This window comes from Schistocerca nitens, chromosome 12, assembly GCF_023898315.1.
Source record: "Schistocerca nitens isolate TAMUIC-IGC-003100 chromosome 12, iqSchNite1.1, whole genome shotgun sequence".
NCBI classification, from domain to species: domain Eukaryota; kingdom Metazoa; phylum Arthropoda; class Insecta; order Orthoptera; family Acrididae; genus Schistocerca; species Schistocerca nitens.
In genome coordinates, this window is record NC_064625.1 from 124,464,892 (window position 1) to 124,609,070 (window position 144,179).

The following is a 144,179-nucleotide window of genomic DNA, read 5'->3' on the forward strand; positions in this document are numbered from 1 at the left end:
ATCAATTAAATTCAATACTTCTTCTGTTACCCAAGGTTTTCTATTAGCCGTCGTCTTTTTACCTACTTGATCCTCTGCTGCCTTCACTACTTCATCCCTCAGAGCTACCCATTCTTCTTCTACTGTATTTCTTTCCCCCATTCCTGTCAATTGTTCCCTTATGCTCTCCCTGAAACTCTGTACAACCTCTGGTTCTTTCAGTTTATCCAGGTCCCATCTCCTTAAATTCCCACATTTTTGCAGTTTCTTCAGTTTCAATCTGCAGTTCATAACCAATAGATTGTGGTCAGAATCCACATCTGCCCCTGGAAATGTCTTACAATTTAAAACCTGGTTCCTAAATCTCTGTCTTACCATTATATAATCTATCTGATACCTTTTAGTATCTCCAGGATTCTTCCAGGTATACAACCTTCTTTTATGATTCTTGAACCAAGTGTTAGCTATGATTAAGTTATGCTCTGTGCAAAATTCTACAAGGCGGCTTCCTCTTTCATTTCTTCCCCCCAATCCATATTCACCTATGTTTCCTTCTCTCCCTTTTCCTACTGATGAATTCCAGTCACCCATGACTATTAAATTTTCGTCTCCCTTCATTACCTGAATAATTTCTTTTATCTCGTCATACATTTCATCAATTTCTTCATCATCTACAGAGCTAGTTGGCATATAAACTTGTACTACTGTAGTAGGCATGGGCTTTGTGTCTATCTTGACCACAATAATGCGTTGACTATACTGTTTGTAGTATCTTACCCGCACTCTTATTTTTATATTCATTATTAAACCTTTTCTTGCATTACCACTATTTGATTTTGTATTTATAACCCTGTATTCACCCGACCAAAAGTCTTCACTAATTCCCACTATATCTAACTTTAACCTATCCATTTCCCTTTTTAAATTTTCTAACCTACCTGCCCGATTAAGGGATCTGACATTCCACGCTCCGATCTGTAGAATGCCAGTTTTCTTTCTCCTGATAACGACGTCCTCTTGAGTAGTCCCCGCCCGGAGATCCGAATGGGGGACTATTTTACCTCTGGAATATTTTACCCAAGAGGACGCCATCATCATTTAATCATACAGTAAAGCTGCATGTCCTCAGGAAAGCTATGTAATCCAAATATAAAAATATTGTTTGGTATTTAAACAGTAATTATGCGAGTGAGGCCCTAGCTGGGGTATCTATTGTACGCGTAGAGGATGTGAACTGCATCACAACCGTATAAAGTAACATGTTGCTCTGCTACTGGTGAACTTTGTCATACTTTATGTGTGGTAGCTTACTGACCTGTATCAAATATTGAGGATCCTGCTTGCTGCAAAGCTGATGAAAGAGAGGAACATTGGGTGGCAACAAATACAAAGACATTGCAAATCGAGTTACTCAAGTGTTCTGTACTTTATTTAACTTAAGGTGCATCAAGTCCACTAACAGCAGATGGACATTTAGAGAATAAATACCAAGAGACATCAAAGACATAATTATAGATCAGCTAAGCAACAAAGTTGCGAACAAAACTTCTTCCATTGTCTGTCGAATACTCGTGTGTCAGTCGAAAAGTAGTGATGAGTTTGAGCCGAGGCATGTTACGTAGCAGCTCAGAGAAAGCATTTCCTCCCTCATACGCCACATGTAGCTCCCTGTTAATCGAGGAAAAAAAAGCATATTAGAATAACACTTATATTTCTATAATTTGTTACAACTTAGTTATTGTAATACTCACATCGAGTACACAACTCCAACTCTCACTGCTGTGTTGTAAATGGGGTGCCAAGGAAATTGATCAAGATATCTGAAACTGGTGAACTCAAGTCTACTTAACTTCAGAAGCACACAGACCAGCCAATAGTATTCTGCATAAAGTTCTATAAATGCTTAGTTTGTCATTTTGGATAAAACATTAGTTGAGCCATGTAAGTGGAAGCCTTAATGTCTCATACTAAGCTGCACTGGCTGTGTTGTTCTAAAATACTTTGCAGTGTTCTTAAGACACATCTGAGGGAATGGGCAATGCAGTGATCGAAAGGTGGGAATCATATTCACAGTTCAGGATACGGCTAAATTTTTGTCGGGCTACGCACTGGTAACTGGACCTTCCACTCGATGCTAGCTGTCGCCTCGGCCACCCGAGCACACTCTCCGCACTGATTCGAAGTTCCGAGTGTCACCACTATCGTCTACATCATATGCTTGCATTCCCATCATCTCCCTGTATTCCTGTCCCTTTCACAATTGCTGGGTAGGAGAACAATCGTCGGTAAGCCTCCGTACGATGTCTAACTTCCCATTCTGGTCATTTCATGAGGTTTATGTAGCAGAAAATTACATACTATCTGATTCTTCTTGGTATGTACATTCTTAGAATTCAGTGGCACGCTGCAAGATTTTTACCAGTAGTTTTAATTAACAGGTGACTATTGCGGAAATGCTCCGTCAACTTGAAGCACAACCCGTGGAGCAAAGATGACATTCTTTCCTCGAATCAATTAAGAGTTGAGAGAATTGGTAGTTGCAAAAAAATGTAGAATGATTCTACTGCCACTGACATATTGTGTAATGTATGTAGATGGTGTAAGGACAAATGCACACGATGGTCAATGGGAGCTGGTGATCTGCACCCTTAATGCCGATGCACGGTTTGGTTTACTGACGAAGCCCACTTTCATTTGGACGGGTTCGTCAATGAGCAAAATTGGTGCATTTGGGGCACCGAGAATCAACATTTGGCGATCGCGATCGAGAAGTGTCCTCACCTTCGACGGGTGATTGTGTGGTGCGGAACTTCCAATCGATCGGTGCAATATTCTTCGTCGGCTCGGTGACTAATGGTAATGAAGGTTTTGGAAGACGATTTCTTCCTCATTATCCAAAGTGACTCTCATTTCGACAAGATGTGGTTCGTGCAGGACTGAGCTCGACCCCGTCAAAGCAGGAGAGTGATGTGCTGGAGAAGTGCTTCAGAGACCGTATTCTGGCTCTGAGGTACGCAGAGGCCACTGGCACTGGCCCGGATAGGCCACCAAATTCTCCAGATCTGAACGTGTGCAACTCCTTTTTGTGGAGCTATATTAAAGAGAAGGTGTACAGCAGTAACCACAAAACCATTGCTGAGCTGAAAACAGCCATTCATGAGATCATGAGGGCATCAATGTTCTAACACTTCAGCGGATCATGCCAGGCGTATTGACTGTGTCATAACCTAAATCAGAATATCTGTAGTGATGTGTGTGCACATGGTAGTTTGTAACTAATTTATTTTTTTGTTCGTATACTTCAATAATTGTAAATCGCCACTGTGTTTTCACACAGGGATAGGTGCCAAATATACACACTGATCAGTACTTTATTCGTGCAGAGGACAGATGCAGCAGCACAACCCACCTGAGCTTCTTTAGTCTGCCAGGAAATTCACGGAACGGCACAGCTCCGATATTGGAGCTGTGCACAATATCCAGGCATCGCAGTTCCTTCATGTCCAAGATCTTCCGAAGGCTCGGTTGCAGCACAGACAAGTCATCGAGTGCCCGGAGGACCAGTGTGTGCAGAGCTGGTAGCTGTGATATAAAAGACATGCAAGCTCCACCCAACCTTTGGCACCCAGAAAGCTCCAATCTGCAAAAAACAAAACATAAAGGTACCAAAAAGTTCATTACACATTGTAAGATCTGTGACCGTCCAGTCCAGAAGAACTGGCGTTCTCCAAACCGTGGTGTGCAGAGCGACATCCTGTCAGCTGGTGGATACTCGGCGGCGAAATTACAGTTACAGAAAACTGCTTTGCAGATGTTAGTTTACTAATTACTACATTCCCAAAAATAATTCCAAACTGACGTGTGTGTTGCGATGACATTTGCAATGAAACTGGACAATGCTACACTAATTTTGAAGTCAACAAAATACACAACATTACTAAACTATACGATAAACCACTTTATTAAATAATGTGACACTGTAATGCCACACACGGGTCTGAGTTTTCCGAATTACTACTAGAAAGTTATTTATACTGTGTACATGTATACATCCGTATGAAATGTTCCTCCGTGTAAATGATGTTAACTCATAATTTTTATACCTTGTCATTTCCTTACAGATTTTATTCTTTCGAAAATTTTCTTTATTCTAATACATCCGTTACTAATATTATCAATTACTGAAACTTTGTATACAATAAACGAAAAAAGTACAACAAAATTGCACTGCTAGACAGACACACCTAAATACATTAGTTTCCCAGACAAATTCACATACACTCATCAATGACTGACTGTCACTTTTACAGTTGTAGGTTTACAACAGTGCATTTCTGACCTGTAGTTCTCTGGGAAACTTTTCTCAATTTGAAGTCCTCTGTCCTGGTCTCAACTTATCAGCTCGTTTCATTCCATCCTATGTAATACAAAACAGAACAAATTAACATACATTAATAATGGAAGTATGTGCACACGAATAATGGTGTATGGCACATTTTGCAGTTTTTAGGAAATTGACAAAAATGGTTAATTCCACAGAATTATTGCAAAATAATTATTTTAGAGCAGATATGTACTGTTTGTAATACAGACTCTGAAAATACTTCATTGTGCTTTTTAAAATTGGGCTAAGCACACTTTTTTTTGAAAATAAGTATGTATTAAAATGGAAAAATACTGTATAGCAATGGTCATACAGCATTGTTCTGGATCATTCTGTATTCTACTGCAGTGGTAAAGTTGTCTAGAACCTAAAAGTTGTAAGAAAGAAAATTATAAAAAGACACAAAATAATATTTATTGTAAACTGATTCCCTTGGTCTTCAAAAAAGTAAGAGAATGTGAGTTTTTATCAAGTTGAGACACACATCTGTTACATTAATCTCAATTGTCACTCAGCATATTTTTGTAAAAATGCCTGTATTTTTGCTCCATATATTTCATAATGTCCAAGGGATCCCTTTTCTTCTCCTTACAAAGTTTCAGTGCTCCACTGTAAAGCAGGTGGAAACCAGAAGGCAATGGAAAATTTTTTAAGTTGATGTTCACAACTACATTTTAGAATAGCACGTGTGCCCATGACACACACTTATACCTTACTGGTTCATCACTATACATCTTCAACCTGAGTACATCACAACTTTCCAAACCATACGGCTTTCTTAAAACCAACTCAATGGTCAGTTTTTAATGATTGACAAAGGCTTCGGCAATGACATACTTCTATTCTGAAGGAACCGTAAATCTTGACACTTTTTTTCTTGATCATTGCGATGATCCGGTTGTGAGGTAGGAAACTGTGACTCGAACATAACTTCTGATCTATTCCTGTAAAGTACACACATCAAAAAAAAGTTTTGCATCACCTCCGTTCTGAGAGTTCCGGAACCCGCACAGAAAATTGGAATAGAGATCAACATAAACATCATTTCCATTCTTTTTATTGCTCGTGAAAAACACACATTGCAAGTTGTACCACCCTACAGCGAGTCCTTGAGGCAGTAGTCCAGACTGCTGTACACACCGGTACCTCCAATACCCAGTAGCACGTCCTCTTGCACTGATGCATGCTTGTATTTGTTGGTCATACTATTCAGAAGTTTATCAAGGTACTGTTGGTCCAGATTGTCCTTCCCCTCAACGGCGATTCGGTGTGGATCCTCATAGTGGTTGGTGGGTTACATCGTCCATAAATAGCCCTTTCCAATCTATCTCAGGCATGTTCGATAGGGTTCATGTCTGGAGAACATCCTGGCCACTAGTCAGGTGATGTCGTTATCCCGAAGGAAGTAATTCACAATATGTGCACCGATGGAGGTGCAAATTGTTGTCCACAAAGACAAATGCCTCGGCAATACGCTGCCGCCACGGTTGCACGATCGGTTGGAAGATGGCATTCACGTATTGTACAGCCGTTATGGCACCTTCCGTGACCACCAGCGGCGTACGTTGGCCCCACATAATGCCATCCCAAAACAGCAGGTAACCTCCACCTTGCTGCATTCATTGGACAGTGTGTCTAAGGCGTTCAGCCTGACGGGGTTGGCTCCAAACATGTCTCCGACGGTTGTCGGGTTGAAGGCATATGCGACACTCATCCGTGAAGAGAACTTGATGCCAATCCTGAGCGGTCCATTCGGCACGTTGCTGGGCCCATCTGTACCACGCTGCATGGTGTCGTGGTTGCAAAGATGGACATCGCTGTGGACGTCGAGAATGAAGTTGTGCATTGTGCAGCCTATTGCGCACAGTTTGAGTCTTAACACAACGTCCTGTCGCTGCACGAAAAGCTTTATTCAACTTGGTGGCATTGCTGTCAGGGTTCCTCTGAGCCATAATCCGTACATAGTGGTCATCCACTACGGTAGTAGCCTTCGGGTGGCATGTCATCGACAGTTCCTGTCTCTCTGTATCTCCCCCATGTCCGAACAACATTGCTTGGGTTCACTCAGACACACCTGGAAACTTCCCTTTTTGAGATCCCTTCCTGGCACAAAGTAACAATTCTGACGCATTCTAACCACGGTACTGACCGTCTAGGCATTGTTGAACTACAGACAATACGAGCTGTGTTCCTCTTTCCTGGTGGAATGACTGGAACTGATCAGCTGTCGTCCCGCTCCGTCTAACAGACACTGCTCGTGCATGGTTGTTTATATCTTTGGGCAGTTTTAGTGACATCTCTGAACAGTCAAAGGTACTGTCTCTACGATACAATATCCACAGTCAACGTCTATCTTCAGGAGTTCTGGGAACCAGGGTGATGCCAAACTTTTTGTGCTGATCAGATAGAAATAAAGCGCTAAAACTCTCCAATAATTATTCTGTCCGTCACAGCAACCAGACCGTACAATCACTTTGCGTTCCATACCTCCCTTCTTCGAGCATATTTTAATTGCTCAACACAGACTTAAGCAGACAGGGAACTATTTTGGCCGAACCTCCCCTTGCGGTGGATTCATCCCACAAATTTACTGTGATGTTTCCAGTACTGACGTCACAAACTGTAAAATTATGCCATGACAGCTGTCTTCTGGTAGAATACCTTAGAATGTGTCACTGTAGGCCAAAGTAAACCTTGTTGTAGGTCAATACACAGTCCACGTACACTGTTGCTCCTTTTAGCCATATCCGTATCGGTTTTTAGCGCTTCATGTGCTCGGTCTGCTTTCGCGTGATACAACTGACTCTGAAGTTCGATGTTGTGCAGTTATATTTCATCTAAAGCTGCGATCATTTTGTGAAACAACAAATCTCACTGTCTGCAAATATATGACCTAGGTGTTCCAAAACAGAAATTAAAATCTCTGTGAAACACACACTGTTAGTATGACCTGTTTATTGATTTATCAGGAAACTTTTTGGTATACAATCAACACATTCTGCACAGGTTGAGATTGGTGGTGTACAGACGTTCTTTTGAGGATTTATTACTGCTGTAATAGCTCATGTCCTTTGGGAAACAATGTGTTCCTGGATCAGAGCTCTGTCGTCATTTGATAAAATGTTTTCCTTGACCATTTTTAGTTTATTTTGAAGAGCTTGTATTCATTGTTGGATAATGCACAATATTTCAAGCAACGTTCTTTGACACACTTCTTTCGACAGGAGTTTCTATTTGAAAACAGCTCCTTTCCGTGAAGTATTGTCTGTCTTTCTTTCGTCTGGCTGGCACGCATATTTCCACGGATTTTATCCAGTAAATGGACTCATATCACGACATGATATTCTTTCTACAGCTTTAACTTAATTTACAGTTTATGTTCTCGCATCTTTCTTTTGAGGATACTTCTAGATTGCACACACGAGCGTGAATATGCAGACAATATCATTCAACTGGATTCCAATATTTCACATTCTCTATTAATAATATAGCATTATATTTTTTCATTGATGATAACTACAGAACTGTAGTTACGTTTATTTGTGTTACACATTCTTACTGTAATGTTTTTGGAGTCCTTTCCCCCCCCCCCCCCCCCCCCCCAAGGTAAGTCTTTCCGCTCCCGGGATTGGAATGACTCCTTACCCTCTCCCTTAAAACCCACATCCTTTCATCTTTCCCTCTCCTTTCCTCTTTTTCGATGAAGCAACAGTTTGTTGCGAAAGGTTGAATTTCGTGTGTATGTTTGTGTGTCTGTCGACCTGCCAGCACTTTCGTTCGGTAAGTCACATCATCTTTGTTTTTTTATATAATAGAGGGAAACATTCCACGTGGGAAAAATATATCTAAAAACAAAGATGATGTGACTTACCGAACGAAAGCGCTGGCAGGTCGATACACACACAAACATACACACAAAATTCATGCTTTCGCAACAAACTGTTGCCTCATCAGGAAAGAGGGAAGGAGAGGGAAAGACGAAAGGATGTGGGTTTTAAGGGAGAGGGTAAGGAGTCATTCCAATCCCAGGAGCCGGAAGACTTACCTTATGGGGAAAAAAGGAAAAAAGGACAGGTATACACTCGCACACACGCACATATCCATCCACACATTTACAGACACAAGCAGACATATTCAAAGACAAAGAGTTTGGGCAGAGATGTCAGTCGAGGCGGAAGTGCAGAGGCAAAAATGTTGTTGAATGACAGGTGAGGTATGAGTGGCGGCAACTTGAAATTAGCGGAGATTGAGTTCCCATCTCCGGAGTTCGGATAGGTTGCATACAGCATTATTCAACTCACATGCGTCAGAGGTTGTTTTTGCCGGAACTAACTTTCCTTTTCACAGTTTCCCACCAACACCAACCTATCCGAACTCCGGAGATGGGAACTTGCTCTTCAATATATCCTCTCTTCCCGTTATCCACCAGGCCTCAATCTCCGCTAATTTCAAGTTGCCGCCACTCATACCTCACCTGTCATTCAACAACATCTTTGCCTCTGCACTTCTGCCTCGACTGACATCTCTGCCCAAACTCTATGTCTTTGAATATGTCTGCTTGTGTCTGTATATGTGTGGATGGATATGTGCGTGTGTGCGCGAGTGTATACCCGTCCTTTTTTCCCCGTAAGGTAAGTCTTTCCGCTCCCGGGCTTGGAATGACTCCTTACCCTCTCCCTTAAAACCCACATCCTTTCGTCTTTCCCTCTCCTTCCCTCTATCCTGACGAAGCAACCGTTGGTTGCGAAAGCTAGAATTTTGTGTGTATGTTTGTGTGGGTATCGACCTGCCAGCGCTTTCATTTGGTAAGTCACATCATCTTTGTTTATATATAGACACACACACATAAAACCCATACAGCATTATTCCACTCACATGCGTCAGAGGTTGTTTTTGCCGGAACTAACTTTCCTTTTCACAATTTATTTTGCAATCTGGCATCACAAAGTGTTTTCGTCTTAATATCCTGCCAATTACTGATGTTAATTTTCCTTTTCCACGCATTATTTGCAGATTTCAAACCACTGACGGTAAGTGTCACCTCACTACACTCAGCCATTCTCATAACATACAGCACCGTTCACACAGAGAAGCGGAAACTGTTTAGTGCTGCCCTCAGACGCCAAATGGATCAACTATTACAGCAGGTGATGTATGCTACATTATTTGCCATACAGCATTATTCGTGCGCACACTACAATAAATGAAAACTACCTCAGCTGCATTACTATGCATCTGTCGTGTTAGGACCAGTTTCACCTGTCAATCACGACTGGGTTGGCAAGTTACACTTAAGTCGTGACACGAATGGTCTGTTTGCTGAATGTAATGTTAAAGACCAAATCGAAAAACACGAATTGTAAATACCCTGCTGACTGCCGAGCAGAAGTACAGCAATCAAACATGGCACATACATACAGTAAACTCAGAACCAGCAGATTCCTGTTTCCAAAATGATATTTTCACTTTGCAGCGGAGTGTGCGCTGATACGAAAACTTCCTGGCAGATTAAAACTGTGTGTCAGACCGAGACTCAAACTCGAGTTCGAGTCTCGGTCTGGCACACAGGTTTAATCTGCCAGGAAGTTTCATATCAGCGCACACTCTGCTCCAGAGTGAAAATCTCATTCTGGAAACGTCCCCCAGGCTGTGGCTAAGCCATGTCTCCACAATATCCTTTCTTTCAGGAGTGCTAGTTCTGCAAGGTTCGCAGGAGAGCTTCTGTAAAGTTTGGAAGGTAGGAGACAAGGTACTGGCAGAAGTAAAGCTGTGAGGACGGGGTGTGAGTCGTGCTTGGGTAGCTCAGATGGTAGAGCACTTGCCCGCGAAAGGCAAAGGTCCCGAGTTTGAGTCTCAGTCCGGCACAGAGTTTTAATCTACCAGGAAGTTTCGCAGATTCCAGAAGGAGCCTGTCCTGGCTGTCACTGTGTAACTTAACATCCGTGGGACCTAACATTCACCAGTCAGATATACTACTCACATTTCCAAATGTTCCAGACGGTTGATCATGGCCAGTGCTCTGTCGGTAATTCTCAGTGAAAACCTCAGCCTCAGTTCACGCAGATTAGGACAGCCCTCTGAAATGGTAAGCACCGTGTCGTCCTCGAGGTCACTGGCAAACGGCAGCTGCAGCCGTCGGAGCTGTGTCAGACATCCGGGCCTGGAATCGCAAAAAAGAAAGATGTATAAGGGTAGGACTACGTACTCCACGAAAAAATGTGGATGCCTCCACTGATGTCCACAGTAAGAGAATGGGTGTCCCATAAAGAATGCAATTTATAAATTGAGCAGCCCTTTCAGCTTGTTAGGTAGCTGGACCTGAAATGTAAGCGACTGTTACCTGTCGGTACTGCAATTACCTATCGTCACGGTGAGTTGGCATTTGCGCTTATTGGTGTCAGCTAAAATGGAGCGATACACGACGGACCGACATTTCAGGAGTTTGAAAGTGCATGTTGAGTTCGGTGAATGCTATGCAGACAGTCCAAAGACTGTGTAATTTTTGGTAGGCAAAATGCACGTGTGTGTCAACAGTGCAGAGACTGGTGAGGAAATTTGAAGATACAGGATCGACAGAACATCAAGTCACGTGGACGTCCGAGTCCACATCCTCGTTCCCGTCATTCGGTAGATAATATCACAGTCGTCAGTGGGAGCGTCACTACGAGCCCAGTGAGCTGATCTGCGGCCATTCTCGAGGGTCGGCCATTCCGAGAAGCAGTTTGCATCGAATTTTAACAAAACACTTGCATTCGCATCCTTCCACAACCCACTAACATGAGAGCTGTAACCGATGGACCGTTTGAAGTAACGAACATTTTCCGGCTGGATATTCACAAAATAAGAATTCGATAGCGATTTTTGTTACGAAAATAATATTCAGTGATGAGGCACACTTCCAGGTTAATGGTTATGTGAATAAACAAAATTGCTGGATTTAGGGCACGGAGATTCCTAGCATAGTCTGTGTGTGTGTGTGTGTGTGTGTGTGTGTGTGTGTGTGTGTGTGTGTTTATGGGCACTCAACATCGAGGTCATCAGCGCCCTGACACACATTAAAAGGAACGAATGTGGACAGACCTAAGAAAACTGAAGCACACACGCAAAGAAAGCAGGAAAAGAAAGAAAATGCTATATAAGAAAGTAAAACCGAAGGAAAGGGAAAACAGAGCAACAAGAATGCCACTGAAATTGTCACTGGCTAGCTACTGACATAAAATATGGGCGAGCTTGTCACACAGTGAGCAAATTAAAATCCTCTCCCTAAAATCTTTGTAAAAACATTTGACACGGCACAGAACTTTAAAACTTTAACCACATTCGTCCGAGTGTTGCCTAAAAGAGTTGGCAGGTCCGCTGGCAAGTCAGCCGCGGCCCGCCGGTCAGAAAATAAAACACAATCCAATAAAACGTGGCGCACAGTGACCTGGACGCCGCAAGCACCACACATCGGAGGGTCTTCTCGCCGGAGCAGGAAGCCGTGCGTCATAGGGCTGTGGCCTATTCGAAGCCGAGTGAGGAGAACCTCGTCCCGTCGACGGGGGTGAAAGGAAGTACACCACACACGCGGTGTGGGCTCGACTAGATGGAGCTTATTGTCAGTCACTTCCAGCCACTCATCCTCCCACCGACACATGACTCGTGAGATCAACAGCGAGGTGAGTGCGTGCAAGGGGATAGCACACTGAGGTACGTGTGGATCGAGACACGCCTCCTCGGCTGTGAGATCTGCCCTTTCATTCCCAGCAATGCCGACATGCCCCGGAACCCAGCAGAAAGCTACAACCTCCCCCAATCGCTGTAGTCGGAGGAGGGCATCCTGGATGGTCTGGACTACTTTATCTGCCGGATACAAATGGTGCAGTGATTGAAGGGCACTGAGTGAATCGGAACAGACGAGAAATTTAGGAGAGGAAGAATGTCTCATCTGCTCCAGCGCCCGCAAGATCGCAGACAATTCTGCATCAAAGACAGTAAAAGTCTGAGGCAGTCGGACCTCGAGGACACGATCCGGAAAAACAACTGAGCAACCGACGGAATACCCTCATTTCGACCCATCTGTAAAAACAGCTACATAGGCGTGGTGCTCAGATAAAATAGCAGAAAATGCTGCATTAAAAACGGTGGCAGGAGTGCAAGGCACAGTCTGCGAGAAGTCTCTCGATCTGGAGCATGTCACCATTTGGTACCGGTTATGGGGTGGCAGATTAATTAGGAAAAAATTTTTTTAAGACAGTGACAGGTGATCATTATCGCCACGTGATAACAGTTTTTATGGCTGCAAATGCAAGAACTGAATACGGAAAACATGTGGTTCAAACTGGATGGGGTAACCTACTACAATGCCAGGGAAATAACGAGGTTGCCGAGAGAAAGATTCTCCGCTCATCTTATCTCTCACGATGGCAATCAGAACTGAATACTGAGATCATCTGATTCGACACTGTGTGACATTTTTGTAGGGGTGTTTAAAATCTTATACATCCATAAACCATCTCTCTACCCGAGGCAGGGTTTAGACATGTCATGGGTCAAATTCAAGCAGAACTTTGCTCTAGAGTCATTGAAAATTTTGCCCACAGAGTACCGTAGATGTGTGCAGATGAAGCTGTGGACATTTGCCTGATATTTTGTTTCAAGTATAATTGTAGTCTGTGTGTTTCATATTGACATAATACTACCAGCAATCTTCAAATAAATTGCGTGTTTTATTATTAAATTAAAAAGTGCAGTCTTCATGGGACACCCTATACTATTCTACACCGTCATAATTGACACACTCCACATGCTTACATTCTTTACACTGTCAAATGGTAGAATCATTCATCACAGTATTTGAGTTCAACATAATCAAATTTGAATTCTCCATCACAAGAGAATGTGAGTGTTCATTGTTATCGGTCTACAAATACATAATTCACTCCTGCTTCTTGACCTTTCAACAATTATGGCACTCTTAACAAAGCCAGCCCTCAGCCATTTTTGAGTATATTATTTCACACAAAAAACTGTAGAAATATTATCCGTTTATGATTCACGCAACCAAAGCCAACATTTCACAATTTTGAATCCAACAATGAAGCACATAACATTATGACACGCCGCTGACGATCGTAATTCACACTCACTGTTCTTCCTGTCTCCAAATACGTCTCACATAATCCTCATCCTAAAACCAGCGATTTTACATAATGCAGTCATGAAGACATTAGCAAAAGCACTTCATCATTCCTCACTGCAGTGCTTTCTCCAGATCTATGACAGTATGTAATCTTCCAGTACTATTCCTTTATCCCACAGGATGTATACTAACAGCATGTCCCTTATTTTAGTCAAGTTGTATCACAAAGCACTTTTATCTCTAATGTGATGCAGTATTACTTTATTAGTTACTCAATCCAATCCTCCTACCTTCCATTGGTGGTCTACAATGTACTTCTTCACAAACATTAGTATAACTATCCCCAAATGTTCTAACCCTTTTCTTCCCATTCCATCACTCATACTGTTTCCTTCATAAACACCTCTAAATTACCAAAGAATTCTGAAAGCTTTCATGCATTTTGCACACGGAGACTGGATCACTGTGCATTGCTCACACATGGCAGGATTTTCAGTTAATTGTGGCACTTTCAATAAACACAAAAAAGTGCAACAACAAATGCTTCTGTCGTGTCACTACCAGTAGCCAGTCGGTGAAAGGTAACAGAATGCACCCGTGGATCACCAAACACAGCACCCCAGCTGCCATATTTAAATAAATTACATCTATATCTACTAGGTGTACTGGTATGAAATGAGCGTTTTTTTCTGAAAATTAAACACTAATTTTGAATTGAAAAGTAAAAACATTTTATTCAAAGTACTGACCATTGCTTTCTATACATTTTGACCACCTTTCTGGCAATTTGTGGACACCATGCAAATAGAAATGTTCATCTTTTGAAGCAAACCAATCAGACACCCAATTTTCGACTTCTTCGTAGGAATCAGTGTTCCTTAGCCCATGCGTGCCCCATTGATGAAAACAAATGGTAGTCAGAAGCAGTCAAGTCTGGTGAATATGGTGGGTGGGGTAGCAGCTCCCAGCCAAGTGTTTTGATTGTATCCTGAGCCAGTTTTGCTTTGTGTGAAAGGTGCATTGTTGTGTAAAAAAATTACTTTGCCATGTCTTCTAGCCCATTCTGGTCTCAATGCATAGTTCAAATTGATCATTTGTTATCTGTAGCGATTAGTATTCACAGTTTCACCGGGTTTTAGAAACTCATGATACACCACACCTTTCTGATCCCACGAAACACAGAGCATTGTCTTCTTGCCGAATTGATCTGGTTTTGCACTCGATGTTGATGGTTGTCCCAGATTAACCCACGATTTTTCCTGTTTAGGATTCTTAAAATAAATCCATTTTTCACCGCCAGAAACAATTCGATGCAAAATTGATTTTCTTTCATGTCTTTGAAGCAAAATTTGACAAATGGTTTTTCGGTTTTCCATCTGTCTTTCATTCAAATCATGTGGCACCCATTTTCCACACTTTTGGATCTTTCCCATAGTTCTCAAACGGTCATAAATTGTTTGTTGTGCAACATTTAGCATTGCTGCCATTTGCTTCTGACTCAAAGTCCAATCGTGCTTGCAATTCGGTGTCTTCGAAATTTTTTGGTGGTCTTCCACGTTCGTCACGTGCGCACGAAAGCCAACTCCACCATCTTGGGCCAGAATGCAACATCTTGGGCCGAGGGGGCGGAAGGCGGCCGAGGGAAAGGGGTGGCAGTGCACAGGTGGGGAGAGAGACGAACGCTGTCTGGTGGAGTGTGCACGGACTAGACTGCAAACAGGTGCAGTGACAGGAGGTTGTGGGACAGGAGGGAGGTAAAAAAAGGAGAAAACAAAAAGGAGAGCAGGGAAATACAGGTGGATGCATTGGCAGAGGGCTGCAGATGAACAGCCTGGGAGACGAGAATGGGGAGAAGATGATAGGGTGGAAACTGTCGGGTGGAGGGTGTGGGGACTGTTTGTTACCTTCGGTTGAGGCCGGGGCAATTACACGAGCGGAGAATGTGTCATAAGGATAACTCCCATCTGCGTAATTCAGAAAAGCTGGTGGTGGAGGGAAGGATCCAGATGGCTCCCGAGCTGTGGTAAAATTTGCTGTTTTGAAGAGCACGCTGCAGCACACAGTATAAAGCAGTCGCCTTCCGTTTCTGGCAGTGGCACCGCTGTGGCAATTGCAGCTCTGGTGTCTCCCTCTGGTGGGAAAGGTAGCCTGTTCACGTGCATTTAAGGGGCACTATGAGCTCGGCAGTCGTTCAGTCTGACAGTCGGGGCGAGTCTGGTCAGTTGGTCAGCCAGGTCAGTGTGGGGCGGTCGGTCGTGCAGAGTGCTGCTGTGTGTTGTGCTGCTGGTCTGCTCGAGTTAGTCCGGGCTTTGTTCGTCGGCAGTTGGATAGATCGGTCAGTCGGTCGGCGCGCCGAGACACGGGATGACTCGTTCGTCTTGGGCGTCGGCGCAGGTGAGGTCGCCACGTGAGTCCAGTGGTCCGCGCCGTATAGCGAGGGGTAGTGGCTTCGCGGCCGACACGAGAGCGACAGGAGTCGACCCACGACATCGGTCTGGCCGGTGCGAGCTGCGACGCCGTGAGTCGGGAGATCGGCACGCCTTCCTGCGTCCGCTGAAGTGGCTGGCAGCGGACAGTTCGGAGAGCGTTTTGTGGGTGTTGCGCCAGGTCTTCGCCAGACATTGCAGTTTATTAGAAGTTAAGTGATTTGATATATGTTGTTTCGTTTCATTTCATTTGTTAAATTCTACTTGTTTTCTCGGTCAGTCTTTTGTCCCCAGCTTGCTCATCTGTCTCTCGCCCGCATTTCTTAGGCAGTTAGTGTCTGTCTGTCGGTCGGCCAAACGTTACTAACTGCCTCTGTCATGTTTGTGGGATTCGGTGTTAACGAATTTATAGAATTAAGGTGTAAAGGCCGGATTCCTGAAATATGTTATTATCTTGCCTATCATCTTGCGAGGCGGTATATGTGCAATGTAGAGCACGTTGTTCATTTTATGTAAAACTTCCTGGCAGATTAAAACTGTGTGCCCGACCGAGACTCGAGTCTCGGTCGGGCACACAGTTTTAATCTGCCAGGAAGTTTCATATCAGCGCACACTCCGCTGCAGAGTCAAAATCTCATTCTGGCATTTTATGTAAGTCTGAATTTTGTGGGTTTTATTTAAATAGTCATTTTTATAAAGTTGCCACCCTTCCACTGTAAGAGTCCTTTTAAAAACAAATTGCACTTTCGGTGGCACAGTTTGTGTTGTGCGAGTTGTTAAAATTTTTAGTTTAAAGTAATCTGGTGTGTTGCAGATTTGCACCAGTGTAGTCTTTCAGAGGTTGTGGTGAGTGGTCGTGACTACGGCCGTGTCGAAAGGGAGTGGCAAGCTTCTCAGCCTGAAGACTTATAATGTCAAAATTGTTGTTTCTGCCTCTAAATAAAATTGTAATTTGATATTTCGAGGGCACTTTTCTGCTTATAAATTTTAAATCTGTTTTTGAAAAGGCTTTTATGAATAAAATTCCCATTTGTTAAATGTAATTTCATTTTCATCAGTTACTCCCTGGCAAATACTTCCACGCTCATCTAGTGTGATTAAATGTGTTAATGTTCTTGGTTAGTAAATAAAGTAAAATCTTTAAGAAAAGATTTTGAAAGTAAATTCACGGTTCAGCTCCGGAAGTGAAGCAGCAATTGAAATCGAGTGTGTTGCGTTCAGCTGCGCATTGTGCCACACAGTGGCCACAGTTTGGCAGTGGCCGTTCATCCTGATGGTCAGGTGGTTAGTAGTCGTACCAATATAAAAATCTGTGCAGTGATTGCAGCAGAGCTGGTAAATGACATGGCTGCTTCCACAGGTGGCCCACCCCTGATGGAGTAGGACAAAACTGTGACAGGACTGGAATAGGAAGTGCTGGGTGAGTGGATTGGGCAGGTTTCAGAATCTGAGGGACACTATCCTTGTGGCAAGGAGTTGGGATCGGAAGTGACGTACGGACGGACTAGGATGTTGTCGAGGTTGAGCGGGCGACAGAACACCACTTTAGGAGGGGTGGAGAGTATTTCGGGTAGAATGTCCCTCATTTCAGAGCACGGTGATAATTAATCGAAGCCCTGGTGAAGGATGCGGTTCTCTCGTTTCCGTCCAGGACGGTACTGGGTGACAAAGGGGAGTGTCCTTTGTGGCTGGTTCTTGGGGGTGGTGGGAGGATCGGGGTGTTGATGGGAAATGACACAGGGTATCTGTCTGCGGACTACATCTGTGGGATAGTGCCTGTCTGTGAAAGCCTCGGTGAGACCCTCAGCATACTGAGCATGGGAGTTTTTGTCACTACAGATATGGATTCCCCAGATAGCCAGGCTATATTGGAGGAATTTTTTGGTGTAGGAGGGATGACGGCTGTCAAAATTCAGGTACTGTTGCTGGTTGGTGGGTTTAATGTGGACAGAGGTCATCAGAAAGGAAGAGATGAACATTTCAGAAGGTGGCACACTGGGTTGAGGAGGATCACATGAAGTGGATGGGCGAGAAGGTGTTAAGGTTGTGAAGGAGCAAAGATAGGCTGTTTCAGCCCTATCGTGAAGATATCACCGATGAACCTGAACTAGACTAGGGGTTTGGTGTTTAGGGAGGCTAGGAAGGTCTCCTGTTGATGGCCCTTAAAAAGTTTGGCATAGGAGGGTGCCATGTGGGTGTTGTTCTGGGAAAGAGCTAAGGCTTGAACGTCTTCCCAGAACATCTCCCACGAATTCATTTCCTCCTCACCACTACGACATGCCACACACCCACCTTCTACGTGTTCCCAAAATCCACAAACCCAACAATCCTGGATGCCCCACTGTGGCTGGTTATTGTGCCCCCAAGTGAAGAATTTCAGCACTAACTGACCGACACATCCGTAATCTAGCCTCCCGCATCAAAGACACCGACCACTTCCTTCACCGCCTCTCTGCCATCCCTATCCCTTTACTTCCTGGATCCCTACTCGTCACTGTTGACACCACCTCCCTGTACACCAACATACCTTACATCCGTGGACTTACCGCTATTGAGCACTACCTTTCCCAACATCGTACAAACTCCAAACCCACTATCTCACTCCTCATACATATTATTAATTTTATCCTAACCCACAACTATTTCTCATTTGAAGGGAAGGTATATAAACAAATCTGTGGCACAGCCACGGGCACCCGCATGGCACCTTCCTATGCCAACCTTTTTATAGGCCATCTACAGGAGACCTTTCTTTCATCCTTAAAGACCAAAGCCCTATCTAATTCAGGTTTATTGTTGATATCTTCATAACCTGGACCCAGGGCCTATTTTTGTTCCTTCACAATCTCAACACCTCTCCCATCCAGTTTATATAGTCCACATCAACCCAGCATGCTGCTGCCATCATAGATGCTGACCACCTCCTCTCTGATGGCTCCATCTCCACATCTGTCCGCATTAAACCAACCACCCACCAACAGAACTTGCACTTTGACAGCTGTTGTCCCTTCCGTGCCAAAAAATTCCTCCCATATAGCCTCGCTACCCAGGGAATGCATATCTGTAGTGACAAAAACTCCCATGCTCAGTTTGCTGTCTCACAAAGGCTTTCATACAGAGGCACTATCCCCCAGATGTAGTCCGCAAACAGATACCCAGTGTCATTTCCCCTCACAACCCCAATGCACCCACCACCCCCAAGAACCAGCCACAAAGGACCGTCCCCTTCGTCACCCAATATCACCCTGGACTGAAACAGGTGATCGACACCCTTTGACAGGATTTCGATTACGTATTGTCGTGCGCTAAAATAAGGGACATCCTACCCGAGATACTTTCCGTCCCTCACGAAGTGGTGTTCCGTCACCCACCCGACCTCCACAACATCGTAGTGCATCCCTATGCCACACCAAATCCCAACCTCCTGCCACAAGGGTCGTATCCCTGTGGAAGAATCGGGTGCAAAACCTGCCCAATCCACCCACCCAGCACTTCCTACTCCAGTCCTGTTACAGGTTTATCCTACACCACCTGTGAAAGCAGCCATGTCATTTACCAGCTCTGCTGCAGTCACTGCACAGCTTTTTATATTGGTATGACTACCAACCAGCTGACCACCAGGATGAACGGCCACTGCCAAACTGTGGCACAACGTGCAGCTGAACGCGACACACTCAATTTCAATTGCTGCTTCACTACCGGAGCCATCTGGATCCTCCCTTCCAGCATCAGCTTTTCTGAACTGCGCATATGGGAATTAGCTTTACAACACATTATCCACTCCTGCATGTATCCCAGCCTCAAACTAAGGTAACATACTGACCCCACACCCTCCACCCAACAGTTTCCACCTTGTCTGTCCTATCATCTCCTCCCCATTCTCGTTTCCCACCCTGTTTATTTGCTCCCCTCGGCCAATGCATCTGCCCGTCTTTCTACACCACTCTCCTTTTTTGTTCGTATTCTGCCCACCTCCCTGTCCCACAATCTACTGACACTGCACCTGTTTACAATCTAGTTCTGGCACACTCCACCAGACAGTGTTCGTCTTTCCCCCCACCTGTGCACTGCTATCCCAACCCCCTCCAGATTGCTGCTTGCAACCCATGTGATGTTGCATTCTGGCCCAAGATGCTGGATTTGGCTGTCGTATGTGTGTGTGTGTGTGTGTGTGTGTGTGTGTGTGAGAGAGAGAGAGAGAGAGAGAGAGAGAGAGAGAGAGAGAGAGAGAGTGAGTGTGTGTGTGTGTGTGTGTGTGTGTGTGTGTGCGCTGATGAAGTATTTGGCCAAAAGCTATATGTGTGTGCGTCTTTCAATCATGCTTGTCTGCAACTTGGCATGTCTTCTTTTCTTCTTTACAGCAAGTAGCAATCTATCTTCTCCTACAATGCTGGTATTCCTATCTGGAGTTTCCATTGTGTGCTTTTCAGAATATGACACATATGCAGAAAACATTCCTCGTATCCACCTCTGGTCACCTCAAAGACTGAAATTTTGGGAATATAAACTATAACAGTGCCAAACTTAACAATGTTGATATCTAAAACAGTAATAATGACAAGTGACTTACTGAAATGCATAAGATACCGTACGTGGTACACGTGGAAAGAGGCGCTCAATGCACAGCTCCTCCAGAGTGTGTAGCTCACCGAGGGCTTGAAACGCCGCGGTTTCGTGACGCTCGGCATCCAACTCTTTTGACACATTAAAATTAACCAGCCGCAGTTTTTTAAGTGAAGTGTTATACTTTCTCAGCAGCTGCACAGTACACCTGTTGGGCAGATCACAGAGTTCATTTCTTTATTTCATTTACACACATAAATGTCAAAGATATGGAGACTACGACATAATACTACCGAGAACTCTGAACTGAAGAACACTATAAAGGAGAAGAATTAGCAAATTCAGAGGATGACAGGGACTAATTTGTGTATTGAGGAGGTGACGAAACACTAGGCAAGATACGGGAATACGGGAGAGGCCCTGAGACAGATGAAAAACAGAAAATCTGCGGGACATGCAATCGACATGCTACTTCTTCAGTACACGGGATTAAAGCTACAACTGAGGCTCTAGAAGACAAGGCTGGCCCCTGAGTTATGGAAGCCAGTGGAGGTGATATTACTCTACAAAGAATGACGATGAAATGTCCGTGAGACCTACAGAGGAATAATTCTATGTGACTATTACCTACATTCGACATCACAACAACCATTCACAAACGGAAAGCAGTATTAGTAGTGGAGGGTACATAAAAGATGTCGGGGGATACAGAAAACGGGGCATTCGTCATCTCAACGCGGAAATGAAGCGATTTACCGTAAGTCCAAAAGCAGTCCATTGGCTTCTGGACCAAGTGTGGAACCATTTCCAAAATGAGTAAGTTTGTAAATTCTCTGCAGGGTGTCGGATAGCGCGTGGTCGTAACAGTCTACATCTACATCCACACTCCGCTAGCCACCTGACCATGTGTGACGGAGGGTACTTCGTGTACCTCTATCGGTTCTCCCTTCTATTCCAGTCTCGTATTGTTCGTGGAAAGAAAGATTGTCGGTATGTCTCCGTGTGGGCTCCAATCTCTCTGATTTTATCCTCATGGTCTCTTCGCAAGATATACGTAGGAAGGAGCAATATACTGCTTGACTCCTCGGTGAAGGTATGTTCTCGAAACTTCAACAAAAGCCCGTACCAAGTTACTGAGCGTCTCTCTTGCAGAGTCTTCCACTGGAGTTTATCTATCATCTCCATTATGCTTTCGCAATTACTAAATGATCCTGTAACGAAGCGCACTGCTCTCCATTGCATCTTCTCTCTCTCTATCTTCTATCAACCCTATCTGGTACGGATCCCACACTGCTGAGCAATATTCAAGCAGTGGGCGAACAAGTGTACTGTAACCTACTTCCTTTGTTTTCGGATTGCATTTCCTTAGGATTCTTTCAATGAATCTCAGTCTGGCATCTGCTTTACCGACGATCAACTTTATACGATCATTCCATTTTAAATCACTCCTAATGCCTGCTCCCAGATAATTTATGGAATTAACTGCTTCCAGTTGCTGACCTGCTATATTGTAATGATAAAGGATCTTTCTTTCTATGTATTCGCAGCACATTACACTTGTCTACTTTGAGATTCAATTGCCATTCCCTGCAGCATGCATCAATTCGCTGCAGATCCTCCTGCATTTCAGTACAATTTTCCATTGTTACAACCTCTCGATATACCACAGCATCATCCGCAAATAGCCTCAGTGAACTTCTGATGTCATCCACAAGGTCATTTATGTATATTGTGAATAGCAACAGTCCTACGACACTCCCCTGTGGCACACCTAAAATCACTCTTACTTCGGAAGACTTCTCTCCATTGAGAATGACATGCTGCGTTCTGCCATCTAGGAACTCTTCAATCCAATTACACATTTGGTCTCATAGTCCTTATGCTCTTACTTTGTTCATTAAATGACTGTGGGGAACTGTATCGAACGCCTTGCGGAAGTCAAGAAACACGGCATCTGGGAACCCGTGTCTATGGCCCTCTGAGTCTCGTGGACGCTACGTTCATCTAGAGACCTACGGTACACCGCTGCAAGAAGGGGAGCAAGTTCCTTCGCGTACTCTGTCTAAAATCGAACTGGTATCCCATCAGGTCCAGCGGCCTTCCCTCTTTTGAGCGATTTTAATTGTTTCTCTATCCCTCTGTTGTCTATTTTGATATCTACCATTTTGTCATCCGTGCGACAATCTAGAGAAGGGACTACAGTGCAGTCTTCCTCTGTGAAACAGCTTTGGAAAAAGACATTTAGCATTTCGGTGTGTAGTCTGTCATCCTCTGTTTCAGTACCATTTTGGTCACAGAGTGTCTGGACATTTTGTTTTGATCCACCTACCGCTTTGACATAAGACCAAAATTTCTTAGGATTTTCTGACAAGTCAGTACATAGAACTTTACTTTCGAATTCATTGAATGCCTCTCGCATAGCCCTCCTCACACTACATTTCGCTTCGCGTAATTTTTGTTTGTCTGCAAGGCTTTGACTGTGTTTATGTTTGCTGTGAAGTTCCCTTTGCTTCCGCAGCAGTTTTCTAACTCGGTTGTTGTACCACGGTGGCTCTTTTCCATCTCTTACGATCTTGCTCGGCACATACTCATCTAATGCCTGTACGCGATTTGAGGTATCAAAATGAGATTTTTGCAAACGATAGCACACAACAAGGAACACAGGTCACGGGTTTAATACTCAAAACTCTTATTTGGCGAGATACAGAAGTAACTCTCCCACAGCAGTGAGAGGTCGGCAACTCGGGACGCGTACAGATGTCTGCGACACTGTAGGAAAACTCTAGCACAGAGCACGTACGTGTCTGCAACACTCTGGGGAACCGCTCAGCACAACGTGTATATGTTCCCGAGGCAGTGAAATGGTTAAAAGACGAACTCGTTTCAATATTTCAGTTATTAGAAGAGTTAAGTGAACTAAATACGCTACAAAATTACGTGCCCCTCTGTACGCTCACCTCGTTTCCCGAACTTCCTCCATCATCCAGGGCAGTGTGACAGAAGTGAGGATGTGCCTCTTCACCTTCAGGAAGTATTCTAAGTCGAACACAGTGTAACAGCTCGAGTCAATGTGTACCTCCTGCAGCTGGGGACAGGAATTGGCCAGGGCGCGCAGCTTTACGAATCCCGTGGGGCTGAAAGTTGTGCGCATACCCAGGCCGTGGAGGTCTGGGCGCAGCCCCAGGCTAGTTACACTGCTCAGATGTTGCAGGCTGGACAGCAGTTGCACGTACTGTACGTCCGACAGGAGGCCGCTCCCCAGTGACAGCTTCTGTATCCTCGGGCACTTCTCGAATACGTACTTCATAAGCTACGGGAAGAACAAAATGCGGCACATCTTTTAGGAAGCCAGTTAAACTTTCCACAGCAAAAACTACAAGGAAACATTTACTAATGCGTACCACAATTAATTTGTTCTCTCATTTCTAGTTCGTTCCAGAGATAGTGTTCAGAATCGTAGCAATGAACGTGACAAATTTTCTTCATAATCCTAAAGCAATAGTGGAGTTTACTTAATGTAATTGTTAACCCTCAGCTCTGAACCAGGGCGCAGGCCCGACAATGTAAACAATCGATTAGACTCGCACGGCGGCTGTCGCCCGACGTGAACTTCAGTTCACTGTAACTGGTATACTGGGGCTTTCACAACCTTACGTCTTATACTGAAGAGTTCTGACATCTACCGGCAAGCGATATAACTACAAGGAAATGCATCTAGCGAATGCACACTAAGTTGCTGTCACATTCCTGATTCGTTCTGCAGGTAGTGTTCAGAATCGTAGCAACAAGAATGGCTAGTTTACTTCACAAACCTATAGCAATAGTGGAGATACTCGACAAATGTGTGAATGATACGAGTGATTTTAGCAATGACAGCAGTAACAAAACAGTGACAGTTGTCAACTGCTTCATTCTGTAGAATTTGGATGTTACTTCCAACCACCAACCCAACTGAGCCGCTACACGTATAGGAGTGGCATTTCTGAAAGCTTCGGTTGGAAATGTACAGAACAAAAATGGAAGAGGGAAAGACCATTCACATTTGATGACGAGGAGAGACGGTCGAAGCAGCCACACTTCATTTGCCCGAATGAAAAGATCGACAGTAAGGGATGTGCTGTTTGCAATAACAGGAAGGTAAAAGATTGTACAAGAGAAGCTGTCCACTACTGCAACACGTGTTCCAGAAAACCAGAAATCCATCTGGACGAATACTTTGAAAAGTACTGCCCACTGAAGAAATATAGGGCATAAATAATGATGACGATTGGTTTGTGGGGCGCTCAACTGTGTGATCGTCAGCACCCGTACATAGTCCCAATTTTTCCACAGTCCAAGTTTTATACACAGTGCAGTTGAGCCACTGTCACGAAGGATGATGAAGGGGAGGATGAAATGATGAGGACAACATGAATACCCAGTCCCCAGGCAGAGAAAATCCCCCAACCCGGCTGGGAATCGAACCCGGGAACCCGTGATCCACAGGCAGCAACACTAGCAACTGGACCACGAGCTTCAGAGTAGGGCATAAATGACGAAATACGTGAAATGAAAGACAAAACGTGACATGTTTAGTGTCACAATGTATGTCTAATTTGTTTTATTGTTTAGTTTATGGTTAGCCTTGGCATAATTTCATACTGAGTAAGAGAGATTATTCAGTGCAAATATTACAAGTACAGTGACAGTACAAGGTGAAAAAAAAAATTGAGAAGGAAAGGTTGCTGCAGTCATCTTTTAAACACTGAGGTGAGTGAGGTATCATTATCTGTTAATGCATTCCAACTTCTTTCATTAGGACTACACTGATTTGGTACGCAAGAATATTTCTCCACACTGAGAACAAATAACATATAGAGATTAGAATTTTTATAATTTCTTCTGTTTGTTGTTCAGTTATTATTCATTTTAACTCTTGGCACAGTTAATTCAATGGTACAGCCCTGCTTTCAAAATACATTTCAGGGTTTCAGTTTTTCAATGTATGAGGGGCATTCAATAATAATTAGTTCAACAATTTTTGTTTCTTAAAGTAGGTTGATTTTATTCAAGATTCCAATACACCATATTATTCCCCACTGTTTTGGCTACAGAATCTTATTTTTTGACACAATCTCTGTTCAATGGACAGCCTTACGCCACCTTACTGGCTGGGCCAGTACACCCTCACGGTACCACTCTATTGCTCGACGTGAGAGCCAACGTCTCGCCGCATCTATAAGCTCCCCTCGTCCAAGTACTGCTTCCCACAGAAAGCGTCCTTTGTCGAGCCAAACAGGTGGAAGTCTGAAGACACGAGATCTGAGCTGTAGGGTGGCTAAGGAATCCAGTGGCCACGCACCTTCAAATACCGCGACTGGTGGACAACTGTGCCAGCACTAGACACAACGATGTGCAGTTGTGCAGGGAGGTGTTTGGTTGTCATCCATCAATCACCTCAAATGACAGTGTCTGCACACTCCGACACTGCTGGAATCAGGGTGTGTGTGGCCGGCAGGCATGCCAAAGATCAGACAGGGCTTCGTGACCTGGGTGCGATGAGGACAGATGCCTCGCCCAGAAACTGACTGTCGAGTCCCTGCAGGACATGACGCACGCCGCACTCCGCTGCTCGACTCGCTGCGGCTCACATCGTTACCGTCGCTCGCGCACGCCAACGCCACTAGCCCGACGCCATGCCGAGAAGTAGGAATGGAGGAAGAGGCAAGATTGCTGCTGCTGTGGAGCTCCTGCTAAACACAGTCGGGAGCAACGGTTGCAGCAACAAGAAGAAGAAGTGGAAGCCTGTGTCACAATAGCAGTGCTATAAGTGCCAAAAGCTTGGACACATAGCCAAAGAATGCGACGGTGTGGTTTCGTGTGTTAAGTGCGGGAAACCGCACGACACACGCAACTGCACAAAACCGAGGGGTACTGCAGTGCTGTGCGTAAACTGCGGTGGCTCGCACGCCGCAAACGCGCGCAGCTGCAGTTACCTGAAGACGTGGAAGCAGCGGAAGTTGGCCACCACACAAGAAGAGGTGGCCCAAGAAGAAGAAATGGTGGTCACCCCGCCCCCCTGCCTTAGTATGGGAAGCGGGCTGCGCCACCAAGACGACGTGGACGCCTTCCGCCAAGCACTGCGGGAAGCCGACGAGGACGCAATCACTGCGCTCAAATCCGCCACGGTGGAGGAGAGAGCGGAACTCGAAGAGACGCGCCAGGAGGTGACTCGACTAAGGTACACCTCGTACCTCGCGTCCTGCACGAAGACGGCCGTGGCACCGACCCCCACCGGTACGGGGGTAGACGCGGCATCACAAACGACCGCCTCCCTGGCCGACGTGGCAATGCAGGTTGCTAGGAAGGTGGTCATACAGTCGGGGAAGACCACTGACAGACAACAAGGAGAAGGCCCCCTCGGAAGCAGTCGTCACTCCTGTCTCTGCGGAAACGCAGACGACACAGGAGGTGCCGATGGAGACCGAGGGAGAAGAAGAAGATGAGCCGTTCGAGTGCCTCCCCCTCCCTAACAAGAACTGTGTGAGGGAGGTGCTCACCGAGATCGCCGATTCCCTGCGAGACGGTAGCTACCCCCATCGTGATCATCCTTACCCTTTCACGGTCGACAACAACCCTCCCCTTCCTCACAAACCTTATCCATTCCACTGGGGGTGCGAACCCTCGAACCAGAAGCTGCACGGGAGGGAAATCGTCAGGCGTGGAGATCTGGAGCTCATAAACAAGCACTCGATCTGCACGGACGAGGAATGGAAATACGTGACTGAGGAAGCAGTCGAGTACATCCGGACACAGACGCCGCCAGTGGACTACTCCTGCCTGAAGAAAATAGAATTCGGGCAGCCAGGAAGCAATAAGAAGAAGAAGAACAAGAAGCCACCGGAATCAGCCGGCAGATAAGCTCCTGCATCCACAGAAACCAGAGGCCAGACCAACACGTGAAGAAAAACACTCCAAACAGAGGACTTCAGGAGGAACAGCTCTAACAGCTTAAACTCTGCTACCTCGGGCCGAGGCAGGCCCGTCAATATAGTGAGTGAGTGAGTCCCTGCAGACATTCCGCAAACACCTACGAATATCTGCAAACACCTATGAATATCTGCAATGCTCTGGTTTTCTGCCAAAAGGAACTCTATGACAGCTCTCTACTCTGACTGAAGCTCTATTACAGATGCCATTTTACAGGCTACATATAGCACTGTCACTTATCAGAACGTCACAAAACTACAGGGGCTGAAGCGGAAATATTCCACGATGTCCCACAACAAATTCCACATTTCTTTTCCGACTGGAATTGGCCGATAAAAAAAAATTGTGTTGCATCACTTATCGACTGCCCCTCATACACATCAGGGTTTCAGTTTTTCGACGTATGTAGTTTGTTACGTGAAATGTTAGTGGTAGTTTTTCAAATTTTTCCCATATATTATTAATCTTGTCTGATAGTCACATCAAGTTAACACGAGTCAGCAAACCGGTGGCCCATCGCTTGGATCCATCCCACATTTGGTATCAGTCCTGCCTGTGGAAAAAATATGTTGGACTGAGAGGAAGGGGCTCACCTCGTACTCCGCTCAGAGCGTATTTCTTTATATTTGCTGTGTGGGGTAGCCATACGGTCTGAGGCATCTTGTCACGGTCCGCACGACTCCCCCACTTGGAGGTTCGAGTCCTCCCTTGGGCGTGTGTGTGTGTGTGTGTGTGTGTGTGTGTGTGTGTGTGTGGTCCTTAGCTTAAATTAGTTTAAGTTAGATTAAGTACTGTGTAAGCCTAGGGACTGATGACCTCAGCAATTTGGTCCCATAAGACCTTACCACAAATTTCCTAATTTTTTCTTTATTTCCGCCGACACTCGGCTCGTTAATTCATGGCCCGTGTGCTTATGTGGATGTCAAGAGCTTTCAGAAAAGCCACTCCTATATCTCTTGTGGCTCAATTTGGTTGGTGGTTGAAAGCAACATCCAGATTGTACAGAATGAAGCAGCCGACTACCGTCACTGTTTTGTTACTGCTGTCATTTCTAAAATCACTCTTATCAATCACACTTTTGTCCCGTATCTCCAATATTGTTTTAGGATTGTGAAGTAAATTAGCCATTTTTGTTGCTACAATTCTGAACACTACCTCTGGAACGTACCAGAAACATAACAATTTAATAGTGACGTGCATTCAGTAAATACATTTTCTTGTAGTTATATCACTTGCTGGTAGATGTCAGAACTCTTCAGTACAAGACATAAGGCAGTGAGAGCCCCATTATACCAGTTATAGTGAACTCAAGTTCGTGTCGGGCGATCACTACCTTGAGGGAGAAGCATTTTCAGGACTGGATCAGTGCTAAAAACAAACAAACAAAAACACACACACACACACACACACACACACACACACACACACACACACACACAGAGATATATACAGGGTGTTACAAAAAGGTACGGCCAAACTTTCAGGAAACATTCCTCACACACAAAGAAAGAAAATATGTTACGTGGACATGTGTCCGGAAATGCTTGCTTTTCATTTTATTACTTCTCTTCAAATCACATTGATCATGGAATGGAAACACACAGCAACAGAACGTACCAGCGTGACTTCAAACACTTTGTTACAGGAAATGTTCAAAATGTCCTCCGTTAGCGAGGATACATGCATCCACCCTCCGTCGCATGGAATCCCTGATGCGCTGATGCAGCCCTGGAGAATGGCGTATTGTATCACAGCCGTCCACAATACGACCACGAAGAGTCTCTACATTTGGTACCGGGCTTCCAAATGCCCTCATAAATGAAAGCCAAGAGGGTTGAGGTCTGGAGAGTGGGGAGGCCATGTAATTGGTCCGCCTCTACCAATCCATCGGTCACCGAATCTGTTGTTGAGAAGCGAACGAACACTCCGACTGAAATGTGCAGGAGCTCCATCGTGCATGAACCACATGTTGAGTCGTACTTGAAAAGGCACATGTTCTAGCAGCACAGGTTGAGTATCCCGTATGAAATCATGATAACGTGCTCCATTGAGCGTAGGTGGAAGAACATGGGGCCCAATCAAGACACTAACCTGTTGATGATACGTACTGATGTGCTTGATGCTAGTACTGTAGAGCAATGAGTCGCATGTCAACACAAGCACCGAAGTCAACATTACCTTCCTTCAATTGGGCCAACTGGCGGTGAATCGAGGAAGTACAGTACATACTGACGAAACTAAAATGAGCTCTAACATGGAACTTAAGCGTTTCCAAACACATGTCCACATAACATCTTTTCTTTATTTGTGTGTGAGGAATGTTTCCAAAAAGTTTGGCCGTACCTTTTTGTAACACCCTGCATATATATTTGCTAGTGCTAGTAAGCACTAGTAAATGTGTGTGTGTGTGTGTGTGTGTGTGTGTGTGTGTGTGTGTGTGTGTGTTTTTAGCACTGCCTACGTCTCTGCTGCACATTAACAGATTGCACGGGGGTAAACAACAATGGCTTGAAAATAATCAACCAATAGACAAATGTGCCGATTTGAACAATGGCAGAAGGACAACAACTTCGTAAAAGAACTATTTATCTGTTGTTCGTGGACGCATTAGCTGATCACTGACAATGGGCATAAGGGCCAAAACCAGCTGGCTGCGTTAGAATATACACTTTTGTCTAATAATTACAGCCTAACAAAGGAAAAACTGTCAGATTTATACAGGCTGAAGATTTCAATTCTATGAAATTATTAAATACAGAAAATTTTCAGTGAAACAATTATAATCAAACTTGAAAGAAAGTTCAAACTTACTGAGTAAGTCATCTCCTGTCGGCTATCAATTTGTAGACTTGTGAGGTTAGGAAAACTTGCGCAAACCTTTTGCAGGACATAGGGCTTAACGTTACGCATCAATGTCAACGTTCGCAGCTGTGGCATGGTTGGCGCTGCCCGCAGAATCTCTTCGTCCTTCCCTTCAAATTTGCTGTTGACGCACTCTGTGCAGACGACTCCAGAGCAGCTCCACTCTTTCACTGGGCTGCAGGTGTGAGAGAGAGACACACACACACTTTGTAATACTGGTAACAGTTCAGACTCTACATTCTAACATCAGCTTGTAATGCTACTTTATTTACGTGAAGATTACGACACTCCAACCCCACCAGTAATATCGTACTACTTTTCTGCGAAGTAACAGACATTTTTGTGAGAATATTCATATTTGGTTTTATTAATGTATAGGCACTTTGATGTATCGATATATTACAGTGATGTGGTTCTAGAGTGTATTCATTTCTGTGAGACTGTCATAATCTTTGACTTACTTGTAACCGTTTTGGTGCGAATGCACACAGAGCAGTCGTTTCACTTTGCAGAAGTTGTTTTTTCGCTTTGTAAAAGAACAGTCAAGTCTTGTGTTTGGTTAAAGTGGAAATTAAATATATGAAGATTGATACATAACTGTTTTCTAGATGATGTGACAATTAAGAAGTATATGTGAATTTACAACAAGTTTAATAAAAATGTGGATCGTGAACACCAAGTCAAAAATTATTTCTACCACACCATTGTTCTGATCTGCGATTGTTTGATCATTAAGAATTTCCTGAAAAACGCATTTGTTAGGTCTTCCAATATTGCTAAAATACAGATCTGGAACTTCTAGCAGTCAAAGTGGAATTACCCTAGAATCGACAAGATGAACCATAACAACTTTGACAAAATCTACGTGGGAATCCATTCAAGTTGTTGTTTTGGGGGAAGAGACCAAACTGCGAGGTCATCGGTCTCATCAGATTAGGGAAGGACGGGGAAGGAAGTCGGCCGTGCCCTTTCAGAGGAACCATCCCGGCATGTGCCTGGAGCGATTTAGGGAAATCACCGAAAACCTAAATCAGGATGGCCGGACGCGGGATTGAACTGTCGTCCTCCCGATGCGAGTCCAGTGTCCTAACCTCTGCGCCACCTCGCTCGGTGGAATCCATTCGAGATAAGTGCCAAAATTAATGACTTTTTTTACAGTGACTTCATTATTTCCATTCTGACGATACCATCCACAGTCTATAACTTTGTTGTTGCCCGATAAAGCGAACATATGCTGCATGAGCAAAATTATTAATCTGATTTCTAACCTACTTTGCAAGTGGTGGTATTGTTAGAAGCTGTCAGTGAGTTTTATCCCACATACAGAATAAGTCACACGACACACACAAAGGATAGTCATAACCTTTTAGTTGTAACACAGTGTTGCAGGCCATCTCAACTTATCAGTGGTCCACCCCACTCTGTTTTCGTTCCTGTGGCACGGGGATTTGAATATTAACCGAAATTGATGCACAAGTTTTTCACTCTCAGGGGTACATTAACCCTAGAGATCACATGACTAGGTGCAGATCTGGGAATACTTGTCAGCATCTCCTGCCCGTAGAAGGGCAGAAGGGAAATAAAATATCCCCGGTGGACCGAAAAGCTAGGGAGAAAAATTGTCAACATATCCAGTTACAACAGTACCTGCAAGCCAGTAGTGGATAAAATATGTGCTTTCAAATATGCCTCAGAAAGAATGGAAAACAATCCAGCTATTCCCAACCAATAAGATTTGGTACACAGAACATACTCACTGACAGGGAAGATGGAGGAAGTGGTGGATTTGATGAATGGGAGGGGACTAGATATTCTCGGACTGCCAGAAACCGCGTGGAAGGTAAAGGGTAAAGGGTGGAGGGTAAAGGAGGCAGAGAACTCAAGACAGCGTACAAGTTGTACTGGAATGGGAATAAGGCAGACGGAACACACAGAGTGGCAGTAGTTCTGAGACGAAGGTTGAAAAGGAAGTCGAGGCAGTAAGTGGCACAATGATGACCGTCAGAGTGGTAGCGAAAGGAAAGGACATGGAAACTGTAAAAGCTGGATCTCCTTTGATGATTTCACTTTCCTGAGATCGACACCGAACTCGTTCTGCAAACTGTGCATTTTTGTATGAACGTCCTTGCTTGCTTTGCAAAACTTGTGAGAGCTTCTCCGCAAAAATATTTAAAATAATGGTTCATGCTTTTTTCTATACATAGACGCGGTTCCTTCCTATATGCACATATCAAATCATCGACTGCTTCCTCAGTTCACAGCAGTGCCATATACGGCAACAGCAGAAAGGACAAAAGCGAGCAGGCTGTTCTTCCGGGACACGATGTCAGAAGTAAAAATGTCTTACGATAGGCCTACGGGCAGCATTCGAAGAATATTACAAGCAAAATGCCGCCGCCCCGCCCCCCCCCCCCTCCCCCGCCCCATCAAGCATGGCCCTTGCCATTGTAGGGAGGCTTGTGTGCCTAAACAATACAGTTAGCCGTACAGTAGGTGCAACGACAATGGAGGCGTATCTGTTGAGAGGCCAGACAAAGTGTGGTTCCTGAAGAGGGGCAGCAGCCTTTTCAGTAGTTGCAGGGGCAACATTCTGGATGATTGACTGATCTGGCCTTGTAACACTAACCAAAACGGCATTGCTGTGCTGGTACTGCGAACGGCTGAAAGCAAGGGGAAACTACAGCCGTAATTTTTCCCGAAGGCATGCAGCTTTACTGTATGGTTAAATGATGATGGCATCCTCTTGGGTAAAATATTCCGGAGGTAAAATAATCCCCCATTCGGATCACCGGGTGTGGACTACTCAGGAGGACATTGTTATCAGGAGAAAGAAAACTGGCGTTCTGTGAATTGGAGCGTGGAATGTCAGATCCCTTAATCGGGCAGGTAGGTTAGAAAATTTAAAAAGGGAAATGGATAGGCTAAAGTTAGATATAGTGGGAATTAGTGAAGTTTGTCGGCAGGAGGAACAAGACTTCTGGTCATGTGAATACAGGGTTATAAATAAAAAATCAAATGGGGTAATGCAGGAGTAGGTTTAATAATGAATAAAAAATAGGAATGCGGATAAGCTACTACAAACAGCATAGTGAACGCATTATTGTGGCCAAGATAGACATGAAGCCCATGCCTACCACAGTAGTACAAGTTTATATGCCATCTAGCTCTGCAGATGACAAAGTGATTGATGAAATGTATGATGAGATAAAAGAAATTATTCAGATAGTGAAGGGAGACGAAAATTTAATAGTCATGGGTGACTGGAATTCGATAGTAGGAAAAGGAAGAGAAGGAAACGTAGTAGGTGAATATGGATTGGGGGGTAAGGACCGAAAGAGGAAGCCGCCTGGTAGAATTATGCACAGAGCATAACTTAATCATAGCTAACACTTGGTTCAAGAATCATAACAGAAGACTGTATACATGGAAGAAGCCTGGAGATAGTGGAAGGTTTCAGATAGATTATATAATGGTAAGTCAGAGATTTAGGAACCAGGTTTTAAATTGCAAGACATTTCCGGGGGAAGATGTGGACTCTGAACACAATTTATTGGTTATGAACTGTATAATAAAACTAAAGAAACTGCAAAAAGATGGGAATTTAAGGAGATGGGACCTGGATAAACTGACAGAACCAGAGGTTGTAGAGTGTTTCAGTGAGAGCATTAGGGAACGATTGAAAAAAATGGGGGATAGAAATACAGTACAAGAAGAATGGGTAGCTTTGAGAGATGAAATAGTGAAGGCAGCAGAAGATCAAGTAGGTAAAAAGATGAGGGCTAATAGAAATCCTTGGATAATAGAAGATATACTGAATTTAATTGATGAAAGGAGAAAATATAAAAATGCAGCAGGCAAAAAGGAATACAAACATCTCAAAAATGAGATCAACAGGAAGTGCAAAATGGCTAAGCAGGGACGGCTAGAGGACAAATGTAAGGATGTAGAGGCTTATCTCACTAGGGGTAAGATAGATACTGCCTACAGGAAAATTAAAGAGACCTTTGGAGATAAGAGAACCACTTGTATGAACATCAAGAGCTCAGATGGAAACCCAGTTCTAAGCAAAGAAGGGAAAGCAGAAAGGTGGAAGGAGTATATAGAGGGTCTATACAAGGGCGATGTACTCGAGGACAATATTATGGAAATGGAAGAGGATGTAGATGAAGATGAAATGGGAGATACGATACTGCGTGAAGAGTTTGACAGAGCACTGAAAGACCTGAGTCGAAACAAGGCCCCCGGAGCAGACCACATTCCATTAGAACTACTGACAGCCTTGGGAGAGCCAACCCCGACAAAACTCTACCATCTGGTGAGCAAGATGTATGAGACTGGCGAAATTCCTTCAGACTTCAAGAAGAATATAATAATTCGAATCCAAAAGAAAGCAGGGGATGACAGATGTGAAAATTACTGAACTATCAGTTTAATAAGTCACAGCTGCAAAATACTAACACGAATTCTTTACAGACGAATGGAAAAACTAGTAGAAGCCAACCTCGGGGAAGATCAGTTTGGATTCCGTAGAAACACTGGAACACGTGAGGCAATACTGACCTTACGACTTATCTTAGAAGAAAGATTAAGGAAAGGCAAACCTACGTTTCTAGCATTTGTAGACTTAGAGAAAGCTTTTGACAATGTTGACTGGAATACTCTCTTTCAAATTCTAAAGGTGGCAGGGGTAAAATACAGGGAGCGAAAGGCTATTTACAATTTGTACAGAAACCAGATGGCAGTTATAAGAGTTGAGGGACATGAAAGGGAAGCAGTGGTTGGGAAGGGAGTAAGACAGGGTTGTAGCCTCTCCCCGATGTTGTTCAATCTGTGTATTGAGCAAGCAGTAAAGGAAACAAAAGAAAAATTCGGAGTAGGTATTAAAATCCATGGAGAAGAAATAAAAACTTTGAGGTTCGCCGATGACATTGTAATTCTGTCAGAGACAGCAAAGGACTTGGAAGAGCAGTTGAATGGAATGGAGAGTGTCTTGAAATGAGGATATAAGATGAACATCAACAAAAGCAAAATGAGGATAATGGAATGTAGTTGAATTAAGTCGAGTGATGCTGTGGGAATTAGATTAGGAAATGAGACACTTAAAGTAGTAAAGGAGTTTTGCTATTTGGGGAGCAAAATAACTGATGATGGTCGAAGTAGAGAGGATATAAAATGTAGACTGGCAATGGCAAGGAAAGCGTTTCTGAAGAAGAGAACTTTGTTAACATCGAGTATAGATTTAAGTGTCAGGAAGTCATTTCTGAAAGTATTTGTATGGGGTGTAGCCATGTATGGAAGTGAAACATGGACGATAAATAGTTTGGACAAGAAGAGAATAGAAGCTTTCGAAATGTGGTGCTACAGAAGAATGCTGAAGATTAGATGGGTAGATCACATAACTAATGAGGAAGTATTGAATAGGATTGGGGAGAAGTTTGTGGCACAACTTGACCAGAAGAAGGGATCGGTTGGTAGGACATATTCTGAGGCATCAAGGGATCACCAATTTAGTATTGGAGGGCAGCGTGGAGGGTAAAATCGTAGAGGGAGACCAAGAGATGAATACACAAAGCAGATTCAGAAGGATGTAGGTTGCAGTAGGTACTGGGAGATGAAGAAGCTTGCACAGGATAGAGTAGTATGGAGAGCTGCATCAAACTAATCTTCGGACTGAAGACCACAACAACATACAAGCAAAACAGCAGTGGATATATGAAGGAAAAGGTAGCTGGCTAGCAGCTGACAGAACGTACCTGGCAGCTGTCGCGTGAGACATCGAGTGAGCTTATGGCAATTCATACTGTGTGTGAGATTCTTTAATGCTGAGCAGGAAGTTATTAAGCTGGAGGTTGTAAGAATTAGTAGTTATCGAGGTAACTGACTGTCAGGATCGTGAGTCAGTGCAAAAAGTTGTTAGGGAAGAATTACTGAATTTGGCTATCAAAATTTATATTTTGAAATGCCGCCAGTTCCACGTGTAGTATGCAAAACAATAGAAATCCAAAGGTTTCTGCAAAATATGGAAAAGCTGCAATAAATGGACCGTCAGTTCTTGAATTTCAGTACTAAATATGTTTCATTTCTGGCTCTTTAACTCTGAATACATGACAATAAACTCGCTGTAATTATAGCTAAATTCTGTGTCAATTTTAAACTTTGAAATGGGGAGTGTTAAACAGGAAATCAAAAAGTTTGTGGATAATGTCTGAAATTAACAGCTCCAACAACAAAATCAAAACAATGTGGAATGTCACAAAGATACACAGCAGCTGTACACTCCAGCAATATCAAAAGGAATGTTCCGAACAATGATAATTCAAGAAAAGCTGGAACTTTTAGCAATCATTTTTTGACTGTCACTTCTCAAACAGGTTGCAGTGCTTTGTTAGATGGTGTAATAAGTATATTAAAACACAATAAATTAGAATATTTTGGTGTCACTGGCAGTGCTGTGAAATGGTTCCAGTCTTATCTAACAGAAAACAAAGGGCGTTGTTGCGAAATATCTGTGCAGTAGGCAGTCAGTCTTCATCTGAGTGGGAATTAATTACATGTGGGGTTCCTCAAGGTTCCATCTTGGGTCCGTTGCTTTTCTTGTGTACATTAATGACCTCTTGTCTATTACATTGCCAGATGCTAAGTTTGTTTTGTTTGCTGATAATACAAACATTGCAGTAAGTAGCAAGTATAGTACGATTTAGAACTGGCTACTAGTCAAATTTTCACTGACGTCAATAAATAGTTTGAAGCTAATTCAGTGTCATTAAACTTTGGAAAGATTCACTATATGCCGTTCAGAACCCGTAAGAGATTTCCTTCCAGCATGTGTATACCATATGAAGACGTGCAGATCGAAGAGGTTGATAGAGTTAAATTACTGGGATTACAACTCAATAACAAATTCTGCTGGGCAGGGCATGCCACAGAATTGCTGAAGCACCTAAACAAGTCTGTATTTGCAGTGAGGAATGATGTCAGATGTAGGAGATATAAATATAAAAACCTTGCACACTTTGCTTACTTTCATTCTATTATGTCATACAGGATCATATTCTGGGATAACCCATCAAACCGAGCAAAAGTTTTTAGCATTCCAAAGCATGTAATACGACTCCATTTTTGGTGTCAATTCAAGATCATCTTGAAGAAACCTGTTCAAGGAACTTGGTATTCTAACCACTGCTTCTCGGTATATATGTTCCAAGTAATATAGCTTATCTCTATTTCCAACCAATAGCTCAGCAGAAAGTACCAATACTAGGAATAAGAACAATCTACATAAAGACCTATTATCAGTCATCTTGGTCCAAAAAGTGATTCAGTATTCAAGAACACACATTTTCAATAAATTGCCAGTGACCATTAAAACTTTATTTCTGATAAAACACCGTTTAAACCGTTTGAGATAGGCAAGTTCTCCTATTCTACAGATGAATATCTTAGCAGGGAATTTTAGACCAGCTTAAATAAAAATGACTGTTATATTTCAATTTTGACAGCACTTTGTCACAATAGTCAAGATTAGGTATTGTGTGTATGATGAATTTATTAAAAGTGCATAACTGTGTTTCATTGTGACTGGATTAATTCTGTAAATGTTAGCAGTTCCAGTTTATGTAATGCATTCACCTATTTTGAGTATCTCTTGACAATTATCAGGGCAGTGAGTACTATATTCAAATGTTTCATGTTTTTTATGTTCTACTTTCTAAATTGTTCCACACCCATGAGAATAATCTAATTTTGGGTCCATGGAATGAAAACTGAAGGTAATCTAATTTAACCTAACCTAAACGGCTCATCTGTACCTTTTCATCAGACAGGAGTTCCCCAATAATCCTTAGAGAAATAAGAAAATGTCTTTATACTTTTGAAGAATAACAATTTTGCAGGTATTGACAGTATTTCCAGACAGCTATTTAAGGCATGCTGTAATGAAATTGGCAGTGTCCTAGCTCTCACAGACAACACATCGCAGCACCGATAGGGTGGCTACTCAAACTTGGTTACAGGTAGAGAGAGAAAGAAAAAAAAAATTTCAAAGTAAGGGGAGGAACATCATGTCATAAGACACTCCCTATAAGTTAACGTGGCTTTTTCCTCACTACTGAGACATACTAGCCAATAAGCAGCAAGTTCAACTGTGGTTCTTAAACTTACCTAATTTATATTGAATAATTTTGTACACTTAACACAGTTTGAAATATAAGTATTTACAAATATGTGATTTATAAAGCCCGATAAAATTAGGTTACAACGATAGGTTAAAAGCACAAAATTACCTGCGATTTTATGAAAATCCCTGAGATTTCCAGGTAAAATGTAGTTGCACGGTTTTCTGGAAAAATTGCCACCCTAACCAAAGAGAATGAAGTATTCTGTAGTCAGACCTGTTCACAATTTTTTTTCAATGACAGTGATTGCAGCAGTGGATGTCACAATTTCGATTAGAATACCATTTTATTTTCCTTTTTCACTGGCATAGTTTCAGCTATGTAGTAATTTTCAAGTACCTAAACCACACTGCTGACCAATAAAATTGCAACTACACGGACAGTGTGGGCAACAGGTGTCAAACTGGCACGATGCATTCTACATCCTTAGATACACACACAGATGATCAGTCAGAACATTGTGTCCAGGTAGCTAATAGCCGGTACGTCCACCTTTGGCACGATTAACAACAGTGACTCGCAGCACGGAAGCAATGAGGCCTTAGTAGGTCATTGGAGGGAGTTGGCACCGTCAGCACACGCAAGTCACCTAATTCCCGTAAACTCCGGGAAAGAGGGTCGACGATCTCTGATGCCACATTCGATCACGTCCCAAATGTGTTCAACGGAGTTCAGAACTGTCGAGTTGGGGGGCCCGTACGTCAATTGGAACTCGCCACAGTGTTCCTCAAACCACTCCGTCGTGCTTCTGGCCTCGTGACACGGTGCGATATCTTGCTGAAAAATGACACTGCCTTAGAGAAAGGTGATCGTCAAGAAGGGGTATACACGGTCCGTAACCAGTCTACGATACTCCGTGGGCATCGCGGTGCCTCGCATTAGCTCCACTGAACACAAGGTGTTTTTGTTCGGAACATTGTGTGGAATTTGTTGCTTCAACGTGTTGGCAACATTGTTTGTCGTTCGCATTCCCGTTTACACTAGCGACCGACATTTCTACATATTCGCATAGTCTGCTGCGGTGAACTGATAGGTTACTTTGTGTATTCACATCGAGAGATACGCTATGTCAAGTGAAGAGGAAGAATTAATGACATTTGGTGCTGCATTAATAATAATTAACGAAATAAACAGACAAAGAAAACGATGTAGTCGTCAGTGGACCAAAACGTACTGTAGAAGACGTGGCGGGAATGACGTGCTTTGTGAGCTGAACTTTGAAGACGGTTCTGGCTTTCGCAACTTCAGTAGGATGTTGCCGTCAGATTTTGAAATGTTGTTGAATATTATAGGACCAGTTGTTTCAAAGAAAGTCACAAATTTCAGAAAAGCAATCCCTGCGAACCAAAGACTTGCTGTTACTCTTCATTTTCTGGCATCAGGAGACTCCTATCAAAGCCAGCCATATCTCAAATAGGTCCATATCATCCAGGAAACATAGATATTTAAATCCAAACCACTTTGTTTCATAAAGTGTGTCAGTAGCACATCCAGATTTTTTACTTTCCTCTATTTTTCTTTTCTCTCGACGGTACTGAGACAAAAGAGATTTAATTTTTTTATCCACGTCACTACTGCCGGTGCCAAGTGCCGCAGCAACTTTTTGTAAAGAATCGTGTTTGATTTTAGTATTTTTGTAACCTGCGCAACGTACATTCCACAGGCACTCCTCTGCCTCATAGAGCGACATCAGCTGGAAAATTTTGTCTCGTGACCACTCCATTTCAAATAAAAATGGAGAGGGACAAAATAAATGCACCACTACACTCCAGCAAAACAAACACCAAAGCACTCACTCAGAGCAAATGAACACTAGTGCTGCGTAGCAGAATTTAGTGGTAGCAGGCCACAAACAATATTTCTTTTATCTCTACCGACGCAGCCGTGGAACACCGATTTTGTGTTGCGAACTTGTTGCCTACATCGGTAGTCCATTACTAGCCACGAACAATGTTGTGAACAATGTTGCGAACTCAGTGTATACGTGCCTCGATGGAGTCGCCATCAGCTCGTCTCCATCCCACAGTACAGGTACGAAGGAGCTGTCGCCCTGATAGATGGCGGATTAGCGCCCTCCCATCTGCACGATCAGGAAGGTATCAGGATTCGCCAGACCGTGCCAATGCTCTGCCACTGTGTCGATGTCCAGTGCTAATGGACACGAACCCAATTAGTCATAGTTGCCAATTGGCACAAGCTCGGGCCTCTGCTGACTGGAATACTCTCTTTCAAATTCTAAAGGTGGCAGGGGTAAAATACAGGGAGCGAAAGGCTATTTACAATTTGTACAGAAACCAGATGGCAGTTATAAGAGTTGAGGGACATGAAAGGGAAGCAGTGGTTGGGAAGGGAGTAAGACAGGGTTGTAGCCTCTCCCCAATGCTATTCAATCTGTATATTGAGCAAGCAGTAAAGGAAACAAAAGAAAAATTCGGAGTAGGTATTAAAATCCACGGAGAAGAAATAAAAACTTTGAGGTTCGCCGATGACATTGTAATTCTGTCAGAGACAGAAAAGGACTTGGAAGAGCAGTTGAACGGAATGGATGGTGTCTTGAAGGGAGGATATAAGATGAACATCAACAAAAGCAAAACCAGGATAATGGAATGTAGTCAAATTAAGTCGGGTGATGTTGAGTGTATTAGATTAGGAAATGAGACACTTAAAGTAGTAAAGGAGTTTTGCTATTTGGGGAGCAAAATAACTGATGATGGTCGAAGTAGAGAGGATATAAAATGTAGACTGGCAATGGCAAGGAAAGCGTTTCTGAAGAAGAGAACTTTGTTAACATCGAGTATAGATTTAAGTGTTAGGAAGTCATTTCTGAAAGTATTTGTATGGAGTGTAGCCATGTATGGAAGTGAAACATGGACGATAAATAGTTTGGACAAGAAGAGAATAGAAGCTTTCGAAATGTGGTGCTACAGAAGAATGCTGAAGATTAGATGGGTAGATCACATAACTAATGAGGAAGTATTGAATAGGATTGGGGAGAAGAGAAGTTTGTGGCACAACTTGACCAGAAGAAGGGATCGGTAGGTAGGACATGTTCTGAGGCATCAAGGGATCACCAGTTTAGTATTGGAGGGCAGTGTGGAGGGTAAAAATCGTAGGGGGAGACCAAGAGATGAATACACTAAGCAGATTCAGAAGGATGTAAGTTGCAGTAGGTACTGGGAGATGAAGAAGCTTGCACAGGATAGAGTAGCATGGAGAGCTGCATCAAACCAGTCTCAGGACTGAAGACCACAACAACAACAACAACAACAACAAGCCTCTGCAGCCAACGACCTGTCTTTAGGAATGTTCGGTGCAATGTGTGTTCACACAAACTTGTACTCCGTACAGTGTTAAAATCTAATGTTAGTACCACCGCAGTGCACCACCTCGTACTCTGCCCAGCCTACGATCTCCGACATCTGCAATGAAGGGTGGCCACCCGACCCCACAATGTCTGGATGTGGTTTTGCCTCGGTTTCACCACGTGTCGAAATCACTCGCCACAGCACTCCTCTAACAGCCAACAAGTAGCGCAGTTTCAGAAATGAGAATCTGCCTGTGCTCAAACTCAGACGTACGCCTTCCCCACTCTAGAGACGGACAGCACGCCCACTGATACTACATGCACCGCGCGTGTGTCTGACTAGCAGTCATTCTTCGGCAAGTGACATTGCTATCGGTTAGATGGGTTTATATTGATAGTAGGCCAATGGTCATAATGTTCTGGCTGATCAGTGTGGATGATTATCAGTTCAGCTTGCAACACTATGAGGTTGTAAGTTCAAGATTTAGCAAGGCTCATTTGAAAGTGTTTGTGTTAACAACGATGACAGGAAAAGTATTAGCTGCTAAAAATTACTCACCAAGTGCATAATGCGGGTGACAGGAAATGTGTGTGTCCAGCAGGTGCAGAGATCAACCTTCTGTTTAAGGTATACAGGGTGATTCAAAAAGAATACCACAACTTTAAAAATGTGTATTTAATGAAAGAAACATAATATAACATTCTGTTATACATCATTACAAAGAGTATTTAAAAAGGTTTTTTTTTTTTCACTCAAAAACAAGTTCAGAGATGTTCAGTATGGCCCCCTCCAGACACTCGAGCAATATCAACCCGATACTCCAACTCGTTCCACACTCTCTGTAGCATATCAGGCGTAACAGTTTGGATAGCTGCTGTTATTTCTCGTTTCAAATCATCAATGGTGGCTGGGAGAGGTGGCCGAAACACCATATCCTTAACATACCCCCATAAGAAAAAATCGCAGGGGGTAAGATCAGGGCTTCTTGGAGGCCAGTGACGAAGTGCTCTGTCACGGGCTGCCTGGCGGCCGATCCATCGCCTCGGGTAGTTGACGTTCAGGTAGTTACGGACAGATAAGTGCCAATGTGGTGGCGCTCCATCCTGCTGAAATATGAATTGTTGTGCTTCTTGTTCAAGCTGAGGGAACAGCCAATTCTCTAACATCTCCAGATACTGTAGTCCAGTTACAGTAGCACCTTCGAAGAAAAAGGGACCAAAAACTTTATTGGCTGAAATGGCACAGAAAACGTTCACCTTAGGCGAGTCACGTTCATACTGAGTTGTTTCCCGCAGATTCTCAGTGCCCCATATACACCATACTTCGTTCGAAATGCACGCTGAACAACTGTCGTCGATTCACTTCTGCCGTACTCAATAACACAAAAAGCTTTCTGTTGAGCGGTCGCCATCTTAGCATCAACTGACGCTGACGCCTAGTCAACAGCGCCTCAAGCGAACAAATGTACAACTAAATGAAACTTTATAGCTCCCTTAATTCGCCGACAGATAGTGCTTAGCTCTGCCTTTTGTCGTTGCAGAGTTTAAATTCCTAAAGTTGTGGTATTCTTTTTGAATCACCCTGTATATTACAATTCACAAAATGGACATATATGGCATTCGAGAAACGTTCAAAACAAACCATTAACTTGCACCATGAACACTGAATGAAAAATGGTGCACCACAGACACCACAAAGATTCACACCATCAAGATAGAAGGTTTGGGAGTTACAAACTGTGCAGGAGATTCAGCTAGGTACCAACCATTACAGAATGCATATAGAATCCTATTGGTGTAACGGGGTGATGAGAACTCGTAGAATGTGATGGTATGCAACCGAATGCAAAACTGGGTGTCACAGAGCTCCTCGCGAAACTGGCTATCCTTTTAGGCACAGCTGCAGATAGTGCAATAATGTGTTTTGTAGGCACAGAAAAAACAAAAATTCAGATGTTAAGTCTGTCCAGTGGTTCCAGATGGTATGAACTGCAATGTCACACACTTTTCAGAAGGGATGGTTTGCTCTAAAGGAATATGATTTTTACATGCAGACCAGAAATCAAGCAAAAGCAAGTTATTTTGAGCAGCTATTGGTAAAAAAAAAAAGTGCTCATACCATATTTGCAGTTCTCTTGCGCCCGTTGTCCCACTCTCGCTTGCTACGACGTAAATATTCCTTACTGTCCTCGCAAGATCACGCACACGAGAAAGAACCGTATGTGGCAAACGACCTCCAACATCTCACAGTGCAATAAATTACTTTCCTATGAATTTACCATCCAGATTAATAGTTCACATAATTATATACGAGTGCATTAATAGGTTTAGTTGACCTTGATAACACTCTCTTGGAACCTCTAAATTCCAAGGTCCATTTCATATGCATTTCCCCTTCAATTTCCAATTGCTCAGAGTTGAAAACAAATTCCTTATTGAATAATGGGATGCTTTTGCTTATCTCGCACACAAATTTTCAGGCCAATTGCACAGTTTGCTGTGCATCGTCAAATTGATGCTTTGTTTAAAATCACGTCTTCAATCTTCCATGCAGTCTGAAATGCACACCTTAGTGGGTCACAACTAACTAAGCACATCCTGTCAATTGTATCGAGAATCCTCAAAACGCGCAAACACCCATTTTTGTAACAAGTGCGCCTCATTCTCACTCAAACATCTGTAGTTTTTCTTATGCGCTACACAATTGTGTTGCAGTGGACTCATTGGAAACCTGTTCGTAATTTTTTTTTCACTATGCTGTGGATTATTGTCCACGTATGTAGTTATGTTAGTACCCGCTTCTCAGACAATTGTCCTTTACTACATTTCACCTGAGATAGGATTTGTGGTTCCTACCCGACAAGGTTGATAAACTACATGGCTCAACACCTGTTTCAAAATCACTTCCACTTGTTAAGCACATAACATCACTGTATTTCTCATGTAAATTGTCCGCAGAGTTGTGTATATGACACCACACATTTCACTGTCACATCTCACAGAAACAAATTTTTCATCTGCCACCACTATCTCACTGTGTGAGTTTCTTTGGGTACCTTTCTGACAAAAGCAACCTCACTACTGTTGTCGTAGATATAATGCAATGTTTACTTTGTTTATCGTTTCATTGCTCTGCTTTGTATTGACACGACCAGCACTGTAGCTCACTGTCTTGAGTTACTCGTCAACTAAGCTGTTTGACTACACTCCGTAGCCTCGTGCTGTGCTCACCACTGGATACCTCCAGCCATGCTCCCTGTTGCCATTAGCAGCCAACACTGTGGTGGCACGGTAGACAATATGTAGGGCATCGAATGACATAAACACCATTGGCCTTTTACAGCCTCAAGGGGTTCCTTGGAAGTAGGTCGGTGTAATGATACCTACACTACTGGACATTAAAATTGCTACACCACGAAGATGACGTGCTACAGACACGAAATTTAACCGACAGGAAGAAGATACTGTTATAAGCAAATGATTAGCTTTTCAGAGCATTCACACAAAGTTGGCGCCGGTGGTTACACCTACAACGTGCTGACATGAGGAAAGTTTCCAACCGATTTCTCAAACACAAACAGCAGTTGACCGGCGTTGCCTCGTGAAATGTTGTTGTCATGCCTTGTGTAAGGAGGAGAAATGTGTACCATCACATTTCCGACTTTCATAAAGGTCGGATTGTAGCCTATCACGATTGTGGTTTATCGTATCGTGACACTGCTGCTCGCGATGGTCGAGATCCAATGACTTAGCAGAATATGGAATCGGTGGGTTCATGAGGGTAATACGGAACGCCATGCTGGATCCCAACGGCCTCGTATCACTAGCAGTCAAGACGACAGGCATCTTATCCGCATGGCTGTAATGGATCGTGCAGCCACGTCTCGATCCCTGAGTAAACAGATGGGGACGTTTGCAAGACAACAACCATCTGCACGAACAGTTCAACGATGTTTGCAGCAGCACGGACTATCAGCTCGGAGACCGTGGCTGCGGTTACCCTCAACGCTGCATCACAGACAGGAGCACCTGCGACGGTGTACTCGATGACAAACCTGGGTGCACAAATGGCAAAACGTCATTTTTTTGGATGAATCCAGGTACTGTTTACAGCATCACAATGGTCACATCCGTGTTTGGCGACATTGCGGTGAACGCACATTGGAAGTGTGTGTTCGTCATCGCCATACTGGCATATCATCCAGCGTGATGGTATGGGGTGCCGTTGGTTACATGTTCCGGTCACCTCTTGTTCACATTGACGGCAGTTTGAATAGTGGACATTATGTTTCAGATGTGTTACGACCCGTGGCTCTACCCTCCATTCGATCCCTGTGAAACCCTAAATTTCAGCAGGATAATGCACGACGGCATGTTGCAGGTCTGTATGGCCCTTTCTGGATACAGAAAATGTTTGACTGTTGCCCTGGCCAGCACATTCTCCAGACCTCTCACCAATTGAAAACATCCGGTCAATGGTGGCTGAGCAACTGGCTCGTCACAATACGCCAGTCACTACTCTTGATGAACTGTGGTATCGTGTTGAAGCTGCAGGGGCAGCTGTACCTGTACACGCCATCCAAGCTCTGTTAGACTCAATGCCCAGGCGTATCAAGGCCAGAGGTGGTTGTTCTGGGTACTGATTTCTCATGATGTATGCACCCAAATTGCATGAAAATGTAATCACATGTCAGTTCTAGTATAATATATTTGTCAAATGAATACCTGTTAATCGTCTGCATTTCTTCTTGGTGTAGCAATTTTAATGGCCAGTAGTGTACATTCTTCACAGAAGAAAAGATCACACTTAGGGTTTCTTATTCAGGTATTGCATTTGATTGTTTGTGTTTGTGAGAAGATCGTGCTATGCCTCGTGTGAGGAGGAGAAATGTCAACCGGCACGTGTCAGAACTGAACGGCAACAAGATTTCGGAATACTGAGACTGGCTTCTCACGGAGTGATAGTGCCATTCACGTCGCGGTATCCCGCGACTGTCGTGCGAATACGGAATCTGTACTCGAGACCGAGCAGCATCTAGAGAGCTCCACGTGGCTAGCGCCCGAGAGGACAGACACTTTTTTTGGCCGAGTGAGATTGTACAACCATGTCGTGTGCCTAGAATCAGGAGATGCATTGTTGTGTAGCGGTGTAAGCCTCCAGACAGACAGAGTGATGGAGGCTGGAGCACAAAACTCCATAGCATGGGAACCACTGTGGTGCTTCCCTTAACAGTGCGGGAGAGGGAGAGGGAGAGGGAGAGAGAGAGGGAGAGAGAGGTGTACCCAATAACAACAAAGAACATACGACTGGCACCATATCACCTTTCCAGCCAGGTCCCAATTCTCTGTGCAGCATCACGGAGTATCTATCTGCATACGGGGGCTCTGAAGCAAACAAATATTGCCAGATTGCTTTTGTCATTGTCACAGGTTTCTGGTGCCTGCGGTGATGCTGCAGTGTGCCACTGGGTGCACAACACGAGCGCATCTGGTTCACATTGCCGGTAATTTGGACAGCAGCTTGGGGTGTATTTTTCCTTTTTTTCCTGCTGTTGTTCATTTTGTAAGATTTGTGGTGCGCCTTATACCAGCACTTGTGTAGCCGATATCACAGGGCAATATTTTGCCGACCCCAATTCACCACCAGATGAAGGTGTATTACTTTTATCCTCTCTTCTCAGAGTAAGTTTTTTGACGGTCCGGTTCCTTCCGTAAAGCCACCTCCCTGTCAGTCCAGCTGCAGTGAAGATTCCTGGAATGCTTCTGTAAGTTCTCTCTACTGCACTACTAAATACATAGCCACATTTCTCACAAACAGGGGTATATTTTGTCCAACATTTTCACTATTACTTTTAACAAAACAACTAAAAATTGGTACGGTAATACTACTCTCTCGAGTACATTCAAACGTCTGTACATACACTCCTGGAAATTGAAATAAGAACACCGTGAATTCATTGTCCCAGGAAGGGGAAACTTTATTGACACATTCCTGGGGTCAGATACATCACATGATCACACTGACAGAACCACAGGCACATAGACACAGGCAACAGAGCATGCACAATGTCGGCACTAGTACAGTGTATATCCACCTTTCGCAGCAATGCAGGCTGCTATTCTCCCATGGAGACGATCGTAGAGATGCTGGATGTAGTCCTGTGGAACGGCTTGCCATGCCATTTCCACCTGGTGCCTCAGTTGGACCAGCGTTCGTGCTGGACGTGCAGACCGCGTGAGACGACGCTTCATCCAGTCCCAAACATGCTCAATGGGGGACAGATCCGGAGATCTTGCTGGCCAGGGTAGTTGACTTACACCTTCTAGAGCACGTTGGGTGGCACGGGATACATGCGGACGTGCATTGTCCTGTTGGAACAGCAAGTTCCCTTGCCGGTCTAGGAATGGTAGAACGATGGGTTCGATGACGGTTCGGATGTACCGTGCACTATTCAGTGTCCCCTCGACGATCACCAGTGGTGTACGGCCAGTGTAGGAGATCGCTCCCCACACCATGATGCCGGGTGTTGGCCCTGTGTGCCTCGGTCGTATGCAGTCCTGATTGTGGCGCTCACCTGCACGGCGCCAAACACGCATACGACCATCATTGGCACCAAGGCAGAAGCGACTCTCATCGCTGAAGACGACACGTCTCCATTCGTCCCTCCATTCACGCCTGTCGCGACACCACTGGAGGCGGGCTGCACGATGTTGGGGCGTGAGCGGAAGACGGCCTAACGGTGTGCGGGACCGTAGCCCAGCTTCATGGAGACGGTTGCGAATGGTCCTCGCCAATACCCCAGGAGCAACAGTGTCCCTAATTTGCTGGGAAGTGGCGGTGCGGTCCCCTACGGCACTGCGTAGGATCCTACGGTCTTGGCGTGCATCCGTGCGTCGCTGCGGTCCGGTCCCAGGTCGACGGGCACGTGCACCTTCCGCCGACCACTGGCGACAACATCGATGTACTGTGGAGACCTCACGCCCCACGTGTTGAGCAATTCGGCGGTACGTCCACCCGGCCTCCCGCATGCCCACTATACGCCCTCGCTCAAAGTCCGTCAACTGCACATACGGTTCACGTCCACGCTGTCGCGGCATGCTACCAGTGTTAAAGACTGCGATGGAGCTCCGTATGCCACGGCAAACTGGCTGACACTGACGGCGGCGGTGCACAAATGCTGCGCAGCTAGCGCCATTCGACGGCCAACACCGCAGTTCCTGGTGTGTCCGCTGTGCCGTGCGTGTGATCATTGCTTGTACAGCCCTCTCGCAATGTCCGGAGCAAGTATGGTGGGTCTGACACACCGGTGTCAATGTGTTCTTTTTTCCATTTCCAGGAGTGTATATACTGTAGTATCCGAGAGAGAAACCAGAAAATCAACTACCACTCTTCAATTGTTCATTATGCTCTTGAAGGTGTGTCATTTACTCCGTGGCTCTCAGATTCAGGCACTTGCTGCAGTCTGGCACAAATGACTCCCGGATGACCAGTGGTTGTGATACCATTTTTACTGGTCCCCCTTGCCAGCTCTACCACTGCTCCACATTCACTGCATACAAGAAAGGAAAACACACAGTTTCGCTTTCCCACTACATTTATCCTTATTCAATTTACCCACGAGCATCTCTTGTCGACTGCTTTCCAATGGTGTGTCGGGATGTTTACAAATATCCCGAAACACTACATATGGCGCCACTCAGACAAGAGATCTTGTGCTTAAGTCTCTAGTTACATACACATTTTTATTATCCTGCTCTTACATCTGCCTTTACATAATCTCTCCAATATAATTTTTTATAATCATTAATGATCACTCATGACTATGTTCAGTTAATTACTTAACTACTTTGTTCCTGTTTGGCAGGATTCATTCATTTTCTTCATACTTGTAATATTATTTCTCATATCATCTTACTTTCTTTAATACTATGGCTGTCTTTTCTAGATCACCTGAAGTATCTGAGGAATGTACATAGTAATACAAACATATTACTTGTCATTAATGTTGTTCTTAAGTTCCTTTTATTTGTGATCCTCTTGACCTCATAATTGGTTAACCATTTTCGTTTTCTATTTTAGAGAATTTTACTATCTATACAGTGGATACTTGTGAGACATTTATTCTGATATACTTAGATATCATAATATTATTCCTCTTTAAACATGGTACTGCAATATTAACCTTCTTTACATAACTAACTCACCTTTCATTATTATACTGATTATAAACTTTATGATTTTCGATTATATTGACATCTAAGTCTTCTCTTTTTAGAGAACTTAACTTCCTTAATATCCCACCTTCCAAGAGTTCAGACTTGTATTCCAAAGCTTTTGCAGTTATGGTGAGGTGTAAATTGTCTCAACACTGCACTCAAATCATTTCACCTCTTTACTGTAAACCATTGGGAAAAACCTCTTGTTATTTATAACCAATTTTAAGAATAATCTATGGATTATCCTTTTAACAAAACTTATCCTCACTTCCACCAAAGACCACTTCTGCATCTTAGTACTGTAAAATGTTTCTATTTCCTTCAGTGTGATAGTGCCCCATATTAATTCCTATTCTACTATGGTACAGTCAATCCCTTTCTGGCACAGTATAGGTCAGCCTCTCTTGGGTCCACCTATCTGCCTTTTTTTCATCATTCCTAATTAGAGCGTACACTCCAAATTTCATATACATTTATATCTTCCATTACTTTTCCTTCTACTTTCTACCATATTACTTTGAGGTTCCCTTTTGATTTCCATGTCTGTACTCTATTTCAGGTGTAAAGTCTTTTGCTTACTACCTTCTCCATATCTTAATTCATCTATTGACGACACTACATGTCCAAGTATTATTAGCAAAGCTTGATTATATTTCTTTAGTTTGTCGGCACTATATAAACCTTTCTCCTGACCAGTGTGTGGTTCAATTAAATAGTATGCTTTCGGGTGTGGACTATGATCTTAAATGGGCCTGCACATTTTGGAAAAAACTTCCTGCAAGTCTTGTTTTCTATTGAAAGGTACAGGGTAAGGTCTGCAGGAAAAAAGATACCTTTGTTTTTAATCTTAAAACTACACACATACAATCTCCTATATTGTCTGAAAATACATCTGAATATCTGAACAATATTCGAAATAGCTCTTCCTTTTGAGTAAGTGTTAACAGTTCTGCTTCATAAGCCTCTGCATACAAATCAGCTTTATTTGCAGTTTGTTGTAGATTCCTTACAACCTTCTCCATTGGACTTGTACTCATTATTAACCGTAAATTACTCCCATTTAGTACTTGACAGTGATCTGTCTTAACTAAGATCTCTTATTATAGTTATCAAGATTACACTTAAAAGAACCACTTTGGAAGTCAATTACTACTTAATATATCATTACCCTGTCTACTACTAGTAATACTTGCATATTTATTTTAGGGACTATTAACATGGTTTGTTCAAACTCCAACTGATGTATTCCAAAGGTAATCCCTGTTTCCCATTTCGCTACATCGCTCTTAGTACCTGTAATACCTACAATATGTAGTCCCATAACATGTCACTTAGGAAATTCCTTTATTCTTCCACTTAATAGCAATTCCTTTGTAATTATTGATACTTCGCTTCCTGAATCAATGTAAATTTCCGCTCCTCTGTTTCCTATTATTCTGATTTCAATTGGTATGCGTTGCACCTTTTCAAATTTTCCTCTTCTGCTAATAACCAATTGTTAATAGGTGACATTTTACTATAAGCGATCATTTTACTTATATACAAGCCGAGTACTGTTCTGCGTCATCCTGGAGTTTGCCCCTTGACCCAGGATTGTTCTCGTTATCTGTCACTATGACTGGATACTGGTTTGGAACTTACTTCAATAATATGCTGAATTGTTTATGCGTCATTATTTCGTTGCATATTTATCTGTTGGTTGTGAGGTGTGAACATCTGCGAGTTTATGTTATCAGTCTGATTTCTTCCCCCTCTAGGGTTATTGCAATTTAGTCTGTTATCCGTGCTGTGAACAGTTTCATTACTGCTTACTTTACAATAATTGGATTCCTTCATCGGTGGTAAGGAATTAGGAAAGGATTTGTTATTCCTATTCCCCGTATTTTGGTCACACACTGAATAATTTTCATTTCTTTCAATATTCAGACTGTCTAAACCTTCAAGAAATATTAATAACTCGTTCACAGTTTTCCACCCTCTATACAATATCCCTTGTCGAGCGTGGTATGGTAAAAGTCTAAGTTCATTTCATCTATTGGATCATATAACTATGTCAATTTTGTCAATTGCCATTCTATGTACTTTTTATATGTGCCCCATGAATTATTGTGTGGAGTAGGGTCTAATAACTTTAAGATTAATTTGTCCTGAGTACTTTATGACCAGTACTTCCTCTTAAAGCTTTCCTCGAAATATTTCCAAGACACAAATTCTCCTGCACGACCATTTTCTCATTCCACAGCACCTCCCATTAAATATCCTAATGTGAAATCTATTTTCTTTAAGTCATCCCACTTTTTAGGTAAAGATCTGGCAAACACTTATAAAATAAATTGGGTGTACATCACCGTCTGGTTTATACTTTGGAAATTGCTTTGCTAAATTAAACCCATTTCCTATATATAAATCCTCTATTACATCTTTAACACCTCCTGTCATAGTTTCAGGTTTACTGTTTTCTAATTTCTTTTTTTATTGTATATTGCTTCCCATATTCTATCAAGTTCTTGTTTACTGTTAATTGCACCTTACCCAGAAGTGATTTTGTCATTATGTGTTTCTGTTCTGTCTTTTACTTCTAGTTCTACGAGTAATTGTAAACATTTTTCCAAATGTTTTGTAGCATCAGGTGTCCCTATTACAGCATTTTTCTGTATGGACCTGATACGCTTATTTGCATCTGAAATACTAGCTCGTACTGCTTGGAATCAGGAATTCACATTAGCTACATAGCCTGTCCACTGTCAGACTGTTATTCCATGTGCACTTTCTTGTAAATCATCTGTTAACATTTGTTTAGCTACTTGTTGTACCTCTACTGGCACTGATTCTCGTAATTCATTTACTTTAGAGTATATTTCCATTATTTTAATGTTTTGATTATTATCTTGTGTGTTAAAGTTAGATTCTAAGTTAGCGTTAACCTCTTGTATTTTATGGCTTAATAGGTCATCTACTGCTGCTTAACGGGCTTAATTAATTCTACTTGTACCCCTTTCTGTCCTTCCTTATCCTTCTCTGCTTGTTCTTTAATTATTCCTTCTAGTATCGATCTTAACTCCTTTCGCATCGCCATCTTTCTTGTGATCAGCACTAATTATTACCAATCGACAATACTAACATTAAATCATATACTCCCAGAACTCTTTCTACTTTTTAAATGTTCGCGGCTTACCCTTCTGTGGAACTGTGAACTGCGGAAACCAGCGCTGAAGCTGAAATCGATGTCTTCCCCTGTTGCTGCGCACTGCCCCTGGCTGGACAATACAACACTCCGTACTCACATAACTGCTCGCCGCTCTGTGTTGACAACTGCTACTGGATTGGTGTCCGCCGTATGCATTATCCAGTCGAAATAGTTTTGTCAAGTTTTTATCTAATTCTATGCACCCGTTGCTTACAGTATGGGTGCACTTTCTGCTGCCACTGTCTTCTTTCTTTCTGTTTCAGATTTCCAACAGTAAATTATATTTTCTGTTCATTACCATATTTACTCGAATCTAAGCCGCACCTGAAATTTGAGTCTCGAAATTCAAGGGGAGAAAAAAGTTTTAGGCCGCATCTCCAAATCGAAGCAAAGTTGGTCCATTGTAATATGAGAAACAAATTAGGTTGAATGAATGACGATACAGCTATAGTAGTTTGGTTCAAGTCGTAAGCTTAGCAGTTAAACTTTACCACATCAGGCGCTCCATCCATATTTATACGGGTACCCTTCCTTTTTCACGTGCTTCGTCTGGTTTGAACTGATTGCTTAATTTTCTTTGATCTGATAAGTGTCATTCTCTTTGTTATAGGTGTTTATGTCACTCTAAGCTGAAAATGCATTACTGTACAGTGTCATGCATTGTTTGTCGCATTCTGATAATGAGTGTTTACGGTCTGTCGCCACTCGCGGCATGGCTTGCTTTTGTGCACGCAACCGCCGCTTACAATTAAAAAAAGAGAGAGGAATCGTCTCATTAGCGAAACAATGGCAAGAGACTGCTATTTGTTGTTACTTAGGCTACACTGCTGCTTTCTTTGATAACGATGAAGACGAACCAAATAATAGACTGCGTATGATAGAAGATGTTCTGAACGTTAGTTTAGCGAAAATTTTTCTCCGTTTGAAAATCTTCGCAGACGCCTCTTTAGTACATTACGTTCTGCACAGAAATTAGGGTCATCTTAGATTTAAAAATCTAGTCAATTGCAGTGCTTCATTTCTGACTATCACTATTTGGCATACGAATAATACAAATATAAACATGATATGATACGTATATTCTTCCACGTTTGCTGTTGTCTCACTCTAGTTTCATAGTTTATTATGCATACAGACTTTAAATGAGATAGGCAAACACGAAAGAATACATGGCAAAATGTTTATATTCGTATTATTCTTATGGTGAAGAGAATACTGCATGTGATTCACAATTCATAAAAGTTGCTATTAGCAACCATCTCTTCTCACAGGTAAGAAAAAATTCAGAACGTAGAGTTGGCCATATTGACAAACATCCCAAACAGTCTTGCCAGTCGGATTTTCGTAGTACATTGAAATGCTGCTACATTCGAAGATGAACAATACGGAATTTGTATTTACTTCATTGGATAATGTATGAAAATGCAGTGGTCGAAACACGGGGCGGAGAAAAAAGCTCGTCTTCCACCTTTTTTTTTAAATTTATTTACTGACGCAGAGGTTTTGGCACCAGTATTTATCTTTGTGCCTGCAAAGCATGCCTGTGTAGCGCTACATATATTCGACGGCAGAAGTTAGTTGTGGCGGCACCTACCAACATTTTTCAGAACTTCCGATTACTTTGCACTCGATTCTAAGCCGCAGGCTATTTTTTTATTACAAAAACCGGAAAAAAGTGCGGCTTAGATTCGAGAATACGGTAGTTGTTCACTATTCTTTCTTAGGAAATTCATTCAAAAGAAGCTCTTAATTATTTTTTATTTCTTGTTATGTGCATTATAAGGCACTGTTGTTGATCGTTGGTTGCCAGAGGCTACTTCTGTGTCATGTGTTCTTTGGTGTCTTAATTCTGACTCAATTTTTCTGCACTTACTTGCTGGTGCATTCTCCATTCACATTTACCTGGGTCAACATATGGGTTGCATTTTTCCTTCTTTTCCTGCTGCTGTTTATTTCGTAAGATTTGTGGTGGGTCTTTACCAGCACTAGTGGGAAGTGGTGTCCATGGCCGATATAACAGGGTAATATTTTGCTAACTCCAATACACGACCACATGAAAGTAGTATTACCTTTACCCGCTCTTCTCAGATGAGGTCTTTTGGTGGTCCGGATCCTTCCGTAATGCCTCCCTGTTAATCCAACTGCACTGAAGACTTCTGGAATGCTTCTGCTAGTTCTCTCTACTGCACTACGAAATAAATAGCCACACTTCTCACAAACAGCAGTATATTTTGCCCAACATTTTCACTATGACTTTTAACAACCAACTAACAATTGCTACGGTAATACCACTCTCTCGAGTACATTCAAACATCCAATAGAGGGAACATTCCACATGGGAAACATATATATATATATATATATATATAAAACAGAGATGCTTTAACTTACCAAATGAGAAAGTGCTGGCATGTTGATAGACACAATAAAATAAAATACACACACACAAATATTCAAGCTTTCGCAACCCGTGGTGGCTTCATCAGGAAAGAGGGAAGGATGAAAGGATGTGGGTTTTAAGGGAGAGGGCAATGAGTCATCCCAATCCCGGGAGCGGAAAGACTTACCTTAGGGGGAAAAAAGGACAGGTATACACAGTAATTCTGCACCTCACTTTAGTTTTTCCATGTTTATGTCTCAGATGTATCACAGGTTTCTATATTTTCATATTTATGTAATTATTTGTGTTTAATCAAACCCAGATATTAGGGGGTCTGCTTGTAAGTCAGCTGCTTGTATCTTGCATTTGTTACTTGAATTAACCAACACAGTGTTAAATATGTCAATTACTTTGTCTTGCAGAATGCTAATTGTTTACCCTTCGTCAGTCAGTCGATAGGGAGTGTTGGGGTTAATTTTCGGGGACTGAGAAGGTGAAGCTGTGGCAAGTCCGTTCTGTACGGAATGCCGAACACACTTCTCCCTCCGTCGCCACAGTGAAGTACTGGAACAGTAGGGGTCCTAGGGAGGGGGTAGAGGGTTTTCCTGTCTTTGGGGTCTGTCATCTTTTCTTCTTCAGCTCCAACACTCCGAATCTTCTATTCCATTTCTTACTTCTCATCACAGTACCAAGCTACCGTTCCCACTGTCAACATGCATATGTCTCTATTGCTGACTGAGGCCCTTCTCATTTACCATGTCAGCTTTATTAAGTGACTAAAACCTATTTTATAGGAGGATCCGGGAAACAAGCTAGCATATCTGTGTTGATTAATGAAACCATGCTCTGTAATACTATATTATTTATCTGTGTCTGATTTTGTTGTTCGTCGTCACTCAAGTGGTGAACTTTTTTTTTTTCACTATATACCAGCACTTGAAGTTTTGAACTCTTACTTTTACTTACATGCAAGTATGCTCTGCCACTATAGTGTTGTGAGGAATGGCTCGCTTATACTATTCTCTGCCACACAATTACGTTTCATGTGTAATGCTGTTCTAATCTGTGGAGGGCTGTCATCTTTTCTTCTTCAACTTCAACACTCCAAATCTTCTATTTCATTTCTTACTTCTCATCAGAGTACCTAGCTATCCTTCCCACTGTCCACATGCATACACCTCTATTGCTGAGATCCTTCCAGTTTACTGTGTCAACACTTCTCATTGTTGACTAATGCCTATTATATACGAGGACTTGGGAAACAAGCTAGTACTTCTTCACTATCGAAGATACTGAATTTACATAAAGATGCTGTAACTTACCAAACGAGAAAGTGCTGGTAGATAGACACAATACAAAACACACAAATTTCAAGCTTTTGCAATCTAAGGTTGCTTCATCAGGAAAGAGGGGAGGGGAGGGAAAGACGAAAGGATGTGGGTTTTAAGAGAGAGAGTAAGGTGTCATTCCAATCCTGGGAGCGGAAAGACTTACCTTGGGGGAAAAAAGGACGCGCGCGCGCGCGCACACACACACACACACACACACACACACACACACACACAGATACAGGCAGACATATTTTTTACAGGGACACGCAGACATTTTATATATATATATATATATATATTTTCCCATGTGGAATGTTTCCCTCAAACCAACTTACCAATGTATAAAGCCTATTCATATTTTTGTCGTGATGTACCAGTCATTTATGATTCATTTATTGTGTATTCACACCTAAGTGGTGAACACTTACCAATGTATAATGCCTAACCATGTTCTATCATGATGTACCACTCATTTATGATTCATTTATTGTGTATTCACACCCAAGTGGTGAACACATGCCTGTGTATAAGGCTCAACCACATAATTGTTGGTGATGTTTCAATCACTTATAAAACACAACCAATATGATGTATTAGTCACTTATTCAAGTTTTTGTATACTCTTACGTATCATTCAATTATAGGCTAGCACTTACTGTGAAGGGAAAAGCAACAACTGCATTGCGCATATATTCCTGAAAAAATACATTAATTAATGTTTGAATGATTGTAAAGGTGGGAAGGAGGTGTTGGAAGCGTCTTGACAAATGAAAAATAGTAAGATTGGTCATTGGTCAGACATTTCATTCAACAAAGTAGTCTGTGTACTGCAAACTTCAAGACTCTCTACAAGGCAGTCTGTGTGCTGCAAACCTCAAGATTTTCTATAAAGCAGCAGTCAGTGTACTGAATTCTGAACGTTCATACAGTTAAGAAATAACTTGTTCTTTCCTTATACTATTGAGTAATAATTTTTGCATAATGCTTCATATTTAATTTACATATTTAATCAAACTCAGTGTTTATCCCATACCATAAATAGAATACTTGTTCCTCCAGTTTATTGCAAAATGTGTACTGTTACATAGATCTGTCAGAAAAGGTTTTGTCCAACTTTCAGTTTCACAAATCCTTTTGGGGGTGTTTAAACGTAACAGCCCATTAAGACCCACTTAAAATGAACATTTTCCAGTCTAATTCAGGATCGCACATGTCAAGAAAATATGTAATTTGTCTGAAAAAATTATAGCTACAAAACTATTACATCCCGATGACCTTAAAGTATAGAAGCCTTGTAAATGATGGGAGCATTTTCTATGAAGGGAGCCTCTAGTAATTAATAAAATATGAAAATTCATTATTGTAATTTCGTATTCGACAAGTTATACTCGAATAAAATAATGAACACAAACTAATATAGAATTGTACTTGCTGTTCTGGAGCAAACACACATTTATATATGTATTTCCAGTTTTTATATGTTAATTTTAATTGTTACTTAATCGAAAAATCATTTTAAACAATGCCGAGGATTGTTCGGGATTGTTTAGATTATATATATAGGGGGAGCCATATTGGCATAGTGAGTCAGTACTTTGTGTATATTTGGACAGAAGACATGTAGCTTGCTGAGCAAGATTCATTTCATTATTGTAAGTATGTTACTACTTATTTCAGATTTGTCAAGATGCTTTTATTTACTTTGAGACCATAATAAATATTCAGCTGAAACATTATACTGGATTAAACATTCATTTAACTTTATAGTTGAATTTTACAGTAGCTGTTATCCAGGACTTCGGCTGCGACAGATCGTCTGCAACGATGAGCACACAAACCCCAATATAAAAGTCAAACTTATTCATACATACATTTTAGACCTGATGTCAAGATTCCTCCTCCACAAGGTGCTCCATAAGAAAGAAACATAACCCCTTATTTTAGATTTTTTTAAATAAGCAAAATTTAAATTGTTGTTATTTCATAGTTTGAATGATATAAAGAGAATGACAGTAAGAGTAATTTACTTCTTTTCGACTGTTGTGTGTCCTATGCTTTCCTTAATTTTACAGTTTTTTGGATCAGCCTGCTGAAAAGTGTAAAAAGGAGGTCTTATTGGAATTAAAAAGCAAACTGGAAACTACCATTGGTCGTTTGGACACAGGAATAAAAATTGGAATAATAGAAGATGTAACATAGTTAAAACACAAATAGAATATTACTAATGGTTGTTAAGTCATCAGAACAAAAATGCAAATTTAATAAAATGAAAGAGCTCTTGCAGCATTCAGACTAGTCATCCAGAACAGCAGTAACAGCCACTGCCACTTACCTCGCTGTGACGACGTACTCTTTGTCGAGCCAGAGCAACGGGTCCTGCGCCAGCCTCTTCCAGCGCACACAAACATTCTGCACGATGTCTACGAGGTCGCTGAAGCTCAAGGAGGAAAATATATTGACTATAACTTCATCTGGGAGCTGGTGAAAATGCATCCCTTCTTCATCAGCCGAATCACTTTTCTCAGACATCTCACTGTTGCGACGGACCTTCGTCGACGGCTCGCCCCACTTGCGTCTGCCCTCTGCCATTCCTCCCGTGCCGACAGCGGCGCAAATTGGGTGTTATGGAAGTCTCAGATTAAGAGCGTGCTTCCTGCTGCTGAAACCAATATTATTCACTCTTCCCAATCACAGATTTCTCATTGACAATATTCGATCGACATTGCGTTAAAATATGACACTGAAACATTAACAATATTATAAATGGATAGATTGCTACTCACAGTTGCACACAAGCACCATGACAAGACTGTTCCACGTAAGCTTTCAGCAAAATCCTTCTTCAGAAAGAGATATACACACACATTCATCCGAGGAAGGACACCTCACACACAATGACGACGACCTCCGGCCGGAGCGGTCACACGTGTGTGAGGTGTGCTTGCGTTTGTGAATGTGTCTGAATTTCTCTTTTATGAAGAAGGCTTTGTCTGAAAGCTTATATGAAACAGTCTTTTTATTTTGTCTGCCTGAAACTCAATGTATACCTTTCTAATATTGTTGATATTCCTACCTCTACTTTACATTGTTTATATTGAAATACTACGTCACAAATGATACCCTACAGCACGACTTCTCAAATTTTTTCCATCAGCATTCTGTTTTATACAGCCACTTTTCTCTGCTGCCCCCACTGACTGTCATAAATGTAATTAGTATTGTGCCGGTGCATAAGTTTGTTGCATTTTTCCGTAAGTTTAATAAACGTAACACATACACGTAAGAGACACTAGTCACAAATGATATATTCTCCTTCACTATTTACAACAACCTGCCAAGGCTGTGGTAACTTTTCAATTCTGCAACTGTAGAAATTATACGGTTTTGAGGCAAAGGACTTGTTGTTCCACGTTCAGTGGGCATTTTCATCAAGAAAGGAAATTCCTCTAAGGTTGTTCGATAGAGAATGGAAAAGGTGAAAATCTGAGGCAAGATGGGGGGAATAATGTGGATGCAGAATGACTTCCCAACCCAACTCCTGTTAGCACATTTTGTCAGTCTAGCAGAATGTGGGCAGGCACTGTCGTAGAGGAGCATTTTTCACGCAGTCTTCCCGATCACCATTCTTCGACTGCATCTACAACATATCTCAGTTGTTGACAATAAATGTCAGCAGTGACGGTTACACCTCGGGGGAGCAGTTAGTAGTACACCACACTGTTGCTGTTCCAACAGATGCACAATATTATCTTTCAAGGATGCATGCATGCATGTCTTTGTATGGGGAGTAGTTGTTTGTTTGGGCTCAAACAGACTTTCTCACCAGCAGTAGTGGAACAGGATGGGAATGGTCAGTGTCGTTCACAAGCTAATTGATGATGAGCGAGCACAGTTGCACATATGGGCACCTGCTGATTTTTGTGATTTTAGCTTAGACCGTGCAGTACCCGTATAGCCGATTTCTGGACATTCCCCATCAGATGCAAATGTCGTACGACGGTAGAAGGACCACAGTTCACCACATCTGCCAGTTTTCGAGTACAATGACGTGGATCATTGTGGGTGAATGTGTTTAACCTTCCGTCGGGTGCGGCTGTTCAAATTGATACACCTCGAAGTTTACTGTAAGTTATTTGTCAACGAGTGGCAGCACTGACGCCTACTCGCTAGCAGCTAGCCTTTTCCGAACGCTTGTCATTGTTGTGCACTTCAGTGTCGATACGACTGCTCTGTTGTCGATATATGTGCCGACTGATCAGTTTGATACACTGCGCCCGTTCGTGTTGCATTTCAACAATTCATTTCTTTGGTTATCAACATAACTTAGTAAGTAGTACAATGTTAATATAAAATGTGTAATGCACTTATTTTCTTTCTGGACCATTTAATCGTCAGTTAAGAATGTCCGAGTATCAGGTATCAAATTGATACACTGCGCCTGACTGCGTTATTTTATAGGAATTTTATCATTTTAGGTGTGAGACACTTGATCGTGGCAGGCTACAGTAAGACGTACAACCTCCTTGACCCAAATCATGTTGCAGAAATACAAAAAATTTTGTTTGAAGAGGATAATGTTGAAGTTCAAGAGGATTTTGAAGATGAAGTAGAGACAGATTGTGATGATGCAGTTGAAGTTCGGCAGGAAGATTCAGAAACAGAGGAAAACGACAGTGAAAACGACGAGGAAGTACTTGAAGAAAGCCAGCATTATTATACTGGAAGGGACAAAGAGACAAAATGGAATAAAGTTCCACCATCGCAGAGAGTACGTTTCAGGTCCCACAATATTATTCGAAAGTTACCTGGTCCTATAGGTGTGACGAAAGCATTGAGAACGCCTTTGGAATATTGGAACTGCCTCATAGATGACGACATTTTGTCGATTATAGTTCTGTGTACCAATCCGTGTACCGAGAGCATCAAAGCTTCTTTTCAGTTCACTTTTTGGCTTCAAGAAAGGCTGTACTCTAGTTTCCTACATTACTAAAAAGGGGAAGTGTGTTATCTTGGCTTCAAGTTTGCATGAAAATAATTCAGTAGATGCTGATACTGGAGATAAACAGAAGCCATCCATTGCAACATTTTACAATACCACCAAAGGTGGAGTCGACACTACAGATAAGTTGACCGCTTCATACAATGTAGCAAGAAATTTGTGCCATTGGCCCATGGTCATATTTTTTGCAATGATCAATATGAGTGGAATCAATTCACAAGTAATTTACTATGGCAACAACGAGAATTTTATCCGAAGACAAGGATTCCTGAAGCAACTCTCACATGCGTTAGTTCTACCTCACTTGGTTCGTAGATGCTCGGACATCTCAGGAATTCACAGAGATCTTCAACTGCGGCTACAGCAATATAGGCCAACGTGTGAAGAAGAAGCAGAAGACACAAGCAGAAACGAAGAACAAGGGACTGGGATCAAGAGGAAAAGGTGTAATACCTGCACAGAAAAAAGAAAAAGACTGACAAAATATTGTTGCAAAATGTGTCAGAAGCCTATCTGTTTGACACACATTGAACATTTTTGCTCTGAATGTGCATTTGTTACCACAGTCAAAAAGTGACGATGAAACAAATGAATGAGTTTTAATATCATTGTTGTTCCACTCCAGTGTCATAATAGCCTTTCTGTAAAGATAATTGTCATTTGTAATGTGTTTTATTAGTGAAATATAATAAAGAAGCAAATGAAAAAGCAACATTTTTATCATTTGTTACTAAAGCCCAACATTGACGATAAGAAATCTGAATTATGAATATTTCTACTGCAGTTGTGCTCGTATGTCCTCTTTGTCTTTGTTTAAATATATTTGGCACTTATAATATGTTTTGTGAACAGAATTTAATAAATGATCACGTGAATAAACGGTGTGATCAATTTGATACACCGCGCCCGATCTCGCTGCGACAAACACCGCACCCGACAGAACGTTAAATGGCCATCACTGGTCTTCCCAAATGTGGAGAGTGACTTATCAAAACAATCCTCCTTAAAACAATAAAAGCATTTTCTTGCTGTGCTGTATCCAGTGGCATTATCCGCATACACGGTGCATACATTTCTGGCTGCATCTACTGATCTCAAACAGAAGAATATGTCAGAAATGTTCCGATTTCTCCACTTGGCACTCGATTTTCTAGTGTCCACAGCTCCACCCACTATCTCCGAATGACACTATGTAAACTCAAATAGCAACAGTTTATTACAAATAACAAATCACAACCAATAATAAAGCCACAGCAGCTCTAATACCAACACGCAAAACAAAATGCTACAAACTTATGCACCAAACAAACCGTAGTAAACAACTTTACGAGTCAAGGTGATGCGAGCAGAAGTGATAACTTTGCTTACCTTTAGGACAAATTCTTGTAGAAAAGAAGTTTATTGGGAGGGGAGATAGAGCAACTGGCTGCAGGGGGAATTGTGTCCAGTGCACAACCATGGGGATGTGTTCATTGGGAGGGGAGATGGGAGATAGAGCAGAGGAATGGGAGACTGCAAGGGCGGGGGGGGGGGGGGGGGGGGGGCGGCAGGATGAGTGAAGTCACGGTCCTGTTGTAAAGTGGAAAGGTTGGTGTGGGGCAGTGGGCTAGCAGAGACTAGCCAGCAGGATTTAAGGGGCCAAAGGACACGTTTGAAGGACAATTCCTACCTACGTACTTCAGACAAGATGGTGCCGTGGGGAAGTTCCAGATGGCACACGTTACGAAGCAGCCGTTCAAAACCACCACTTCATGCTCTGCACCATATTCTGCTGCCAGGTAGTCGACGGTACTCTCGTCCAGTTTTGAACGTGACCTTTTGTTAGGGTTGACAGCTAGTTTCATGTCATGTCCACATAAAAATGTGTGCATAAATGGCATCAGAGCTGTTATACCATGTGACTCTTTCTGCAGGTGGCCCTGTCTGTGGTATGACAAGCCCGTGACGGGACTTGAGTCAGATGTGCAGAGTGGGTGTATTGGAAAGGTCTTGCACCTGAGTCTCCCACATAGGTAGGCTACACGAGGTGTGCGGTTTGTGGTAGGTCTGGCATTGGGTGGACTAGAATACTGCGTATGTTGGGTGGGTAATGGAATACCTTTTTCAGGTGTAATTTTCAGTGCCTTAATGATCAGAGATGCTGTAACTTTCAATGTCCCAGATAGTAGAATACAGGAACAGATCTTGAAGTACTCTGACCCATCACTTCCTCAATTGTTGCAAATCTTAGTGCAATATGATTTGGGGTGCCATAGTGGCCAATAAGTTTGACCAGGTTCCGATTTGTCAGGTTGAGTCGCACCTTGCTCGCGACCACCCTGAGCAGCTGCAACAACGACTGCGTACACAACCATGCGGACATCCACTTAGGCAGGTAAACAAGGCTCTGAGCACTATGGGACTTAACATCTATGGTCATCAGTCCCCTAGAACTTAGAACTACTTAAACCTAACTAACCTAAGGACAGCACACAACACCCAGTCATCACGAGGCAGAGAAAATCCCTGACCCCGCCGGGAATCGAACCCGGGAACCCGGGCGCGGGAAGCGAGAACACTACCGCACGACCACGAGCTGCGGACGGCAGGTAAACAGACCTGTGAACTTCGTGAAGTCCAGCCCTAGATGTCTCGCTCGCCATACAAGACAGGACTGCCCATCATGTAGCGCAACGTGTTACACATGTGGAAAAAAAGGTCATGTACAAGCAGTTTGTTTGTAATGGCACAAAAATGCCAATTTTGCCCACTTCCAGAAGAAAACAGGCTCTTGCACATGCAGCAAACATTGTGTTTTCTAAACCTACAACAGATTAAGGTTGTGCCGCCTCCTCGCCCTAGTGCTGTGCAACGACATTCTAACAAACTGTGTCTCATTACGAATGTCGTGTGAACTTTCAGTCAGACACAGGTGCCTCAGCAACTTTGCACAATCATGCTTACAACAGACAGGAAATACCAGTGCTTGGACAGTGAAGTTTGCCTGTCACTTACAAATCTCACACCAGGACAGTGAATTTTACTGCTAAATCTACAGAGAAAGAACCAAATCATTTTGCCAACTTTTTATTAAGGAAAATACAATAAACCACCATCAGTACTACACTCTTCAAAACTAAAGGAACAATAAGGATGCCTTTTGCAGATCAAGCAAATAACTAATTCCTATAATCAGAGTTCTCTTCGACTCTATAGCCCTACAACTGTTCCACGTCAAAGTCGGCTGTTAGCAGCTCGTAGATAGGCTAACACGACGGAAGCGACGATACAATTGTTGTGGAAGAGAGGACGGTCGAGGTGGCACACCGCTGGACTCGGAGATCTTCTCTGCACTGGGCGAGTCGAGGAGTGCCTGCCGAACGGCCGGCACCGGCTTATCTAGCCCTGAGTGGAAGCATATTTCCGGGACTATTTGCACACACGTGAACACCAGGAAATGGTTTGTCATTCACTGCGCCCCCTTCCTCTGCTGTTAGTCGATGCCCTCTGACGGACGTTCGCCACACCTACGTGTTAGTTGTTAACTGCGGTACTCGAGTGTAAACACTCGTGTCGGCCAGACTTCACAGCGGAGTCGGCAACCCACATCGCTGGTCTGTCTGCAGCGTTGCTGCTACAGTAGGCATCTGTAGTGACTGCAGCATTTACTGTGTCGAAATCGAGAGACAGTGAGAGCATTTTCGGATTAGATGCCTTCGATTTGTTCGGACTTGGCATCCACGACAATGTACTTCCCGTATCGGCTTGAGATCCGAAAGACAGTGTCAATAGCTTGCTTAAAGAATTTCCTGAACTATTTTCAGAAGGAATGGGAAAAGCTAATACGTTCTCAGCATGTATTACATTGAAAGACAATGCACAGCCTAATTTTTTCTGGGTGCGCCCTGTTCCAATTGCTTTATGAGACAAAGTAGCGAGTGAACTGAAAGAATTGCAGGATAATGGTGTAATTGGCCCCATTCGAGCTAGTCAAAGGGCAAGTCCACTAGTTTTGTTGCCTAAGCCTTCTGGCCACATTCGCATTTGTGCTGACTTCAAAGTCTACCATCCACAGACACGAGCTGACACTTATTCGTCACCTCGCCCTGAGGAACTCGTGGACAGGCTCGGTGCAGGACATTACTTTTCTAAGATAGATTTGTGTGATGCCTACTTGCAAATTCCATTGGATGAAGAACTGCAGAAAGTTTTTGTTGTAAATACACACCTAGTTCTGTTCAAGTACTTGCATTTGCCCTTCAGCAGTGCTTCCACACCTGACATTTTTCAACGTTACTTGGAACAGCTGACTGCAAAAGTGCCATTTTGTTCGAACTACCTTGATGTTACTGTCATCTCAGGTCGTACACCAGAGGAACACACTGCCAATTTGTATACTCATTTTCGAGTGTTGTCAGAAGCAGGACACAAGTGTTGTCTTGAAAAGTGTGGCTTTTTTCAAACTGAACTACGTGTTGTTTAGGTCATGCGATAAACAATCAGGGTGTGCACCCCGTCCAACCTCATTTGCTTGCAATCCGTGACCTGACTGTTTCTAGCAATGCGTCTGAACTGCAGCCAGTACTGGGCAGGGTGACACTACATTCGGTTTATACGAAATGTAGCTCAGATCGCGGCTCCACTGCATCACTTGGGTCGCAAAAACGTACCTTTTGTTTGGACTAAAAACTGTCAAGATCCATTCTTACGGAGTCGGCACTGTGCTTTCGCACAGAATTGGTACAGATCTATTCCTTTTGCCTCAAAGTTGTTAACTCGAGCCCACTGCAATTATTCTCAAACAGATAAAGAGGCTCTTGCTACTGTGTATGGTATGGCAAAATTCCATCACTATTTGTACTGTCACAAGTTCTATTTTGTGACAGTTCACAAGCCTTTGCAGTCCTTGTTTCATCTGTCAAAGCCGGTTCCCACACGCACTGCTCAAAAACAGCAACTTTGGGCTTTGTTGCTTTTGCAGTATGTGTATGAAATAGTGTAGAGACCTATGGCAATGCAGATGCCCTATCTCGCCTTCCAATTGGTCCAGACTCTGATTTTGATGCATCTACCGCATCTTGCTACCAAATCGAATGTGCGGGATTCTGAATTGCTGGAATCGTTTTCCTTGCACTACAGAAAAATTGCACAGACCACAGAAGCAGACCCAGATCTCAAGATTTTGTTGCATTACATTCGCACATCTTGGCTTTGTTCATTGAACAGTACCCAGCTGATATTTTGCCCGTCAGCATAATCTTTCAGGGTGTGATTCTAGTTCAAAACGACAGTAGACAATCATGTGGACTTATTCCCAAAGTGTTGCAAAAGGATGTGTTGTTATTGCCCCACCAAGGACAGTTGCTAAATGTTCACACTAAACATTTAGTGTGCCAGCACTGTAATTCGCAGGGCATGGGCGCCCACATATAACAGATGGCGCCACAGTGTCACGCATGCGCAGAGAGCCATCCGCTCCATCACAGACATTGTCAACTTGGCCTAAGACTCAATTGCCATGGCAACGTGTACACATTGGCTTTAAGGACCATTTTGGGACACCCATTGGCTCATAGTGGTAGAATCTTTTAGCAAGTTCCCTTTTGACGGTTCCTACAAACTCTACCACATCACACAGCTCCATTCGAGCACTGTCCTCCATATTTTACATCGACGGTTTGCCAGAAGTACTTGTGTCGGACAACGGACTGCAGTTCACCTCATGTACTTTTGGACGGTTTTGTGAACAAAATGGTTCAAATGGCTCTGAGCACTATGGGACTTAACAGCTATGGTCATCAGTCCCCTAGAACTTAGAACTACTTAAACCTAACTAACCTAAGGACATCATACACAACCATGCCCGAGGCAGAATTCGAACCGGCGACCGTAGCGGTCGCACGGATCCAGACTGAAGTGCCTAGAACCGCTCAGCCACATCGGCCGGCGGTTTTGTGAACAGAATGGCATTCATCATCTCAAAAATCAGCTGTTCCTCCCACAGTCCAATGGAGAAACAGAATGCTTTGTACGCACTATGAAGCAACAGGTGGCCAAGCTTCGCATCTCCCACACACGGGAATAGGCGCTGCAACTCTTTCTCGCCTCCTATTGCGCTCACCCACAAAATGTACCAGCACTGGCAGAACTTCCGCATGGCCACCGCCATCAGACACTGCTACACTCGCTACAGCCACTGCAGCATCCGGCCCTGCCAATAGTCCAATGTATCACTTTGCACCATGCGATCTTGTTCTTTTCAGGATTTATGACAACTGGGGGCACTGGGAAAGAGGCATGATCCAAGAATGCATTGGGTCTTTTATGTATTTGATTGCAGGTCCTGATGCTTTTGAGCACTGTCACCAGAACCAAATTCGCGCATGTCATTTGGCCCGTGATTCTGCTGCTTTTCTTTCCCCAGTTTTGCGTGTTCACGGGACTGCGTGGCCTTCGCACCTGCCCATTGGTGCCACCAGGGCATCCCAGGAGAAGTGAATGGATGATACGCTCTTGCCCCTACCATCTTCGCCAACCCAATGGACATGGCCACACTGTGACCGTTGTAACAATACGAGTCAAGATAGATGTAACGGAACTTGAATAGCGTATTTGCCTCTATTGGTTACGGTAGAGAGATCGATCTTTCGGTCCTGTCTGTATATTTATATATAATATTGCATGAATAAAGGCTCGGCGAGAGTAAAGCTATCGTTAAAAACACACGCCGTGCGATTTGTTATGATTTGGTCGGTCATAATAATAATAACATGCTTTTGAATACAATTAAAATATAACTGTGATACCTGTCTAGTGTTATTGGAAATAATATGTAGTAAATTAATGAGTAAGGTAGCCGATCCTATAAGAAGAGGTAAAATTGGGTATATTGAGGTGTTTTGCTTCATATCGACGAAGCCGATGATACGGCGTCATTTTTTCATTTACTCTTAGAAATAAACAAGTATTGTTGTTGTTGTCTTCAGTCCTGAGACTGGTTTGATGCAGCTCTCCATGCTACTCTATCCTGTGCAAGCTGCTTCATCTCCCAGTACCTACTGCAACCTACATCCTTCTGAATCTGATTAGTGTATTCATCTCTTGGTCTCCCTCTATGATTTTTACCCTCCACGCTGTCCTCCAATACTAAATTGGTGATCCCTTGATGCCTCAGAACATGTCCTACCAACCGGTCCCGTCTTCTGGTCAAGTTGTGCCACAAACTTCTCTTCTCCCCAATCCTATTCAGTACTTCCTCATTAGTTATGTGATCTACCCATCTAATCTTCAGCATTCTTCTGTAGCACCACATTTTGAAAGCTTCTATTCTCTTCTTGTCCAAACTATTTATCGTCCATGTTTCACTTCCATACATCGCTACACTCCATACAAATACTTTCAGAAATGACTTCCTGACACTTAAATCTATACTCGATGTTAACAAATTTCTCTTCTTCAGAAACGCTTTCCTTGCCATTGCCAGTCTACATTTTATATCCTCTCTACTTCGACCATCAGTTATTTTGCTCCCCAAATAGCAAAACTCCTTTACTACTTTAAGTGTCTCATTTCCTAATCTAATTCCCTCAGCATCACCCGACTTAATTCGACTACATTCCATTATCCTCGTTTTGCTTTTGTTGATGTTCATCTTATATCCTCCTTTCAAGACACTGTCCATTCCATTCAACCGCTCTTCCAAGTCCTTTGCTGTCTCTGACAGAATTGCAATGTCATCGGCGAACTTCAAAGTTTTTATTTCTTCTCCATGGATTTTAATACCTACTCCAAATTTTTCTTTTGTTTCCTTTACTGCTTGCTCAATATACAGATTGAATAACATCGGGGAGAGGCTACAACCCTGTCTTACTCCCTTCCCAACCACTACTTCCCTTTCATGTCCCTCGACTCTTATAACTGCCATCTGGTTTCTGTACAAATTGTAAATAGCCTTTCGCTCCCTGTATTTTACCCCTGTCACCTTTATAATTTGAACGAGAGTATTCCAGTCAACATTGTCAAAAGCTTTCTCTAAGTCTACAAATGCTAGAAACGTAGGTTTGCCTTTCCTTAATCTTTCTTCTAAGATAAGTCTCAAGGTCAGTATTGCCTCACGTGTTCCAGTGTTTCTATGGAATCCAAACTGATCTTCCCCGAGGTTGGCTTCTATTAGTTTTTCCATTCGTCTGCAAAGAATTCGTGTTAGTATTTTGCAGCTGTGACTTATTAAACTGATAGTTCGGTAATTTTCACATCTGTCAACAACTGCTTTCTTTGGGATCGGAATTATTATATTCTTCTTGAAGTCTGAGGGTATTTCGCCTGTTTCATACATCTTGCTCACCAGATGGTAGAGTTTTGTCAGGACTGGCTCTCCCAAGGCCATCAGTAGTTCCAATGGAATGTTGTCTACTCCGGGGGCCTTGTTTCGACTCAGGTCTTTCAGTGCTCTGTCAAACTCTTCACGCAGTATCTTATCTCCCATTTCATCTTCATCTACATCCTCTTCCATTTCCATAATATTGTCCTCAAGTACATCGCCCCTTTTTTAAATAACTACGGTATACAATCAGAGTAACAAAAGGACAATTAGTTACACGAAATCGTGGATAGCGATGTGTGGTCATTAAATTGAGTACACCTACAGAGCAGTCAATTCCAGGATAAATCTATACGCATCTCACGAGGGACGCGGTATTGAGACAGTTTCTTTCTTTTTTTTTTTAATTGTATCACAGAGAGCGGGCTCCAATTTATGAAAAGGAGAAAAACGTTAACTTTTACGCGAACTCTTAATAATAGCGGATCGGAGAGAAAAGTGTGTAATTGTCTTATGCCTAACAAACATTTGTGGAGGGCGGTGGCTAAACTAGAAGAGTCAATTACAAAATACTGTATCATTATCATTGACTGTTGGTGTCGAGCAACCAAAACTGTTCATCAAAGGGATTCGATGAGACTTGGGAGTTAGGGTTCAGGCACTCGCATGTACTCCACATCACTTCAGAGTGTGAGTGAGTGGTGAATGCGAAATAAAACTGTGAACAAAGTTACGTTAAATAAAACAGAAGAAATAAGCCAGTTTGGTCGTATCTGTTATTATTCCATAAACTGTAACATTTCTTATCATTGTACGAAGCCTTTATAGATGATCTTTAAGACAATTTGCTTCAAAGGGATCTCGTTACGAGTTAAGTTTTGAGGACCTGGACAAGAGGGGATAGTTTGTGGATCCTAACTACTGCAGCTATTCTGGAATCAGGTGCTACCATGACTGTTGTGTGTTGTCAATGGCTTAAGGTTACAATATCTCATGCTCTAAGGTCGACGCGCTTTTCCACTTTGTATAACATTGCCTCACGGCAACAACGACAACGCCTACGACGAAGGAAGATACGGTAGACCATCATCGCCCCGGGACAAACCCTCACACCTGGACATGTCCCCTGGCAGCTGTTTTCCGGAAGATGTTCATGTCGCCTCACAACACAGATGGCAGGGTATAGTCGGGGGTTCGCCATCCTTCACAGTCACGGCTCCTAGCTCATCTCTACATCCAGCATCCTGTCTCCCTCCCCGTTGTTGTTCGCAACCTCACTACACGACAACAGTGCGGCAATTCAGTGTGGAAGAATGTGCTGGCGTAAGCAAAAATTGTGATAAGTCGCTTCCGTCGTGTTAGGCTATCTACCAGCTGCTAACAGCCGACTTTGATGTGGAACAGTTGTACAGCTATAGAGTCGAAGGGAACTCTGATTATAGGAATTAGTTGTTATTTGCTTGATCCATAGAAGGGATACTTATTGTTATTTTAGTTTTGAAGAGTGTGGTACTGATGGTGGTTTATTGTACTTTCCTTAATAAAAAGTTGGCAATACGATTTGGTTCTTGCTCTGTAGATTTAGCAGTAAAATTCACTGGTGTGAGATTTGTAAGTCTCAGCCAAACTACACTGTCCAAGCACCAGTATTTCCTGCCCGTTGTAAGCAGTGAAGTGCTTGCTAGATTTAGAAAGGTGTGGTGAGCCTGACTGTTCATACGTGGCATGCTTATGTAAAGTTACTGTGGTACCTGTGTGTAACTGAGAGTTCACACGACATTTGTAGTGAGACCTAGTTTGTTAGAATGTCATTGCACAGCACTAGGGCAAGAAGGAACCACAACCTTAATCTGTCATCAGTTGCAGCCCAGTTGAGTTGCAGACACAGCCTCTAGCTCAGAATCAGGCAGCACATAGCAACCAGAATAGTGTACATAGTGGACTATGTACTTCACCAGCAGTGAGTCTAAAGTGGACTGCTAAAGAGAGCTTGAACACAACGACTGTCTAGAGCTAAGTAATTTTCTATTCTTATGAATAAAGAACCCAGTTAATATATGTGTGCAGTTTATGTACACGGGCCACCAATCAACATCCCCTCCTGACTTGCCTTGGTACAGCTCTACATGGACAACGAGATGACAGACGACATAAAGGAGGGGTGGGGGTGGGGGGGGGGGCGGGGGGGGGGGCACAGATTGTTGGTAGGGGCAGGTGTCTGTCTTTGATTGCCTTAGCAATACCTTCAGCATGCTGAGCAAGTTGTTGCACACCATATCACTCACACCCAAGCCGGAATGCATGGAAGTGCGGTACACATAGCAAGTATCAAAAAGAACAGGCTGTCGACGGTTAATGGGCTAGATATGGCCAGAGGTGTGGTGGAGCCATTGGAGGTCAACATACTGAAAGGTGACTTACTAGGTCGAAGAGAATCGCACGAAGCAGTCGGGAAGGAAGGTGTCGAGGATGCGGATGAAAGATTGAAAATGCCTGAAAAAATATTCCTGTGCCACACAACTACCCTATGGCCACAGAACAATTTCCTCCCACATTTCCATTTTTCAAACCCTCCACCCCTACCTCGGCCTTATCTTATCCTACCAGAGGCAGGACAATGGTTGAATACATTCATGTCATATGCCAGCTCTACATCTACATGGTTACTCTGCAGTTCACACTTAAGTGCCTGGCAGAGGGTTCATCAAACCATTTTCATACTACTTCTCTACCATTTCACTCTCGAATGGCACGTGGGAAAAAATAACACCTAAATCTTTCCGTTAGAGCTCCGATTTCTCTTATTTTATTATGATGATCATTTCTCCCTATGTAAGTGGGTGTCAACAAAATATTTCCACATTTGGAAGAGAAAGTTTGTGATTTTTCATAAATAGATCTCGCTGCAAACCAAACCACCTTTGTTTCAGTGACTGCCACCCCAACTCGCGTATCATATCAGCGACACACTCACCCCTATTGCGTGGTAACACTAAACGAGCTGCCCTTCTTTGCACTTTTTTGATATCCTCCATCAATCCTACCTGGTTAGGACCCCATAAAAAAATTTAAAAAAATACCACACAGCAATATTCCAGCAGAGGGCAGACAAGTGTAATGTAGGCTGTCTCTTTAATGGACTTGTCGCATTTTCTAAGTGTCCTGCCAACAAAGTGCAGTCTTTGATTCGCGTTCCCCACAATATTATCTATGTGGTTTTTCCAATTTAAGTTGCTCGTAATTGTAATTCCTAGGTATTTAGTCGAATTGACAGCCCTTATATTTGTGCGATTTATCGTATACCCAAAATTTATTGGATTTCTTTTAGTACCCATGTGGATGACCTGGCACTTTTCTTTGTTTAGTGCCAATTGCCACTTTTCACACCATACAGAAATTCTCTCTAGATCATTTTGTAATTGGAATTGATCATCTGATGATTTTACTAGACAGTAAATTACAGCATCATCTGCAAACAATCCAAGGGGGCTGCTCAGATTATCACCTAGATGATTTGTGTAAATCAGGAACAGCAGAGGGCCTACGACACTACCTCGCAGAATGCCAGATATCACTTCTGTTCTACTCGATTTCCATCCATCACTACAAACTGTGACCTCTCTGAGAGGAAATCATGAATCCAGTCACACAACTGAGACGATACTCCGTATGCACGCAATTTGATTAATAGTCACTTGTGAGGAACGGTATCAAAAGCCTTCTGGAAATTTAGGAATATGGAATCGATCTGAGATCCCTTGGCGACAGCACCCATTACTTCATGGGAATAAAGAGCTAGCTGTGTTGCACAAGAATGATATTTTCTGAATCCGTGTTGGTTATGTATCAATAAGTCATTTCCTTCAAGGCGATTCATAATGTTCAAGTACAGTATATGCTCCAAAATCCTACCGCAAATTGAGGTCAGTAATATGGGTCTGTAATTCAGTGGATTACTCCTATTTCCCTTCTTGAATATTGGTCTGATCTGTCCTACTTTCCAGTCTTTAGGAACAGACCTTCCGTCAAGTGAGCGGATGCATATGATTGCTAAGAAAGGCACTATTGTGTCGGCATACTCTGAAATGAACCTGATTGGTATACCATCAGGACCGGAAGACTTGCCTTTCTTAAGTGATTTAAGTTGTTTCGCAACACCTAAGATATCTACTTTTATGTCACTCATGCTAACAGCTGTTCTGGTTTTGTATTGTGGAATATTTACTTCGTCTTCTTTTGTGAAGGAATTACGGAAAACTGTATTTAGTAACTCCGCTTTCGTGGCACCATCATCAGTAACATTTCCATCGCTATCACACAGTGACGGTATTGACTGTTTTTTACCACTGGTGTACTTTACTTTTGGGTTTTCAACCATATTTTGAGACAATGTTTCATTGTGGATACTATTAAAAGCATCTCGCATTTATGTCCGCACTAAATTTCGAGCTTCTGTGAAACTTAGCCAGTCTTGGGGATTTTGCATTGTTCTGAATTTGGCATGATTTTTTCGTTGCTTCTGCAACAGTGTTCTGACATGTTTTGTGTACCATGGTGGATCAGTCTCGTCTCATTAACTTATGCGGTATGAATCTATCTATTGTTGTTGATACTGCGTCTTTGAATTTCAGCCATATCTGGTCTACACTTACATAATTAGCTTGGAAGGAGTGGAGACTCACTCTTAGGAAGGTATGAAGCTAATTTTTATCTGCTGTTTTAAATAGATATATTTTGCATTTATTTTCAGTGGTTTTAGTTGATATGGTTTTGAGCCTCGCTACAATGACCTTGTGTTCACTAATCCCTGTATCCGTCATGACAGTCTCTATTAGATCAGGATTATTTGTGACTAAGAGGTCAAGTGCGTTTTCGCAACCATTTACAATTCATGTGGGCTCATGAACTAATTGTTCAAAGTAATTCTCAGAGAAAGCATTTGGTACAATTTCGGAATTTCCACAGGTTTTGAAAAGTATTTTCACCAACAAATCGAGGGTAGATTGAAGTCTCCACCAATTTTAACTGTATGAGTGGGGTACTTATTTATAATGAGATTCAAGTTTTCTTTGAACCATTCAACTATTATATCATCTCAGTCGGGCGGTCGGTAGAAGGAGCCAATTATTATTTTGGTACGGCTGTTGAGTACAACCTCTACCCATAGTAATTTGCAGGAACTATCTATTTCAACTTCACTACAAGATAAACTACTACCAACAGACACAAACACACCACCACCTACTTTATTTAATCTATCCTTTCTGAACATGGTTTGCGTCTCTGCAAAAATTTCAGCAAAATTTATCTCTGGCTTTAGCCAGCTTTCTGTTCCTATAACGATTTCAGCTTCAGTGCTTTCTATCAGTGCTTGAAGCTCTGGTACTTTTCTAACACAGCTACGACAATTTACAACTACAATGCTGAATGTTGCTTGGTCGATTCTAGTTGTTTCTTTGTCCTGTACCCTTTGAGACTGGAGCCCTTTTTGATCTTTCCCAAGACTGTCTAACCTAAAAAACTGCCCAGTCCACACCCCACAGCCCCTGTACCCGTGTAGCTGCCTCCTGTGTTTAGTTGACACCCGACCTATTTAACGGAACCCGAAACCCCATCACCCTATGGTGCAAGCCGAGGAATCTGCAGCCTACACAGTCGCAGAACTGTCTAAGCCTCTGATTCAGACCCTCCACTTGGCTCTGTACCAAAGGTCCGAAATCGGTCCTGTCGATGATGCTGCAGATGGTGAGCTCTGCCTTCATCTTGCAGTCTTCACCAGGTCAGATAGCGGCCAGAAACCAGAGAGAATCTCTTCCTGTCCATAGAGACACACGTCATTACTGCCGACATGAGCCACCACCTGCAGTTGGCTGCACCCTGTACCCTACATGGCATCCGGAAGGACCCTTTCCACGACTTCCCCAGTATGCACACGGAGTACACATTGGCTTTCTTCCCGTCCTTAGCTGCCATATACCTAAGGGGCTCCACCACCCGCATAACACTGGAGCTCCCAATGACAAGCAATCCCACCCTCTGCACTTGTCCAGACCTCTCAGGAAGACTGGCCACTGCCGCAACAGGCGAGGCCGCCCTTGCTGGCTCAGAAGTACTTTCAGCAGTGGGCAGTACCTCAAACCTGTTACGGAGGCGTAAGGGTACAGCCTTCCGGCCAGCACCAACTCTGGTGTAATTTCTGGACAGCATTTTATGTGAGGACGGCTATCAGTTACCCACCGCAAGAAATGGTAAACAAGAGTTGACCGCCAGCAATAGAAAACACTGCTCAGCTCAAGATGGTGGATTTAATGGCTGCTTCACAACCTGTGCCACGTGGATCCTTCCCCACAACACCAGCTTCTCTGAAGAATACATCTGAGCTGTCCTTGCAACATGCCCTTCAATTCAACACCTGTTTGCTCCACAATCACTTTTCCACACTATACCAAGAACATAGCTTTACTCATCTCGCATCCATGTGTCCTTCCCATACAGTCTCCCCTTCTTCAGTCCTATCTGCTCCTGTCAATAAACATCTGCACGTCATTGTGCACTGCACACGAGCCCTCTCGCTTAAGGAAGATTTATCTGAAAGCTAGGGAAAGTCCTCACTCTTCTGTACATCTCTACTGACGACTCAGCACTTCGACTATATCGCAAGTTGTTCTTGTACTCCTAAAATATTTTGTATTTCATAGAGGATCTTCCATTATTGTATTAGTAGTAACAACACACAAAAACAATATATATATATATATATATATATATATATATATATATATATATATATATATATAAAAAGAAAGATGATGAGACTTACCAAACAAAAGCGCTGGCAGGTCGATAGACACACAAACAAACACAAATATACACACAAAATTCTAGCTTTCGCAACCAACGGTTGCTTCGTCAGGAAAGAGGGAAGGAGAGGGAAAGATGAAAGGATGTGAGTTTTAAGGGAGAGGGTAAGGAGTCATTCCAATCCCGGGAGCGGAAAGACTTACCTTAGGGGGAAAAAAGGACAGGTATACACTCGCACACACACACATATCCATCCACACATACAGACACAATATGTCTGCTTGTGTCTGTATGTGTGGATGGATATGTGTGTATACACTCGCACACACACACATATCCATCCACACATACAGACACAATATGTCTGCTTGTGTCTGTATGTGTGGATGGATATGTGTGTGTGTGCGAGTGTATACCTGTCCTTTTTTCCCCCTAAGGTAAGTCTTTCCGCTCCCGGGATTGGAATGACTCCTTACCCTCTCCCTTAAAACTCACATCCTTTCATCTTTCCCTCTCCTTCCCTCTTTCCTGACGAAGCAACCGTTGGTTGCGAAAGCTAGAATTTTGTGTGTATATTTGTGTTTGTTTGTGTGTCTATCGACCTGCCAGCGCTTTTGTTTGGTAAGTCTCATCATCTTTCTTTTTAGATATATTTTTTCCACGTGAAATGTTTCCCTCTGTTATATATATATATATATATATATATATATATATATATATATATATATATATATACATACTACCTGACCACGATATTATTGCACTCGGCTTCCTGTGGCTGTTACTGGAAACATGCGGAGATATTACAGTAAACTCGTACAGTGGAGGCTAAGGTAAATGCTCGCACTGTTATATATTTCAAGACAACTGTTTGGCCATCTGTTGCTTGAAAGTGCGTACAAAGTTTTCTGCTTCTCCACTGGACTGTGGGTGAAATAGATCACTTTTGATGTGGCAAATACCATTCTGTTCACAAAACTGTCCAAAATCACATGAGGTGAACTGCAGTCCTTTGCCCGACCCAAGTACTTCTGGCAAACCTCAGATGCAAAATATGGAGGACAACGCTTGAATGGTGCTGTGTGATGTGGTAAAGTTCATAGGAACTTCAAATGGGAACTTGCTAAAACAGTCCGCCACTTTGAGTGCTTTAGCATGTCCTGCTGGAATATCACAATAAAAACTCACGATAAGCCGAGTGAAGTGCCCTCACTTCTAAGTGCAATAATATTGTGATCAACTGACGGCAGTTTTTGAAGATATTTGAACGCAATCCCAACGGCCCTCTTTTCTGAAAGCCTGATCTGTTAAACACTTTGTCACTAACAATATCTGAGAAAAAAATACTTGAAACAGATTAATAATTAGTTAAAGAACTACAATTAACATACCGAATTAAAACATCGGCAATGCAAACAAAAACAAGTAGGTAATAAATCTTACACAGTAAGCTGTTAATTTATCTCACACAATCGAATCGTGTTACTGAAGATCGTAAGAAAGATAAATTTAGCATTAAGGCTAAGGGTGTGGCAAATTTACCATTAAGGCAATGACAGCTTATTCTGACAAGTGCTTTAAGTGTAGCTGTTTTTCAGTCTCTGACAGGTTAACCCACTTATTTGTTGCTAATATTTCTGAATTATTCTTTGAGATGAAACAGTTTCAGCCCATAACTCTTCACAAATCACCTATTCAGTTCTAACTTCATACACTGAAGTGTGTAACAAACACTCAACTATATGAAACACTATTCCATATACCGTGCATTCAACTGCTCAGTAGATAAACACTGGCAGTGAAGCAGAGTAGCTCGACAGAGCACTGAACTGTTACTAATCGCCTGCGCAGAAGCACGTACACACAAGATCGCAAACTTCGACGCAGCTAGTTTGTGAGAGCAATTTTTAAAGGCGGTGAGAGTTCCCGTAATACACACTGACTGGCAACAGTGGCAAAATGTCACAAAAATGAATCCGAATGCTTATCGTCACTGACTACTGACTATTAGCAGTAAACTAAAAAAATCTACACTCCTGGAAATTGAAATAAGAACACTGTGAATTCATTGTCACAGGAAGGGGAAACTTTATTGACACATTCCTGGGGTCAGATACATCACATGATCACACTGACAGAACCACAGGCACATAGACACAGGCAACAGAGCATGCACAATGTCGGCACTAGTACAGTGTATATCCACCTTTCGCAGCAATGCAGGCTGCTATTCTCCCATGGAGACGATCGTAGAGATGCTGGATGTAGTCCTGTGGAACGGCTTGCCATGCCATTTCCACCTGGCGCCTCAGTTGGACCAGCGTTCGTGCTGGACGTGCAGACCGCGTGAGACGACGCTTCATCCAGTCCCAAACAAACATGCTCAATGGGGGACAGATCCGGAGATCTTGCTGGCCAGGGTAGTTGACTTACACCTTCTAGAGCACGTTGGGTGGCACGGGATACATGCGGACGTGCATTGTCCTGTTGGAACAGCAAGTTCCCTTGCCGGTCTAGGAATGGTAGAACGATGGGTTCGATGACGGTTTGGATGTACCGTGCACTATTCAGTGTCCCCTCGACGACCACCAGTGGTGTACGGCCAGTGTAGGAGATCGCTCCCCACACCATGATGCCGGGTGTTGGCCCTTTGTGCCTCGGTCGTATGCAGTCCTGATTGTGGCGCTCACCTGCACGGCGCCAAACACGCATACGACCATCATTGGCACCAAGGCAGAAGCGACTCTCATCGCTGAAGACGACACGTCTCCATTCGTCCCTCCATTCACGCCTGTCGCGACACCACTGGAGGCGGGCTGCACGATGTTGGGGCGTGAGCGGAAGACGGCCTAACGGTGTGCGGGACCGTAGCCCAGCTTCATGGAGACGGTTGCGAATGGTCCTCGCCGATACCCCAGGAGCAACAGTGTCCCTAATTTGCTGGGAAGTGGCGGTGCGGTCCCCTACGGCACTGCGTAGGATCCTACGGTCTTGGCGTGCATCCGTGCGTCGCTGCGGTCCGGTCCCAGGTCGACGGGCACGTGCACCTTCCGCCGACCACTGGCGACAACATCGATGTACTGTGGAGACCTCACGCCCCACGTGTTGAGCAATTCGGCGGTACGTCCACCCGGCCTCCCGCATGCCCACTATACGCCCTCGCTCAAAGTCCGTCAACTGCACATACGGTTCACGTCCACGCTGTCGCGGCATGCTACCAGTGTTAAAGACTGCGATGGAGCTCCGTATGCCACGGCAAACTGGCTGACACTGACGGCGGCGGTGCACAAATGCTGCGCAGCTAGCGCCATTCGACGGCCAACACCGCGGTTCCTGGTGTGTCCGCTGTGCCGTGCATGTGATCATTGCTTGTACAGCCCTCTCGCAGTGTCCGGAGCAAGTATGGTGGGTCTGACACACCGGTGTCAATGTGTTCTTTTTTCCATTTCCAGGAGTGTATAATGACTAGCCAGCAAGTGGTTGCGGTTCAACTTTTACTGCAGAACAAACAATATTAACCCTGTTGTCCAAAGTGAAAATTACGATTATGAATTACAAAAAGCAGTTCCTCCATATTATTATGCTCCCACCAAAAAGGTTTGCCTTATAACCATGGGGTTGCAACCCCAAGACTGAAAAGCCCACTGTACATGGACTGCAATCTGGTCATCTATATGTAATGAGTACCGGCTATGCACACATCTATTTCCCAGTTGCTGCTTATTCTGCATCTGATTTAACAGTTACTTAGTTGGCTATTTCCATATTCCAGAGATCATAACTGCCATCTCTTATAATCATGAGGAGGGATATTCCACGTAAAGTAGGACACACTAACGATATTTAAAAGTTTAAAATTTGGTACTTTTTATATATGTTTTGAAAAGGCTGGACTTCTTACTGTATGGCAACAACAGTTTGTGGCCCATTATTGCTTTCCCTCCATAATTTGTAGTCATTTTTATAACGCCATATGTTTTTCATGTGATGTGAGTGTGAGTTATTGGAAATTTTGGATCTTCATTTCAACTAATTGGCAGGTAAGAATCAGCATATCATTATTTATATTACTGTTACATACCGTAATGTATTACATAAAGAGTATAAAACTGAAGTAGGTAAATTGTAGGTTGGCGTAAACAACATAATACAACAGCATTAACTTTCATGTAACGTGAGTCACTTTCAAGTAACTAAGTTTTTATACCAAGAGAGATATTAGTAATTTACTTCTTAGTGTGAATGTGCAACTAATATCACTACTAAATATTTCCCAATTTAAACCAATATTGTAAAAACAGCAAAATAATGTGTAACACAAGTCACATAATCTGAGTCACAGTTGTATTATTTTAAGATTAGAAGAAGAGGATGCCCTTAGCAGCAGCAGAAAGACAGAGTCGGAGGAGGGAAAAATTAAAGAGTGAAGGAAAATATGAAGAATTTAAGACAAAGCACCTGGAAGAAGCTTGAAAAGGCCAGCAGAAGCAGAAACAAAAGTTTCTACAGTTGAGTAAGGACTATTACTAGAAGAAAAAAAAAGAGCTAAAAATAGGGAGAGAGAGTCACAAAACATAGGCTACATGAGATGCAAGATCAGCAATCTAGTAAAACAAGTTTGTCACCGTATAAGTCACTTAGTACTCTGGATAAAGCCATGGCTCGAGTGTGGCAATTGCTTACATTAGCAAAGTACTGTCAACTATACCTGAAAATGTGACGGTAGTTTCAATCTGGTCAGATGGACCTGCCTCACAATTTAAAAACAAATATATTACTGCTGCTGTACCTCAAATTCAAACATTTCATAATGTGGAAATCTATTGGAACTTATTTGCTATATCCCATGGTAAAAAAGCTGTAAATGGAATTGGTGCAGTTGCAGAACAGCTAGTGGGGAATGCAGTAAAAAAGCAAACCATTCATAGTAGGTGATGCATCAACTTTCGCTCTGGTAGCTGTAAGTACCTCAACTATGCAGGTTTTTCATGTGTCTATTGATGAAATTCAGGGAATCAATGTGAAACTTAATCTGGCTCAAATATTTTCTTCAGCACCATCAGTACCAAACACAAAAAGCATTCACTGCTTTCACCGCAAGAACGGAGAACTACAAACATATCGGCTGTCTCCAAAGAATTTAGCTGCAGATCATCATACTGAAGAAACTATATAAAGTGTGAATATTTGAGACAGTTACAAAGTAGGATATGACAGTAAATTCAATGCTGGAGAAGTATGTGCAGTTTTTAGAAATTCTTACCTAATCAGTGCAATGGAGTGTGCTGGTCACTATTGGAAATGGCTTGTAAAATGAGATGAAATTACTAAGAAAATTAATCCACTTGCTGTTGTCAATGCAAGAGGATATTTTCAGTTCTCTCACTTTATTGCATTTACAGTTCATTTTCCCAGATGTGATGCTCTTACAATTTTTCATAGTGTTTGGAAAGTGAAATGTTAATGTGAAGTTTACCTTACTTGGCACATAAGGTCATATTTTCATTTCTCCACTTGCAGGAAAACAGTTTTTCCAACAAAAAGTATCAATTAGCATGAGTCACGTAACATTGAGTCATGCGCCTTTTTCAATATATTACAATATTTCACATGGTACAAATATTTTTAAAAATCTGTAACTCTGGCATTTGAATGCCAACCTAATATGCATTTTCTGTAATAAAAACCAGATCCATACTCCTAATAGTTTGAGGACAATTTTGACCTAAAATGCACATTAGGAATAGGATTTCCCAAATTTGTAACATAAGTCACAACATAAATTACATTCTTGTTCTTTAATTTTAATGCTCTTCCCTACTTAAATAACACTTCAAAATCTTTGTCTGAATAACACAATTTATGATGATGATTTACAAAAGAAAATATGGGTTTACAGATTGATAAGAAGTCAACAAAATAAAATATTGATTTCAAAATGTAACGTGAGTCACCATGGAATGTCCCAGGATCATGTCAGTTACTTTAAAAATGTAACACATATTCTACACGTTGACTACTTACACGGTTGTCTTTTACGTTACCATCAATTTTTTAGCATATGCTGGCCTATATTTATCTCGATTCTACGAAACTGGAAGTTCAAAATGGCTCTGAGCACTATGGGACTTAACTGCTGTGGTCATCAGTCCCCTAGAACTTAGAACTACTTAAACCTAACTAACCTAAGGACATCACACACATCCATGCCCGAGGCAGGATTCGAACCTGCGACCGTAGCGGTTGCGCAGCTCCGGACTGTAGCGCCCAGAACCGCTCGGCCACCCTGGCCGGCCGAAACTGGAAGTATTATGTTCTTCACGTCAGAGTACAAATGAAGTTATCATTCGACCATTCACCAAAGCGATTGACGACCACCTGGAAGCATCTGTGATCTAGCTGCCAGCATTACTGGCTACTCGCACAACTAGTCTCGAAGCTACATTTAGTGACAGGACAGATCCCACAACCTGTGGCTGTTCACCTGCACATTAATCCCCAACTGTCACTATGTCCAGGCAGACAATGCCTACTGTAATGCAATAGACTAAAGTGCTATACAGAAGTATATGATACACTTATTTACCTAACTCAATACATTATGATTTTTGTTATCTACATTTACATCTATACTCTACAAACCATGGTGAGCTGCATGGCAGAGGAGGCATCCCATTGTACCAGTTATTCGAATTTCTTCCTGTTCCACCCACTTATGGAGCACAAGAAGACTGACTGACTCAATGCCTCTGTCCATGCTGTAATTATTGTAGTCTTGTCCTCTGGATCCCTGTGTGACCAATAGATAGGGTGTTGTAAAATCCTAGAGCCACAATTTAAAGCCAGTGCTTGAAACTGTGTTAGTAGACTTTCTCAGGATTGCTTACATGTGTCTACAACAGGCTGCCAGTTCGATTTATTCATCTCTCTGACACTCTCCCAAGGATCAAACAAACCTTTGATCATTCGTGCCACCTTTCTCTGTATATGTTCTATATCCCATGTTAGTCAAATTTGGTATGAGTCCCACACACACAAACAATATTCTAGAATGGGTCATATGAGTTATTTGTACGCACCCTCCTTTGTACACTGATTGCACTTCCCCAACATTCTACCGATAAACCAATGTAGACCACCTGCTTTATCCATAGATGAACCTATGTGATCAGTCCATCTCATATCCCTACAAAGTGTTACACCCCGGTTTTTTTTTTTTTTAGAGCTGGCCAATTCCAACTGTGACTCATTGATATTGTAATAAAAAGGTTTTTTTTTTCATTTTGTGAAGTGCACAGTTTTACATTTCTGAACATTTAAAGCAAGCTGCCAATCTTTGCACCACATTGAAATCTTAGCACGATCTGACTTAATATTTATGCAGCTTCATTCAGACAGTACATCATCATAGATAATTGCATAATCTGCAATGTTGTCTGCAAGGTCATTAATATACAACATGAGGAGCAAGGGTTCCAACACACTTCCCTGGGGCACACCAGGAGCTAGTTCTATGTCTAACGATCACTCTCCATCCAACATAACAGGCTGCATCCTCCCTGCCAAAAAGTCCTCAATCCAGTCACAAATTTCACAGGATACCCCATATGATCGTACTTTTCACAATAAATGTAGGTGTGGTACTGAGCCAAATGCTTTTCAGAATTCAAGAAATACTGCCTCGATCCGATGCTTTCGGTATGCCATGTGAGAAAAGTGAGGTTAGGTTTCATATGATTGATATTTTCAGAATCCCTGCTGGTTGGGATGGAGGAGATCATTCTGTTCAAGATATCTCATTATGAGTCAATCCAAATGAAGTGGTTGCTTGACCATTTTAAATACTTCAATTTTTTATATGTGTTTACCCTATAATTGAGAAGTTTAAAACTGTTTTTTAAAAAAAATTTACCTTTCACCTTTACTGAATGGCGGCCATTTTCATTCATAAGTGTGCAACGATGTTTCAGTTTAGAGACATTAGCAAAAATATGAATATCTCTGCAGTGGGTGAAGTTACAACATTGCAACTGACATGATTGTTTTTAGAAAAGTGTTCTCTACAACATTGTCTATTACACTAAACACACTAAATTCAAAAATAACCAGTCAAAATGACCTTCAAAGTTTGGTATTCAAATTTTCAAAAATCCACTTTTTAGGCCCCAAAATAACAAACAAGGAGTGATGTATGAGAGTCTATTTTTCCTATAGTTAGATATCATACACTACTAGCCTCATATACAGCAAGAACACTTACAAATGTTTCCTTAATTTTTTATGAATTTTTGAAATTTGAAAATTTTCATTTTTTGTAAAGTTTGGGGTTAGCTACCTCAGGTGGGACTGAATATAAAAATATGATTTTTGCACAGTTTGTACATCTATATGATAGCAAAATAATTTAAAAATTTCAACATTGATATCTGACTGTGAACAAAGATATGAATTTTTGAAAATGAGGAGACAATTCACATTACTCTACAACTGATCTTATGGCTGTTGCCTATTCATGTGTGATACTGATGGGATATAATCAATTATTATTGAAGTAAGGTACCGAATTATATACTTAAAGTGGAAACATCACTGAAATTAACATTTATATTATTTTGACATACTTAAATATTTTCAATTAACATCCTTAAAGACACTTATTTCTTCAGACAGCTTCTGTGATATAGAATAAGACCTCCCAGTTGATGTGGTAAGTTCAAGCACTAAAAGTTTACTTAAAACGTTTTTCATTGGTATCCAGACTGTCACTAATAGCTTTCTTGAATGATGTTCTTGGGTCAGCGGGGTGGTAAAAATGCACAAAAACATCACTGTTTTCCAAACTTATTCTTTCAACCTCTGCAAGCCACTACTGTCCATCATACAAACATGCCACTATGTCATTCAACGTTAAAGACAGATGTAATTTTACTGACACAATGATCCTCATGAATTTCAGTTTCTGACGTTACACAGTGTCGAACTAATTTTTCTGCAATGCCAAGGAATTTGTGGAAATGCCTTGTTCCTTTTATTGTTATACAGTTTTCAAATCTGGTTTGAAGTGTTGTTTTCATATGCAACTTCTTTCTTGATCAGAAAATAGGTAATGCCTTTAATATTATCCTAGCAAGACATACATGTCCTGTACTGTGAGAATTTGGTCTGTGGTTGGTCTTTTAGGCTGGCTTTATTTACTTCGCATTTTGTTTTACCTCCTACTCCATCACATGCGTTTTTACCATGGCAATATGAAAAAAGTGCCATTCTGCCTCCAACCCAAAGTCTACTTTATGGTTGCACAGATTTGAAAAATTATTTTTGTTCTTATACTGACTACCACTTCTCAACCTTGGGAAAATTTTCTTTTATGTAATTTATTACATACTTTTGAAACATGTGTACAACCAAAGTGTTGTGCTCCAAGTAGTCGCTTAGAATGCAAATCTAAGGACTGCAAACTTCATCTTTCTCATTTTTAAAGTAGAGAATAAATGGATGCACTGTTGCCTGGTCACTGACCCAGTTGTACCCTTGTATTGCATCCTGAATCACAAATGTAAAATTTTCAGCTAAATCAGCTAACACTATGCATTCAGTTTCACAAAGTTGTGCTTTTTTTCCTACAAAAACTTACTTTGGATTTTAGAAACATAGTGGTGACAGAGTTTTTGTAAGTTATCAATTAAAGATTCCAAGTACTCTTCCTGAGATTTAACCACTGTTATCATTTCTGCCCTGTCACTTGTGACCCACTGTTTGAAGGTAATACTGTCTGGCATTTCCTCATTATATTCGTGAAACAATTCAATAATGGTTTCCTTACCAGGGCATTTACGTCACAAAATTTTGATCTTCCAATTTTGCTTTCAGGATGAGAATTTTTGAAAGCTACATAAAGTTCATTTAAATTTGACACCACTAGTTATATCTGTTTTGTTACTTTAACTCCATTTATTACAACTCTTTTGTTATCTTTGCAACCTGAGCTCATTCTACCATTTTCATCATCTTCAAAAAAAAACTGCTGGATCTTTTTAATTGTTTCTTCACTTATACCTACTCCTTTCTTCTTTCCTAAAACTGGAAGAATGCCTTGTTCTTTCACCAATTTTTGGGTTAGCTTAACCAAACGATGAGAAATGCTGAATTCATAAATCATTTTTTCTCTTGACCATGAGTCAGGGAGCAAACTTAAAATTATAACTGTTTCCTCTTTAGATGTCACTGAACATTTAATTTTTAATTTCTCTATTAAGCTCCAACATCCAGTGTCAGATGATGCTGGTGGTAGGTTTTCTTCTTCTATAGAAATAATGTTGGTATTTGTATTATTAAAGCATGATTCGAAGTCTCTTCTAATTTTGTGTGAAATTTGTTGTACTTAATTTTCAATAGCTGCTTTTCTTTTTCTGCTACTTAATTTTACTATTTTCGAAGCAAGAGATATGTCTAACTTGGAACAAACAAAACCAGTATGCTAACAGCTTCCTCATTAGGAATATAAATGTCATTAACATGGTCTCATGATTCTGGTTCTGGATTCACAACAAATATTTTTGAGTAACAACTTGGGCACAAGGAATTTCCAGGAATCACATTATGTTTCACTTGGGAAGCTGTTTCACTCTCACATAACAAGGACAAATGTTCTAATTTTATTTCCCTCAAACCTTTAGTAATAGGCTTTTTATGAACTTTAAGTGGATCACAGCACTTCAGAATATATTTCTTCTCATGATACTCACATACTGATGTTACAGAAGAATTTACTCAAAATTTAATCAAAGTTTGTCTAACTTCATCAAAGTCATTGACTTTTTCAAGTTTCTTGAAACTGAAGTGTAAACTGTTTTGTGACACACTTCACTAGCACTCTGTTCAACAGAACACTGTTCGTCCATGTTACTGCATTCCAATTAATCTCTCAAAATTAATTACTAGTTACACACAGAACAAAGCACACAACACATTCTACAATCTCGATGAAGTATGTACATCCACTCTAACAGAGGTTTCAGAACAGACTGACAACAATGCCACACCAGCAATAATGTACTTCTTTATTGACAATAAACCTACGTAAATGGGCATTTTTATTACCATAGAACAAAAGCAAAATCTCCTATTGTTTAATATTGCATTATTAAAAATAAATAAACTAAATGAATATTGGGTGATAGTGTTAACTAAATATGTCACAAATTTTATTACAATGAAACAATAAACCATTTAAATAGGCAACAGCCATAAGGTTGGTTGTAGAGTAATGTGAATTATTTCCTCATTTTCAAAAATTCACATCTTTGTGAACAATATCAATAGATATCAATGTTTAAATTTTTACAGTATGTTGCTACATATAGGTGTAGAAACTGTGCAAAAATCATATTTTTATATTCTGTCCCACCTCAGATAACTAACCCAAAACTTTACAAAAAATTAAAATTTTCAAATTTAAAAAATTCATAAAAAATTAAGGAAACATTTATAAGTGTTCTTGCTCTACATGAGGCTAGTAGTTTATGATATCTAACTATAGGAAAAAAAATAGACACTGATAAATCACTCCTTGTTCGTTATTTTTGGGCCTAAAAAGTGGATTTTTGAAAATTTTTATGCCAAACTTTGGAGGTCATTTTGACTGGTTATTTTTGAATTTAGGGTGTTTTGTATAATAGACAACATTGTAGAGGACACTTTTCTAAAAACAATCATGTCAATTTCAATGTTGAAACTTAACCCAGTGCAGAGATATTCAAATTTTTGCTAATGTCTCCAGACTGAACAATCATTGCGCGCCTACAAATAAAAATGGCTGCCATCCAGTAAAGGTGCAAGATAAATTATTTTAAAAAAACTGTTTTAAACATCTCAAATATAGGGCAATTGCATATAAAAAAATTAAAATATTTAAAGATGGTCAAGCAACCATCACAAGACCACTTTATATGGATGGATTGACCCTTTTGATTGATTTTAGAATATCTTCTACGATTGTACACCAAAAAACAATGTCAAATATAATGGATGGTTTTGTTTTGTGGATCATTTCTACTACCCTTTTCGAAGCCAGGTGTGACCTGTGCTTTCTTCCAACTACTGTGCACAGTTTTTTGTTTGAGGGCTCTACGATAGATTATAGTTAGAAGAGAGGTTAACTGAGGCAAAGATTCAGTACAGAATCTGATGGGGATTCCATTGGACCCTGGAGATGTGTTCAGTTTTAATGATTTCAGCTGTTTCCCAACAACAATGACACTAATACTGATTTCATTCATCTTTTCATTGGCACGGGGATTAAATGGGGCATTTCCCTTGGGATTTTCTTTGTAAAGAACATTTGAAAACAGTGTTAAGAATTTAATTTTTTTGCTTTGCTGCCCTTAATTTAAGCTCCTGTCTCATTCGCAAGTGAATGGACTCTTACTTTGGTACCACTAACAGCCTTTACATACTACCAGAATTTCTTCATGTTTCGTGAAAGACCAGCTGACAATATTCTGCTACAGTAGTCACTGAAGGCTTCGTCCATTGCTGACTTGACAGCCAACTGCATTTCATACAGCTCACCTCTATCTACAGTTCTATGCTTCATTTTACACATGTTTCTTTAGAACTTTCTTTTTCAGTGACTGCATACCTCTTAGGGCTCTTTGCATTATAAACTGTTCCACCAGGCACATACCTATCATCCAGCACATGGTCAACTATTCTTTTAAACTTGAGCCATAGCTCCTTCACATGCTACTGCATTGTGTTGTAGATACTTATTACCTTGCGTTAGTTTCTATCTTATACTAATCTTTGTTTAACAAAATTTGAAGCTATATATAATCTAAAGTAGAAAATACTTTAAGAGAATTTACAATGAAGTCTTAAAAATTAATGTAATAGTGTTCAATATGTGAACAGTTACCACACTGCTAGTCTCCAACGTAAGTTGAAATGATAAAACTTTGGCAATACAGTCACTACTACTGCAGGGAATTTGTCTACATAGGGAGCAGATTTAGACCAATGCAGTTAGTTGCCAAGTTAGTAGTGAGTTAGACGGTAGTAGCTGGGTCATTCCATGTCAAGGGGACCAGGGCTCCCCACTCGACCATCTCCACGTCTAATGAAATTTGGTGTGAAGGTTCTACCTGGTCTTGGATTGTTGTATACCAAATTTCAGTCCAGTATCTTCAATGGTTGAACGGTTAGGGGCTTTTAAAGAGAGGCTACTCATCTTTGCATCACATACAGAGGTTCAGATGTGCCAAGTTTGCTAGGCTTTTTTAAAAGTTCTAGAAAGCATTTGTCATTTGCTTTAATATATATAGACAACTTTTTATGCTGAATCACATCATAGCAAAAATTAGGGATTCAGCCACACCTAAACATAGATACAAGCCTCTTAAGTGGCTAAAAAATTTGTCGTGCCATTCTGAGACCCAAGGTTTGACCGACCACTGCTACTTTTCATATGAACCAATCACACCAAAATTTCAGAGGATTATTCCTACCTGAGATTTCTATATATTGATCAAATTTAATTAACATTGGATGCCTAGACAAAAAGGTAAGCTTTTTCAAAGCTGGCCAAAATATTCTACATGCAAATTTTAAGGGGAGGGTGGGGGTGGGGGTGGGGGGGGGGGGGGAGCAATATCTCAACTGTCTTGTTCAATTCCTTTTTTCTTGTAACAGCTGGATGAACATGCTTTAAGCTTCCCAAGCTATATTGTTTAATTTCTGGATCTTGCATTTTGACAAGTAAGAATATGTTTCAAAAATTATTTTAGCACTCTGAGGAGATTGGAAAGTGAAATATTTTGCTGATTAAGTCCCAAAATTAATTTTTTTATATCAGTATATAAATCAGTTACAATCTTTAATTTAATACATGTCATAAAACAATATAATACCCAACACAGTAAATTTAAAACAAAAATACTAATGTTCAGTTCCATTTTTGGTTAAACAGTTCTACAATTTTGTCAAAGGTAAATTGTGGATAACTGTTCTGTCTTCCTGATGATGATGGTGAGGCATCACAAAGTGATTTACCGTGGTTTGTTCCAAAAAAATTCCATTCAGCAGTGATGCCAAAATCCCTTTCATGCAGACATAAACTGATGAAATTTTTGAAATTCTTATACTGAGCAGCTGAACCATCACTAAAGTAATAAATGTTCTTAATGTTTGCAATCTTTTTCATTAAATGTGCTACTAACTTTATATGAAAGGCATGAACAGCAGTGGTATCATGACAGACAGTTGCCTTGCACAGCATCTTGAACAACACATGAATAATTCTCAGCAAAATCCATCAATATAATTAATTCATTTTCTGCAAGATTTCATTTTAGCTGCTTAAGGTAGACACCCAATCCCAAAGAAAGCAGGTGTTGACAGATGTGAAAATTACTGTACTATCAGTTTAATAAGTCACGGCTCCAAAATACTAATGCGAATTCTTTACAGACGAATGGAAAAACTGGTAGAAGCCGACCTCGGGGAAGATCAGTTTGGATTCCGTAGAAATATGGGAACATGTGAGGAAATACTGACCCTTCGACTTATTTTAGAAGCTAGATTAAGAAAAGGCAAACCTACGTTTCTAGCATTTGTAGACTTAGAGAAAGCTTTTGACAATGTTGACTGGAATACTCTCTTTCAATTTCTGAAGGTGGCAGGTGTAAAATACAGGGAGCGAAAGGCTATTTACAATTTGTACAGAAACCAGATGGCAGTTGTAAGACTCGAGGGACATGAAAGGGAAGCAGTGGTTGGGAAGGGAGTGAGACAGGGTTGTAGCCTCTCCCCGATGTTGTTCAATCTGTATATTGAGCAAGCAGTAAAAGAAACAAAAGAAAAATTCGGAGTAGGTATTAAAATCCACGGAGAAGAAATAAAAACTTTAAGGTTGGCCGATGACATTGTAATTCTGCCAGAGACAGCAAAGGACTTGGAAGAGCAGTTGAACGGAATGGACAGTGTCTTGAAAGGAGGACATAAGATGAACATCAACGAAAGCAAAACGAGGATAATGGAATGTAGTCGAATTAAGTCGGGTGATGCTGAGGGAATTAGATTGGGAAATGAGACACTTAAAGTAGTAAAGGAGTTTTGTTATTTGGGGAGCAAAATAACTGATGATGGTCGAAGTAGAGAGGATATAAAATGTAGACTGGCAATGGCAAGGAAAGCGTTTCTGAACAAGAAAAATTTGTTAACATCAAGTATAGATTTAAGTGTCAGGAAGTCTTTCTGAAGGTATTTGTATGGAGTGTAGCCATGTATGGAAGTGAAACATGGATGATAAATAGTTTGGACAAGAAGAGAATAGAAGCTTTCGAAATGTGGTGCTACAGAAGAATGCTGAAGATTGGATGGGTAGATCACATAACTAATGAGGCGACATTGAATAGAATTGGGGAGAAGAGGAGTTTGTGGCACAACTTGACTAGAAGAAGGGATCGGTTGGTAGGACATGTTCCGAGGCATCAAGGGATTACCAATTTGGTATTGGAGGGCAGAGTGGAGGGTAAAAATCGTATAGGGAGACAAAGAGATGAATACACTAAGCAGATTCAGAAGCATGTAGGCTGCAGTAGGTACTGGGAGATGAAGAGGCTTGCACAGGATAGAATAGCATGGAGAGCTGCATCAAACCAGTCTCAGGACTGAAGACCACAACAACAACAACAACAACAACAACAACAAGGTATACACTTTGGTGTTTTGACACAAAGTGATGGCTTCTTAACTCAGTAATTTCAAAATTAGTGCCTCCATGAAATCTTCAACAGTTCTCTGATATGTTTCTAATGTAGCTCTTTCAGTATGGACCCCATGCTTGTACTCCATTGTTTCTTCAGGATCATAGTCTTTAAAAGCATCTTCAAGAAAAGCTTCTAGTTGCCTTTTTCTTGGACATTCCTAACAATGCTGCATACAATCTTTTGATTCCACACTGCAAACAGTTTTTTCATCAAACCCTTGTAGTCAACTTGGATGGATGTTGTTCAAGCCAACATTAATTTTGCATTTTAATGAATTGCACATGCACATATGGAAAGTGATGCAGAAGCACCAACTCTAGTACGCCATTTTGGCCTGAGTTCACAAAATTTTGAGAAGCTTACTTGATTTCCATATTGTTTACAATAAGCAACAAACATTTCTTTCAGATTACAAAGGAGCAGGCGTTTCTGCTAGTGAATCTTTTCCCCATTTATTCTGACTGCAAGACAATCCTTTTTGTCGGGACATAAATGAGAAAAAAGTGAGGACATTTTGTTTTACTTCAACACTGAGCTTTTTCTCTTTTTCTGATTGCAGGTGTTACCAAACTACCATCTTTCATCTTTAGGTTTCTCGCCTTCCTCACCAGTTTAGTTGAAACAGCAAATTCTTTCGATCTATTTGGGGCTAGGGTCAAAATTTGGACTTTACTGCATTTGCTTGAAATCTGAAACTTAATCTTAAGTTCTTCAATTAAGATGTCCATATCTTCACATTTTTGGCACTCTCCTGTTTGTATGTGCACAATATCTACTTAGCTCACACCAGCAGCTGTGGCAATTACCTTAGTAATGCTGCCTGGGGCTTTCAGAACTTTGCGCTTTATGTACCCCGCTGAATCCCTTTTGCTGATACTTTGAAGCTTAAATGGTGACTCTCCAAGTGGTGGTGATGAAGTGTTAGCAGTAAAGCAAGCATCAACAACAATCATGTCTTCAGCGAATGGTGATTCTTGCTTAACCTGGTGGGAAGATTCTTTCTGGGCCATTTCATGTCTACATTTGGTACAGATTTTCCGACCAAGCTTAAAAACTTCATCTGTTAGTAACTTCAATCTACCAGACACTGCAATGGTTATTGGTGTTAAAGCCTTCTTTATTACATGTTTTTCTTTACTAGACAGGTTGCAGCAAGTCTTCTACAGGAAAAGAAATTTTGTCATCAACAAGCATTATGGTATGGGCAAATTTGGGCATCTTCAGTAAAATCAAGCCCAAACCTACATTGTACAAGCTCATAGTCCACTGGTGAAACTTCCTTAACTGATCTTAGTTGACTTCCCTAATAGAATGATAATGACCCATGACAATCAGCTCCATCTGATCCACCAAAGTAGCAAGGTGCAAGCATCTCTTCATTCATTTTATACAATAGTTTATTAACCTATAACAAGCAATTTTGAAAGCTCATGGATATCCTGGTTTGAAGCACAGCAGATTCAGACTTATTTCTATATAAACTATACAAATTACCATATCAAAGTATATTGTTTTGGTGCGTACCTTCAGCTACAACAATGATTATTTATTATCCAAACACTCAGTACTCAACACTAAAATTGTACAATGTCAACATCGAAGATTACACTGCACAGAAGACTGAGACTGTGAAAATTGCCAATAACAAAGGCAACAATTGAAAGTGGTGATTCAGCAATGTATCAATACTGCACGAATAGAGCCTGAAACTGACTGATGGTGCATATATGCACCACCATGCATTGTAAGGTTAAAATGTTCTATAGCAAGATGGCATTCCATTATGATCTTCTGGATTTTATACTCTGAAGACCATTTTCTGAGGTTTTAGTATATTTATATTCTATACTGGAAAATAATGTAAAAACACTTATTAGCATGGTCACATTACCGAAACCACAGGCAAATCTTACTATTAAAAGATACTGCAATGACATTTTTTTATATACTAATTCAAATTGTATTGATTTTTTGTCTTTATCAATAATCCTTTTCTCTACTTTTGATAGGTATTCTTACTCATCAATATGCAAGATCCAGAAACAATTGAGATATTGCCCCCCCCCCCCCCCCCCAATACCCTAAAATTTGAATGTAGAAATTTTTGGCCAACTTTGCAAATGCACACCTTTTCATCTAGGCATCCAATGTTAATTAAATTTGATCCACATATAGACATCATAGGTATGAATAACACTCTGAAGTTCTGGTGTGATTGGTTCATACAAAAAGCCACTTTAGGGGCTTGTATCTATATTTAGGTGTGGCTAGATCCCTAACTTTTGCCATTGTCTGATTCAGCATACAAAGTTGTCTATGTATATTAAAGCAAATGACTAAATGTCTGCTAGAACTTTTAAAAAAAGCCTAGCAAACTTGGCACATTTGCATCTTCATATGTGATGCATAGATGAGTAGCCTCTCTTTAAAAGCCCCTACAAATTCAGCCACTGGAGATTGTTGTTGTTGTTGCTGCCTTCAGTCCTGAGACTGGTTTGATGCAGCTCTCCATGCTACTCTATACTGTGCAAGCTGCTTCATCTCCCAGTACCTACTGCAGCCTACATCCTTCTGAATCTGCTTAGTGTATTCATCTCTGTCTCCCTCTACGCTTCCCTCCATCACGAAACTGGTGATCCCTTGATGCCGCAGAATGTGTCCTACTAACCGATCCCTTCTTCTAGTCAAGTTCTGCCACAAACTCCTTTTTTCCCCAATTCTATTCAATGTCGCCTCATTAGTTATGTGATCTACCCATCTAATCTTCAGCATTCTTCTGTAGCACCACATTTCGAAAGCTTCTATTCTCTTCTTGTTCAAACTATTTATCATCCATGTTTCACTTCCGTACATGGCTACACTCCATACAAATACTTTCAGAAACGACTTCCTGATACTTAAATCTGTACTCGATGTTAACAAATTTCTCTTCTTCAGAAACATTTTCCTTGCCATTGCCAGTCTACATTTTATATACTCTCTACTTCGACCATCATCAGTTATTTTGCTCCCCAAATAGCAAAACTCCTTTACTACTTTAAGTGTCTCATTTCCCAATCTAATTCCCTCAGCATCACCCGACTTAATTAGACTACATTCCATTATCCTCGTTTTGCTTTTGTTGATGTTCATCTTATATCCTCCTTTCAAGACACTGTCCATTCCGTTCAACTGCTCTTCCAAGTCCTTTGCTGTCTCTGACAGAATTGCAATGTCATCGGCGAACCTCAAAGTTTTTATTTCTTTTCCATGGATTTTAATACCTACTCAAAATTTTTCTTTTATTTCCTTTATTACATGCTCAATATACAGATTGAATAACATCGGGGAGAGGCTACAACCCTGTCTCACTCTCTTCCCAACCACTGCTTCCCTGCATGCCTGTTTAGCCATTTTGCACTTCCTGTCGATCTCATTTTTGAGACGTTCGTATTCCTTTTTGCCTGCTTCATTTACTGCATTTTTATATTTTCTCCTTTCACCAATTAAATTCAATATTTCTTCTGTCACCCAAGTATTTCTACTAGCCCTCGTCTTTTTACCTACTTGATCCTATGCTGCCTTCACTACTTCATCCCTCAAAGCTACCCATTCTTCTTCTACTGTATTTCTTTCCCCCATTCTTTTCAATTATTCCCCAATGCTCTCCCTGAAACTCTGTACAACCTCTGGTTTAATCAGTTTATCCAGGTCCCATCTTGCATACCAAATTTTATTAGATTTGGAGAGGGTCAAGTGGAAACACTTTTTAATATTGGTCCCTATGACGTGGAATGACCCAGTTGCTATGAGTTAAAAAGATGCTGTGAGGTATTGCTAGTGAAAATTGTTTGTAAATGAAAAAAAAATGAAACTTTGCTATAAAAAATATTTGAGAAAAATAAATTCCATATTGACGTAAAAATATAAAAAAGTGAGACAGATTTCTCCAGTAAGCAGTCTAAGGCTCTGCAGTCATGGACTGTGCGGCTGGTCCCGGCGGAGGTTCGAGTCATCCCTCGGGCATGGGTGTGTGTGTTTGTCCTTAGGGTAATTCAGGTTACGTAGTGTGTAAGCTTAGGGACTGATGACCTTAGCAGTTAAGTCCCATAAGATTTCACACATTTCTTCTCCAGTAAACAAGAACGACATACGACTACAATCAGCCATCATCTTCACACTTGATTCTTTGAAGTTTCCTCCTCAAACTTTTACTATTTGCATTAAAATCTCTTATTTATTGGGAAGACTGCTATGTAGAAGTAAATTTTTGTCTTCACTGAAAGCAGGAGCATTTACATTTCCTAAATATTTATTCAGGAGATGTGAGTTACTAGTGTGTGGTGTGCAGTGGAAAGCCACGTGTCTTTCAGATGCCTTTTTAAAGGTCTCCGATTTCTTAACAGGGTGATGACTTTGGCTCATCGAAGTTGAAATTACAAGAGTTCCATTAAGTTATGTTTGTTGCAGGCGAGAGTGAGTTTTCCTTTACTAGTTTATGCAACTGCAGTTGAGACTTCTTTGATTTATTACCTCACTTATTAGCGATTATTCCCAGTTAAGCTATATTTTGGAAACCCTGCCTCCCTCTTGAAAGGCTGCCATCCTATGTCAGTGTTCAGAGCTTCCTCAAAAGTAGAACTGACATAACGGTCATAGGGATTGTGATTCCTTTTGTTGTGGTCACAGTCGCACTTGGATCCCTTTATGCAATAGGATTAGTCTCTTCACTATAAAAAATAAAATCCGCAACACAAAGCACACGGTAGAGGCTACTGCGCAATTGTACGCTGCAGTCAGCAGCAGTAGTTCAGACCCGATCTTACACAACCTTAATTCGCAACACTCCCACCTAAAGCTGCCAGGATCTAGTGTCCGCATAATAGCAACAACATGTTTCAAACCAAATTCACACTATATTTACTTTTATTGTTTGACATCATGACCAGTTGCTTCCAAAGCAGAATCTTGGGAGTGATATGTAACATTCCTTTCCATCAACTAACAGTTCAACTCCATCATGAATGTCTCTGAATTCCATGAGGCTTTCAGGATTCCTTAAAAATTTTCTGACTTTTCCTGTACATTCAATTTCCCTGAGAATTCCGTATTTTCCAGAAAAGTCTGGTTCAAATAGCTCTGAGCACTATGGGACTTAACTTCTGAGGTCATCAGTCCCCTAGAACTTAGAACTACTCAAACCTAACTAACCTCAGGACATCACACAAATCCATACCCGAGGGAGGATTCGAACCTGCGACCGTAGCGGTTGCGCGGTTCCAGACTTCAGAAAAGTCTGTTTGAACCTGTAAAGACCTTAATATTTTCCGCTGCTAATGAAAGGACTCATTCACAGTTTAACTGTTATATTTAATATAATATGCACATGGAATTTTTGTGTAGACTTTGCATCCCTGTCTGGGGTTTGAAGTGAAGATATGTGCTCTAATGTTGGGTTAATTAATCAGATTTCCTTAAATGCAAAGTGTAAAGTTGTGAATTACTACCAACTCTCAAGATAATTAAAAACATACTTTATAGGCTACTCGTTCTACAAACTGTTTTATTATTTTGAGTAGGTACTGAAAGTTCCATCGGTTTCACAGCAAGTAGCTAGCAGCATTCACGGTAAGGCTAGATAACTGATGATGTTTTATTGGAGACAGAACATTGTTGTTGTAGATTAGGTTAGCAGTCTTCTCTGAGAAAGCTGTTGTGGACAAATGAGTATTGGGCTGCTGATTGAGGATATTCAGCGGGTATTTGGTGTAAAAGGGGAAGTCGAAATATTTTTCAAAGTAATAGCTATCCCCCTGATCTACTGGAAGCAGGAATAGCTTCAGATTGCGTTAACAAGGTAGCGTAGTTGTATTTGCTGTAATTCCACTTCTAACTTAAATATTTCATTTGGCACTGTCCCTAAAGGAGACCTTTTTTTTTTGTACAAGTCAGCAATTTATTATAAAGCAAGTTCCGTTTATAGCTCAAACTATTGTGAACTTTGCTGAGCTAATGGCTTGTAAAGTAAATTATGTTATTTAAGTTTGATGGCAATTAATATCATTGTTCAGTTGGAAGAAATGCAGATTCCTTGGCTAAATTGCACTTGGTGAAGCAGCAGCTCATGTGCTGTGTGCCGATATTAGCAACTCTGTCATATTGGTCGTAGCTGATCATGTGATAGTATGTGGCAGCCAAGAAGCAGGGCTGAGTAAAGATTTCTTTTGGTGAAAGATACAGATTGATTACATTTGTTCTCCATATTGGTTGCCATTCGACGAAACCAATGAATGTGAATGGAAGAGAGCCAGTAGCATGGCCTTAGGATAGGTTAACATGGAATGTGATAACCCTGCCAGCGAGTCTGTGAAGCCAATGGATATCAACAGAAAAATAATTGTCATAACATTACAGAACAAAATACCACCTAACTTTACCTACAAACCATAAGATATTACTAACGAGTGTGTCACTGTCTACCTACATATGGTCTATGGTTTATGCGTGTTACTTCCCATAATTAAGCATCCGAACTGTTACTAACAGCAACAGGCAACACGAAAGTCGGGAACACCATAAGTGCACTTTCGCCACCCACTGACTATATGAATGACTATACAGAGGCCACTTTACATTAAAATTAAATTTCCAATCTGTCGTCTCACGTATAATCCCTATATATTCTTATGGTAATAGTTACATTAAATGACTATTCTGTCTTGCATGTGACATTCTTGTACACAGATACTGACAAGGCAATGGTAAGATCAAGATGTTATATCCTCGTACTATATGTAATTACTTTACAACTTGCAACAAAAAATGGTTCAAATGGCTCTGAGCACTATGGGACTTAACATCTGAGGTCATCAGTCCCCTAGAACTTAGAACTACTTAAACCTAACTAACTTAAGGACATCACACACATCCATGCCCGAGGCAGGATTCGAACATGCGTCCGTAGCGGTCGCGCGGTTCCAGACTGAAGCGCCTAGAACCGCTCGGCCACACCGGCCGGCCAACTTCCAACAGTTCAAATGTTAAAACGAGTCTCTCGCACTAATTAACGACAACGTGAATGGTTTTCACCCAAACATGGTAGGATTTTCACACAACAAACAAGTATAAAAAAAAGGACAACGTAAAATATCCTCGTATGAAATCTAACTGAACTACATATGATAAAACTAAGCAACTATTTCGAAAAATGTGTTAAAAATTGCGTTTAAAATAGCAGAAAATTCATGGTTTCCTTTCTGCCACGACATATGAGCCATAAATAATAAATTTACCACTGCCGGTGTGTACAAAATTACGTGGGATAGCCGTTGAAAGCATTACACAGGCCAGGCAGGAATAAAGTTTCTGACACATTAATGAGGATACATAAGTAAGTAACAAGGAATCGTTTTGTTTTCACTTGCAAACTGGAAATTATAGCAATACTAACAACGAGAAACGTCTCAACAAATTTTTGCACACAATCCACTAAGGACATTATCTGGACATAGTTGATGTGCTAGAAATTTATACAGTAAGCAATATGGAACTAAAAAGGTTACCGGGTGAACAAAGTGAATGCATTTCGTGCGCGTATTTTGATACACTAACGTAGGCCTACCTGTTAGCCTGTCGCTCGATGGGCGCGTCCAAGTATTGACATTTCACAGGGGAGCAAGCGATATATCGATGTTCCGAAAAATCGAGATTTCGTCCGTAAACGTAGAGTTTACTATCGATGTTTCGAAGGTCGGTGCATCAACAGCAAAAGTCCAAAAACATCGATATCCTTCAACAATGCATATGTAGCGACAACGTTCACTTTGCGTCACTGTCGCGTGTATTGCGAGCGAGCATTGTTTTGTTTACGTCGAGGCTGTCAGTTGGCTTCCCGTGCCAGTCGCCAGGGGCGCTGCAATTGGCACTGAACATTTCAAAGCCGCTATGGAGCCTACATTTTGTTTTGATATCTGTTGTTAAATGCAGTCAGTTATTATTCTCTGTTAGTTTCACATAGTAAAAGTAACGTCTGTCTCGGAGGTACCTTCATCTACGAAAGATTGTTTATTTATCCGATCTGTATACTCTAATTCTTCTGATCCGCCCCATTCCTCCGGCGGACGCAAGTAAAGTTTTGTTCTGCAAGTCCGCAGTGATAATTTCTTGCGACCTCAGGCTATTAACAAACCGGTCGACACTGATAAGTCAGTAAAGGCCAAAGTGGGGACCCCGACGTGATGAAAGCGTGAAAAACGCCGAGAGGTGCAACGACATTGATGATGAAGTCCCATACTCCTTGATAGAGCGTAGGGGAAGGAGACCTGCACCGCCGTACTAGGCAAGGTCCTAGTGGAAGTGGTTTGCCATTGCCTTCCTCCGACCGTAATGGGGATAAATGATGATCATGAAGGCGACACAACAACACCGAGTCATCTCGAGGCAGGTGAAAATCCGTGACCCCGCCGTGAATCGAACCCGGGACCCCGGAAAGCAAGAACGCTACCGCGAGACCACGAGCTGCGGACCAACTACACTGGATTCGACATTACAGATCATCAGAAGAAATAATTCGTCGCAGTGCGCACACCCCCGTTCTTGCCGCACACCCCGGCGCTTTGGTCTGTGCAAGTCGAAGCCAGCTTCCTCTGCGGCGGTATTACTACAGAATCCTCCAAATTTGCTCCAGTCGTCAGTCAATTAGACCGTAGTTACGCCGCGGAAGTGCAAGATGTAAGCGCCGCACCGCCGGCAGTCAACGCATATGATACACTCCTGGAAATGGAAAAAAGAACACATTGACACCGGTGTGTGAGACCCACCATACTTGCTCCGGACACTGCGAGAGGGCTGTACAAGCAATGATCACACGCACGGCACAGCGGACACACCAGGAACCGCGGTGTTGGCCGTCGAATGGCGCTAGCTGCGCAGCATTTGTGCACCGCCGCCGTCAGTGTCAGCCAGTTTGCCGTGGCATACGGAGCTCCATCGCAGTCTTTAACACTGGTAGCATGCCGCGGCAGCGTGGACGTGAACCGTATGTGCAGTTGACGGACTTTGAGCGAGGGCGTATAGTGGGCATGCGGGAGGCCGGGTGGACGTACCGCCGAATTGCTCAACACGTGGGGCGTGAGGTCTCCACAGTACATCGATGTTGTCGCCAGTGGTCGGCGGAAGGTGCACGTGCCCGTCGACCTGGGACCGGACCGCAGCGACGCACGGATGCACGTCAAGACCGTAGGATCCTACGCAGTGCCGTAGGGGACCGCACCGCCACTTCCCAGCAAATTAGGGACACTGTTGCTCCTGGGCTATCGGCGAGGACCATTCGCAACCGTCTCCATGAAGCTGGGCTACGGTTCCGCACACCGTTAGGCCGTCTTCCGCTCACGCCCCAACATCGTGCAGCCCGCCTCCAGTGGTGTCGCGACAGGCGTGAATGGAGGGACGAATGGAGACGTGTCGTCTTCAGCGATGAGAGTCGCTTCTGCCTTGGTGCCAATGATGGTCGTATGCGTGTTTGGCGCCGTGCAGGTGAGCGCCACAATGAGGACTGCATACGACCGAGGCACACAGGGCCAACACCCGGCATCATGGTGTGGGGAGCGATCTCCTACACTGGCCGTACACCACTGGTGATCGTCGAGGGGACACTGAATAGTGCACGGTACATCCAAACCGTCATCGAACCCATCGTTCTACCATTCCTAGACCGGCAAGGGAACTTGCTCTTCCAACAGGACAATGCACGTCCGCATGTATCCCGTGCCACCCAACGTGCTCTGGAAGGTGTAAGTCAACTACCCTGGCCAGCAAGATCTCCGGATCTGTCCCCCATTGAGCATGTTTGGGACTGGATGAAGCGTCGTCTCACGCGGTCTGCACGTCCAGCACGAACGCTGGTCCAACTGAGGCGCCAGGTGGAAATGGCATGGCAAGCCGTTCCACAGGACTACATCCAGCATCTCTACGATCGTCTCCATGGGAGAATAGCAGCCTGCATTGCTGCGAAAGGTGGATATACACTGTACTAGTGCCGACATTGTGCATGCTCTGTTGCCTGTGTCTATGTGCCTGTGGTTCTGTCAGTGTGATCATGTGATGTATCTGACCCCAGGAATGTGTCAATAAAGTTTCCCCTTCCTGGGACAATGAATTCACGGTGTTCTTATTTCAATTTCCAGGAGTGTAGATTGAGGGCAGAGTTGAGGAGCGTGTACAACAGGCGATAACTTAAGGAGACGTGGGAGACCGCAGACCATCGCAGTTTTTATGTCGAGCCATCACAATGTCGCAGACTGACAGATCCGTGCACGCAGTGGTGCTACAGGGCAGGCTACAGTTAGTAAGTCAGTAGCAGCATGCAGTGGTGCATCGGTGGCGTCCAACAGCCTAACACAACCCGCGCTGTCCGCAGCTCCGTCTAGTACACTGAAAGCGACACATCTGAGCATATCGCCAGAAAGAGCCACTCGTGCATGCGGAAGTGGACCACCGCACCAAACGAATTGAGGTATTATTCTCACAAGACAACAGCAGCGACACGCACGGGTAGCGCAAGAGGTCGTGAAGGCGTGCCCTGGAGGTTGTGAAGCAGTGCCTCGTCTACCTCTTTCACCACACGACAAGAACGCCCCTCCATCTGTTGGTACCGTAAGAAATTCGGAAACCGGACACATAAGTGCACATCTCCTCGCAGCTACACAAACGCTAAGAGACGTCACACGCCAGACACTTTCTCTGATTACGAAACGTCATCCCGACGCCTCTTCGCCAGCGACAGGAGGACGGGATATAAATACACTACTGGACATTAAAATTGCCACCCAAAGAAAAAATGCAGATGATAACGGATATTCATTGGACAGATATATTATACTAGAACTGACATACACTCCTGGAAATTGAAATAAGAACACCGTGAATTCATTGTCCCAGGAAGGGGAAACTTTATTGACACATTCCTGGGGTCAGATACATCACATGATCACACTGACAGAACCACAGGCACATAGACACAGGCAACAGAGCATGCACAATGTCGGCACTAGTACAGTGTATATCCACCTTTTGCAGCAATGCAGGCTGCTATTCTCCCATGGAGACGATCGTAGAGATGCTGGATGTAGTCCTGTGGAACGGCTTGCCATGCCATTTCCACCTGGCGCCTCAGTTGGACCAGCGTTCGTGCTGGACGTGCAGACCGCGTGAGACGACGCTTCATCCAGTCCCAAACATGCTCAATGGGGGACAGATCCGGAGATCTTGCTGGCCAGGGTAGTTGACTTACACCTTCTAGAGCACGTTGGGTGGCACGGGATACATGCGGACGTGCATTGTCCTGTTGGAACAGCAAGTTCCCTTGCCGGTCTAGGAATGGTAGAACGATGGGTTCGATGACGGTTTGGATGTACCGTGCACTATTCAGTGTCCCCTCGACGATCACCAGTGGTGTACGGCCAGCGTAGGAGATCGCTCCCCACACCATGATGCCGGGTGTTGGCCCTGTGTGCCTCGGTCGTATGCAGTCTTGATTGTGGCGCTCACCTGCACGGCGCCACACACGCATACGACCATCATTGGCACCGAGGCAGAAGCGACTCTCATCGCTGAAGACGACACGTCTCCATTCGTCCCTCCATTCACGCCTGTCGCGACACCACTGGAGGCGGGCTGCACGATGTTGGGGCGTGAGCGGAAGACGGCCTAACGGTGTGCGGGACCGTAGCCCAGCTTCATGGAGACGGTTGCGAATGGTCCTCGCCGATACCCCAGGAGCAACAGTGTCCCTAATTTGCTGGGAAGTGGCGGTGCGGTCCCCTACGGCACTGCGTAGGATCCTACGGTCTTGGCGTGCATCCGTGCGTCGCTGCGGTCCGGTCCCAGGTCGACGGGCACGTGCACCTTCCGCCGACCACTGGCGACAACATCGATGTACTGTGGAGACCTCACGCCCCACGTGTTGAGCAATTCGGCGGTACGTCCACCCGGCCTCCCGCATGCCCACTATACGCCCTCGCTCAAAGTCCGTCAACTGCACATACGGTTCACGTCCACGCTGTCGCGGCATGCTACCAGTGTTAAAGACTGCGATGGAGCTCCGTATGCCACGGCAAACTGGCTGACACTGACGGCGGCGGTGCACAAATGCTGCGCAGCTAGCGCCATTCGACGGCCAACACCGCGGTTCCTGGTGTGTCCGCTGTGCCGTGCGTGTGATCATTGCTTGTAGAGCCCTCTCGCAGTGTCCGGAGTGTATGATTACATTTTCACGCAATTTGGGTGCATAGATCCTGAGAAATCAGTACCCCACCTCTGGCCGTAATAACGGCCTTGATACGCCTGGGCATTGAGTCAAACAGAGCTTGGATGGCGTCTACAGGTACAGCTGCCCATGCAGATTCAACACGATACCACAGTTCATCAAGAGTAGTGACTGTCGTATTGTGACGAGCCAGTTGCTCGGTCACCATTGACCAGACGTTTTCAGTTGGTGAGAGATCTGGAGAACGTGCTGGCCAGGGCAGCAGTCGAACCTTTTTCTGTATCCAGAAAGGCCCGTACAGGACCTGCAACATGCCGTCATGCATTATCCTGCTGAAATGTAGGGTTTCGCAGGGATCGAATGAAGGATAGAGCAACGGGTCATAACACATCTGAAATGTAACGTCCACTGTTGAAAGTGCCGTCAGTGCGAACAAGAGGTCACCGAGACGTGTAACCAAGTGCACCCCATACCATCACGCCGGGTGATACACCAGTATGGCGATGACGAATACACGCTTCCAATGTGCGTTCACCGCGATGTCGCCAAACACGGATGCGACCATCACAATGCTGTAAACAGAACATGGATTCATCCGAAAAAAATGACGTTTTGGCATTCGTGCACCCAGGTTTGTCGTTGAGTACACCATCGCAGGCGCTCCCGTCTGTGATGTAGCGTCAAGGGTAACCGCAGCCACGGCCTCCGAGCTGATAGTCCATGCTGCTGCAAACGTCGTCGAACTGTTCGTGCAGATGGTTTTTGTCATGCAAACGTCCCCGTCTGTTGACTGAGGGGTCGAGACGTGCCGGCCCGGGTGGCCGTGCGGTTCTAGGCGCTACGGTCGCAGGTTCGAATCCTGTCTCGGGCATGGATGTGTGTGATGTCCTTAGGCTAGTTAGGTTTAAGTAGTTCTAAGTTCTAGGGGACTGACGACCTTAGAAATTGTCCCATAGTGCTCAGAGCCATTTGAACCATTTTTGATCGAGACGTGGCTGCACGGTCCTTTTCAGACATGCGGATAAGAAGCCTGTCATGTCGACTGCTAGTGATAAGAGGCCGTTGGGATCCAGCACAGCGTTCCGTATTACCCTCCTGAACCCACCGATTCCATATTCTGCTAACAGTCATTGGATCTCGACCAACGCGAGCAGCAATGTCGCGATACGATAAACCGCAATCGCGATAGGCTACAATCCTACCATTGTCAAAGTCGGAAACGTGATGGTACGTTCTTCTCCTCCTTACACGAGGCATCACAACAACGTTTCACCAGGCAACGCCGGTCAGCTGCTGTTGTATGAGAAATCGATTGGAAACATTGCTCATGTCAGCACGTTGTAGGTGTGGCCACCGGCGCCAACCTTGTGTGAATGCTCTGAAAAGCTAATCATTTGCATATCACAGCATCTTCTTCCTGTCGGTTAAATTTCGCGTCTGTAGCACGTCACCTTCATGGTGTAGCAATTTTAATGGCCAGTAGTTTATCTAGTAGATACTGGCACAGATTTACGTATTCTTCCCTGGAGACTGCTACGTTGTCATAAACCTGCAACATTGTTCTACCTGTCTGCTGCAGACACTTCGTCGATCAAAACTTATGACACCGCCGGCCGCGGTGGTCTCGTGGTTCTAGGCGCGCAGTCCGGAACCGTGCGACTGCTACGGTCGCAGGTTCGAATCCTGCCTCGGGCATGGATGTGTGTGATGTCCTTAGGTTGGTTAGGTTTAAGTAGTTCTAAGTTCTAGGGGACTGATAACCACAGCAGTTGAGTCCCATAGTGCTCAGAGCCATTTGAACCATTTGATGATTAGATGATTATTAGTGTTTTAGGGCGCACAACAGCGAGGTTATCAGCGCCGGCACCATTTGAACTTATGACACCCAGTGCACGTAAATGGACTTGAGAGTGCGCCGAGCACTCACATGAGACCGAGTCTATTATTCGGCGCCGATCTATGTCGCACTACAAATTACTATCAGATGTCAGGAACGTGCAGTCGGTTTGTGGCATCACTGGGCTGCCGAATTCTGGGTTTCGTCGCCATGTAGCCGAGCACTCTGCCTGAATCATACGAGTAAGTGCTGGGAAGTACGCCCGCCTGCTCGAACAGGAGCAAACAGAGAGGTATGTCGGGACACCTTACATTACATCGAGCCCACAGATACCCTGACCGGTTGTTGTTGTTGTTGTTGTTGTGGTCCTCAGTCCTGAGACTGGTTTGATGCAGCTCTCCATGCTACTCTATCCTGTGCAAGCTTCATCATCTCCCAGTACCTTCTGCAACCTACATCCTTCTGAAACTGCTTAGTGTATTCGTCTCTTGGTCTCCCTCTACGATTTTTACCCTCCGCACTGCCCTCCAATACTAAACTGGTGATCCCTTGATGCCTCAGAACATGTTCTACCAACCGATCCCTTCTTCTAGTCAAGTTGTGCCACAAACTCCTCTTCTCCCCAATTCTGTTCAATACCTCCTCATTTCGTGGAAATCGGGTTTTCTGCCGGATATCAGCGTCTTCCAAACTGTCTCAGGGAACACCTGATGAAGACGTCAAGTAATGACGTCGAAATATCGTGTTTGGAAGACGCTGATATCCGGTAGAAAACCCGATTTCCACGAGATGTCATCAAATCGCCGGGAAAGTCTAAGAAATTAAACCTCCTCATTAGTTATGTGATCTACCCATCTACAGCATTCTTCTGTACCACCACATTTCGAAAGCTTCTATTCTCTTTTTGTCTAAACTATTTATCGTCCATGTTTCACTGCCATACATGGCTACACTCCATACAAATACTTTCAGAAACGACTTACCGACACTTAAATCTATACTCGATGTTAACCAATTTCTCTTTTTCAGAAATGCTTTCCTTGCGATTGCCAGTCTACATTTTATATCCTCTCTACTTCGTCCATCAGTTATTTTGCTCCCCAAATAGCAAAACTCCTTTGCTACTTTAAATGTCTCATTTCCTAATCTAATTCCTTCAGCATCACCCGACTTAATTCGACTACACTCCATTATCCTCGTTTTGCTTTTGTTGATGTTCATCTTATACCCTCCTTTCAAGACACTATCCATTCCATTCAGCTGCTCTTCCGAGTCCTTTGCTGTCTCTGACAGAATTACAATGTCATCGGCGAACCTCAAAGTTTTTGTTTCTTCTCCATGGATTTTAATACCTACTCCGAATTTTTCTTTTGTTTCCTTTACTGCTTCCTCAATATACAGACAGAATAACATCGGGGATATGCTACTACCCTGTCTCACTCCCTTCCCAACCGCTACTTCCCTTTCGCGCCCCTCGACCCTTATAACTGCCATCTGGATTTGTACAAATTGTTAATAGCCTTTCGCTCCCTGTATTTTACCCCTGCCACCTTTAGAATTTGGAAGCGAATATTCCAGTCAACATTGTCAAAAGCTTTCTCTAAGTCTACAAATGCTAGAAACGTAGGTTTGCCTTTCCTTAATCTATTTTCTAAGATAAGTCGTAGAGTCATTATTGCCTCACGTGTTCCAACATTTCTACGGACAGCTATCGCAAAAGCAGAATTCGACGTTATGCTCAGAGAACGAATCATACGACCATCTAGAAGTCCTCGGTCTTCTCCCCTACACCTCTTGCCTAAGAAAAGAGGCACCTGACGCTCATGTGCAGATCACGCACTCTCAGTGACCTGGCAGTACGAGATAGGTTCACCGTGCCTCTATTGCGCGACTACAATTACGCGCAACAAGGCACTACGATGTTTACTGCATTGGACTGCGCTAAGGCGTGTACCCAGATACCAGTTGTAGAGGAAGACAGTCCAAAAACGGCAATTTTCATCCCTTTTGGCTTATTTGAAAGCAAGTACATGAGATTTGGCTTGAGAAACGCTGCACAAACTTGACAACGTTTTATCGACTCAGTATTGCAAGGACTGTCTTGCTGTTTCGCGTATCAGATTAAAACTGTGTGCCGGACCGAGACTCGAACTCGGGACCTTTGCCTTTCGCGGGCAAGTGCTCCACCAACTGAGCTACCCAAGCACGACTCACGCCCCGTCCTCACAGCCTTACTTCTGCCAGATCTCGTCTCCTACCTTCCAAACTTTACAGAAGCTCTCCTGCGAACCTTGCAGAACTAGCACTCCTGAAAGAAAGGATATTGCGGAGACATGGCTTAGCCACAGCCTGGGAGATGTTTCCAGAATGAGACTTTCACTCTGCAGCGGAGTGTGCGCTGATATGAAACTTCCTGGCAGATTAAAACTGTGTGCCGGACCGAGACTCGAACTCGGGAGCTTTGCCTTTCGTGGGCAAGTGCTCTACCAACTGAGCTACCCAAGCAAAGGTCCCGATTTCGAGTCTCGGTCCGGCACACAGTTTTAATCTGCCAGGAAATTTCGTATCAGCGCACACTCCGCTGCAGAGTGAAAATCTCATTCTATCTAGATGACGTTTCAATTTCTTTGTCAACTGCAGAATGACATGAAGAACATCTGTTACAAGTTTTAGAGTGGCACAACAAATATGGGGTAGTCTTAAATACAGCCAAATGTGTGTTTGGGCAGTCGCAGATTGATTTTTTAGGACACTGAATCTCTTCTAAAGGCTCACTTCCCCGACCAGGAAAAGTGGAAGTCATATTGCAGGTTACACGCCCGTACACAGCTCATGAGCTACGTCAGTTTCTTGGTGTGCTCAATTGCTACCATCGACATCTGCCAAACTCTGCTGAAGTACCAGAACCACTCACTGCAGCACTGGTCGGTCTGGAAATCGAGGAAACTTCGCCGATTCAACATAACAGCGCTTGCATTAGTAGTGGGGGCGAGCCAGACAGCGATCGCAGCCGTGTTGCAGCAAAATACAGGAAGGTCCGCGGCAGCCTTTGGCATTTTACTCACACAAGCCGTCGGCATCTCTATGTCTGTGGAGTTCATACGATCTAGAACACCTCGCGATGTATGTTGTTGTGGTCTTCAGTCCACGGAATCCAAACTGATCTTCCCCGAGGTCGGCTTCTACCAGTTTTTCTATTCGTCTGTAAAGAATTCGTGTTAGTATTTTGCAGCCGTGACTTATTAAACTGATAGTTCAGTAATTTTCACATCTGTCAACCCCTGCTTTCTTTGGGATTGGGATTATTATATTCTTCTTGAAGTCTGAGGGTATTTCGCGTGTCTCATACATCTTGCTCACCACATGGTAGAGTTTTGTCAGGACTGGCTCTCCCAAGGCCGTCAGCAGTTCCAATGGAATGTTGTCTACTCCGGGGGCCTTGTTTCGACTCAGGTCTTGCAGTGCTCTGTCAAACTCTTCACGCAGTATCTTATCTCCCATTTCATCTTCATCTACATCCTCTTCCATTTCCATAATATTGTCCTCAAGTACATCGCCCTTGTATAGACCCTCTATATACTCCTTCCACGTTTCCGCTTTCCCTTCTTTGCTTAGAACTGGGTTTGCATCTGAGCTCTTGATATTCATACAAGTGGTCCTCTTTTCTACAAAGGTCTTTTTAATTTTCCTGTAGGCAGTATCTATCTTACCCCTAGTGAGATAAGCCTCTACATCCTTACATTTGTCCTATAGCCATGCCTGTTTAGCCATTTTGCACTTCCTGTCGATCTCATTTTTGAGACATTTATATTCCTTTTTACCTGCTTCATTTACTGCATTTTTGTATTTTCTCCTTTCATCAATTAAATTCAGTATCTCTTCTGTTACACAATGATTTCTATTAGCCCTCGTCTTTTTACCTACTTGATCCTCTGCTGCCTTCACTATTTCATCTCTCAAAGCTAACCATTCTTTCCCCCATTCTTGTCTATCGTTCACTAACGCTCTCCCTGAAATTCTCTACAATCTCTGGTTCTGTCTGTTTATCCAGGTCCGCCGGCCGGAGTGGCCGCGCGGTTCTAGGCGCCACAGTCTGCAGCCGCGCGACCGCTACGGTCACAGGTTCGAATCCTGCCTCGGGCATGGATGTGTGTGATGTCCTTAGGTTAGTTAGGTTTAATTAGTTCTAAGTTCTAGGCGACTGATGACCTCAGAAGTTAAGTCGCATAGTGCTCAGAGCCATTTTTTGTATCCGGGTCCCATCTCCTTAAATTCCCGCCTTTTTGCAGTTTCTTCAGTTTTAATCTACAGTTCATAACCAATAGATTGTGGTCAGAGTCCACATCTGGCCCTGGAAATGTCTTACAATTTAAAACCTGGTTCCTAAATCTCTGTCTTACCATTATATAATCTATCTGAAACCTGTCAGTATCTCCAGGCTTCTTCCATGTATACAACCTCCTTTTATGATTCTTGAGCCAAGTGTTAGCTATGTAAGAGGCAGTAAAATATTTTCGACATCAACTGGAAGCGAGAGAAATCACTATCTTCGCTCATCGTAAGCCGTTGACGTATACGCCCAGACAGAATAACAACAGCTCACCGTGCCAGCACAACACACTAGCGTTTTTAGCAAAGTTCAGTACTGACATTGCCAACGGCCTTGCCACAGTGGTAACACTGGTTCCCGTCAGATCACCGAAATTAAGCGACGTTTCGGCCGAATTGCAACGGCCTTCCTCAGGGCACTACTGGTTTTGCATGGGGATAGGTGCTTCTATTTATTACAGAATATCGATGTCTGACGTTACTGTTGTAAAACTTTGAATTGGCCCTCTAATATGACTGGCCAGTCATGACGTAAGGGAAGATGGAAGGAAGGAGGCTATTCGTGCATGTCCATGTCGTCAGCGATTGGTAGCACCTATCCCCATGCAAAACCAGAAGTGCCCTGAGGAAGAACGTTGCAATGCGGCCGAAACGTCGGTTTTAGTTTATTATTGTTGTTAGTTTTTAGCAATGACGCAGCATAACACCCAGATGAATTTTAATCACTATGCCACCGGTCTCGCTGAAGCCTACGTTTTTATATCAGAGACTGACATTGTCACGCACGCCTTGTAAATAATTGTTAACGCTTATTGCATGAAAGGTGACGGAGTGTCTTTATTAACAGAATGGCCTAATGAGTGATTGCCTGTACTAGTAGAGGTTGGAACGCCAGTGGAGATGAACCGGCAGGCAGAACTCAAGCTCTGGGTGGAAAGCTCGCACAGGTGTTGGTCCTGCTTAAACACAGGGAGTAGCTAGACGGACGTCGTGGCGCCTGAGCTCTGGAGCACAATACGGTGACGGCCGGCCGCTATTGTAGTAGGACCGGAAGGATAACCAGATAGTACTTCCGAACTCTTCAAATTTTGGACGTAGGTGCGAGGAACGAAGAAGCAGCACCTCGGAAACGATGCAGGCTGGGTTATTTCCAAGGATTTTTACTCAGAAGCGTACCATTGAACGAGTATAGGTATTTCCTCGCAAACTTTCCGCGCTGGATGACAAAAGACTAAAATATGGTTGGTCGGCGTTCAGAAGAATCAGTAGTGAGAGAGAATATTCCGTGATTACGAGAATATGATTCGCTTTCTGTGTTACGAGGGTGGGAAGGCGAGCCTTGCTGGGAGGCCAGCGGTGGAGAGACGAGATCTTCTGTTGTGAGCGCCCGTGTGTGACGGTCGCTCGGTATCAGCTTTGTTCGTACAGATGGAGTTACTCTCTTTGCTCTCAGGAGAGTTTATAGTTAGAAGAGTTAGGCACCGTACTGTTGCAAACCTATACGATTCTGGACTTCACCTCCAGGTTGGAAGTCGTTGTTGAGTACGCAGCGTTCAGTATTTGAGAGCACTTCTTCTGCCTATACTTACGTTGAGACGTTATCTGAACTCCGTCCTTGTGGCTGCGAGTTCCTGTTTCTCGTCTGTAGAACACAGAGAGGAGAAGGCAGTATTAGAGTATATTAGTCGGAGGACCGCCTCCTGCCGTCCTAGTGTTTGAAAAAGTTTATTTGTGGCTGGAGTTCTTCCCTCGTCGCAGACGAGTACGAGAACAGAATGAGAATTTTCACTCTGCAGCGGAGAGTGCGCTGATATGAAACTTCCTGGCAGATTAAAACTGTGTGCCCGACCGGGACTCGAACTCGGGAACTTTGCCTTTCGCGGCCAAGTGCTCTACCAACTGAGCTACCCAAGCACGACTCACGCCCCCTCCTCACAGCTTTACTTCTGCCAGTACCTCTTCTCCTACTTTCCAAACTTTACAGAACTAGCACTCCTGAAATAAAGGATATTGCGGAGACATGGCTTAGCCATTCTGGAAACATCCCCCAGGCTGTGGCTAAGCCATGTCTCCGCAATATCCTTTCTTTCAGGAGTGCTAGTTCTGCAAGGTTCGCAGGAAAGCTTCCGTAAAGTTTGGAAGGTAGGAGACGAGGGACTGGTAGAAGTAAAGCTGTGGGGACAGTGCCTGAGTCGTGCTTGGGTAGCTCAGTTGGTAGAGCACTTGCCCGTGAAAGGCAAAGGTCCCGAGTTCGAGTCTCGGTCCGGCAGACAGTTTTAATCTGCCAGGAAGTTTCATATCAGCGCACACTCCGCTGCAGAGGGAAAATCTCATTCTGGAAACATGCCCCAGGCTGTGGCTAAGCCATGCCTCCGCAATATCCTTTCTTTCAGGAGTGCTAGTTCTGTAAAGTTTGGAAGGCAGGAGACGAGGTACTGGCAGAAGTAAAGCTGTGAGCGCCGGGCGTGAGTCGTGCTTGGGTAGCTCAGTAGGTAGAGCCCTTGCCCGCGAAAGGCAAAGGTCCGGAGTTCGAGTATCGGTCCGGTACACAGTTTTAATGTGCGAGGAAGTTTCGAGTACGAGAACCATCGCTTCGACGCACCGGACGCAGTACATACGGTGATATCGCAAATTGCTTCGGCTTATTAGGCCTATAAAGCTAAACAGCTGTGATGACGTTACTTCCACTGGGGTTCCACACCACCGTAGATCATCTTTGAAAGTAGTGTCTTCTAGTGTTTGGTACGTAGATGATGTCAGTCATTTCGCGTTAGGGTTAATAGACCGCACAGTCATAATAAGGGGCACAATTGCGCAATTGATTAATAATTTTAGTTAGGAAATATAGACAATTTACTTAAAGGGTTGATTTTAATCTATAACAAATATATATTGAACAACAACGTTTATCAATTAGTAGTATTAGTTGCCTTCATCATTCATTTATGTTTACATACGTAAAAAAGAGCATTAAGAGATCCTAAGGTCTGTTCAGGGAGTAGTCAGACAGGACCAAATCATCATTTTAGCGTTTATTATTTGCCGTTGGGCACATTCATTTTTACACTTCCCCTCTCCAAGTTTCGAGACGCAGCATTCCTGCTATCTACATCGATCGTGACTTAGCATGCTGCTCCGAACATACGGCATCAGACATGCACAACACCCGCCGTACGCTGGCCCGCACGAGGTGTTCTGACGAGGAGAACACACCTTTGAAATACAGGGTGGTTATAATTGAAGTTACACTTTCAAAACGCTGTAGAAATAACACCACTAGTCAGAATGACGTCAAATTGGAACGGAATAGTATCGCAGAAGGGGAAAAACGTACGGCAGAAGAAAAAAATAGTGTGAAAGTTGATCAATAGATGGCGCTGTATGTGTCATAATACGTAAATGGAAACACCTGTCTTGCGCACGTTCCACTGAAGGTGGTATAAACACGGCTTTTCCTCCTTTCGCGTCTGCAACGTTCGCCATGACTGTCTCAATACAGGATCGTGCTCTGCATGTAAAGCTGTATTACAAGAATGATGACTGTACACACGTCGCTCTGCAGAAATTCCGGACACAGAAGGGTTTGAAAAAAGGCGTCGGTCCGATGACTGCCGTGGGTCTGGAGAAAATGATTCGGAAATTCGAAAAGCCGGGTTCTTTTGGTGTGAAACCTGGTAGAGGGATGAAACGAATTGAGTCGACGTCAGTGGAAGCAGTGGCCACAACAATGCAGGAGACGAGTGGTGGTGTGCAAACGTGTAGTGCACGGAGAACTGCCCAAACGTTGGACACACCCGTGAGCCCGGTGCGTAAAATCCTACGAAACATCCTTCTTTGCTATCCACTCAAAAAATACCCGTGTGGACGAGTTGCTTCCCGTTGACCTGCCAGCAAGAAAGAGCTTTGCTTTAGAATTTCTTGTTCGCATGCAAGTGGAGAATGATTGGCCGCAGAAGACTTTGTGGACAGACGAAGCCCACTTCCATCTGACAGGATATGTCAACACACAGAACTGTCGAACATGGGAAACGGAAAATCCGCACGCTAATCAAATAGTAGCACTTGATCATGAAAAGACGGCCGGAGTGGCCGAGCGGCTCTAGGCGCTAAAGTCTGGAACCGCGCGACCGCTATGGTCGCAGGTTCCAATGCTGCCTCGGGCATGGATGTGTGTGATGTCCTTAGGTTAGTTAGGTGTAAGTAGTTCTAAGTTATAGGGGACTGATGACCTCAGAAGTTAAGTCCCATAGTGCTCAGAGCCATTTGAGCCATTTTTGATCATCAAAAGGTGCGGGTTTAAGGCATCATTTATCATAGGGCCACATTTTTTTTGAAGAGACAGGCGCTTCCGATCCTGTTACCTGTACCGTCACTGGTAAGTACCACGAGTGTCTTTTGCGCAACCACGTCATTCCAGCTCTCCAACAGCGTGGATGTATGGATGGGATCATTTTTATGCAAGATGGTACACCTTGCAGCTTCTGAAGCGCCATTTCGAAAATTCCAGAATTATCAGCCGCCATTTCCCTACAGCCTGGCCGTCCCGGTCACCTGATCTCAATCCGTGTGACTCCTCGCTGCGAGGCTATCTGAAACATGTTGTGTTCAGTGTTCCGACTGCAAACTTAGGTGCATTCAAGGCACGCATTGCGCAACACATTCAGAACATGACCCCGGAAACACTTCCACCAGTTGCGGAACATGCCGTTTCTTGATTTCAACTTGTAGAACACGGTGGACAGCATATTGAACTTGATTTGCGCTAGTTACACGGAAATTAATAATCCGATTTGATTTTTATTGATGCTTTTTATGCGGTTTTTGGCTCCAGGGCAATTAAAAACCGGTGTAATTGATACTTTTTTGGCGGTTTTCAGCCCCAGGACAATTAAAAACTGATTTTTCCCATCGGATGTGATATGACGTTTCTCGCTTCCCACGCCAGGGTTCCCGGGTTCGATTCCCGGCGGGGTCAGGGATTTTCTCTGCCTCGTGATGGCTGGGTGTTGTGTGCTGTCCTTAGGTTAGTTAGGTTTAAGTAGTTCTAAGTTCTAGGGGACTGATGACCACAGAAGTTGAGTCCCATAGTGCTCAGAGCCATTTGAACCATTTGATATGACGTTGCCGTGGTGCTTACGTAACTAACAGTATCACACCTGTCCACTCACGCAGAATGAGTAGTACTGTCTGTTTAACGCAGAATGAGCAGTACAGTCTGTTTAACGTCAAAGCTACGCCTTACGCAGTGTTGCACGATTCATTTGTCATTTGTAGTCGACCACTATTATGATGCTTACAGCGCCATTTATTGCTACATTTTGTAACTATTTTTAAACCCTCCTGTCAGATTAAAACTGTATGCCGCACTGAACCTCGAACTCAGGACCTTTACCTTTCACGGAGAAGTGCTCTACCGACTGAGCTGCCCAAGCACGACTCTCGCCCCGTCCTCACAGCTTTACTTTACAGTACCTCGTCTCCTACCTTCCAAACTTCCCAGAAGCTCTCCTGTGAACCTTGCAGAACTAGCACTCCTGGAGGAAAGGACATTGCGGAGACATGGGTTTACCACATACTGCGGGATTTTTGTTCTGCCATTCGTTTCCCCCCATTTCCGATAACATTCCGTTGCAATTTGACGTCATTCTGACAAGTTATTTCTACAGCGGTTTGAAAGTTTAAATGTAATCACCCTGTATTACTACACGGAAAACCGTCTACAGCGTCAGTTGATAGAATGAAACCAGCTTACATTCCACACGAGGATGCTGCTTTCGACCGTCCACGGCCGCAACTTCCCCCTCGAGCACCGGCGCCGCCTTCCTCTGCCGCAGAACCGCCTACAGCTGTTGCAGAACCACCACTGACGGTCGCAGAACCGCCTCCTGCTGACGTAGTACCACCATCACTCTCGCACAGTGAGATCGTAACGGCGTGTGCACTTCCTTGCTCGTTACCTGAACGGCGTTCCGCTTATGCCTATTGGACTGCCGTAGCGACAAAGTTCACTTTCCGTCAGTGCAGTGACTTCACTGTTTGGTCCCTTCCCCCCAAATCGACCAACCGACCATTATTTTTATCACTGCCATTAACCGTTATTCCTTACTATCAACCGCCGGCCGCGGTGGTCTAGCCGTTCTAGGCGCTCAGTCCGGAACCGCGCGACTTCTACGGTCGCAGGTTCGAATCCTGCCTCGGGCATGGATGTGTCTGATGTCCTTAGGTTTGTTAGGTTTAAGTAGTTCTAAGTTCTAGGGCACTGATGACCACAGATGTTAAGTCCCATAGTGCTCAGAGCCATTTTAACCATTTCAACCTTACTATCAACCAACTATGGGCTCTTGTTTGCCAGATACGTATAGGAGAACGACACTACATATGTACACTGTCGGAAAATTATAGCAACACCGAGAAGTTGGGTGAACAAACGAAAGTTGGTAGCCGTGTTTCTACATCTGAAAGACGCTGTCTATTCCAGTTTCTCGCCAGTGCATGAAAGTGGAGTAGCGTCACTATCAAAGACAGAAATTTACTAACAGATGAACAAGATGTCATGGAATGATGGAAAGAATACTTCAAGGGAATTCTGAAGGGCAATCCCACCGGGAGTCTGCAGGCGCTCTGTTACACTGCAGGTCCAGAGACGGAAGAAGCCACATTGGAGGACATACAGAAGGCAGTACAGCGTCTAAAAAACCTACAAAGCTTCAGGAACTGATGGAATAACAGCACAGCTTTGAAAAACAGGGGAATCGGTGTCCATAAGCGTATCCACAAACTTATGAAGTTGATGTGGAAGCAGGAAAGAACCTCAGAAGAAAGGATGTTAGAGTCAATCGTACCAGTCCATAAGAAAGAAGACTAGACTTGTTTGAATTACCAAGGAATTACCCTGTTGAATGTAACCTCTAAGATTCTGTTCAAATGTGTGTGAAATCTTACGGGAATTAACTGCTAAGGTCATCAGTCCCTAAGCTTACAAACTTTTTTGGTCATCAGTCTACTGACTGGTTTGATGCGGCCCGCCACGAATTCCTTTCCTGTGCTATCCTCTTCATCTCAGAGTAGCACTTGCAACCTACGTCCTCAATTATTTGCATGACGTATTCCAATATCTGTCTTCCTCTACAGCTCCCTCTAGTACCATGGAAGTCATTCCCTCATGTCTTAGCAGATGTCCTATCATCCTGTCCCTTCTCCTTATCAGTGTTTTCCGCATATTCCTTTCCTCTCCGATTCTGCGTAGAACCTCCTCATTCCTTACCTTATCAGTCCACCTAATTTTCAACATTCGTCTATAGCACCACATCTCAAATGCTTCGATTCTCTTCTCTTCCGGTTTTCCCACAGTCCATGTTTCACTACCATACAATGCTGTACTCCAGACGTACATCCTCAGAAATTTCTTCCTCAAATTAAGGCCGGTATTTGATATTAGTAGACTTCTCTTGGCCAGAAATGCCTTTTTTGCCATAGCGAGTCTGCTTTTCATGTCCTCCTTGCTCCGTCCGTCATTGGTTATTTTACTGCCTAGGTAGCAGAATTCCTTAACTTCATTAACTTCGTGACCATCAATCCTGATGTGAAGTTTCTCGCTGTTCTCATTTCTACTACTTCTCATTACCTTCGTCTTTCTCCGATTTACTCTCAAACCATACTGTGTACTCATTAGACTGTTCATTCCGTTCAGCAGATCATTTAATTCTTCTTCACTTTCACTCAGGATAGCAATGTCATCAGCGAATCGTATCACTGATATGCTTTCACCTTGCATTTTAATTCCACTCCTGAACCTTTCTTTTGTTTCCATCATTGCTTCCTCGATGTACAGATTGAAGAGTAGGGGCGAAAGGCTACAGCCTTGTCTTACACCCTTCTTAATACGAGCACTTCGTTCTTGATCGTCCACTCTTATTATTCCCTCTTGGTTGTTGTACATATTGTATATGACCCGTATCTCCCTATAGCTTACCCCTACTTTTTTCAGAATCTCGAACAGCTTGCACCATTTTATATTGTCGAACGCTTTTTCCAGGTCGACAAATCCTATGAAAGTGTCTTGATTTTTCTTTAGCCTTGCTTCCATTATTAGCCGTAACGTCAGAATTGCCTCTCTCGTCCCTTTACTTTTCCTAAAGCCAAACTGATCGTCACCTAGCGCATTCTCAATTTTCTTTTCCATTCTTCTGTATATTATTCTTGTAAGCAGCTTCGATGCATGAGCTGTTAAGCTGATTATGCGATAATTCTCGCACTTGTCAGCTCTTGCCGTCTTCGGAATTGTGTGGATGATGCTTTTCCGAAAGTCAGATGGTACATCGCCAGACTCATATATTCTACACACCAACGTGAATAGTCGTTTTGTTGCCACTTCCCCCAATGATTTTAGAAATTCTGATGGAATGTTATCTATCCCTTCTGCCTTATTTGACCGTAAGTCGTCCAAAGCTCTTTTAAATTCCGATTCTAATACTGGATCCCCTATCTCTTCTAAATCGACTCCTGTTTCTTCTTCTATCACATCAGACAAATCTTCACCCTCATAGAGGCTTTCAATGTATTCTTTCCACCTATCTGCTCTCCCTTCTGCATTTAACAGTGGAATTCCCGTTGCACTCTTAATGCTACCACCGTTGCTTTTAATATCACCAAAGGTTGTTTTGACTTTCCTGTATGCTGAGTCTGTCCTTCCGACAATCATATCTTTTTCGATGTCTTCACATTTTTCCTGTAGCCATTTCGTCTTAGCTTCCCTGCACTTCCTATTTATTTCATTCCTCAGCGAATTGTATTTCTGTATTCCTGATTTTCCCGGAACAAACTACTTAACCTAAATTATCCTAAGGACAAACACACACACCCATGCCCGAGGGAGGACTCGAACCTCCGCCGGGGCGAGCCGCACAGTCCATGACGGCAGCGTCTGAGACCGTTCGGCTACTTCCGCGCGGCTAAGATTCTGTCTAGTGTGTTATGTGCAACAGGTTTCTTCCATAAGCAGAAGAGATTCCGGGAGAATATCAGCGTAGATTTCGGCCTAATAGTCAACAACAGATCAGAAATTCGCACTAACGCAATAAATGCAAAGTCGTATGAGTATAATATTGAGCTTCATAGCCTCTGTCTAGACTTCAAGGCGGCTGTCGATAGTCCCGATAGGGAAGAAATGCTAAATGGTTTGCTACTGCGTGGTGCACCATATAAGTATGTTTTACTTGTCGCCGGCCGAAGTGGCCGTGCGGTTAAAGGCGCTGCAGTCTGGAACCGCAAGACCGCTACGGTCGCAGGTTCGAATCCTGCCTCGGGCATGGATGTTTGTGATGTCCTTAGGTTAGTTAGGTTTAACTAGTTCTAAGTTCTTGGGGACTAATGACCTCAGAAGTTGAGTCCCATAGTGCTCAGAGCCATTTGAACCATTTTTTTACTTGTCCAAGCAAGCACCTACATTCATTCGTGTCCATTTTGTATCCCGAAGTGCTTGGGCAATTCCAGCAGGACAATGCGACACCCCACACGTCCAGAACTGCTACAGAGTGGCTCCAGAAGCACTGTTCTGAGTTTAAACGCTTCCGCTAGCCACCAAACTCCACAGAGATGAACATTATTGGGCATATCTGGGACGCCATGCAATGTGTTGTTCAAGAGAGATTTCCTCCACCCTCTCGTACTCTTACGGATTTGAGGACAGCCCTGCAGGACTCACGGAGTCAGTTGCCTCCATTCCTTCCAGTCCTCAGGTCGAGTCCATGCCACATCGTGTTGCGGCATTTCTGCGTGCTCGCGGGCGCCTTACACGATGTTAGGCAGGTGTACTAGTTTCTTTGGCTCTTCAGTGTATTGTGGCCAATTACTTTCTCCGAAACTCAGAAAAATGATCGAACTTGAAGGATCATTCCACTATTCAGCACTGTTCGGATATACACTGCTGGCCACCGTAAATGCAACACCCTGAAGGAAGTATCCGAATCAAGTGAAATTTACACCATGGGTTTGCGGCGATGAGATATGCAACTGATTAGAATTTCAGCGCAGACGCACATCACGCGCGCCTGTGGCGCCACCTCATAGCGCCATTTAAGGCTTGGCGATTTCGACGAGTGTACGTTCGGCACGTGTGTTTACCTTGTGGTTGTTTCACAAGACGATCAGTTATGCCACGTAGACAACAGCAACATCGTTTGATCGAGTTCGACAGAGGAAGGATAGTGGCTTACCGAGATTGTGGATTATCATACAGAGAAATCGCTAGTCGTGTTGGACGAAACCAAACAACTGTAATGCGGATATGTGACCGTTGGATGCAGGAGGGTACGACGGACCGACGTGGTCGATCGCATTCACCTCGGTGCATCACTGCACGTGCTGATAGGCAAATTGTGCGCGTGGCAGTGACGGATCACTCAGTGACATCCCGAACCGTAGCACAGCACATTGCGTCTGTAACGCATCATCCAGTGTCTGCGCGTACCATTCGACGCCGTTTACAGCAGAGTGGTCTGTCCGCAAGACGTCCATTGCTTCGTCTACCATTGACGCAGAACCACAGACGTCTCCGTCGCCAATGGTGTGATGACGGACGGATGTGGACGGCAGAATGGAATGACGTTGTCTTTACTGACGAGGCACGCTTCTGTCTGCAGCACAACGATGGTCGGATTCGAGTGTGGAGACACCGTGGAGAGAGGATGCTGGACAGCTGCATTATGCACCGCCACACTGGTCTTGCACCGGGTATTATGGTATGGCGCGGTATTGGATATTACTCTCGCACGCCTCTAGTACGCATTGCCGGTACTTTAAATAGCCGGCGCTACATATCCGAGGTGCTGGAGCCAGTTGTCCTTCCTTACCTTCAGGGCTCGGCCACAGCCATATTTCAACAGGATAATGCGCGACCACACGTGGCACGCATTGTCCAAAGGTTCTTCGTCAATAACCAGATTGATTTGCTTCCCTGGCCGGCTCGCTCTCCGGATCTTTCGCCGATAGAAAACATGTGGTCCATGGTTGCTCAACGAGTGACTCAGATTACATCCCCAGCTGCCACACCAGATGATCTTTGGCAACGTGTGGAAGCTACTTGGGCTGCTGTACCCCAGGAACACATCCAACGTCTCTTTGACTCAATGCCGAGACGTGTGGCAGCGGTGATCTCCAACAATGGCGGCTACTCTGGCTACTGATTCTGGCAGGAACCACATGTCACAGACGTCTGTAAACGTAATCATTGGATACTTGGTCAACATGTTATCCACAAAATAAATTTTGTTGTGCTACCTCTTGTCTTTCTTGGTGTTGCATTTACGGTGGCCAGCAGTGTACTATCACATCTGCTAAGTGTTGCGTCATGGGCCACTGCACATTTTTTAAAGAAAAAGGATCATAAAATAGAGTGGCGTGTATAACGTGCAGTTAAAGGTGAAACTGCGGGAAACAGACCACCAGTGGGACGCTTGAGGTGTAAGTAAGGGTGAAATTGTGGGGCACGGATCCTCTTAACTCAAGCTCAAAGATTTTATGACAGACAGTGGTATCGTTGGTGCTGAACATTAAGCTTTAAGTAAATATCATCACTGGTAGGTGATGGCAGCGGCTTTCAGTTTGCAGCTGCACCTCGCGAACAGTAGATGCACTGGCTTGTGATCTTCTATCTTTTTTGCTTTGAATTGACAATGCGCGCGTGTAGCTTGTTTTTAGGTTGTGACAGGGCCTAATAGAAAAATTTTTTTTGAAGTTAGTTTATTACTGAGGACGTCTGAAATTCTATTATATCTCTCGGTACAAGAAGGAGAAGGAAATTTTACTTGGTTTTCTTGTTTTTAGCACTTGAAAATGGGATAATGTTGTCCCAAAAGATGTTGTGGCAATAATCACACGATTGCCAACTGGGCTGAATATCGTCAATATTGTTTAATTCAAACGAATGTCAGACTTTACTGGAAGAGCCAGCGGATAAAATAGGAGACTTCGGCCTAACATAAAACCTGTCAGACCATAAGTTTAAAATTACTATGATGACGACATCCTCTTTGTTCAAGCTGGGAATTTGTTTCAAAACTGCTGGGTACAAAATAATGACTAACGAGTGGTCTAAAGACGGGAGTTCCAACATCATGGAGCCCTGTTGTCGGATTCTAAGAGCTGCTGTAGATATTATTAGGAAAAGTATTGGGTCCTTGTGGTCACCCTTGGAAAATTCTGCCCACCAGATGATTTTCTTCAGGATGTGAACTCGGTGATGCCATTTACACCATCAGAGTTTTAGTGGTAGACAAAGGCAACAATGACAACACAGGACGAGGTAAAAGGAAATGTATTGGCTTATTGCAAGCCTTGATTTCAGCGGCGTTTCGTTTCATCACGTCGTACTAGTGTAGGTGGCTGTACGTGCAAAAGCTTTGGCTTAAAAAAAACTCACCGATACTCTCGCAGCCCTTGGGTTTTCATGTTACTATACGAGATAAGTCGACTTAAACATACTACCATACTTCATCCGGAAATTCCATTCAAGATATCGCTTTTAAGCAGTTCGTATTTGACAACGCTGATTTCAATATAGACAACTTCTACGGATGTGAAACGTTTAACGCAATGGAAGGGAATGAGGCTGCGTCCCCTATTACACCAGTAGAACGCTATAGAAACACTGAACTTGTCCAGCGTTTTATCTTCAAGCAAATTCTGGCGAAATTTGGTTCTGCTCCTTTGAAATGTTACCATTCAGTGCGGAATAGCGGTTTGCAAAAAATTCCGAGTTTGAAACGTTGTTGAGATCCACCCGGAGGATATTTTCGTGTCACCAGTCACCTACGTTTGGATATATGGAAAATGATAAATTTTCCCCACATCCTGAATGGAATGGATTCACGGAACAGATAACATCACATGAAACTGCTGAAACGTCATAGGTATTATGTCCGCTATTCATCAACGCAGCGCATACTCATCATGACACAGTGATGACCTCTTTGTAAACAACTGAGGAAATAGCCCCTCTCAAAAACAGAAAACTACCTTTGTACCGTTAGAGCAGCAATAACGAAATATACAGGGTGTTTCAAAAATGACCGGTATATTTGAAACGGCAATAAAAACTAAACGAGCAGCGATAGAAATACACCGTTTGTTGCAATATGCTTGGGACAACAGTTCATTTTCAGGCAGACAAACTTTCGAAATTACAGTAGTTACAATTTTCAACAACAGATGGCGCTGCGGTCTGGGAAACTCTATAGTACGATATTTTCCACATATCCACCATGCGTAGCAATAATATGGCGTAGTCTCTGAAGGAAATTACCCGAAGCTTTGACAACGTGTCTGGCGGAATGGCTTCACATGCAGATGAGATGTACTGCTTCAGCTGTTCAATTGTTTCTGGATTCTGGCGGTACATCTGGTCTTTCAAGTGTCCCCACAGACAGAAGTCACAGGGGTTCATGTCTGGCGAATAGGGAGGCCAATCCACGCCGCCTCCTGTATGTTTCGGATAGCCCAAAGCAATCACACGATCATCGAAATATTCATTCAGGAAATTAAAGACGTCGGCCGTGCGATGTGGCCGGGCACCATCTTGCATAAACCACGAGGTGTTCGCAGTGTCGTCTAAGGCAGTTTGTACCGCCACAAATTCACGAAGAATGTCCAGATAACGTGATGCAGTAATCGTTTCGGATCTGAAAAATGGGCCGATGATTCCTTTGGAAGAATGGCGGCCCAGACCAGTACTTTTTGAGGATGCAGGGACGATGGGACTGCAACATGGGGCTTTTCGGTTCCCCATATGCGCCAGTTCTGTTTATTGACGAAGCCGTCCAGGTAAAAATAAGCTTCGTCAGTAAACCAAATGCTGCCCACATGCATATAGCCGTCATCAATCCTGTGCACTATATCGTTAGCGAATGTCTCTCGTGCAGCAATGGTAGCGGCGCTGAGGGGTTGCCGCGTTTGAATTTTGTATGGATAGAGGTGTAAACTCTGGCGCATGAGACGATACGTGGACGTTGGCGTCATTTGGACCGCAGCTGCAACACGGCGAACGGAAACCCGAGGCCGCTGTTGGATCACCTGCTGCACTAGCTGCGCATTGCCCTCTGTGGTTGCCGTACGCGGTCGCCCTACCTTTCCAGCACGTTCATCCGTCACGTTCCCAGTCCGTTGAAATTTTTCAAACAGATCCTTTATTGTATCGCTTTTCGGTCCTTTGGTTACATTAAACCTCCGTTGAAAACTTCGTCTTGTTGCAACAACACTGTGTTCTAGGCGGTGGAATTCCAACACCAGAAAAATCCTCTGTTCTAAGGAATAAACCATGTTGTCTACAGCACACTTGCACGTTGTGAACAGCACACGCTTACAGCAGAAAGACGACGTACAGAATGGCGCACCCACAGACTGCGTTGTCTTCTATATCTTTCACATCACTTGCAGCGCCATCTGTTGTTGAAAATTGTAACTACTGTAATTTCGAAAGTTTGTCCGCCTGAAAATGTACTGTTGTCCCAAGCATATTGCAACAAACGGTGTATTTCTATCGCTGCTCGTTTAGTTTTTATTGCCGTTTCAAATATACCGGTCATTTTTGAAACACCCTGTACTTGCAACTGGGACGTTCCCCAAGTTAAGGAATGTAATTATTGGGTTTAGAGGATTGCATGATGTTATTTTTGGAGTGTATTGGATTTTTCAAGTCTGGAAGCGGTTTGAAAGGGAGTGTAGAAAATAGCACTGAACAAATCCTTTCAGGACATGCGGTCCCAAGGACTGTTATGATGAGGTAGATGCAACCGTCAGAAGATTAAACCCAAGGACATGGAATTAAAGACCGTTCTATTCTTCGTTGGACTACTGGATTTGTTTATCGGTCTAACATCTGCGAGCGCATGGATGATTCATTTTGTGACGTTCAATGAGCAATGTCACAGCAACATGCACGAATTTGAGGGGATGTTGAAAACTCCCTAACGCTCTTTGGTTGGTTTGCTTTCCATGAACAATTAGTTCATGAGCCCACTCGAAGCGTAAATGGTTGCGAAAGCATAATTGACCTCTTAGCAACAAATAATCCTGGACAAATAGTGAGTATTGTGACGAATACAGGGATTAGCGACCACAAGGCTGTAGCTGCTAGGCTGAATACCGTAACTCTTACACCAAACAAAGTATACCTATTTAAAAAAGCTGATAAAAATGCTCTTAACTCCGTTTTAAGAGAGAGTCTGCACTCCTTACGATCTGATCATGTAAGCGTAGAAAAGTTGTGGCATTTCAAAGAGATAGTATCGACAGCAGTTGAGAGATATTACTACATAAATTAAAAAGTGATGGTACTGATCCCCCATGGTACGCAAAACGGGCCAGATCGCTCTTGCAGAAGAAACGAAAAAAGTATGCCAAATTTAAAAGAACGCAAAATCCCCAAGACAGGCAAAGTTTTGCAGAAGTTCGAAATATAGCGCGTACTTGAATGCGAGATGCTTTCAATAATTTCCACAACGAAACTCCGTCTCGAAATCTGGCAGAAAACCCAGAGAGATTCTGTCCGTGCGTAAAGCACACCAGTGGCAAGACGCAATCAATACCTTCCCTGCGCGGTATCAACGCTGACGTCACAGATGGCAGTGGCGCTAAAGCAGAGTTACTAAACACAGCTTTCCGAAACTCCTTCACATAAGAAGACAAAGTAAATATTCCTGAATTCTAATCAAGAACAACTGCCAAGGTAAGAAACATAGAAACAGACATCCTCGGTGTCGCATAGCAGCTTAAACGACGTAATAAAGGCAAGGCTCCGGTCCAGATTGTATACCAGTCAGGTTCCTCTCAGAGTAAGCTGATAGAATAGCTCCATATTTAGCAATTACATACAACCGCTCGCTCACAGAAAGATCCGTAAATAAAGACTGGAAAATTGCTCAAGTCACACGAATAACCAAAAAGAGAAGTAGGAATAATCCGCTGAATTACAGCCCCAGACCACTAACGACGATTTGCAGTACGGTTTTGGAACATGTACTGTATTCGAACATTATGAAGTACCTCGAAGAAAGCAATTTATTGACACTTAGCACGAATTCAGAAAATGTCGTTCTTGCGAAACACAACTAGCTCCTTATACTCATGAGTGCTATCGACAGGGGATACCAAATTGATTCCATATTTTTAGATTTCCAGAAGGCTTTCGACACCGTTCCTCTCAAGCGTCTTCTAAACAAACTGCGTGCCTATGGAGTATCGCCTCAGTTGTGCGTCTGGATTCGTGATTTCCTGCCAGAAAGATCACAGTTTGTAGTAACAGACGGAAAGTCATCCAGTAAAACAAAAGTAATATCCGGCGTTCCCCAAGGAAGTGCTATAGGCCCTCTATTGTTCCTGATCTATATTAACGACATAGGAGAAGATCTTAGCAGCAGTCTAAGATTGTTTGCAGATGATGCTGTCATTTACCATCTTGTAAAGTCATCAGATGGTCAAAACGACTTGCAGAATGATTTTGATAAGATATCTGTATGGTGCGAAAAGTGTCAGTTGACCCTGAATAAAGAAAAGTGTGAAGTTATCCACGTGACTACTAAAAGAAATCCGCTAAATTTCGATTACGCGATAAGTGACACAAATCTGAAGGCTGTAAATTCAACTAACTACTTAGGGATTACAATTATAGATACCCTAAATTGGAACGAACACATAGATAACAGTGTGGGTAGAGCAAACCAAAGACTGCGATTCATTGGCAGAACACTTGGAAGGTGCAACAGGTCTACTAAAGAGACTGCTTACACCACGCTTGTCCACCTTATTCTGGAGTATTGCTGTGCGGTGTGGGATCTACATCAGGTAGGACTGACGGATGACATCGAAAAAGTACAAAGAAGGGCAGCTCGTTTTGTATTATCGCGAAGTAGGGGAGATAGTGCCACAGACATGATTCGTGAATTAGAGCGGCAATCATTAAAACAAAGGCGCTTTTCGTTGCAACAGGATCTTCTCATGAAATTTCAATCACCTGTTTTCTCCTCCGATTTCGATAACATTCTGTTGGCACCCACCTACATAGAAAGAAATGATCGTCACGATAAAATAAGAGAAATCAGAGCTCGCACAGAAAAATTTAAGTGCTCGTTTTCCCGCGCGCCGTTCGAGAGTGAAACGGTAGAGAGACAGTTTGAAGATGGTCCATTGAACCCTCTGCCAGTCACTTTATTGTGAATAGCAGAGGAATCACGTAGACGTAGATGTAGATAAACCATTTCCTAAAACAAACGTGGTTGTGTCTATAAGCGGTGATACGATCGGAAACAGCAAAGTCACTTGTCACATGGGTGAAAAGGTGGGGGAAATCACTTTGTCGAAAGCTGTGAATCAGAACTTTCGAGATCTACATTTAAAACCTAACAACGCAATTTTTATTTTGGTGCAGTGACTAGTAATGTCAAGAATCAGAATGCGACTGTGGCAACAGCTCCATTCAAATGGTTCAAATGGCTCTGAGCACTATGGGACTTAACATCTATGGTCATCAGTCCCCTAGAACTTAGAACTACTTAAACCTAACTAAACTAAGGACATCACACACATCCATGCCCGAGGCAGGATTCGAACCTGCGACCGTAGCGGTCACGGGGTTCCAGACTGAAGCACCTAGAACCGCACGGCCACACCAGCCGAACAGCTCCATTGATGCCTTTCCATGATATATGACTATGTATACCGAAAAAGAAAAAAAAGAACATAAAGTTCAGTAGTGGAATACTTCCAATACGACTCTCCGCGGTCCCTTATTTTTCAATCTGCATACATGACCTACACGGAATGAACACTGGGGTAACCAAGACGCCATGGACATTCAACAATCTTTACAGGTTGACATTGCCGCAACAACAATGCAAATGTTTGAGTTATCGCATACATGTAAGCAGTGTGGCCAACCTAATATACACTAAGTTTCAATAAATTGTAGCCAACATACTGTTTGCAATACACAATAAAAATTACTCTGGTGTCCCTAGGACCCCAGTATGCAGTGCGAAGGCCAAGAGTCTGTTACCTGTATAGCAAGTGCAGTAAGCAATCGGCGGTTCACCTACATTCTGTTCGCGTTCGTTTCTTCATTATTTACATTAGTTACTAATTACTGTATCTCGTACAGTGTGACGTGTTTAGTGCAGATTTAACACTGTGAAGACTGCTCTGTAGTTCGCTGTTTCAGTTTCCAGACTGTCATTGTAGCCGCCTTGTTGTGCTTTATGACGTTCAAAAAGGATCGTCTGGATAGCGATCTAATTATTATGGAAGTGCAGGAGCACCCACGTCTGTACGACAAATGGGACGAAGAGAATGAAAACAGAGAAAAAAAGGGAGTCATTGTGTTTTGGCTCAAAAGTGGCATGGATTGGATTGATTTGGGAGAAGAGACCAAACAGCCATTTTCACTGACATCGATTTGTTGTAGAATCATGGAACTTATATTGTGTTCAGACATAATGACCTTTCTAGACTCTGAGAAGCTCATCTGCAGAAACCAGCACGGTTTTAGGAAACAGCGGTCATGCGAGATACAGCTGGCCCTCTTTGTGCATGATACACAACACGCTCTAGATACCGGCTCCCAGGTGGATGCCATATTTCTCGACTTTCGAAAGGCGTTCGACTCAGTTCCGCACTGTCGCTTGCTCCAAAAAGTGCGCGCTTACGGTCTATCCGATGACATATGCGGTTGGATAGAAAGTTTTCGAACAGACAGGGAGCAGTATATCGTCCTGAACGGGGTGACTTCAACAGAAAAAAAGCGTAACTTCAGGTGTTCCGCAGGGCAGCGTAATAGGTTCTGTGCATTTCACGATTTATATAAACGATCTAGTTGATGGCATTGACAGCGGCCTTAGACTGTTTGCCGATGATGCTGTAGTGTACAGGAAAGTAGTATCACACGAAAGTTGTGAACAAATCAATGAGGATTTGCAGAAAATAAATGCGTGGTGTAATGACTGGCAGTTATCTCTCAATATCAGTGAGTGTAGCCTACTGCGTATAACAAGGCGAAAATCCCCATTAATGTACGAGTACAAAATAAATGCCCAGTCTTTGGAAGCGCTAACATCCGTTAAGTACCTGTGTGTGACTATTCGAAATATCCCGCGTCCGGCCATCCTGATTAAGGTTTTCTACATCTACATCTACATTTATACTCCGCAAGCCACCCAACGGTGTGTGGCGGAGGGCACTTTACGTGCCACTGTCATTACCTCCCTTTCCTGTTCCAGTCGCGTATGGTTCGCGGGAAGAATGACTGTCTGAAAGCCTCCGTGCGCGCTCGAATCTCTCTAATTTTACATTCGTGATCTCCTCGTGATTTCCCTAAATCTCTCCAGGCAAATGCCGGGATGGTTCCTCTGAAAGGGCACGGCCGACTTCCTTCCCCATCCTTCCCTAATCCGATGAGACCGATGACCACGCTGTCTGGTCTCCTTCCCCAAACCCACCTACCTACCTATTCGAAATGATCTCAAATGGAATGATCAGTTTACACAAGTAACGGGCAAGGCGATGTCTAGATTGCGGTTTATTGGTAGAATCCTGAAGCGATGCAGTCCTTCAACAAGGGAAATAGCTTACAATACGTTAGTTCGTCCAGTCTTATTGTTTGTCTGTATGGGACCCTTACCAGCCCGGTCTGATTCAAGAGATTGGGAAGATCCAAAGAAGAGCGGCAAGATTCGTGACTGGTACATTTAGCCATCGCGAGAGCGTTACAAATCTCATAGAAAGTTTGAAATGGGACACACTTGCAGATAGACGGCGCGCTAAACAGAAGGGGCTGCTCACTAAATTCCGAAATCCGATCTTCACCGAGGATGTAGAGCATATATTATTACTACCAACTTTCAAATCGCGCAATGGTCACGTTTCAAAGATAAGGGAAGTAAGAGCTCGTACTGAGGCGTTCAGACAGTTGTTTTTCCCCCGCGCGATCCGCGAGTGCGACAGAATATGACTTTGGCGCGAATTGTGCCCTCCGCCACACACCGCTTGGTGGCCAGCGGAGTATATATGTAGATGTAGATGTAGAGGTCATCAGTCTCATTGGATTAGGGAAGGATGGGGAAGGAAGTCGGCCGTTCCCTGTCAAAGGAACCATCCCGGCATTTGCCTGAAGCGATTTAGGGAAATCACGGAAAACCTAAATCAGGATGACCGGACGCGGGATTGAACCGTCGTCCTCACGAATGCGAGTCCAGTGTGCTAACCACTGCGCCACCTCGCTCGGTCAAAAGTGGGATGGCCTGGACGACAAGCAGATCTTGGCGAATACTGTCAGTTAATGTTTTATTGGTATCAATAAACGTAGAACAGCGAATGAATAAATTGCCAACGAGTCAATCGTTAGACCAATAAAAATAACTTTTCATTCGAGGATGTTAGTGCAACGACCTTGCCATGTTATATATCCTTGCCGTGATAACAGAATTAATTAGCAAAACGATCTCTGATACTTCTGCCGCTATCATTCCCTTTTGTCCCATGTGCAGGAATAATTCCCATACTGCATGTCAGTGCGCCATCGAAATTGTAGACGTCATGTTGCGAAGTGAGCAATGTGCTTGGATGACAATATCCGCCACATTCACATTAATGTCGATTGGGCGATGAAGAAGTCGCTACGTATTAAGAAAAATGCCAAATACACATTCTGCATAACGACGTGGTCGTGACAGTCTGTAATTGAAGCCTTTTTTTTTGTTAGTCAGCATTTTTCTGGGATATGGTCTCATTACGTTACTCAGTGCGAAAACCTCATCAGCTACAAGTACGTATGGTATTTTCGTCCACAACGATCATTCAGAAGTGGTGAAGCAGCTGGCAAATTTGACTGTACAAGGAATTGACAAATTTAACTGTAAATTTTTTTAGCTAATTCAGTAGCTTTCAATATATTAGAGTCTCCTTGATGACCAGATGACTAACGTTTATGAATCTGGAACAGTAATTGCTGTCTGCTATGGCCAACAGTACAATAGGAAAGTACTTTTTGTAACTGCAATATTCGCTGCCTGATCTGTACGGTTTAACGACTGTGACGTGTTGTCCATTAATGGATCCCAATCAGAGAGGGACGTCTGCTGTCTTCTCATGCTGGTCGCTAACATTCTTCCACTCTTCTGTGGTCGGCGGTTTCACGTTTTTCTCTTTTAGCATCAGCCAAATGACCGTGCATGTGTCTATAATAATGCCAGCAATTGTAGATCGGCCGAGAATTAGTTCAAAATGTAGAGGACTCATCGAATTCTCATGCCCTAGATACCGGTCGAATTTGATTAGATCCATTAGAAATGGTTGGTGAAAGCCTGCGGATTTTCTTTTTATTTATTTTTTGCACGAAGCGTTTAGGGAAATCAGTCCCATTTTAAAGTGTGCTTTCTGTATGCTATGCCATTTATTCGTGATGTTTTACATGTGTGATGTGCTGATTGTTCTGTTGTCTTTACTGGAATGAATAAAAGCACGTGCAATTTTTAATTGATAATCGACCTGAATGTGAAGTCCAATTAAAAATTGCGCATGTTTTTATAAATCACAGTAAAGACAACAGAAAGTTCACACATGCGAATCATCATGAATAACTCGCATATCACACAGAAAAACAGACTGAAAATGAGAATCGTTCCCAGAAACACGTTGTGCAGGATATAAATAGAAAGAACGAAGGACGTAAGTGAGAATTACACATATTGTCGTTGGATGCACAACTCCGCTGGTTGAGACTGTAGCCGCTGTTTCAGTTCACGTAGTAATGAAATAATATTCCGTTAAATTATGTAAAAAGCGTTATTTTTTCACAACTTGTGGGAGTAGGAACACCGTTGTAAGTGATCAGATTACTGTGACAATTTAATACCCATCTGCATGAAGTACTCTCAGGCAAAAATGTAAGAAAAGTGTTAAAAAATGGCTCTGAGCACTATGGGACTTAACATCTGAGGTCATCAGTCTCCTAGAACTTAGAACTACTTAAACTACTTAAACCTAACCAACGTAAGGACATCACACACATCCATGCCCGAGGCAGGATTCGAACCTGCGACCGTAGCAGTAGCGCGGTTCCGGACTGAAGCGCCTAGAACCGCTCGGCCACCACGGCCGGCAAAGTGTTAAAAGATCATTTGACACAGCCTACACTCCGTGTGCGTGACGCGGATGTGTTTCTCATGTCGCAGCTTCCTGTGATTAGGATACTGAAATTGCAGGAGAAACTTCACTTCCAGTTTAAATTTATACAGCTTTTAAAATATTATGTAGTGCCCACAAGTTGAAGAAGAATGTTTTGTTACATTTTTTGAGCTTTAATTACATTTCGTAACTTCTTTGGGTTCACGCATTTTTAACATTATAAAAATAAATTAAAATAAGTTTTAGTAGTTATAGAGACAAAGATTAGAAAATAAAAAATAAAATGTACCTTGAAGCAATTGCGAGTTTTTCTTCAACACTAATATCTTCCCTCAGTGTTCCTTATGTAAAATTTTTTCGTTTATTTACAGACGCAATCACATGTTTATGACGCAGTCATAAACGGTTTCGGCCATTCAATGACTATCCTCAGATTCTAAAGGCGGCATACTCTGAACACAGGTTCATGCGTTGTCAACGCATGAACCTGTGTTCAATGTATGCCGTCTTTAGAATCTGAAGATGGTCATTATATGGCCGAAACCGGTTATGACTATGTCATAAATATGTGATTGCATCTATAAATAAACAAAAAAATTACTAAAGAATCAATCACGTACTCCATAGACAAAATTTTTTTAGTGTTCTTTTTAGCAACTCCGACCATGCTCAAAAGCATCTAAAATGAGTTAACAGACACCCTATAGCATTCGAAACATTTATATGGATTTTCCTTCTATTTTCTGTGTAGAACTAAAAACTTTCCCTTTGTTGGTCACTCGCTTAACATCGAATGAATTCAGTCTTTTTCTCATTTCGTCGTTTCCGACGCCTGTGGACAACTATCACAGCACATAATGCAAGAACCGCATTGTTGTTCAATGAAATTCCACTCACAGTTCAAGGAGGCGTTTCCGCAGCTTGCGCTGACGCACTACTGATGGGATTTGCCTGGGCTTCACACAGCGTGCGAAAAGCGACCTATGGCCAGCACTGGCCAGTTTTGCCTGTTGCGTGAATTACGTCATAGACTAGCGTGAAAAACACTCTCCTGTAGCCGTGGCCTATAGGGCCTAGTATTTTCCTCAATATTTTTCTCTCTTCTTTCTCTGGCTGGTTCAAATGGCTCTGAGCACTATGGGAGGTCATCAGTCCCCTAACTTAGAACTACTTAAACCTAACTAACCTAAGGACATCACACACATCCATGCCCGAGGCAGGATTCGAACCTGCGACCGCAGCAGCAGCGCGGTTCCGAAATGTAGCGTCTAGAACCGCTCGGTCACAACGGCCGGCTTTTCTCTGGCTGTTCTACACCATTTCTTCCTAAGTGTTACGTCTCAGCAGCGTATTCCAATGTTTCAATTTTTTACAATACTTTTGTCCTATATGATTTACTAATCTCAGTCTCAGAGTGCAAAGTACGCTGATGATAAACATTGTAGATACGTATGTTTTAATGTTGCTAAGAATTGCAAAAAAAGTGTTAAAAATGGAAAATCCAGGAATGACAAATTCACAACACTAGAAAGCTGAATTTGGATGGGTTAGTTGATTAGTTTGGGATATAAAGGGACCAAACCACAGGGTAATTAGTCCCTGTTTCCTGAAGGAAACAAGTCTCAAGGTAAAACAATTGAAAACAAAGGAGTTGGGGGAATTAAAAGGGGGTACAACTAACGGAGTACCGAACCGAATGAGAAAACTAAAGAAGCGAACCAAAGGGGGAGACATACACTAAAAGGAAAGGTAGAGGAAGGCAGTAAAATCACATAGCAAATGGCTTCGGCTTGCTGATCACAAGGATAAAAAAGGATGAGCCAGCCACTCTGCAACTTACTAAAATCGCCAATCTAAAAGACAGGGTGAGAGGAAAACTCATAAAGTAACAGCGACGAAGACATAAAATGGAGGGAGGGTGGAGGCCTGGGAGAGCAGGTCAGGCGCCCAATCTTAGGTGGTACCATGAACACCCCCGTCACGAATTAAACGTAAAACTAAATCGGCCGTCGAGGAATTGTTGCCCAATGCCGTAGGTAGGATGCTGGGAGGTTAAAAGCCCGACGCAGAGCGGCGAAAACTGGGCAGTCCAACTAGAGGTGGAGAACAGTTATATGAAAGCCGCAGCAGTGCGAATGGACTTCGCAGGTGAACGAGTGAAGACGTTTAAAACGCGATCTATGTTTTCCTCGGATTTTGTCAGACTCCTGCTCCTCCCTTTGTCCAACACTGTCCTTGTCTCCATAAATTTTTTTGTTTCATGCACGGATTGAAGGGCGCGATGGTGGATCTCTAACATACTTCGTTCTGAAGTTACGTTGAGTCTGAACATCCGATTTTGCCTCAGTAAACCAGGACACACATGGTGCCTTCTCTTGAGGAGTTGCCATTTTATAGAGGTTCAGTTCCTTCCATCAACAGAGTATCTGAAACACAAAATTTTAGTATATATACACTCCTGGAAATTGAAATAAGAACACCGTGAATTCATTGTCCCAGGAAGGGGAAACTTTATTGACACATTCCTGGGGTCAGATACATCACATGATCACACTGACAGAACCACAGGCACATAGACACAGGCAACAGAGCATGCACAATGTCGGCACTAGTACAGTGTATATCCACCTTTCGCAGCAATGCAGGCTGCTATTCTCCCATGGAGACGATCGTAGAGATGCTGGATGTAGTCCTGTGGAACGGCTTGCCATGCCATTTCCACCTGGCGCCTCAGTTGGACCAGCGTTCGTGCCGGACGTGCAGACCGCGTGAGACGACGCTTCATCCAGTCCCAAACATGCTCAATGGGGGACAGATCCGGAGATCTTGCTGGCCAGGGTAGTTGACTTACACCTTCTAGAGCACGTTGGGTGGCACGGGATACATGCGGACGTGGATTGTCCTGTTGGAACAGCAAGTTCCCTTGCCGGTCTAGGAATGGTAGAACGATGGGTTCGATGACGGTTTGGATGTACCGTGCACTATTCAGTGTCCCCTCGACGATCACCAGTGGTGTACGGCCAGTGTAGGAGATCGCTCCCCACACCATGATGCCGGGTGTTGGCCCTGTGTGCCTCGGTCGTATGCAGTCCTGATTGTGGCGCTCACCTGCACGGCGCCAAACACACATACGACCTCATTGGCACCAAGGCAGAAGCGACTCTCATCGCTGAAGACGACACGTCTCCATTCGTCCCTCCATCACACGCACGGCACAGCGGACACACCAGGAACCGCGGTGTTGGCCGTCGAATGGCGCTAGCTGCGCAGCATTTGTGCACCGCCGCCGTCAGTGTCAGCCAGTTTGCCGTGGCATACGGAGCTCCATCGCAGTCTTTAACACTGGTAGCATGCCGCGACAGCGTGGACGTGAACCGTATGTGCAGCTGACGGACTTTGAGCGAGGGCGTATAGTGGGCATGCGGGAGGCCGGGTGGACGTACCGCCGAATTGCTCAACACGTGGGGCGTGAGGTCTCCACAGTACATCGATGTTGTCGCCAGTGGTCGGCGGAAGGTGCACGTGCCCGTCGACCTGGGACCGGACCGCAGCGACGCACGGATGCACGCCAAGACCGTAGGATCCTACGCAGTGCCGTAGGGGACCGCACCGCTACTTCCCAGCAAATTAGGGACACTGTTGCTCCTGGGGTATCGGCGAGGACCATTCGCAACCGTCTCCATGAAGCTGGGCTACGGTCCCGCACACCGTTAGGCCGTCTTCCGCTCACGCCCCAACATCGTGCAGCCCGCCTCCAGTGGTGTCGCGACAGGCGTGAATGGAGGGACGAATGGAGACGTGTCGTCTTCAGCGATGAGAGTCGCTTCTGCCTCGGTGCCAATGATGGTCGTATGCGTGTTTGGCGCCGTGCAGGTGAGCGCCACAATCAGGACTGCATACGACCGAGGCACACAGGGCCAACACCCGGCATCATGGTGTGGGGAGCGATCTCCTACACTGGCCGTACACCACTGGTGATCGTCGAGGGGACACTGAATAGTGCACGGTACATCCAAACCGTCATCGAACCCATCGTTCTACCATTCCTAGACCGGCAAGGGAACTTGCTGTTCCAACAGGACAATGCACGTCCGCATGTATCCCGTGCCACCCAACGTGCTCTAGAAGGTGTAAGTCAACTACCCTGGCCAGCAAGATCTCCGGATCTGTCCCCCATTGAGCATGTTTGGGACTGGATGAAGCGTCGTCTCACGCGGTCTGCACGTCCAGCACGAACGCTGGTCCAACTGAGGCGCCAGGTGGAAATGGCATGGCAAGCCGTTCCACAGGACTACGTCCAGCATCTCTACGATCGTCTCCATGGGAGAATAGCAGCCTGCATTCCTGCGAAAGGTGGATATACACTGTACTAGTGCCGACACTGTGCATCCTCTGTTGCCTGTGTCTATGTGCCTGTGGTTCTGTCAGTGTGATCATGTGATGTATCTGACACCAGGAATGTGTCAATAAAGTTTCCCCTTCCTGGGACAATGAATTCACGGTGTTCTTATTTCAATTTCCAGGAGTGTAGTAGTTGGTGTTAGAGCTGCACCTTTATTGGATGAGGTCAGCTGATAGGTATCTCTGCTTAAGGGAAGTCTCTGTAATAAAAGGCCCACCTTCAGAATGACACACAACCTTTTGGTTCGTTCTTCCTTGCTAGAGAGGCATTCTCTTAGTGAAAGCGTGAATGGCCTTTCAAAACATGATGCACAAATTTTAATAATAAAAGAAATTTATGCATACGTAAATGTTAAATGTAATTGCAGACAATTTAGATAAGGGAATCCGGCGGCAACAGAGACTTTTTCGAACCTCATTAAAGAACAAGAGTGGCAGGTCGTTTATACACGACTGATAAATATAATGCTTCCCTTAACACATTTCTCATGCTGTTTGAAAGTTGCTTTCCATTAGAACGTTGAAAGCAGTGTTCTAGCACTAACGGACAACCTAGGTGGCTGACTAGTGTTAATTTATAACGTCACAAATAGTCACAATCGAGATGCAGAAGCCCATTACAAACAGAACTGTCAAGTGCTTAAAAGTGTTGTTGTTGTGGTGGTCTTCAGTCCAGAGACTGGTCTGATGCAGCTCTCCATGCTACTCCTTCCTGCACAAGCCTCTTCATCTCCGAATAACTACTGCAACCTACATCCTCCTGAATCTGCTTAGTGTATTCATCTCTTGATCTCCCTCTACGCTGCCCTCCAATACTAAATTGGAGATCCCTTGATCCCTCATAACGTGTCGTACCAACCGATCCCTTCTTCTAGTCAAGCTCTGTGACAAATTCCTCTTCTTCCCGAATCTATTCAGTACCTCCACATTAGTTACGTGATCTACCCATCTAATCTTCAGCATTCTTCTGTAGCACCACATTTCGAAAGCTTATATTCTCTTCTTCTCTAAACCATTTATTGTCCATGCTTCACTTCGATACATGGTTGCATTCCATACAAATACTTTCAGAAAAGAATTCCTGACACTTAAATCTATACTCGATGTTAACAAATTTCTCTTCTTCAGAAACGATTTCCTTGCCATAGCCAGTCTACATTTTATATCCTCTCTACTTCGACCATCATCAGTTATTTTGCTCCCCAAATAGCAAAACTCCTTTACTACTTTAAGTGTCTCATTTCCTAATCTAATTCCCTCAGCACCACCCGACTTAATTCGACTACATTCCATTATCCTCGTTTTGCTTTTGTTGATGTTCATCTTATATCCTCCTTTCAAGACCCTATCCATTCCGTTCAACTCCTCTTCCAAGTCCTTTGCTGTCTCTCACAGAATTACAATGTCATCGGCGAACCTTAAAGTTTTTATTTCTTCTCCATGGGTTTTAGTACCTACTCCGAATTTTTCTTTTGTTTCCTTTACTGCTTGCTCAATATACAGATTGAATAACATCGGGGAGAGGCTACAACCCTGTCTCACTCCCTTCTCAAACTCTGCTTCCCTCTAATGCCCCTCGACTCTTATAACTGCCATCTGGTTTCTGTACAAAATGTAAATAGCCTTTCGCTCCCTGTATTTTACCCCTGCCACCTTCAGATTTTGAAAGAGAGTATTCCAGTCAACATTGTCAAAAGCTTTCTCTAAATCTACAAATGCTAGAAACGTAGGTTTGCCTTTCCTTAATCTTTCTTCTAAGATAAGTCGTAGGGTCAGTATTGCCTCACGTGTTCCACCATTTCTGCGGAATCCAAACTGATATTCCCTGAGGCTGGCTTCTACCAGTTTTTCCATTCGTCTGTAAAGAATTCGTGTTAGTATTTTGCAACCGTGAGTTATTAAACTCGCAGTTCGGTAATTTTCACACCTATCAACACCTTCTTTCTTCGGAATAGGACTTACTGCATTTTTCTTAAAGTCTGAAGGTATTTTGCCTGTCTCATACATCTTGCTCACCATAGCAGAGTTTTGTTAGGGCTGGCTCTCCCAAGGCTATCAGTAGTTCTAATGGAATGTTGTCTGCTCCCGTGCCTTGGCTCTGAGCACTATGGGACTCAACTGCTGTGGTCATCAGTCCCCTAGAACTTAGAACTACTTAAACCTAACTAATCTAAGGACATCACACACATCACACATCCATGCCCGAGGCAGGATTCGAACCTGCGACGTAGCAGTCGCACGGTTCTGGACTGCGCGCCTAGAACCCCGTGCCTTGTTGCGAGTTAGGTCTCTCAGTGCTCTGTCAAATTCTTCACTCAGTATCATAAATCCCATTTCATTTTCATCTACGTCCTCTTCCATTTTCATAATATTTCCCTCAAGTACATCCCCCTTGTATAGACCGTCCCTATACTCCTTCCACCTTTCTGCTTTCCCTTATTCGCTTTGGAATGCAAAAAGCGTGATATGCAAATAGAATACCTAATTCTCAGGATAAAGTTAAAACCGCATATGACCAACATAGCAACGTGAATTAAATAAAAATTTACTTTCTGAGGGGAATGACGTAACTCTGACAGAAAGTGGCTTTCCACAACTGGTCTCTGAAACACACTTCCATGACAGAGGCAAAGGGATGACTGAGTCAACAATTAAATCGCTGGTGACTGAGGGCACGTAGCAGCGTTTAAACCATATTTGTAATTTTTCATTTAGGAATGGTCAATTTCCTGAACGATTAAAGGACTCAAAAGTGAAACCACTTTATGCAAAAGGAAAAGGGGTAATGTAGACAATTCTAGACCTATTTCTATGCCATTGTTGTTTGCTGAAGTCATCGAAAAGCATTGATCCATCCTCTCCATAAAAAAAGGAGATAGAACAGACACCAACAACTTCAGGGGCATATCCTTGTTATCAGTAACATACAAAATACTGTCTAAAGCACTTTTAAATAGAATAGAGTGAAAGGTATCTGTTGGATTCCTTTCATGTTAATTTCTTAAATATGTTGTCATTTACGGCATAAATTCCTCTTCTAATTTTACTGTGGTGTTTCTGACTATCTGGGAGGAGACTGAGCAGTGAAACGTGTTACTTTTACACATAAACAAGAACGATCCGTCACACTACTACACTTTAAAGCACAGTTTATATGTAATTCATGTCACACAGTCTCATACGGAACCTACATCCGCTTTCTTTTATATACTGTATACGATAAGATACTGTCATCCCCCTTCCACTCTGTGTGAGGGGATGAATGAGCAAATGTATTTCTAGTTGCATGCTTGAGGGTAGCAGACAAGCCTGTCTGCTAGAGAACAGTAGGACCAACGTCGGAACAGGTAGATACGCTTTCTAAAAGCAGAGAAGTTTCTACTCTTAGTATGGTCCTGTCCGTCCCTTGTCATGTTGGTATAGGAAGCTGCTCCTCTGGCCACTTCCGTTTGTATTTGTGAGCCACCCTCAGGAAGGGACCAGGGCAGTCTGTCCGTGGCGAGCGTCTGAAGTGGTAAGATCTCCGGCTAAGCGCGTCTCTGCTAAGTCCGTAGGACAATGGATTTCTTAAGTTCAGCCTAGCTGAAAATTTAATCACCTTTATTTCAGGTTTAGCTCTAAAATATCTAATGTTATCTTAAATTGCAACGCATTGTGATTCGAGTGTACAGTTCAGAATATATTCCGGTAGTTGCTTTGTCACTACTTTGTGAGTAAAGTGAACCACGTGTTGATCAGTAACTCCAACTAGCATCATCAATCTTCAATGCGAATGTGCGTGAGATTATAACGTCTCGTCTTGACAATATTTTTCAATATAGCAACTTTTCTTTATGTTCAACCCACGTGGGGTGTACTTTGTGAGATCAGTACCACGTGCTTATACAATTGTTTGACCCATCAGGTTAATAGTAAGACGATAGTAACCAGTTCGAGGTTTTTCTTTTGTAAATTGCTTTTCGATCTAATTTATTTTAATTATCAAAATTATTGTGGAGTTACACTCTTTGTGTAAACCAAGTTGACCACGTGAAGCATGTGGTGTAATCATCAAAGTAGCCCTCAGCTATTCTTTTCGGGAAGATTTCACAGAGAGTTAGTATGAATTTAGTATACCATTGTGTGGTAATTACATGACGGACAGGATTGCGCTACGAACGTAACTTCTTTGGGGAAAATTGAATCGGTTGGATGTGGTTAATTTCCTCTTGCATATGTTTCAACGTTCTTCGTGTGTTATTTTATGAATGCAGTGTTGTATGCAGTCTCCCAATCTTGGCTCCATATTTGATGTGTTCCGTAAGATTACAAACTCACATTTTCACAGTCCTAAATAAGGCACCAGCTTAGTTATGACTCACGTTTAATATGCTGAAATTTCAATGATCAATGTTTAAATAAATTTACAAATATTAACTGATTTATTTCTTTTTATTTAAATTCTCTTATATATATATATATATATATATATATATATATATATATATATATATATATATATATATATATATATATATATCACCGGTTGTCGTATGACTATTACAAGATTATAATTAACGTTAGTCTGGTTGGGAATTTGGTAAGCTAGACTGGATACCTGGTGAAACAGTTGCTCAGTAATGCAAGGTTAACTTCCCCTGACAGCTCACAGCTTTTAACCCGCTTTTATTGTCAATGAGCACCGCTTTCATAGCAAATTAAAGCTACAACGTTACAAGAGTAACAAACAGGACCTTATATAGGAGATTATCAAACAGGATTTAGAAAAGGTAAATCATGTGCAGAACAGATTCTTAATTTAAAAACAATTTCGAGAGTGAGTAGAATACAAAATAAAAATACAGTAGTTACTTTCAGACTTCAAGAAGGCCTACGACTCAGTAGACAGACAAACACTATTCCAGGTACTTTATGGATCAGGGATAGACGAAAACACCAGAAGACTTGTTGAACAAACGCTCACAGGTACATCAAGGTGAAATTTCTGAACCATTCAAAATCGAAACGGGAGTTCTACAAGCAGATGGACTTTCCTCAATTCTCTTTAACTTGGTTTTAGATAAAATAGTAAAAACGTGGGAAAGCACATTAAAAACAGAGGCACAAGGGGTATAAGCATGGGCCAAGGAAAGTACAAATTTGAAGTGAAATGTTTAGCCTTTGCAGATGATATGGCATTGATAACTGAAAACCGAACAGACGCAATAGTTATGTTTGATCTGTTACACGAGATTGCTGAAAAGACTGGTCTAAAAATATCCTATGAAATAATCGAGTATATAGACCACAAACATAATACAGAAAAGTTTATGAAAACAAAGTATGGAAAAATTAAAAGAGTTGATAAATTCAAATACCTGGGGGAGTGGATCCAAACCAATGGACTGGATAACACAACAAATAAAGAAAGAATAAAAAAAGTTGGAATTTGCGTCTTAATTAACAGAAAACTATCACAATATGAAATCAATATCCATACAGGTGAAGATTAGGCATTATAATTCAGTTATTAGGACACAAGCAACATATGACTCAGAGTGCCTAACATTGAATAAGAAAGGCGAATTAAGAGAACTAGAAAAAAGAGAGAAAAACACCAGGAAAAATTCTAGGTTCTGAGAAAAACAATGAAAATAGGTGGATTAAAAGGAGAAATGATGATTTATACAAAAATACAGAAAAGATCACAGATACAATGAGGAAGAGACGGCTAAAATTTTATGGACAGTTGAAAAGAATGGAAGACACACGGATTACAAATAAAATTTGTAATTACGTTAGTAAGCTGAAAAAAAAACTGTAGGATGGATAGAAGCAGTAAAGAAAGAATACGTGACAGGAATCACTTCAGGCTACTGATAAAAAACGCAAACTATGAAGTTGACGAGCCAAAACGTCGACCCAAGAGAGTGCGGACAGATGAGCAGAGACGAACAGTTGGAGAGAAGATGAAAAAGTACTGAGAAGAAAGGAAGAAAAAGAAACACCATAAGTCTTAAGTTGTATGCGGTCCATAGCTGGCCAAATTCATAAAAAAAGCTTAATTGATCATTTTAGCTCACATAACTTGCTGTCAAGCGATCAGCTTTGTTTTAGGAGAGCTGTAACAACTGAAAATGCTGTATTCTTTTTTCTCTGTGGCGCAGTGTACGGACTAAACAAAAATTCGCCAACACCAGGAGTCTTTTTTGATTTATGTCACAAAATGTTACTGCAGAAGTTATGCCATTATGGAATAAGATGATAACACACAACTGGTTCCACTCATATCTTAATATACAGCGAAAGATCATATACCCACAGTAATAAGAACGAGTATGACCTGGAAGAGCAGTTGAACGGAATGGACAGTGTCTTCAAAGGAGGATATAAGGTGAACATCAACAAAAGCAAATCGAGGATACTGGAATGTTTCTGAGTTAAATCAGGTGCTGCTGA

The 144,179-nt window shown here is 42.9% G+C and overlaps 1 protein-coding gene and 1 non-coding gene across 5 annotated transcripts; one reads left to right on the top strand and one right to left on the bottom strand.

Moving 5' to 3' along the window:
* Positions 1 to 1,381: 1,381 nt before the first annotated feature.
* LOC126215073 (F-box/LRR-repeat protein 17-like) lies at positions 1,382 to 100,466 on the bottom strand. 4 transcript variants are annotated; one of them, XM_049941721.1, is made up of 8 exons: positions 100,364 to 100,465; positions 59,230 to 59,556; positions 30,254 to 30,479; positions 23,431 to 23,783; positions 20,481 to 20,681; positions 10,344 to 10,523; positions 3,389 to 3,619; positions 1,382 to 1,647 (listed from the first exon to the last, which is right to left on the bottom strand). In XM_049941721.1, the coding sequence occupies exons 2-8, from the start codon at positions 59,484 to 59,486 to the stop codon at positions 1,500 to 1,502; spliced, it is 1,596 nt and encodes a 531-aa protein (XP_049797678.1). In that variant the 5' UTR covers positions 59,487 to 59,556; positions 100,364 to 100,465; the 3' UTR covers positions 1,382 to 1,499. The 4 variants fall into 4 exon arrangements, 3 of the variants coding, with proteins under 3 accessions (XP_049797678.1, XP_049797679.1, XP_049797680.1); XM_049941722.1 differs by having other exon boundaries at positions 59,230 to 59,553; positions 100,364 to 100,411; XR_007542079.1 differs by lacking the exon at positions 1,382 to 1,647 and adding an exon at positions 4,319 to 4,396 and having other exon boundaries at positions 3,501 to 3,619; positions 100,364 to 100,466.
* Positions 100,467 to 113,368: 12,902 nt separating this feature from the next.
* Positions 113,369 to 113,443, top strand: Trnas-uga (transfer RNA serine (anticodon UGA)). Its single transcript has one exon. It is a non-coding gene; the product is annotated as a tRNA-Ser (tRNA).
* Positions 113,444 to 144,179: the final 30,736 nt, after the last annotated feature.

Bases quoted from the DNA above. Each gene is read 5' to 3' on its own strand.
- LOC126215073 (XM_049941721.1), bottom strand. From the start codon at position 59,486: ATGGCAGAGGGCAGACGCAAGTGGGGCGAGCCGTCGACGAAGGTCCGT. The intron at 30,480-59,229 runs GTAAGTGGCAGT...TCACACCTGCAG, and splicing joins GAGTACGTCGTCACAGCGAG to CCCAGTGAAAGAGTGGAGCT. The intron at 10,524-20,480 runs GTAAGTCACTTG...TTGCGATTCCAG, and splicing joins ACGGTATCTTATGCATTTCA to GCCCGGATGTCTGACACAGC.